This window comes from Phragmites australis, chromosome 7, assembly GCF_958298935.1.
Source record: "Phragmites australis chromosome 7, lpPhrAust1.1, whole genome shotgun sequence".
Lineage (NCBI taxonomy): Eukaryota > Viridiplantae > Streptophyta > Magnoliopsida > Poales > Poaceae > Phragmites > Phragmites australis.
In genome coordinates, this window is record NC_084927.1 from 32,915,782 (window position 1) to 33,056,432 (window position 140,651).

Below are 140,651 nucleotides of genomic sequence, written 5' to 3' on the forward strand. Positions count from 1 at the left end.
CAGCACCTTGCCCCGAGCACTCATCACGCTCCACCACCAGTACTATGCTCACGACCTGAGGAGTGGCCAAAACGTAGAGCAGTAAAGGCTCACCCTCGGCGGGGGCGACCAGTACGGGTGGCGAGGTGAGATACTTCTTCAGATCGCAGAAGGCCTGCTCGGCCTCCGGCGTCCAATTGAAGCGACTGGTCTTCTTGAGGAGTTTGAAGAGGGGGAGTCCTCGCTCCCTGAGCTTGGAGATGAAGCGCCCGAGGGCCGCCATGCAGCCGGCGAGGCGCTGAACTTCCTTGAGTCGAGCCGGGGGTCGCATCAGCTCGATAGCCCGGATCTTCTCTGGATTAGCCTTAATTCCTCGGTTAGAGACCAAGAAACCGAGGAGCTTGCCCGCGGGCACCCCAAAGACGCACTTCTCGGGGTTGAGCTTCAGGCGGGTAGTGCGGAGACTATTGAAAGTCTCGGCAAGATCTTCAAGCAGGGTGGCTCGGTCTCGGGATTTGACCTCAAGATCGTCGATGTAGGCCTCGACGTTGTGGCCAACCTGCGAATCAAGCGTGATGTGGATAGCGCGCTGGAAAAAAGACCCAGCATTGTGCAAACCAAAAGGCATCGATACATAGCAATAAGTCCCCATCGGAGTGGTAAAAGAAGTTTTTTCTTCATCCTCTACGGCCATGCGAATTTGGTGATAACCAGAGTTTGCATCTAAAAAAACTAAAAGATCACACTCCGCAGTTGCATCTACAATCTGATCTATGCGGGGTAAGGGAAAAGGATCTTTTGGGCAAGCTTTGTTTAAATCGGTGTAATATACGCACATGCGGAGCTTACCGTTGGCCTTCGGGACGATGACTGGGTTCGCCAGCCACTCGGGATGGATGACTTCTCGGATGAATCCAGCGTCAAGGAACTTACTTACTTGCTCCCGGATGAACTCCTGGCGCTCGGGCGCTTGCCGCCGGACTTTCTGCTTCACCAGCCGTGCGTCCGGGCGCACAGCCAGGTGGTGCTCGATCACCTCCCTAGAGATCCTGGGCATATCAGACGGCTGCCATGCGAACACGTCGACGTTAGCTCGGAGGAAGGTGACGAGCGCGCTTTTCTATTTGCTACTCAGGTCACCGCCGATTCGGACGACTTGGGAAGCGCCTTCGCCCACCACGACCTCCTTCGTAGGAACGGAGGCGTCGGCAACGAGTCAGGGTTTGGATGAAGAGGGTCCCGGGCCCCCTAGATGACCTTCGACCTCGGCCCGAGCTGAGACCAAGGCCGAGTATAACTGCTCGGCGCAGGAGACGGCGCTGCTGGTCTCAGCGGACACGGAGATGGGGCCCGCTGGGCCCGGTATCTTGACCGTGAGGTACGCGTAATGGGTGACCACCATGAACTGAGCGAGCGCCGGGCGACCGAGGATGGCGTTGTAGGGGAGGGGGAGCTCCACGACATCGAAGAAGAAGTTCTTCGTCCGAAAGTTGTCCCGGCTCCCGAATGTCACGGGCAACTCGACCTGCCCGAGGGGCAGGGAGTGCCCGGGCGTCACCCCGTAGAAGGGGAGCGACGGCTTTAGGCGCCTGGAGGGCACCTGCAGCTTCTCGAAGGCCTTCCGGGAAAGGAGATTCAGGCCCGCGCCCCCGTCGATCAGCACCCTGCTGACCTTCACGTTGCAGATGGTGAGGGACACTACCAGGGGTAGTCACCCCACGCCTGCAGTACTGGCGGGGTTGTCGGCCAGGATGAACGTGATCGGGGCATCCGACCACTTCAGGGGCCTTGCGGCCTCTTCGCTCGGGGTCGCTGAGCACACCTCGCGCCGCATGGTCTTGACACTGCGGTGGGAGGAGGGTGTGTACGCGCCACCGTCGATGAAGGCGATGGTGTGCTCGGGCTCCTGAAAGCCGAGCTCTTGGTTGTCGGGGGAGGCTCTATCATCGTCGCCTCTGCAGGGCTCCTCGCGGTCCCTCTGGCGCTGCTCGATGAGGCCCTTGATCGTGCGGCACTCCGTGAGGTCATGTCATTTGGTCTGGTGGATCGGGCACCACTTTCCCGGCTCGGGCCTCGCAGGAGCAGGGGCCCTTGCCGGAGCGGGAGCCCTTGCGGGAGGTGGAGCCCTCGGAGGGGCTCGGGCAGGAGCCCTCGAGGGCGCGGGTCGTCTGTCGGCGGCCACCCAGCATGCTGGACGGTGGTCAGGCTCCTGGACTGGCCCAGGGGTAGGGCCTTGAACCGGCTCGACGGGGCTAGCCTCGCGCCTCCTTCTCTTTTCCTTTTCCCGCCTGTCGGAGCGGGAAGGACCAGCTTGATCGGTAGCGGGTTGCTCAGGGTGCAGAGCATGCCAAGCCCGAGCCTCCGCCACCTTGGCGCACTTGTCGGCTAGTGCGAAGAGTTTCGCGGTGGTCTCGACCTCGTGCGTGCCTAGCTTCTCGAGCATCCACTCGTCGCGGACGCCCTGCCGGAATGCGACAATGACGGCGTGGGGGGTTATCCGCGGGATGGTGTTGCGGACCTGGCTGAAGCGCTGGATGAAGCGCCGCAACGTCTCCCCCTCCTGTTGTTTGACGGTGTGGAGGTCGCACTCCAGGCCGGGGCGTGTGAATGTGCCCAGAAAGTTTGCCACAAACTGGTGGCAAAGATCATCCCAGGAAACCATGGACCATGGGGGTAAGTTCATAAGCCAAGAGCGGGCAGAGCCCCTCAAGGCGATATGAAAGTAGTTGGCCATCACCTTCTCACTGCTGCCAGCCGCTTGGACAGCAGTGGTGTGTATCTGGAGGAACTCGACGGGGTCGATGGACCCGTCGTACTTCTCCGGCAGTTCTGGCCGAAACTTGGTGGGCCAGTTGACCCGGCGGAGCTCGGTAGGGAAGGCACGACAGCCTGTGTCGTACCCTGCTGTGCGGGCAGCACCCTTGGGCGATGAACGCCGGTGAGCCGAGGAACCCCGGCGGCCATGGGCCGGCATGGAGGAGGCCTGGTCCTCAGCTTCGGCCTCATACCGGGACTCCCGCTGCCGTTCGAGGGCGACGCGCGCATCTTCCACGGCCCTCCGCTCATTGAGATGCAAGCGGAGGTCGTGGGCTCCGGTTGTGGCCAGGGGGCGGCACTCCGCCTGGAGGCCCCCCGACCAGTGTGACCGTCACCTGATGATAGGCCGATCTTAGCTGCACCGCGGTGGGAGGTAGCGCGGGAACTTTCGACCAGCACCTGACGATGAGCCGTGCCGACCAAGGCGGCCACCTCCTGGAGCCAGCGGCCTTCCGGGGTTTTCCCCGCCACCTAGACTGGCGGGTGCCTGAGGAGAGCTTGCGCCGCAAGCAGCGCGCTCCCAGGACTGGCATCGCCGAAGGCGAGCCTGCGCCGCAACGGCGCCCGGAGCTGCCCAGACGTGGATCTGGCGGCAGGAGTTTCTGCCGCCTGCTGAGGGTTAGACGGTGCACCAGCGACGGCGGCGGTGGCCCTGCTGGGCCCAGTGCCTTGGTCCCCCTGAGAGGGGAACGCCGTGCGCGCGGACCGCGGCTGCTGCTGGGAAGCAGCAGCGATTGGGGCCTCCTGAGCGAGGGGCTCCATTTCCTCACTGGAGCTGGAGCCGGTACGCCGGAGACGATGGCCACCAGCCATTTTTTCTGCAGAAAGAAACAAACAAACAAATTCAGGGATGCAACCCCCCTACCTGGCGCGCCAGCTATCGGAGGGTTAACTCCTATCGCAGGGATCCTGAGGGACCCCTTTTTAGAGATTCGGCCGGGGGGATGATTCTGAATATGCTTGCTGGAGAAATAAATGGATATGAATGCAATGGCAAGTGGCGTGGAATGATATGGTGCGGAATGAAGTAAATGCACTGGGGGTTTAGACAGGTTCGGGTCGCACGGAGGCGTAATACCCTACTCCTGTGTGGATGCTATAAATGCCCTGAGAATGTCTCTCAGGAATGAGCTGGTTACAAGAATGTCTGTCTATCCTAGAGCTTTGAGCTCCTTGTTCTTCGGTGGTCACGGCTTCTACGCTTGTACGAAGGTGTTCTTTGAGTCTCGGCGTCTGTGTGTTTGCTCTTGGATGCGATCCGATGCGATCTGATCCGATGTGATTTGTCCGTGCCTGCCGGTGGGCTTAAATACCCGCCGGTGGTTGCGTGCCCTGAAAGGTAGGGTACGAGTTCTGAGGCGCCATAAATGGAAAGGGCGTCATCATGGCCTCTGCGCGAAGTGACGGAGGTTGAAAACGCGCCACGTGCCCAGTCATCAGTCGTCATGATGGCGCTGGCAACGGGCGCTGCGGAGGGGGCCCACCGGGCAGCCGCAGAGCGGCCCGATGTGCCCGCCCGGTCTTGTTCACCTGCCACAGCAGCGCGACAGATGGAACGCCTCGAGGCTCGCGATGTTATCCCGAGGCGGGTCGGATGGCGCGGGATGGGACCCGTGCATTAAATGTCCCCACGCCCTTCTGTCAGAATATGGTAGGAACTGACACCGGGCGTGGCGGGAGTAGTTGGAGGTGACAGGCCATGCACGCTCTTAAATGCGGCATCGGGCAATTCACTGGCTGACACCTCATCGCCGGACCCCTGTGGGGGCCACTGACGGGGGGCTTCCTGGGTCGTCGGGGAACCGAATGCTCGGGGGTCACTGTTCACCTCCCCGTGCACTCTCTCCCGGCCTTGACTGTACGGATCCTCGGGGAACCGAGTGCTCGGGGGCCGCTGCACGCAGCCTCAAGCACTCTCTCCCGGAACTACCTTCCTTGGGTCCTCGGGGTACTCGGGTGCCCGGGGAGCCACTGCTCGCAGCCCCGGGCACACCTCTTCCGGTACTCGGTTCTCCTGGTCACCGGGAGACTAGGGTGCTCGTGGGTCACTGTTTACCTCCCCGATCACTTAGTCTTTGCAGATCATCGGGGAACCTGGGTACTCGGGGACCACTGACTATGGCCCCGAGCGCCCTCTCCCGGAACTTAATCTTTTCGTACCTCGTGGAGATGAACCCACGGGAGGGCGCCACGTGGCGGATTGCTAGCCTGGCCTCGGGATTCGGGGACCGCTGGTTCCTGATTCACCGACACCAATAATTATCTATGAAAATAATTCTACATGCATTGCTCGAATGCAAAAAGGTTACATAAAGAGCAATATAACCAATCATATTTCACCTAAATTGTTCTATCCTCATAATGGGGAGATAAAAATCTTACAAACTAAATCATGTGATAACCTCGCTGATTTATTCTCTAAGTCCTTACTAACTTCCATATTCCAAAATATATTAATGGAATTGGTATGTGGTGATTACAAGATTTCAAGGGTTCAGGGGGAGTTAATCCCTAAATAATAACTTGTTCATATTATATTACACTCTTTTACTTTATGAGTTTTTCCTATACGATTTATCATATAAGGTTCCCTGAAACCACCTTGCACGCTTCTTAAAACGTGACTCATAGCTATTTGCTTACACCTTAAGTAAATCTTCCGATGTCGACGCGTGTCCTCCATTTTGCGATCTTGACTGCCGGTAAGTCTGTCCCACTCCTGATCCCTTATGCCGTCTTGTCACTTGCATCGATATCCCTTTCGCTTGACTTTGTCAACACGTCATCTTCATCATCCATCTCATGTTTTACTTGACCTCCATGTGTACAGTTAGGATCATCCTTGACTCCGCCCGGCCTCCTTAATCGTCCGGCACCAAGCACTCTGCTTGGCCCCAATCATCCCGTCGTCGGTAGCCAAGTTGCACCCATCACATGCACAACACAAGACAAGTAAACACATATCTCCAACTCCATTTTAAGTTAGCAAAATCTCTGTTACAAGAGACATCAATTAGAAAACATGAATGCCGAATATTCTGGCGTACACTCCTCATGCACGCCGGACTATCCAACGTGTGCAATTCATCAAACCAGCCATCTTGCAATCCTCTCTGTAAGAAATGTTCCGGCATTTACACCTGACATGTTGGACCATCCGGTGGATGTATCATGTAAGAAATTCCTAAATATGAATCAAGATCCATTTATACCTTGGGTTGATGATAAAAAGATATTGAACCTAAAGTTTTATATCTTAGTGCCATCAAAGCACTCATGTATCTTGCAAATTGCAATAGGCCAGATATTGCATTTGTAGATAACTTGCTAGCTTAAATAGCGCAACTCCAATAACGCCATTAGTCGGGAGTCAAAGAAGATATCGACAAATATCTTTATGATATCAATGATCTAGGTTTTTATATCACAAAAATCAATATACGACCATAGTGGGATATTCAGACACTGGCTATATAACAGATCTCCATAACGTCATATCATAGACTAATTTCATAGTGATATAGCCTTCTCATAGGAGTCATCAAAACAGATTTCAGTGGCAACTTCCACCTATCATTCTGATACATCACATACATATGTATAGCTTCATAAAATAATAAACCACATACAACTATCATTTAATATTGATTCCATTGAATCACCAATAATTATCTATGAAGATAATTCGGCATGCTTTGCTTAAATGCAAAAAATTACATAAAGAACAATATAACCAATCATATTGTTCCTAAATTGTTCTATCCTCATAATAAGGAGATAGAAATCTTACAAACTAAATCATGTGATAACCTCGCTGATTTATTCTCTAAGTCCTTAACAACTTCCACATTTCAAAATGTATTAATAGAATTGGTAGGTAGCGACTATGAGATTTGCAAGGTTTAGAGGGAGTTAATCCCTGAATAATAATATGTTCATATTATATTGTAATCTTTTCTTTTATGAGTTTTTACTATATGGTTTCTCATATAAGTTTTTTAACAAAGCAATATCTACACAAGATCATATATCGTATCTCTTTTTTTTTTCTTTCGGAGTTTTTAAAAGAGGTATCAAAGACATACCTATTGTTCTCTAAACTCACTTATTAGTTTTCTTTTTAAAGTTTTTCTCGTATGAGTTTACAAATAGACAATAATCAATATAAGATGTATTTTTTCTCCTTATTTTTTCACTGGGTTTTAAAGGAGTTTTAACGACATATCACTATTATTCCTCCTATTTTTCAATAGGTTTTTCATAGGCTTTAATATGATCTATAGATCATAATTATTGTTCTCTAAACTCATCAATGAGTTTTTCCTATCTTAGTTTCTCATATTAGTTTACAATGAGACAATAACCAATATATACCATATCATTTTCTCTCCTTACATTTTTTCATTGGGTTTTAAAGGAATTTTAAATGCATATCACCATATTATTTTTTTCTTTTTTTCTCATAGGATTTTAGAGTAGTTTTTAACAAGAAGTTTACAACATGACAATTGATCAAGGCGGAGTATTAGAATTTTATTACAGTTAGTGATCAATTAGTAAATAGTTGTTTTCATCGAAGAGATGTTCTTGAGTGAAGGGACTTTGGATCTTTTCATTGTGTCCATTAGAGAGAGACATGTCTCTCCTATGACACCCTACACCCTTTCATCATATATATATAAACAATTCATTGAATCAATACAAGATATTTCACTCTCTCTATCTCTCTACTATGTCTCTATTCTCAATAATTATATTAGCAAAAGCACAAGATATTTATGTACCAAACTGATCAAAACCAACGCTGTGGCACACCAAAGTTTTTTTTCTTTTTTTGAGAGGGTATAAAAAGAACGCACACTATCTACACACTCAACACACATTATACGTGTGCGCATATATGCACATGCTAAAAAGGAATTGGAAGCCTAGAGATCTCCAGTACGTAAAAACGTGCCGTACCACTAAATACATATATCTATTAAGAGAAAACCCCGACAAAACATCCAGATCCGATCAAGAATACAACCCGGAGCTTGTAAGGTGCACAACTGCACCACAACCACCGCGCCACATGGGCGTTCTCCAGAATTTCCATGTTTCGAGAAACTTGGCACATCAAAGTTACCGAGTCCCAGCTAAGAAATACTTTAGCATGGCACGTCAAATTCAAAATCAAATTCACCAACCTATAGAAGCAGGCATTTGAAAATCACCAACCAAAATGACACACCTACGGCTACGAGTCCCCAGTCCCCATTGCCAACTGCAGCCTCTTCACTCTGCTAGTCGCAGGGAGCCCAGGGAACCACAAATGTCGGCTTCATACACGCAGCACGCCGGGCGCAAGTCAACATCTGGATCAACCGCTGCTGCGTTCCATCCATGTTCACAACCGGTCGGGCCAGCGCCGCACGGAGGAGGAACGGACGACGAGACGCCCGCGCCACCGTCCCAGTCGAAGAAGCACCGCCGATCCACAGCGTCCCGGACCAGCTCTCCCCAGATGGAGCCGCTGCCGCGCAAGGTCGTCGCGTTACCAAGGATCCAGAGGCAGTGCCTGCAACCAAACGATGCAGCAGGTGGGCGTCGTGGAATGCTGAATGCAGTGGCTGTTTGATTTGCCTCTGAACCGAAAGCCAGGGCGTGTACCTTGCCCTCGTAAGAGCGACGTTGGCGCGTCGGAGATTGGACAGGAAGCCGATCGATCCTGCACTGTTGGACCTGACGGTTGACAGGATGATGACGTCTTCTTCGCTGCCTTGGAACCCGTCCACAGAGTTAACGCGCAGAGCATAGGGGATGCATGGCCTTCGCGTCCCCTATCTCCCGCTGAATTGCCTCCACCTGTGCGGCGTATGGGCATATGACGCCAACAGAAACTCCTTGCCGAGTGCTCCTACAAGCTGCATGGTCAAGAGATGAAAATGAGTACGAACAGGGGACATGCTAATCGATGCCATGAACTGAAAGTGGACCATGATATATCTATCTATTTCAGTAACATTTTTCATGTGTAAGAAATGAAAAAAATCATGATAAAAACTGTGAAATATATTGTTCGGTACCTTCTTTGAGATTATGCAGTATTTCCATTATGACAGTTAGCTCGGCCATGTTTCGCTTGCTCCGGCCAGGATGTTCCCTTCCATCAATGTGGATGAATGAGTATGGCCCAAACATTGCTCCTTGAAGGTAGCTACGCACATGCCTCTCCTGCGTGACATTCGGGCCATCCAAAATTTTCTTGTTGTAAAAACTCAAGTTTGGGAAGATGCTTATGGAAGGGTGCATCCTGTACTGAATGTTCAGAAGGTGCTTCTTCTGTCCCGGTAAACTTAACCTCTCAAACAGGCTCCTGCCCAGTAATGCTGTATCTGCAACCTGTAAAACATGAAATTGCTCGAGCTGGAGGACATAACGCATTTAGGGCAGAAATGAATTTGGGAGGAGAACCATTGTACCTTGCTTTTCACAGTTGCTGGCAGCTGACACTCATCTCCAATAAGAACAGCATGCTTCAGTCCAGAGAGTTGCAATGGGACGAGGGACTCGCATTCCTTCAACTGCGCTGCCTCGTCGATGAGAAGCAAATCTATCCTCTGACCGTTCAGCTTTGCCGAGCCAGACACGGTGCAGAAAATAAGGGAGGCGCTTACAAGGCAGAATTCCTTGATCCTGAAATAAGAGCGTGTCACAGGAAGTTCCAGGTCCCGGATAAGAGTTCCTGTCACGCCTACAATTGCAGCCTTCTGTCGCATAAGTTTTTCAACTAACTCTGAATTGCCCACTGCACCAGCTGAATCGTCGCATTTCGTGTCACTCGTAGTCATGAAGACATCCACCGCGATATCATTTCCTGCAATCTTCCTATCAAGCAGCTTGCTAAAGTTTTCGAGCATTTTAATTAGTGAAACAATATTCTTGTAATTCTTCTCCAGAACGATGGTCCTAGGGACGTGAGACATGATTGTTGTGAAACATTTGCTCAGCATCTGGAATATCTGATGGAATCTTGACCTGACGAAAGACGACTCTAGTAATTTTGTTCCGTCTTTCTGCAAGCAAGCTCTGTAGTACTGAAAGCTCACGGTTTTGGGTTGTCCCAGGAACAACTCTAGTGAAACAAGGCACTGCCTCCAACCCGTCGCCGGCGAGAAGCACTTCTTGAGCTTCGTCACGCGAGTGTCCAGAAAGATCTTGCTCAGGTCACTGTCGATGGACATGCGTTCCCTGTTTCCGAACAATAGCAGATCGCCATGGCGCCCTCCGTCGGCTGGGGAATGCTGCTTCCTCAGCGACACGACACGGGCCGCGACCTGGCTGATCGCGGTGTTCGTCGGCGCGCACGTCAGGACGCGGCATTTGATCTGGCTCGTCAACAGCAGCAGCAGGAGCACGCTGATAGTCTTGGTCTTGCCCGTGCCGGGCGGCCCCCAGATGAGGCTGAACTTGCCCGCGCCGTTGCGCTTCGTCGCCGAGACGCAGCTCAGTACGGCGTCGGTCTGCGAGTCGTTGAGCTTGAACGCAGACAGAATAGCCGAGGCGTTGGCGCCGGTTCCTACGGTCTCTGGGCGAGGAGAGGAACCATGAAACGATGTGCTCTGCTGATGAAGAGGGTCAGCCAGGTGAGGAAAGATAATAATGCAAACGAAAATGCAAGACGTGCATACTGCAGAGCATTCGCCACGTGCTTACCATCGCGTCGCCGGCGACAAACTTGACAAGGCCAGCACTTCTCTTCACCGCGGCGTCGTAGTCCAGACACCTCCAAATGCGTACGTAGGGTATGAAACTGAGCAGGCTAACAGCGAAAGCGTAGGAGTTTGCTTCGTCGATTTTCTTAGACGCTCTGATCTCAAAGTTAAACTTATCATCGCTGGCATTCTTTACGTGAGCGAGGCAGTACGAGCCGCCGTTTCTCGCGAGCTCGGACGGGCGGCGAGGCGTCGCGTCCGTGAGCATGATGATGTCACCGACGAATGGGGAACGCGCTTCACGGCGGCGGGCTACGGTGACGCGATAGAGCATGGAGTTTTTCGTGCCCATGATCTTCGGAGCCAGAGACCGTATTGACACGGTCGAGGAGTGGCTGGGAAGTGACTCCAGGTTAGAGCTCATCTCTGCTCGCATCTCCTCCAGCAGCGGGATCCTGAACGAGTCCAGGTAGCCCTCCAACCCGAAGAATCTGTCAGGTATCGTGTTCACCTGTAAGAGCATGCATGGGGCGCGTGCCTGGTCAGGTCAGCTTGCTATAACATGCAGCGATCAACAATTTAGAGCAACCAGTACTAGAAGCCAAGAACATAGAAATAACGCGAATGATCTAGAAGCAAGAGTAAGTTGATGCGGAACCTTATCTCTGAAGAGGTCCTGGTTCAGGACATCTTGGAGGGACCAAGAGAAGATGAGGTTGACGAGCTCGTCGTCCGGCTTGGTCGCACTCCTGCCACCGTTTCCCTTACCCATCTTCACGACCCAAACCTACCAACGTTTCCCCGGAACCAAGCCAAGTCGTCTCAGAATTTTTGCTAGTGCCTTAGTGGGTAAGTTATCAACTTATCATACTACTATCAATGACTTAAAAAGTATCCTAAAACAATGCACCGTACGAAAAAAGATGGCAATGCAAGTGGAACCGGATCGAATCTCTTTGCTTTGCCGTCATTTTTGAGAAGGGATGGATTCTAAATCAGTTAGCGAAAGCACATAAGGTATTTATCAGTTAGTTTGAAACTTGTGTGTACCGAATTGAAAGGAGTGATCTAAGCCAACGATGTGGCACTCCAAAGTTTCTTTTTTCCGAGGAACGTGGCACACCAAAGTCCCCTAGTCTCAACCAGGAAATACCTTAGTACGGCACATCAAATTCACCGACATGTAGAAGCTGGCATTTGAAAATCACCAGCCAAAATGGCACACCTACGAGTCCCCAGTCTCCACAGTAAAATTGTCTAATCTATTAGGAAGGGTTCTCACATCTCTTGAGGCCGTATCTGTGTATTTATATGGTTGGGACTGTGCATGTGGGGTGAAGCGACTTCAAGGCAAAGGTTGTGGTTCATTGTGGTGAAGTCGGAGCTACTTGTCTCTAGTGCGGCGAGCTTGGCAACGATAATATGCGTCGAGCTCTGTCGCTTGTTAGGTGATGGTGGTGTGTTTCCTACGATGCATGTTGTTGTTTGGTCGATCGGCCGTAGTGAAAACAATGTTGTGGTTGATATCGTTTTGTTTTTAATTCATTGTCCCTCGCTTGTATGTGGTGTTTAGTTCTTTTTTATCTTGTTGCTTCGGTATGTATTATTTGATATTTTTTGGTGTCATGATGTTTTTTTAATATAATCATCCGCTTCATGGCTTTAAAAAAGGTTTCATTTTTCGATGAACGTGGCACACAAAAGTTACCGAGCTCCAACCAAGAAATACCTTTGCACAACACATCAAATTCACCGATTGTACAAGCAGCATTTGAAAATCTTCATCTTTTACCCTAGACTTAAACAAGGCAAACTTAGTTGTCACACACTCATATGTAGACACGACATCCTTCAACTCATGAACCACTTTCTTAAGTAACCTATACTGACTAATAAGAGCGTCATTCAAGGTATCAACCTGAATAGAAAGGTGGTCGTAGAAAGAGGGTACCTTAGAAGGATCATGCTCGAGGTTGCTGTCGTTGTCGTCTGCCATGAAGCAAAAGCTAATGAAGTCATTGGCCTTCTTCTTGTTCTTTATTAGCTGCTTCTCCTCCTTCGAGCTCTCTCCCTTGCTTGAGGAAGTATCGACGTCACTGAGCGCTACCACAAACGTCCTTAAAGCCACTTTGGCCGCCTTATTGACCATCTTGTCGTGGTTCCTGAAGAAGGGCTTTTTGGACTTCTTGTGCTTGTCGTGGTCATGACTGCGATCTTCCCTCTTCTTGAGCTTAGGGCAGTCCGCCTTGAAGTAGGTCGTGTCACCACACTCAAAGCAGGCCTGAGAACCGCTCCTCTTCTGGTCTCAACGGTTGTTGTAGAAGCGACTAAAGTTCTTTATAATCAGTGCAAGATCATCATCATCAAGCACATCCATCTACTCCTCTGTGATAGAGACCAAGGAAGACAAAGCAAATCCACTAGTTAAGGGGTTAGTACAAGAAACACCAACTCTAGATTGAATACCACCACTAGGTCTTGAAACCAACGTGATATTTTTAAACAGGGGGCTTCCTAAGCCTATCCTTGACGCATTGGCAATCTCAGTGGACTTGAGCTTCCTGAAGAGTTCATGACAAGTCAATGTGTCATAACTAGATGACTCTTCAATGCTTGAGATCTTTACTTCCCATATGCTACAATCAAGAGCATAGAGAAGCTTGATCTCCCTCTCATGATCAGCGTAGGCAAAATCCTAGTGGATCTAAGGTTGCTCATAATTCCATCAAATCTAGCAAATATAGTATCCAAATATTCTTCAAAGCCTTACACAAATATTTGATGTTCTTTGTTGTATGTGATTTGTCGTCTAGTCTTAATTTGGTTGATGCCTCCACGGAAAACACTGAGAGTAGTCTAAATCTTCCTAGCAGTACGAAGGTGTTGAACTATATCAAACTCATTACGACTCAATCTAGTGAATAATATATTCCTAGCCTTGTTGTTGGTTTCATATTGTTCGTTCTGGGCTCGAGAAGTGCGAGAAACAAGAATCTCATAGTTAGAGTCTACAACCTCCCATATTATACTTCCTTGGCTTAAGAGATAAACCTCCATGCACATATTCCAGTACGAAAAGTCACATCCATCAAAGACCTAAATCTTCCCATGTCTCTCTATGTCGCCTATGGAACATAAAGTCGATTAAGGTCAACTAGTAATCTAACACGACTTTGATACCAATTGTAGAACCGAGATTGGCGACTAGAGAGGGGTGAATAGGTGCATTAACAAATTTCTTTCGAAATTTATGGCCTTCTTCTATTCTTGAATCCAATGCACCTCAAAACCACATGCAGAAGCAAAAGAGACAAGCATAGATTACAAGACTTCTAAAATAAATGCTTCTCTTCGATGGATGAGAACTCTAGGTTCCATTTAAGGTCATATCAAGAGTCATAGCGCAAGAAAGCAATCAACTTGAAGAAAAACTCCTAAACATAAGAGAACTAGCAGTCGGAAAAAGGGATTCTTCAAGTTGATGGATCTAGAGGTTTGGGATGGTTTAAGATCAACTCATATAAGATGATTAACCCTCTAACAACAAAAAGAACACCTCTAACACGACCCAAAAGGAATAGCTTTCAAGGAAAATGAAAATCAACAAGAAACTAACAAAAACTTGCACGAAAACATGAGAGGTAAATGCAAGAGACTAGAAGGAGAAGAACTCAAGCATATGCAAAAACACTTTCTTCATTAAGCTCAGAGAAACGCCCTCTTTTAGCATATTATAAAGTGTTTTTCTCACAAAAGCTCTCACCTAAACATAGGCTAAGCACTCATCTCTCCTTCTTCACACAACACAAGTGGAAGGCTCTCAAAACTCTCTAAAAACTCTTAAATGCTCTCCTCCAACTATCAGTCATACCTCTCTATTTATAGGCATTGGGGGCTTGCTTAACCCTTCACTTATAATGCACTCCCACCTACCACAGGAGTAGTTTTATCGAATTTTCTCTGTCCATCGGATGATCATGACGCCTTATTGACTTAGCTTCACCTCGACACAAACTTCGTGATGATATCACGTGCACTCCATCCTCCCACAATTTTTACAACCAAACCGGGAAACCAACTTGAATGCTTCTTAAAGCGTGACTCATAGCCATTTGCTTACACCTTAAATAAGTCTTCCGATGTCGACGTGTGTCCTTCTTATGATCCTGACTGCCGGTAATTCTCTCCCACTCCTGATCCCTCAAGCCATCTTGTTACTTGCATTGATATCCCTTTCGCTTGACTTTCTCAACACGCCATCTTTATCGCCCATCTCATGCTTTGCTTAACCTCCACGTGTATAGCTAGGATCATCATTGATTTCGTCTGGCCTTCTTGATTGTCTGGCACCAAGCACTCTATTTGTCCTCAATCATCCCGTCATCGGTAGCCAAGTTGCACCCATCACCTACATAACACGAGAGAAGTAAACACATATCTCCGACACCGTTTTAAGTTAGCAGAAATCAAAATCTCTATTGAAAAAGACATCAATTAGAGAACGTGAACACCAGATGTTCTGGCGTACACTTCTCCTGCACGGCGGACCATCCGGCGTGTGCAATTCATCAGACCAGCCATCTTGCAATCCTCTCTGTAAGAAATGCTACGGCATTTACACCTTACATGCTGGACCATCCACTGCATGTTTCTTGTAAAAAAATCCCTAAATATGAATCAAGATCCATTTATACCTTGAGTTGATGATAAAAAGATATTGAACTTAAAGTTCTATATCATAGTACCATCAAAACGCTCATATATCTTGCAAATTGCAATAGGCCTGATATTGTATTTGCAAATAACTTGCTAGCTTAAATAGCGCAATTCCAATAACACCATTAGGCAGGAATTAAAGAAGATATCCACAAATATCTTTATGACATCAAAGATCTAGATTTTTATATCACAAAAATCAAGATACGACTACAGTGGGATATTCAGACACTAGCTATATAACTGGTCTCTATAACGCCAGATCATAGATTGATTTCGTAGTGATATAACTTTCTCATAGGAGTCATCAAAACAGATTCTAGTGGCAACTTTTACCTATCATTCTGAAACATCACATACATATGTATAGCTTCACAGAATGATAAACCACATATAACTATCATGTAGTATTGGTTCCATTGAATTACCAATAATCATCTATGAAAATAATTCTACATGCATTGCTCAAATGCAAAAAGGTTACATAAAGAGCAATATAATCAATCATATTGCACATAAATTGTTCTATCCTCATAATGGGGAGATAAAAATCTTACAAACTAAATCATGTGATAACCTCGCTAATTTATTCTCTAAGTCCTTACTAACTTCCATATTCCAAAATGTATTAATGGAATTGGTATGTGACGATTACAAGATTTTAAAGGTTCAGAGGGAGTTAATCCCTAAATAATAACTTGTTCATATTATATTACACTCTTTTATTTTATGAGTTTTTCCTATACGATTTATCATATAAGGTTCCCTAAAACCACCTTACACGCTTCTTAAAACGTGACTCATAGCCATTTGCTTACACCTTAAATAAGTCTTCCGATGTCGAAACGTGTCCTCTATTTTGCGATCTTGACTGCCGGTAAGTCTCTCCCACTCCTGATTCCTTATGCCATCTTGTCACTTGCATCGATATCCCTTTCGCTTGACTTTGTCAACACGCCATCTTCATCCTCCATCTCATGTTTTACTTGACCTCTATGTGTACAGTTAGAATCATCCTTGACTTCGCCCGGCCTCCTTGATCGTCCGGCACCAAACACTCTGCTTGGCCCCAATCATCCCGCCGTCAGTAGCCAAGTTGCACCCATCACCTGAACAACACGAGACAAGTAAACATATATCTCCAACTCCATTTTAAGTTAGCAGAAATCAAAATCTCTGTTACAAGAGACATCAATTAGAAAATGTGAATGCCGAATGTTCTGGCGTACACTCCTCATGCACGCCGAACTATCCAGCGTGTGCAATTCATCAAATCAGCCATCTTGCAATCCTCTCTGTAAGAAATGTTCCGGCATTTACACCTGACATGCTGGACCATCCGGTGGATGTACCATGTAAGAAATTCCTAAATATGAATCAAGATCCATTCGTACCTTAGGTTGATGATAAAAAGATATTGAACCTAAAGTTTTATATCTTAGTGTCATCAAAGTGCTCATGTATCTTGCAAATTGCAATAGGCTAGATATTGCATTTATAGATAACTTGCTAGCTTAAATAGCGCAACTCCAATAACGTCATTAAGCGGGAGTCAAAGAATATATCGACAAATATCTTTATGATATCAATGATCTAGATTTTTATATCACAAAAATCAAGATACGATCATAGTGAGATATTCAGACACTGGCCATATAACAGGTCTCTATAACGTCATATCATAGACTAATTTTATAGTGATATAGCCTTTTTATAGGAGTCATCAAAACAGATTTCAGTGGCAACTTTCACCTATCATTCTGATACATCAAATACATATGTATAGCTTCATAGAATGATAAACCACATACAACTATCATGTAGTATTGATTCCATTGAATTGCCAATAATTATCTATGAAGATAATTCAGCATGCTTTGCTTAAATGCAAAAAATTACATAAAGAGTAATATAACCAATCATATTGTTTCTAAATTGTTCTATCCTCGTGATGAGGAGATAGAAATCTTACAAACTAACATTTGATAACCTCGCTGATTTATTCTCTAAGTCTTTATCAACTTCCACATTTTAAAATCTATTAATAGAATTGGTATGTAGCAACTATGAGATTTGCAAAATTTAGAGGGAGTTAATCCCTGAATAATAATATGTACATATTCCTTTATGAGTTTTTCCTATATGATTTCTCATATAAGTTTTTTAACAAAGCAATATCTACACAAGATCATATGTCGTATCTCTTTTTTTTTCCTTTCGGAGTTTTTAAAAGAGGTATGAAAGACATACCTATTGTTCTCTAAACTCACTTATTAGTTTTCTTTTTAAAGTTTTTCTCTTATGAGTTTACAAAGAGACAATAATCAATATAAGATGTATTTTTTCTCCTTATTTTTTCACTGAATTTTAAAGGAATTTTAACGACATATCACTATTATTCCTCCTATTTTTCAATAGGTTTTTCATAGGATTTAATATGATCTATAAATCCTAATTATTATTCTCTAAACTCATCAATGAGTTTTTCCTATCTTGGTTTCTCGTATGAGTTTACAATGAGACAATAACCAATATATGTAATATCATTTTCTCTCCTTACATTTTTTTCATTAGGTTTTAAAGGAATTTAAAATGCATATCACCATATTATTTTCTTCTTTTTTCTCATAGGATTTTAGAGGATTTTTCAACAAGAATTTACAACATGACAATTGATCAAGGCGGAGTATTAGAATTTGATTACAGTTAGTGATCAATTAGTAAATATGTGTTTTCATCGAAGAGACATGTCCTTTAGTGAAGGGACTTTGGATCTTTTCATTGTGTCCATTAGAGAGAGACATGTCTCTCCTATGACACCCTACACCCTTTCAACATATATATATATAAACAATTTATTGAATCAATACAAGATATTTCACTCTCTCTATCTCTCTACTATGTCTCTATTCTCAATAATTATATTAGCAAAAGCACAAGATATTTATGTACCAAACTGATTGAAGCCAACGCTGTGGCACCCAAAGTTTTTTTTTTTTTTGAGAGGGTATAAAAAGGACGCACACTATCTGCACACACAATACATATTTTACACGTGCGCATCTATGCACATGATAAAAAGGAATTGGAAGGCTGGAGATCTCCAGTACGTAAAAATATGCAGTACCACTAAATACACATATCTATTAAGAAAAAACTTCGATAAAACATCCAGATCCGTTCAAGAATCCAACCCGAAGCGGGTAACATGCACAACAGCACCACAATCACTGCGCCACATGGACGTTCTCCAAAAATTTCATATTTCGAGAAACGTGGCACACCAAAGTTACCGAGTCCCAGCTAAGAAATAAGCATGGCACATCAAATTCAAATTCACCAACCTATAGAAGCAGGCATTTGAAAATCACCAACCAAAATGACACACCTACGGCTACGAGTCCCCAGTCCCCATTGCCAACTGCAGCCTCTTCACTCTGCTAGTCGCAGGGAGCCCAGGGAACCACAAATGTCGGCTTCATACACGCGGCACGCCGGGCGCAAGTCAACATCTGGATCAACCATGGCTGCGTTCCATCCATGTTCACAACCGGTCGGGCCAGCGCCGCACGGAGGAGGAACGGACGACGAGAGGCCCGCGCCACTGTCCCAGTCGAAGAAGCACCGCCGATCCACAGCGTCCCGGACCAGCTCTCCCCAGATGGAGCCGCTGCCGCGCAAGGTCGTCGCGTTACCCAGGATCCAGAGGCAGTGCCTGCAACCAAACGATGCAGCAGGTGGGAGTCGTGGAATGCTGAATGCAGTGGCTGTTTGATTTGCCTCAGAACCGAAAGCCAGGGCGTGTACCTTGCCCTCGTAAGAGCGACGTTGGCGCGTCGGAGATTGGACAGGAAGCCGATCGATCCTGCACTGTTGGACCTGACGGTTGACAGGATGATGACGTCTTCTTCGCTGCCTTGGAACCCGTCCACAGAGTTAACGCGCAGCGCAAGGGGATGCATGGCCTTCGCGTCCCCTATCTCCCGCTGAATTGCCTCCACCTGTGCGGCGTATGGGCATATGACGCCAACAGAAACACCTGGCCGAGTGCTCCTACAAGCTGCATGGTCAAGAGATGAAAATGAGTACGAACAGGGGACATGCTAATCGATGCCATGAACTGAAAGTAGACCATGATATATCTATCTATTTCAGTAACATTTTTCATGTGTAAGAAATGAAAAAAATCATGATAAAAACTGTGAAATATATTGTTCGGTACCTTCTTTGAGATTATGCAGTATTTCCATTATGACAGTTAGCTCGGCCATGTTTCGCTTGCTCCGGCCAGGATGTTCCCTTCCATCAATGTGGATGAATGAGTATGGCCCAAACATTGCTCCTTGAAGGTAGCTACGCACATGCCTCTCCTGCGTGACATTCGGGCCATCCAAAATTTTCTTGTTGTAAAAACTCAAGTTTGGGAAGATGCTTATGGAAGGGTGCATCCTGTACTGAATGTTCAGAAGGTGCTTCTTCTGTCCCAGTAAACTTAACCTCTCAAACAGGCTCCTGCCCAGTAATGCTGTATCTGCAACCTGTAAAACATGAAATTGCTCGAGCTGGAGGACATAACGCATTTAGGGCAGAAATGAATTTGGGAGGAGAACCATTGTACCTTGCTTTTCACAGTTGCTGGCAGCTGACACTCATCTCCAATAAGAACAGCATGCTTCAGTCCAGAGAGTTGCAATGGGACGAGGGACTCGCATTCCTTCAACTGCGCTGCCTCGTCGATGAGAAGCAAATCTATCCTCTGACCGTTCAGCTTTGCCGAGCCAGACACGGTGCAGAAAATAAGGGAGGCGCTTACAAGGCAGAATTCCTTGATCCTGAAATAAGAGCGGGTAACAGGAAGTTCCAGGTCCCGGATAAGAGTTCCTGTCACGCCTACAATTGCAGCCTTCTGTCGCATAAGTTCTTCAACTAACTCTGAATTGCCCACTGCACCAGCTGAATCGTCGCATTTCGTGTCACTCGTAGTCATGAAGACATCCACCGCGATATCATTTCCTGCAATCTTCCTATCAAGCAGCTTACTAAAGTCTTCGAGCATTTTAATTAGTGAAACAATGTTCTTGTAATTCTTCTCCAGAACGATGGCCCTAGGGACGTGAGACATGATTGTTGTGAAACAGCTGCTCAGCATCTGGAATATCTGATGGAATCTTGACCTGACGAAAGACGACTCTAGTAATTTTGTTCCGTCTTTCTGCAAGCAAACTTTGTAGTACTGAAAGCTCACTGTTTTTGGTTGTCCCAGGAACAACTCCAGTGAAACAAGGCACTGCCTCCAACCCGTCGCCGGCGAGAAGCACTTCTTGAGCTCCTTCACACGAGTGTCCACAAAGATCTCGCTCAGGTCACTGTCGATGGACATGCGTTCCCTGTTTCCGAACAATAGCAGATCGCCGTGGCACCCTCCGTCGCCTGGGGAATGCTGCTTCCTCAGCGACACGACACGGGCCGCGACCTGGCTGATCGCGGTGTTCGTCGGCGCGCACGTCAGGACGCGGCATTTGTTCTGGCTCGTCAACAGCAGCAGCAGGAGCACGCTGATAGTCTTGGTCTTGCCCGTGCCGGGCGGCCCCCAGATGAGGCTGAACTTGCTCGCGCCGTTGCGCTGCGTCGCCGAGACGCAGCTCAGTACGGCGTCGGTCTGCGAGTCGTTGAGCTTGAACGCAGACAGAATGGCCGGGGCGTTGGCGCCGGTTCCTACGGTCTCTGGGAGATGAGAGGAACCATGAAACGATGTGCTCTGCTGATCAAGAGGGTAAGCCAGGTGAGGAAAGATAATGCAAACGAAAATGCAAGACGTGCATACTGCAGAGCATTCGCCACGTGCTTACCATCGCGTCGCCGGCGACAAACTTGACAAGGCCAGCACTTCTCTTCACCGCGGCGTCGTAGTCCAGACACCGCCAAATGCGTACGTAGGGTATGAAACTGAGCAGGCTAACAGCGAAAGCGAAGGAGTTTGCTTCTTCGATTTTCTTAGACGCTCTGATCTCAAAGTTAAACTTATCAAAGTTAAACTTTACGTGAGCGAGGCAGTACGAGCCGCCTCTCGCGAGCTCGGCCGGTCGGCGAGGCGTCGCGTCCGTGAGCATGATGATGTCACCGACGAATGGGGAACGCGCTTCACGGCGGCGGGCTACGGTGACGTGGTAGAGCATGGAGTTTTTTGTGCCCTTGATCTTCGGAACCAGAGACCGTATTGACACGGTCGAGGAGTGGCTGGGAAGTGACTCCAGGTTAGAGCTCATCTCTGCTCGCATCTCCTCCAGCAGCGGGATCCTGAACGAGTTCAGGTAGCCCTCCAACCCGAAGAATCTGTCAGGTATCGTGTTCACCTGTAACAGCATGCATGGGGCGCGTGCCTAGTCAGGTCAGCTTGGTATAACATGCAGCGATCAACAATTTAGAGCAACCAGTAGTCCAGTACTATAAGCCAAGAGCATCTTATCTTATATTTACTAATTGGAGGTTCCTTTTGGTGCCTCCATGTTAATCCTAAGAAAATTCTAAAAATTCTCATAAAAAAGCAAAACATCCAACCGTCGAATTAATTGATTGACTAATTGTAACCATAGATCAACAAACAGACAAAACAACGTAAAAGATTAAAAAATAAATCATAGAGTCCAGCCCCAAAACTACTTATTGCCTTACCTTTCCTTCATTTTTTTGTTGTAGATATCATTTGTCCAACAAGGTTATATTAGCAAACTCCAACTTAATTACGTTAGCAATCAATACACTTTTCCAAATCAATTATAATCAAACATTACAAAATTAAAACAACAGAATGCAAACATATTACGGATTATCACACAAAAATAATATCAAAGAATTTATAATGTATTTAAAAAAATAATATGAGATACGGTGACGACATTAAAAATAATAATAATTTCAAAAAATCAAGAAACAAATAAAAATCAATTTTCATAACACATAAAATGAAAATTATAAATTAGATCTATTAACAAATAATAAACATGATTCCAATATTTTAAACAAAAATTATATTTATATTTTACATTTTAATATTTAAATATAAATAGTTGATGTATCTTAACATATAACCATTATTAATACAAATATCTATCATTCAGCCGTAAGCTAAATTTCTAGCCTGTGCTAGCCTGTGCAGTCACACAGGTTGATGCGCTAGTAGAAATAACGCGAATGATCTAGAAGCAAAAATTAGTTGATGCGGAACCTTATCTCTGAAGAGGTCCTGGTTCAGGACATCTTGGAGGGACCAAGAGAAGATGAGGTTGACGAGCTCGTCGTCCGGCTTGGTCGCACTCCTGCCACCGTTTCCCTTCCCCATCTTCACGACCCAAAGTCCCAAACCTACCGGGCGCTGTAACCTTCACAGTGATCGATCGCTTCTCGGTAGCCCACGCCTATATGTGTCTACGTGCTCAGGCTCTTCAGTAGTTCTGGTTCAGTCTGGACATGGAGCTAGCAACGGATCCGAAGGGGCACGCGTGAGGCACAGAGCTGCTGGTGAATATGAACCGGTTGGTCTCCGTGCGCGAACCAGTAGTGCTCGCATTGATCGTGCATGGCTCGTCGCGCATGCAGCTGCCGGCAGGTCGCCGTCGGATTGGCTGCCTAGGATACGGCGCGGCGCATTATCTCTTGCGGTATCGTCGTTTGTCGAGGACGAGGCGGCAGCGTGTGCTTCAGATACTGTGACGGTTGATCACCTGGGGCGATCGAGGCAACACGAACAAGCGACGGGTGCACGGGCCTCAGATACTGTGCCGACTGCCGAGAGTGCTTGTTCTTTCACCAACAAGCGAGTGCAGCGCTAAAACATTCCCTCGTAACGTCACATGCCAAATCAGTCTGTATTGAACACGAACAGAACCATTTTGCTACTGGCATGGTGGACGACTGTGAAGGGAGATGAACAAATTCATGAATCGCATGATGGGCTATTATATGCATGCGAGCGAACGGCTCATTGGCATGGAGCACGAGCGCGACCTTACCGATTTGAGGTTCAATCAACGGTCTGAATGAGATTAGAGTTCGTCCTCGAAACCATAACCAGAGTTCTCCAACCTAAATTTAAGCAAATCCAGATAGTCGGATCAGGGGAAAAACTGAGCAGTTTGTTTTGGGCCTAAAAAGGCTACAAGTGTAAAGTGTAACGGGCCTGCTTTTCGGGCTGGACCGACTGGTCATTTATGCTAAAAAAACGTAAAAAGGGCTGGGATTGCGCGAGGCCCGGTTCAGTTCAGGTTGATGACCTGCTGCCCAAGACTGGCCCGAAACTGCCATCGGGACCGTTGGACAGGCCTAAACGGGCCGTGCCAGATCTGGACAGGTGTGAGCCGCCGAACTTTTTTACTTATATATTTTTAATTTAAAAATTTGCAAAATTATGAGATTATTTTGGAAATTTACAAAAATAAGCTCATCTAAAATCGTCCACTGAATGAAAAATATATTTAAAAACCATAAAAATACCGCATTCTAATGCTCTCAATCTTCAAAACACTATCAAAATAGTTATAAAAATGCAGAATAGATGATGCTACAGTACTCTAGTGCTACAGCTATGACTATTAGCATCTCATTCCTTGCCCCTCTCTCAGGAAAGCCACAGGATTATACATGATAAGGTGATTAAAATTTAAACAACAGTTAACTTAGATTACAGGCGTTAAATATGTTTTGCCGGTAAAACTTGATTAGTAACAGTATTAACGGGATACTGCCGCACAGTGCCTCCTGAAACCCTCTGGAGCCGTTGATATCTTGCGAAGGGGTATGCTTGCATCTCAGCCGTCAAGTTCAGTAACACGAGCGAGAAAGTGTGAGAGGCGTAGTTTGCTATAGGTGTTGGTTTCTAAGCTTAGGGCATACGATTGGGGGTAATTTACTGCTTTGCAAAATGGAATGGTTACCGATCAATGACTATTAGCGCCTCTAATTGAGGATATGTACTTTTCTAATTCCGATTCAATCGGGCTATATATAGCAAACCACCTCAGCCATTGACCTATGTGGTGATTGCTTCACATCTCTTATTCTCTATACTTAGCACATCAACTCGTGCATCTGTACGGGCTAGCAATGTAAATGACAGATATATTGTTAGATATTATGTTATATTTTATACTTTATATTGAAAGCATACTTGTGCTGATAATATATCAAATTCTTAAATTTCATTTAAATGTTCTGCAAATATAAATGTGAATTTTCTTTCTGAAATATTGGCAAAATAAGTTTGACGATCTTGTGTATATATGATAATATAGTAGTGTATATAATTAGTTTTTGTTAGTTGTTGTTGGACTCGATTAGTGTCAAGATGGTAAGTCAATTTTGATGATGGTGGGAGTTTAGAAACCAAATTCGATGTATAAAATAGTATATCTTTTGTCATCAGGTGTTTGGGGTCGTTACGTTTTCACGATGCTAATTTTGATACGTGACATATTAATGTTGAAATATGATATTGAGCTCACGTTATGCACGGATGAATACGTAATGGTGGAGGTGGGTAATTTAGAAGCAATAAAAGGGTTACTTTGGGATATGTTAGATCTAATGGTTAATGATGATTAAGTCTACAAAATCGATGCCTATATGGTTTGTTTTTTTAAGAATTTTTTAGTATTTCTCTTTTTCCTTAGTACATCTCGTTCGGAGCACCGTGAAGCTCCTGAGGAAACCTGCAATTAGTATACACAAAGATAAAGATGGTATCAAACAGGATTGCATCCTAATCTCTTCTGCTGCCTATCCCCGGCGGCGCCGCCCCTGACTCCTCCCCATGTCGCCTGTGCGGTACAGGCGCTGCCTCCTCCGACACTTATTTCTCTACAATGACCAATGACTATTGGCTTATTTCTATAGTGCTGTGTGCACTGAAAATATCTCTTGAGGATACAACTTCTGAATCCCAGATAAACAGTTTATTCCATAGAAGCTTGGAAGGGACAGTGTGCTTCCCTTACGCAAACCCAGGAAACCATGTAGCAAGAAGGGCTGGTGATTATGGTAAGTATTTTCCATTCATTTACGTCTTCAGGCACAAACAGGTCGTGGAATACTCATGTTTGGGGCTGTATTCCACTGCATATTACCCCACGACAGGTACAGTATTTCCTTTTCTTTCTCTACATGGAAAAACTGGCTAACGGGAAAGTTGAGCAATCAGCTAATTTCTGGCCTGAATTTGTACTTTTGGACATACTTTGATCATTTACTCTATGCTACCTGTTGTGATGAAAATGTTTCTGCGTGATGGCATATGTGTGTGGTGTACTGGTCTGTATACAGGGGAAAAATTCATTCGCACCCCACATGCACCACAGGTGCTCCTCAAACATCTCATCGGTAACACTTATAATTTGGATCCTTTCATGGCCTTTTATCAGTTCCCTTATAATGTGGATCCTTTCATTGCTTAAGAATTCAGATTACTGAATTTCATCTACGCGGTTGTGAAACCCTGGTCAAAACAGACCTGGAAACTGCAGAAGATATTATGTTTCCAAATTTCTTTGGTTGGTGAGTAGCCGAAACATTGCCAGAATCTAGTGGCTCTCGGAAGAGAAGATGCTGCAAATTTTTCTGTTTTCCTTGAAAAGAAATCCATAAGCACCCTGCAAGTGTATGAAGACAAACTGTTGGTAGCTTTCAGGATGTGTTGTAGTCCAATATTGCCTCCTAACATTTTAGATCTTTTCCCCTGCTTGCTTTGTGGCGTCACAAGTTTACTGGTGGCTGTCCTCTGGTCCTGAGCTACGTGGACCAACCCCCTCCTAGAATCCAAATGATGCCGGTGATTTCACCACATTTTGCCCCCAAAATTGTGCTTCTTTCACTTGCAGGGTAACTGCACCTCCACGTCATGGTTCTCCTGAGATGTCTCTGGGAACCCACGTGGCCACATCCCATCCGGCCATGCTTTGCATTTGAACCAAGAGATGCACGTAAGAAACAGCACAATGGAATCTCCGCCTCTGTAGGATAAGGTGCCTTGGGCATAATCAGAGAGGTTCTTCCATTTCCAGCCTCTACTTCTTCCAGAGTGATGGCCAAATGCTACTCAGATTGGCCACCTCTCCCGTCCCTGCATCCCTCGAGAACACCGCCGCGATCCTACACTTCTCCGTGCACGATCAAGCGGCAGCTTGCATCCGTCGTGCTGCACTGCTCCAGGTCCTGTGCTTCCCCTCTTCTTGAGCCTAAGAACTTGCCCAATGAGTTTCAGGCCGTGCCGGCGTCGGTGTCGCCGCTGCCAGGTGCTTCTCCAAAGCTCGGCATATCGAACGAGTTCATCCGAGGCCTCTGCAGCGACCGGCAGACCGAGCAGCTCGCCTTCGAGTGCTACAGGAGGGCGCTGCTGCAGCCGGAGTTCCGGCCGGAGAAGAAGACAGCGAATGCACTGACCGTGCTGCTGCTCAGGGCGAAGCAGTGGTGCTTGTTGGAGCTGCTGGTTGAAGATTTCAGGGCCCATGGCGTGCTCCCGGAGAAACGGACATGCGCGCGGCTCGTGGCCAGCTGCATCAAGGCGAGGAGGTTCGGCCTCGCCGATGCGGTGCTTGGAGTTCTTGAAGGGAAGAAGGGAGCCCCTGCTGTCATGGCCTTCAGCTCGGCCATGCAGGCGTACAACAAGCTGCACATGTATCGGAGCACGGTGTTGGTGTATGGACAGGCGAGGGTGGCTCGCCTGGCGCTGAACGCCGACTCCTACCGCGCCGTGATGGAGGCGTGCGGAACACTGGGTGAGCCGGACTTGGTGGCTTCATTGTTCAAGCTGTACAGATCTCAGAAGTGGTATCCCTCTGATAGCTGTGTGGAGGCATATGCCATCGTCTGTGACGCGCTGGGGAAGGCAGGCAGAGCCTTGGACGCGCTGCAGTGCCTGAGAGAAATGGAAGCGGATGGGCTCTCACCAAACGCTGCAATCTACTCTACAGTCGTCGGCGCTTTGGCAGATGCCCGAGAAACAGCGGCGGTGGAAGATCTGTACCACGAAGCATGGGAGAATAAGATGCTTGGGGATCCTGACATGTTCTTGAAGGTGATCGTCATGTACGTTGAGGCTGGGGTAGTGGAGGAAACAATTGAAGTTGCGAAGGACATGAGACAGATTGGCCTGAGGGTCACAGACTGCATCCTCTCTACAATTGTGAATGGTTTTATGAAGAGAAGAGGCCTCAAACCAGCTATCAGAGCATATGACAGGCTGATCTTATTAGGATGTGAGCCTGGCCAGGTCACCTACGCCTCAGTCATCAACGTGTACTGCCGGCTTGGACGGACTGACAGGGCAGAATCTGTCTTCTCAGAGATGATCGACCGAGGCTTCGACAACTGCGTGGTCGCATATGGTAACATGATTTCGATGTATGGGAAGATCAGGAGAGCATCAGAGGCCATGAGACTGCTGGCCCTGATGAAGCAGAAGGGGTGCGAGCCTAATGTCTTGGTGTACAACTCCCTCCTTGACATGCATGGCAGGCTCGGGAATTCAAAGCAAGCCGAGAAGATCTGGAAGGAGATGATGCGGCGCAAGGTCCGGCCTGACCGGATCAGCTACACGGCCATCATCTACGCGAACAACCGGTCTGGAGAACTGGACCGGTGCATGGATTTGTACCAGGAGTTCAGAGAGACTGGAGGGAAGGTTGACAAGACCATGGCTGGGCTCATGGCTGGGGTGTTCTCCAAATGCAGCCGGTTCAACGAGCTCATCGAGCTGCTGAAGGACATGAATGGGACCAAGCTGGACCGGAGGTTGTACATGACCTTCCTGAGAAGCCTCCGGGAAGCCGGACTAGAGGTTCATGTGAAGTGGCTCCAAAGTAACTTCACTTCCGTGGACGAGAAAACTTGATGTCAGATTCCTGGAGTTCTTGCTGTCCATCTTCAACACCGAAGTACATCGAGGACGGTCGTCCGAGAAACACATTGCTCTGTAAATGGAAACAGAAAAAAGGTAAATATTTGCTTGCCTCAATGCTCTTTGTCGAAGCTTGTATGCCATTGTTGCTCAACTCCGACCATCATTGGCTCCAGTAAATGACAATGTAAAGTTGTAAATGTATTTTAAGGGATGCCAACTTTGTACCAGTAATGATCTGATTCCAGATTTCTTGAACAAGTTGCCTAGTTCAGTAACTCTGCATATGTCAGATTTATTGAAACTGTTGTACCATAGTCCACTTTGGCAAATGTGACTTTGTATCTAATATCTATAATGAAACAATCATATTGATACTGTCTACAGAACATTCTCATGTTTTTGGGATTGACTGTTATATCGGCAATGTTTTTTTTAATAAGATATCGGCAGTGTTTAAAAAGCGCTAGGTTCTATGCCCGTGGCCAGGTGCTGAGATGTTCATGGTTGTCATGTATGCTACTATGTCGACTCCTCTTCCTGCTGGGGTGTAATCCTACTCTGCCTACAGCTTTGAGTCGGATCCTGTAGTACCTAGAAGCATCGACTTCGTTTAATCAGTACATGAATACCTGTGTAAAGATGTCGAATGGTGTACATAGTATAAAAACGAAGAACAAACAATATCCTGAAGTTCTAGCAGCAGCCGCTAGTGATCCAAGGATTTTTTTTTTCAAACAATATTATTTTAATGAAAATTGTAAAAATAGTACCGAATTTAGTTAAATTGCGAGAATAAAAGTCTGCCATGTCGTCATTTCAAACGCCGATAGGCCTTAATCGGCATTCCATATGCCGAGATCTATGAAGTCGGCATAGGAAATACCGACAAGCTTATTCTCAAAATTTTGCCAAATCCGATACTGTTTTTTAGAATTTTTAAAATAATATTATTTTAAAAATCGTGATCCAAACTGCTAGTGAGCCGGTCACCCGCAGGGCTTTGCACTGCTCAAACCAACTGTTATCTTCACGACGTCCCAATTGCCATGGTTGAGCAGATTGGCGCAGTGCTCTACGCGTTTGTCGTCAAAAACCATGGCATAGTCGTCAGTTTTGACGAATCAAGCATGGTTCCCTTGCCACTCGCGCACGTCGCCGTGCCGAAAGCCTAGCCGCCACTGTCCGTGGAGGCCAACAACACCACATCTTCGCCAACGTCGCCGGCCTCCGTCCACCACCCGTCAGAGCCCAGCCTGAAGGCAACCATCTCGCGGCCGCCCCCGCTCCACGCTGCCATCAGCAGCTCTCCACCGTGCCGCTGGACGAGGCACCGGGCGTCCCACGTGTGCGTGAGGGCGTGGAGCACGTCCCGGCGCGTGGGCACCTCGTGCGACGGCGAGACGAGATCGAAGACCGCGACACGCCCGTAGTGGCTGACGAGGCGGAACACCCCGTTCTGGTACGTCTCCCGGTGCGCACGCGAGGCTCGTCCACGACGCGTCCGTCAGTTTGCAAAACACCACCTCGTACTCGGCGCAGAGGAGGACCACAGCCGTGCAGGCACCGTCAACGGACGGGTCCGACGACAAGGCCGCCCTGCGCACCTCCAGCTGTGAGAGCGGGCAGCGCAGGCCGCGGTAGGTGCGGTCCTCCCACCTCTCCCTCGCACCCTCACCATGAAGCGAGAGCACGGCCACTCCTCGCCACGGCGCGTTAGGGGCGGGAGCTGGACGCGCTCCCTTGTGGCCGGGTTAAGCAGACACACGTCAGGCCACCGTTGCAGGACAAGCCACCTGTGCGACGAACCGCAGCATCGCTTGCCTCTGGTCTCCGGCAGGTCGAGCTCGTGCACGGTCCCGTCGGAGACGTCCAAGAAGCCCCGGTTGCAGCTCTCACCGCGTGTAATACTCTAGAAATTTCGGAAATTCAGTTGTTGACCGTGTGCCTAGTGTGAGCGTAAAGTTGCCTTTTTGATCGGTTGCTCCCGTAGACGATCGGAGACCGTGGATACGTAGATCTAGTCGAAACGATTTCGTTTTGCTATCTAACGTCTTGTTTAGACACTCGATTAAACTGTAGCAAGTTCAATAAATCATATCGGTGGATGGAAAAAAAAGTCCAGTGGTATCCTCACCACCCGACCCCACCCGCACTTGCTCGACTCCGTCTGACCGCCTACTCCCACACCGCTAACACTAGGCATGCACCCCGCCGGCTGTGGAAGCTGCTGCCCCGTTGCAGGCCACCGCCACCGCACTGGCTGCCCGTCGCGCTCGACCACCACCCGCCACGCTTGGCTACTACTAGTGCATTGCCGGCCAACCAAGGCCAGGGAGGGGACGTGGTGCAGGGGGAGTTGGCCCGACCGACCAAGAAGAGGAATAAAAGAAAGGAAGAAAGGAAATAAAGAAGAAGAGGAAAAAGGAATGAGGAGGAAGAAGAAAATAGAAAATGGGGTTTTCGTGAGTTAGTCGGATTTTCACCGTTGATTCGTGATCTCGCTCCAAACTTGGCTTTCCTCACTGATAATCCACCGAGGGATCCAGGCGGCGTGAGGCGCTGGGAGCGAATCCTAGACTGGAGCTACAGCTTGCTGGATGGTGGCGTGGCCGCACCTTTCATCCCGCCTTCAAGGTCATGCCGTAACGATGATAGGACTCGGCGAGGCCGTGACCACGAGATAGATGAAGATCATCGCAGGCAGGGCGTGCGGAGGCACAACAGCCATTCCCTCTAGTCCCGCCTATCTAGGCCATGTCGGCATTTGAGGGACTTCGCCAAGGACCACGTCGACCACAGCTACCGGGGCAGTGCTAGGACGGCTACGAACTTCATCTACATGGGTCTTTGTCCCCCTGGCGTAGTTTGATTCATAATCGACGCAAGCAGGACATCGGCCCTGCGGGGTTTGGATCTCGAAAAGTTCGCTTAGCTTCACCTATCGCCACTTACTTGGGCCTGGAAGCAGGTGAACAGAAAGGGATCGCTTCCTCTCTGGTACTGGATGATATGGTTCTGTTTGATCAGCTGGAGTAAGCTTCAGTCAAGAGCTTTGATCCCATGTTTGATAAATGTTGTATCTTGCCACTAGTGTATGTGGTTGTAGGAATGATAGAGCCACATCACGACATTGGCGGCGCCTCAGCTTCTTCAACTCATGATCCAGTGCTGACGCCTCTAGAGATGGTCACGGTACAAGACACTCACCCACCAGAACTCTAAGTCCACAAGACCACGGTGGCAAAAACTCCTTCGTTCCTGCCTGTGCAATGCATGGGGCGAGCGGGGAACTGTCTGAGGTGGAAGAAGACCATAACCACTCCAATTTCCTAGCGAATTTCTCCATGCTAGCTGCCAAGCCTCTTCTCCCTTCACCGCCAAAAATGAGGTCAAGGAACCGCATCCAAGCGGCCACTGTGATGGAGTCGAGATCTAGCGAGCGCCTTAAGAAGAACGCATCCACTGTCTCGATTGCGTGTTGGGCGCAGCATTGCCTCATCTGTGAGCTCAACATGGTGTGTCTAGGCGAACCGATTGGCGAACAAGCGATGGCAACCAACATCAACATGTACAAGGACTCAATCCCGCCGAAGGCGATCTTGTCGATTCAGAAGCTCACAAACTTAGACGCTGAGGTGGTCCTAAAGGCTACTTCTGCAATGGTGGATGCAGCGGATGTTGTTGGTGCCGTCCCAGAGGCGGCAACCTGATTATGCTGCCCTGCTTACAAGTTGCCCATGCAATGTCTATGTCTGTGTTAGCCCCAACAACAACTGTTATGGCTTTGTTCAAGTTAGGTTCAGTTTGTTTCCTTGTGAATCTCAAGTTTGGTCATGTGGCTAAGTCTAGGCATGGCATGGTTTTGTGGTGGCCCATAGAGGGTTTAGTGGTTTTACCCTTCCTCCACGATGTGTGTTTGGCTGGTGTGCATGTGTGTTTGTTGATGGTAATCGTCGGTTGCTAGATGGAAACTACAGTTGTCAATCATGTTTGCAAATGAATGATATCCACCTCTCAGCTCTGATGTGGAACGTCCGAGGACTAAATAGTCCAGCTCGATGAGAGGTGGTATGGGATGTGCTGACCTTAGTGCGACCAAACATTGTGGCCTTGCAGGAGACTAAGTTGAGGAATGTTGATCGATTTTTGGCTCGTGAGTTCCTTGGAGATAGTTTGAAAGACTTCTGTTATCTACCTGCAGATGGTAAGAAGGGTGGGTTGTTGCTTGCCTAGGATAGTGAGTTTGTGACTGTAACATGTCCAACGCTTAGGAACTTCTCCATCACGGCAAGAGTAGAGCTGTGGGAAAACATAGCATTCCTACTGACGACCGTCTATGGTCCTTTAGAGGAATCCAGGAAACAAGATTTCTTGGACGAATTGCAATCTCTTAAGCCTCAAACAGGGACACCATGGATGACCGTCGGTGATTTCAATCTCATCTATGAAGCTAAGGACAAAAACAATCTCAATTTGAACATGCACCTCATGGGGAAAATCCAAGCTGCACTGGATGCGGCGGAGCTTCTAGAGATAGCACTTTAAAACCGAAAATACACCTGGTCCAATGAACGCGAGAACCCAACTATGGTGCGATTGGATCGTGCCTTCTGTAATGCAGAATGGGACCTCCTCTTCTCATCGCACTTTCTTCAGGCCTTGTCCTCCTCGACCTTGGATCATTGCCCTCTTCTTCTTGCCCAACAGAAAACCCCACCTAGGAAAGCCAAGTTTAAATTTGAGGAGTTTTGGGTCAAGGTGCCAGTTTTCATAGAAACGGTTAAGGAGGCATGAGATCAGCCAGCTCAGGGGCCGTCCATGGCTGTGTTGCGAACAAAGTTGCAAGCCACAATCAAGGCTCTTCACCAATGGAGCAAAAACCTTTTCGGTCGTGCAAGGCAACAACTATATATTGCACGGGAGGTCATTCTACATCTTGATATAGCACAAGAGGAGATGATGCTTTCGGATGAAGAGTGCAAACTACGCAAAGATCTCAAGCTGCGTATCCTAGGGCTTGCCGTCGTGCAACGTGCGAGATGGCGCCAATGCCCACAAATAACGTGGCTAAAGGCTGGGGATGCTTGCACGTGTTTCTTCCGTTTGCGGGCAAACACGCGCCGCCACTGGAACTACATCTCAACTCTCACCAAACATGATGGAGCTTGTGTGTGGTCACATGAAGACAAGGAAACCGAGCTACACCGATATTTCAGTGGCATCTTTGGTACTAGAGAACCACGTCAATACTCCTTTGATTGGGATAGGCTCGACCTGACCAAGCTTGATGAGGCTGTAGTCGGACATCTAGAAGAACCATTCTCTGAGCAAGAAATTGCAGAAGCCGTAGCGCAGTTGCCGGCAGAGAAAGCGCTTGGCCCAGACGATTTTACAAAGTCCTTCTTCAAGCATTGTTGGCCGATCATCAAACAAGATGTGCTTAATGCTTTTGTTAGTCTGCACAAGCTCTATACATCCACTCTCTCGATAACCAATGGGTCCGACATTATTTTGATTCCAAAGACGGAGGTGGCCCTTACACCCAAGGTTTATAGGACGATTAGTCTTATCCACTCTTTCGCCAAACTGGTATCCAAGGTGCTAGCTCTCTGCCTCTCCAAATACATCGACCACCTGATATCCTACTCGCAAAGCGCCTTCATAAAGAGCAAATGCATCCATGACAATTTCTTATATGCGCGCAATTTGGTGTGTGCTTATAACAGAAACCGTACCCCAGCATGCCTCTTCAAGTTGGATATATCAAAAGCCTTGGACACGATATACTGGGAATACATGCTTGAGATTCTTCATCACATGGGCTTTAGTGCACGGTGGAGGAGCAGGTTAGCTACTCTGTTCTCTTCATCCACTTCATCCGTCCTCTTTAATGGAGTCACCGGACCAGAGATCCACCATGTGCGAGTGCTGAGACAAGGCGACCCCTTATCCCCTTATATGTTCATCCTTGGAATAGATACCCTGCAGTGGTTCTTTGAGATGGCCACATACGAAGGAGCCCTTACCCCACTTCATGGACGGCAAGCAAGCCTACACTTATCTCTTTATGCTAATGATGCAGTTGTGTTCACGAACCCAAACAAGCGAGACATCAACATGATGATGGATATTATGCGCTATTTTGGAGGAGCTACTGGGTTGCAAATTTATTTCAATAAGAGTGCAGTGTCTGTCATTCGCTGCCAAGGGATTGACATGGAGGCAATGCTAGTCGTAGGCGGCCAAGGGTGAAAAAAGTGAAGGCGCGCTTGGTGGGCTGGTAAGGAAGGCTACTCATGCCGGTTGGCAGGCGGGAGCTTGTACGCACCGTCCTGAGTGCACTACCCACATATCTCCTAACAGGACTCCAGATTCTGAAACAATTCATCGAGGATTTAGACAAGGCGCGATGACACTTCTTCTGGTCAAGTGACCAACAGCTCACTGGTGGAAAATGTAAGGTGAATTGGTCATGTGTATGACGCCCCACTAGGAACGGTGGCCTAGGCATCACAAACCTGGAATTTCTTGGCTGCGTGCTTCGTCTCCGTTGGCTATGGTTCGAGTGGAAGCACCCTGAGCGCCATTGGAGTGGAATGGGCTTAGCGATCAACTTGGCTCACATTGCTCTCTTTAATGCTGCTACTTCGGTTTAGCTTGGTGATGGTAAGAAGGCTTCGTTCTGGCTGTCCACCTGGCTGCATGGCTCAACACCGGCATATCTTTTTCCCTCCCTTTACAGCAAGCGCAAAAAACTGCATAGTAGTCGATGCTCTCACTGAGGATAAATGGATTCGGGATATAGACTATAATCTAACACCGACTCTCCTAGCTGAATATGTTGATCTCTGGACGCTGATACAACCAATGCAGTTGGATATGCGTAGTTCGGCTTCGGACTCGATGATTTGGACACATGCTGCTTCAAGGGAGTACTCCGCCCGATCTGCTTATCTCCTTCAATTCAAGGGCGCCGAAATAACCTAGATGGACAACATAGTTTGGTGGCCCCGAGCTCCTCCTCGATGTAATTTTTCCTTTGGTTACTGCTCTAAGGCCGCATTTGGACTGCTGATTGTCTGCAAAGACGTGGATGGTCGAACTACTACTTCTGCCAACTGTGTTTGCATAACCTAGAGACGGTAGATCACTTGTTCTCTAACTGTGCTTTTACAAAAGATATTTGGAACAAGGTTTCATACTAGGTGCGCCAACCTTGCCTAATGCCAAGTAATTGGCAAACGAGGCCATTTGGCTCTTGCACACTTGATTGGTACAAGCCTCTCACCCAGCCTGCTTCGGACCATGCTGTCGAGGGACTTCGCTCGCTATGCATCCTGGTTTCATGGAATGTCTGGAAGGAGCAGAACAACCGTGTTTTCAACTGACAGGAAAAAAACAATAGATCGGATTGTCTTCGAGCTCCAAAAGAGGCTCGGCAGTGGACAATGGCGGGTGCAAAAGCCTTGGATGTCATACTGCTGGCGATGGCCAATAGCCGACTTAGTGCTTCCGTCTTTCAAAGTTTGTAGTGTTGGGTGTCTTACCGTTGTGAGTTGCTTAAGTTTTTTAGCGTTTAGTCCTTTCCTATCTTCTGAGTTGTAGAGCGTTTAGCTGTGACTCCCACCGGTTGCTCGGTTTTCTTGTGTCAGCAGTACGTGCCTTAAATGCTATCTGTACCTTTCTCTCTCTCTTAATTAATCTAAGCCGTTTTACGGATCTTTAAAAAAAAGCTATCAAGAGATCAGAATTTATCACAGGTACAAAGTTCTGGAAAGACGAATTTGCTATTTGCCGGATCAAATTCCGACGAAACCGCCAGGATAACGTGCTAGCTCTCTTGCAAAATATTTACAGATGCAAGGCATCCACACATGTCTCGTTGCCTCCATCGGCAAATTTCATTTTCAAGATCCATACTAACTAACAACCGTATCACGCAGTGACTTCACGATTAGGCCGGCGAATCCCCTAAGCAAATAACAGGGGCTGTCCGGCCACCGCCTCCGGCCTTGCCGAACTCGCCGTCACGAGAGGCCGCGTTCGTATCAGTCTCCTTGGCGCCGAGCCGAGCGCCGACGACGACAGCCGCGCCCTGGACGCCTTCTTGCCGGCCGCGGAGAGGCGCCCGCGGCGCGCGTCCTTCAGACCGACCACGCAGCTCCGCGACGTCTTGAGCCGCTTTGTCGGCGGCTTCGGCAGGTCCTCGAGGCCGCCCACCGCCGCTAGCGACGCGAACGACTGCGACTTGCCGTCGAAGAACTTGGACAGACCCCTCCTGCATCCAAACAAAGCGGCGCGTCAGATCACACCGCCAACATCACGTCTTTTTGAGCTGGAAGAGACGCAACAATGCCCCGGCCGGCACACGTACTTGATCGGGAGCTGCGTCATGAGGGAGGCCATCTCGAAGTGGCCTGTCGACCCCGACGAGCTGGCGTCGTCGGCGAGCTCCACCTCATCCGACGACGACGTGTAACCCGCCGCGGACGACTCGGAAGCGCAGCCAATGTCCTCCTCCTGCTCCTCGCAGCTGATCACCTCCTTCGTCTCCTTGCCGCGCGCGAACAGGACGTAGACCTCCATTCCCAAAGCAGGTGAGGCGAACGATCCGACGCAGATCACACGGCGAACGTCCGAAACGGAATGATGCAGCACGATGCTCAAACTTTACAATGGTTGCAGGCTGCACAAAGGCGTGGGGAGAGAGTGGAGGGAAGCTAGAGCTATAAAGGTAGCGGAGGTAGGAGGATAAGAATGACGAGTAACAGGGGATGCGCGCGGGAGAAGATAAACAAGTCGTCAGTTCGCGTGAGAGAAAAAAAAAGCGATATAAGTCGGTATTATCTTACGCAGTCTCATCTCACCTACGGCGGGTGACTCTATCCTTCTCCGCTTCACCATTTCCTTTCCTTTTCTTTTCCCACCGGAGTGGAGTGGACTGGGGACGTGGGAAGTAACGGGAGGAGAGGATAAGACCTCCACATGTTTTCTTGCACAGCTTCGCGAGATGCGGGGGTCTGCTGCTGCGCTCGGTCTGCCTCTACATATTCTGTTGAGCCTGCAGCTGCCCTTGCCAATTTTTACCATCAGATGGATTATTATGTCATAACCACGGTTTTTTATTTTTCAAATAAAAATTGCAAATATATAAATATCCGTTTTGAAAATAACAGATCTAGACTCCCTTCCAATGGACTACTATCATCCTTCTAATGAGTGACAGATCTAAAAATCAGAAAAATATTGCTTCAAATGCTCTTAAAATTCAAAACAAAATCAAAATACTCATGAAAAATTCTGTGATATAGAGAATACTATAATTTAGCTATTAAAAATAGATAAAAATATGACCTGTACAATAAGAAACCAAAAAGACAAATTGACTTTTTTATTTTCATTGCACAAGTAATTATTTTAGTTGATTTTTTTTTAGCATTAGATGATAGCATTCTCTACACAGCATATTTTTTAAAAACTTTTTATGACTATTTCAATAGTATTTTAAATTTTAAGAGCATTGGAACATAATTTTTTTATTTTTAAACTAGTCGCCCGTTGGACATGTTGTCCTTCCGACGACAGGTAGCACGTGACCCGAGTTTAGATTTGAATTTTTATTTTAAACGGATACATATATTTACAATTTTTTATTTAAAATATATGTAAAAAAATCGACACCACTTGTCCAGATCAAAGTTCCCATCGAACTAAAGAAAGTGCTCGCGTCGGTTACCGATGCTCAGGTCGTCGCATATTTCTACTCATTTCGGACCCACTTCGCTTTTTTGTATTTATTTGTCTTTTAGAATTGTACTGCATGGAGATGAAAAGACTTGCATAACATCATTCTTCCCTTTTTGTGTGCGAAAGGGATCACAACATCAGATCTTGCAGGATTTGGGGCCTGCTTGTCAGTTATTATCACTGCCCCCATGAGTTATGGATGGTCGGTCGAGGAGCTCCGCCATGTGTGCCAGATCAGCGCAGCGTCAACTCGCCGACGGCAAGCTAGAAGTATGGCCTGTGGGAGAGCCTTTCAGCAACCGTGAAGAGCAGCTGTGCTCTCCGTGGCTCAAAGTTGACCACTTGTCCACGTCAAGTAGCAGGCTGCTTATGTGGCTCACCGTGTGACTCATGGCCACCTACCACGCATCATTTTCGCCATGAATAGCAGGATCGCGGATGTCAAATACTATTATACGCCAAGTTCTGCAGTTGAAGCAACATGGTCGAATTTGTAGCTCATGAAAAAAATAGAAAATGTAAAGTACTTGTAGACTTAATATTTGGCCCATAACTGTAGGGTGTATGGGCTCTGCGCAGATTTTTTTTTCAACCTAAGTACCAAACATAACAGGGCCGTTCGGCGTACGTACCGCATCGGCCGCGTTCCTGGACCAAACTCTCACGTCGCTCACCGCCGTGCGCACCAGCTGCGATCCGTAAGATGAGCCCACGAAGTGTGACCATCCCGCCGATCCGACACCTGCTGCCCGTACGCCGGCCTAGCCCAGTAGCCCACATGGGAAGCGCGCAGCGGACGCTGGAGTTTTTTTTTATATTTTCTAAAATAAATAATTAAATAAATAAACACCAGATAAAAAAATTATAAAAATAAACACACGCCATCTTCTCATGAGACGGTTAGACCTCACCTCATCCTAAGAGGGCGGTTCCGATTAGATGCTTAGAGCATCTTCAACTGAGCCCTCTTCTCACCCCTATCGTATATTTGAGTAAAAAACGATGAGAATCAGTCTCCAACCGATCTCCTATCCGACCCCCTTTATTTGAGGAACCCTCAAATCTCCTCCCTCACTCACTACATCTAGGGACTCCTCATCCAACCCCTCATTTGGGAGAGAGGGGAGAGAGAGGGAGAGAGGGGAGGGAGAGGAGAGAGAGTTACCAAATATTAATAAAATAGAAGTGATTCCAATATAGTGGGTCAAATATGAGAGGTCGGTTGGAACGCGTTGAGAAATAAAGGATGAAATCTGAATGAGGAGTCCCTAAATAAGAGGAATAGAGAGTCAAATATGAGTAGTCGGTTAGAGATGCTCTTAGACCCTTACACGTATGGACTACTAGAGTAGTACTGTTCATACCTTCCATTCCTCTCATATCTTCTCTTTTAAAATAGTGGTTTTTTTTCTTAAAAATACTTTAATTTTTTATACATGTTTTATAATTTATGTGCAATCCATTTTAATTGGATTTACTTAAAAAAGCATATGTAGAGTTTAAACCAAAAATCTCAAAAATGGCTAATTTTATAACTTCTAATAATTTTTAGGGACTCAAATAAATTTATAAAAATCTAGAAAAATTTATTAATATTCTTCTTATATGATGGACTAATTTCTTATTTCCAGTCCTATGTTATATGGTGAAAAAATAAGTTCCTCTGTAATACTCTATTTATATTTATTTTATCATTTTTTCACCATATAACCTAGGACTAGAAATAATTCTAGAAATTAGTCTATCACATAATAAGAATATTAGTGAATTTTTTCAGATTTTCTGAAAATTATTTGAGGCCCTAAAAATTGTTAAAATTTATAAAATTAGTTTTTTTTAGAATTTTAGTTTAAATTATACATAGGATTTTTTTGGTGAATCTAATCAAATTTTTATATTTATGTCTGGTTGTAACTCCATATATTGCGGATTGTAACTCTACTATTTATGTTGGGTTCTAACTCCTCACTAGTAGAACGTGTTACTTGCATCGCCCAGGTCCATGCGCTCGGCTCGTACGGCACCTGACGCAACACATCACAGGTAGTGGGTAACTTAAGCCCGACGTCGACTCGCTAAATATGCAAACATACATAAGCGACCACTCATCATTTTAGACTCCACATAATTCCAACTAAAATGTACAATATACTTAGATGCTTGCCTTGCTGCTCTAAAAGTTGTCTGATACTCTCGGCGCAATACTCACAAAGCTTCAGTAGATTGGCGGTGCCTTCACTCGCTTGGATCGTCGGCATAACGCTATCTAAACGAATCAAGAATGCATTGCATAAACAATGAAAAGATGGAGAAGTGTGCATATGATGCAAGTTTGAATATTAATAGAGCATCGTGTTTCGAAAATATTTGCAAAAGATCACCAAAATATTATGGTTCCGAAGTTTGAAACCCTGGATAAGACAACCTAAGTGCATATAGTTTTAAGTGGCTGGTGGTCAGACCGGTGTTGAAGTGACGGTCAAACTGCCGGCGTGCGTAAGGTTTTGGCCTCTAGTGGTCAGACCGAAAGCGTGGTGACGATCAGACCACCGACCAACAGTCAAACCAGCTCTAATGGCGGTCTAACTCCTAAATACAGATATTTTGAGCCGACCTATTGACAGTCAGACCAGCCCTAGTGGTGGTCAGACCGCTAGAACTTGCCGCCAATACCTTTACGGGGTCACCGACGAGGACTCCGACGAAACCTTCAGCAACGAACGACACCAAAGTACTCCACAAGACTAGGAGAATATTTTACGTGGTCGTTCAGACAATATGCACGATCCGAACACGTAAAACCCCAAAAAATGAGATCTATACCTAGCTTTCCTAGGGTTTTCTGGTCCAAATCAAAACGACGGCTAGCTAAAGCTAGGAATCGACGAGAAAAGGGTACGGGGATGTTTACCTTGGCGTAGAGAAACTTTGTATTGAATCAGAATCCTCCAGGGAAGCTTTGATCCACCGATTGGACTCCCGGAGGGTGAATGAGCTCGCGGAGGAAGAAACAGCGAGGAAACCCGTCTGGTGGGGAGGAAAGGGGAAGAAGCTCGGGAAAGTCCTCCGAGAAGCTCGTGGGAGTCCCCACATCCGATCTCTGGCTGTCGACACATTGATTTGGATCTCTCTCACTCCTCCTAGGGTTTGATGGAGTGAGAGAGTGAATGAGAGGGAGAGGGAGTGAGAGAGGTGATCGACCACTTATGGGAGCCTCTGTGCGCTGACGGTCAGACCGAGGTAAGACCCGGTCAGACCGCGAGAAGAGTTTTTTTGCTGAATTCTCCTAATCCCCCTCTTTTCTTTCTTCTTTCTTTTCTTCTTTTCTCCAAGGTAGTTAGGGTCTTCTTATCTCTTCCTAAATCATTTTCACTCTAAAAAATATCCAAAATAATAATTAATTGTATAAATATAATATCATGATGATTATGCAGGCTTAATTATGTAATTAGTGTTTTGGGATGTGCCAGATAACGAAATTGAAATACAAGTATGCCTAAGCAAATCTAGTGATTCTAATTGTTACCACATGTTTTAAATAATGTCTAGGGACCTTTTAACCATTCACCTTCAACCACAAAATTACAGTCACGTAGATCAGGTAAATCACTCAAAAGTTAACTAGAATAAAAATGAACACACGTAAGCAAAGGACACAAGTAATTTATTTTCTGAAGTTCAGATCCAAGGATTCTACGTCTCCGTTGATATGCTCACAAAAAGTCAAGCTTGAGCTTACTCAAGCGACCACGAAGAATGAGCTTGGGCTCACTCAACGTCCTTTTCCCTTGCGAAGGTGAGGATGAACCTTCACAAACGTTCTTGTGGCACATCATAACCTTGGGTGCTCACAAGCGACGTATAGCCGTCTAGGAACTCCAAGAGGAACGAACACAGAATCAATTGGCTTGACGACGAACTCAAATGCTCAAAGATTAAAATGAAGCTCACTAGCACTTAATCTCAATCTCTCAATCCAATTCTCTAATCCTTGCAAGAGATGAAGCCAAAGAAAGTGGGGAGAGCTATTGAATAGCTTTGAAAACTTTTATCTCGTAGTAGATCAGTAGTGCCAAAAGAATAAGGGTCAGGGGTTATTTATTAACCCCCAAAACTTGTCGTTATGCAACTTTCTGGTTTAATTCGGAACTTTCGGGTTTAACCCGGAACTTCCAGGTTAGCAAGAGACCAAGATAACCGAGGATCTCAACTCAGAACTTCATCCGAAAGATCTGACTAAAAGATCACAGAATCCGAAAGTTCCAAACCCATCCGGAACTTCCGGGTTGAGACTTCAACCCATAACTGAGCACCCCCAGACTCCCAGCTGGAAATTTCGGTTACCCAGAATTTCCGGGTTAGCTCGTAACATCTAGATATAGAAAACAACATGGAACTTCCCAGTATTCGTGTGATGTTTTGTGTCTCTTATTTTTAGTCAAATGAGTATTTTGAGTATTGAGAAATCTTCAAATCTATTCCTATATATGACAACCAGACCAACAAAACAACGGTCGCCGCCGGGTCCTATGCCCCAAGTCACGGTCCCGCCGTTCGGAAGCGAGATCATGGGATCATGGCACAGGTTTCTTCCATGAACCTGTTACTTGCATCGCCACAGTTCCATGCGCTCGGCTCGTACGGCAATCGACGCAACACATCACAGGCAGTGGGTAACAGGAAGCAAATCGCAGTCCACTCTGTCATTCGATGCCGACCTACTTATTATCCAAATGCAATATACAAGGAGCCGGCGCATTGACCGATCTTCAGGAAAAATACAGACGCATCTTATCGTGATACATTGATACCATCATCCCCACTGCTGTTCGCCTACAGAACCGGATCTTGCCATGGCCGCAGTTGACCGCAGCAGCCAACTTGGATCGATCAGATTCAATGGCTCTATCAAATTCAGCAGCACCGATAGCACCGCGCCCGAGTGTATCTGGGCCTGGATGCGCGTGATGCGGATAATCTCCACGGCCACGCACCCCCAGGGTCGCAAGGAGACAGAAAAGAGGGCAGTCACACCACCTCACATGCGAACAAGTGCCATGGCGCCCTGTGGAGGTCCAACCAAACTCTGTGTGTTTCCCCCCCATTATTGGTAAGGTAGCCCATAAACAACCTGAAACAGAGTTATAGATCCAGATAGAACGGGACGGGATGGGGAGGGTTTTGCCTTCATACGCTCCCAGCCGTATGTCCCTGCTCTTCTGTCTCGATCCGAGATTGGTTGATTTTTTTACCTAACTTTGATATGACTCGTCCCATCTCATCTTGATTAAAGTTATTAAGAGTTCTAGATTAAATTTAATTATAAGATCATTGATACCATAACATACAAATCTATAAAAAAACTACATCTAAATTTTACAAGATCTAACATAATATGACAATAGTTATATATATACATTAGTTTACTAAAAAAAATTATTATAAAGAAATAATAGAATTCTTAATAAATACACTAAGAGTGCATATAACATATATTTTAGGACGAGTCAAACCTTGACCCGTCCGTCTTGTCCCATGCTAACTGATGTCTTGTTTCATCTTGCTCCAACTAGAATAGGGCGGATAGAGACCTTAGACCTCTAAACAGAATCAGGCCCATGGATTCAAAATGTTCCAGTTGATCGCACAAAGCTCCCCCGGTGAACACCTCAATTCGGTAAACAGGTACCTCCTCTGGTTCCTAACTGTACCGGTAGTAGAGGAAAGTAATGGAAAAAATAGTGTCCAGTTGGATATTAGAGAAGTGAGGTTCAGGCTCATGATTGGGTGATTAGAAGCGACTTGATTCGCGGTTTAGCACTCTCTAGGTCTCACATTGTTCCTTAGATGGTGGAAGGACTGGAACAATCTGGTGATTTGCAGCAGCAGTATCTGTTAAGAAGTTTGTACTGTGGCGTTGTCATGAGTTCAAGACTTTTTCCACCGAATTGATTGTGCAAGAACCTGTATGGTCAAATGAGACGGCGCAAACGACGATAGTTGATAAAAACTCGAATTTCTTATAGCATCAACGGTAGGATGACAGTTTTATCTGTTTATCCGTATATAAATATTCTAATAGAATCAGATTTGTTCCTTATTTGCTACCCGTGAGTATGTTTGTAGACACACATCACTACTCGATAGGTATACGAATACAAATATGTGTAAGATATATTTAAATCCGTGAAACCCGTTTACCTATCAATATATATGACACGTGGATCCTACTTTTTCTAACCCTAATATTCCAACTCCAACTCCAACTCCAACCACCCCACCCGCACCCCACTGCCACTCAGCCCGCCTCCCTGCCGCCCGCCGCCGCCATGCGTTACCACACCGCCCATCCACCATCCGGCGCCACCACGTCGTTCGAGCGTCGCGCAGCCTCACCCTGAGCCGCGTCGTCCAGTCCCTCCCCGTCTCGCACCACACTGTCATCGCCAGCCCCACGCCACCCCGAGCCTCACCGCCGCCGCCGCCCAGCCCCTCCCATCCTCGAGCCGTGCACGCTGCTGCCTAGCCCCGACCCGTTGCCATCCAATACCCAACACCTCCCCGCCCTGCCTTGCGTTATCGCCACCGTCACCCTCCCTGTCACGCAAAAACTGGTAGCTACAAGTATAGTTGAGCACTGTCTGTACCTGCTACCTTCGATTATCGTCCCTAATCAACTGAGGTTAAGCACGCAATTATTCTCACAAAAAATATACCGCAGGAAATAAGAAAATGGTACGGAGCCAAGGCCCAGTCCTGCCGGTCTTGTGAAAAGTTCAAGGCGAATTGATGATTCACCCTCCGAAAAGCATAGTACAAATTTAGATTTAGTTACATAGATTGAGCGAAAATTTTGCCTCTTGAACTAGCTAGGACTCCCATGTCGTTCGCCTGGGCGGCCCGGGAGGTGACGGTCCCAACGACTCGAGCCGCGGCAAGCCTTCCGAAACAATCCCAGCCCCTCTCAGGCTCTCCCTACGACGGCGTGCTCCCAGCGGCACGTTTGCTCCCTTGGCGTCTCCGTCCAAATGTGGATGGTGCTCTTGCTCTCCCTCATCAAGCTGGCTCCTCGTGCCCCCCCCCCTCCTGCTCTCCAGCGTGCGGTGTCTCCCCGGTTCCCTCTCCCAGATCTGTCCCCCTTCTCCCAAATCTAGTCTTGTTCGGGGTGGCCTGCATGTCCGGGGGCGCGATGGTGAGTCATGAGGTCCTCATGGGTGGCGTGTCTCGCTACTTTGGTGTGGTTAGCGGCGCGCATTCCTTGCTTCGCCCTTCGTCTAGTTCTAACGGATCAAGCTTCTTTGCCAGATCTGCCCTTCTTCTGCGGATTTGATCAATCCGATAGCTTTGGATAGGGGCGACTCAGGTCCGATGAGGTTTGGTGGCTTCTCCCTCGCGGTTGGCTTGGATGGTGGAGGGACGGCCTCAGCGGTCCACGGCTTGTGGCCATGCCTAGTTGGTCAACGCGAGTGTTGTCGTTTGGCCGGCTCCGGCGAAGGGTCAGCATGGTGGTCGGCGCAGTGCGACCAGGTGGTGGGCGTTGCGATGGTCTCAGTCAACACGATGGTTGTTGCGGTCTTCTTCCCGTGGGGAGCTTTGTGCCTTCGCGGTGGCTTGTGGACAGTGTGTTTGTGTGGTGCTGGCATGTGTCTGGTTTGGTGTGGGGCTCCGGGCTAAAGGTTTGCCTAGCTTTCTGCTGGTTCTGGCGACGGTGACCTCCCCTCCTTTAAGGCGTCATCGTGGTGCTCCTCCACCCTTTGGGGATTCTATGAGTAAAACCCTAGTTTCGTCTCTTTGAATGGGCGCCAACGGTGCTTTCGACATCATGTTCTAGCCTACTTTCGCCTTTTTGTGTGTTGTTTTTTTTCACCCGTCTGGACTTTTTCGGTTCTTTTTAATATAAGGTAGTTTTCCATCAGTTCGTTTAAAAAAACACCATTTGATTCTTCAGTGTATTTCATCCAGCCTTTTTTATTCCTTTCTATTGAGAAACCACTGTTACTACTGTTACTAGGTGTAATCTAGAGATTTCTTAAGAAAATAATTACACAAATAAGACATAATGTAGGAATTTTTTTCTTTTTTATTCATCTGTGTTTTTAATAAGCGTTTTTGCTCTGTATATATAGTGCCAAAAACTCTTAAGAAATATAATTAATTTTTTTTTTAAAGATCGAGACGGATACATATTCGGTTGTAAAACTCTATATTTCTTAACACTCTCCTTTGAATACTTCTCGCGAAATGTATATATATCTCATCAAAACTTCTCAAAAATCTAATAAAAAATTGGAAGAATGAGTACATAGCTCGCGATATGTTCACACGAATTTTCATAGAAAAATTGAAAAAAATAAGAAATTTAAAACCTTATCATCAGAAACTTCAGAAAAACTCATCTAAGAAAAAAAGAGTATAATTCACCTAAAATACTTTATATAATCTTTATGATTAACTTTAGATACTTAATCTTCTTAACTAAGATTTAATTTCTTATATCAATATTATATGTAAATTCTCTTTCTGAAATGTGCAACACTATAAATCTCATCATCCCAATATCACGAACACATCTTTCGAAACTAGATGCAGAGAGAGATTTAGTGAATAAATCTGTAAGATTTTCATGTAATTTGATATGTATTACCTTTATTTCATTCATTTTATGCAATTCATGAGCATAAAAGAATTTGGGATTGATGTGCTTTGTTAAGTTGCTTTTTTACATATCCCGATTGCATTTATGCAACATATGAAGTATTATCTTCATAGATAATAGTGGTGGTGTTAGTAGTGCTCAAACCATATAACTGCTAGATATAATTGATCACTCTTCTAAGACATGCGTATTCCCGTACGGTTTTATATAAAGCTATTATTTTCGAGTGGTTCATCGAAGTAGATACAAGACTTTACTTTGATGATTTTTAGGATATTTTAGTTTCACCATATAGGGAAACATAGCTAGTCTGTGATTTCTCTGTATGCGGGTCTGATAGATACCTAGCATCTGCGTATCTGACCAGACTTATGTCATGATTCTTTCTGTAGAACAGACTCATATCTTTGTTGCCTTACAAGTAACACAAAAATATTTTTTACGCCCTTTCGATGTTTTTAGTGGGCTCTGCACTGTATTGTGCAAGTAGGTTTACTGCAAAACTATGGCTAACTTAGTGCAATTACCCATATACATCAGCGGATCTATTGCACTTAAGTATAGGAATTCTGGTCTCAACACTTTCTCCTCATTTTCTCTAGGTATATTTAGGTATCTTGATCTGCTTTCAATGACCTTCCGATTATAGATGTTTTAGCGGGAAATGAATTTTCAAAACCAAACCGCTCTAACAATATCTTAGTGTAGTTTGACTGATGTACAAAAATTCTATTTACCACATGCTCTAGCTGTAGGCCTAAGCAAAACTTGGTTCCAAATCTTTCATTTCAAATTAGGCTTCAAGTACGAGCTTGCTTCCTTCAATTTCTTTTTCTGTACTGATGACATTCGGATCATTTTCATATGCAAAAATCTATTCTGAGACCTGACTATTTCAACCCATATAGTGTCTATTTATACACTATAGTGTCTATTTATACACTATAAAGATTTCTTTAATTATACACTATAAAGATGTCTATTTATTCTATCTTGATTTAACAATGGTATTCCTTCAAATACTTTTATATAAATGTTTGAATCAAGGCTCTCATAAAAATATACGGTCACAACATCCATCAATTTCATTTTCAACTTCAGATTGACTGCCATCGAGATTAAATATCTAAAGGTAATACCATGCATCACCGAGGAATATGTTTCTTCATAATCAACATCTAATCGTTTAGTCAAACCTTAGTCATGTTTTGTACCTCACAATTTCATTCTTTTCATTCCTCTTACGAATAACAAGTCACTTATATCCTACTGGTTTGATGTGGGGAGATGTGAGGCATACTGGCCCAAAAACCTCTCTTTTGTTCAGAAACAACAGTTCGGTTATTATTACCTTCTACCAGTCTTTCCAATCTGACATCATTCTACATTCAATGAGCGATGCAATCTCAAGGTCATGATCTATAATTGTGGTAATTTTATTTGTGAAGTATATGTCGACTATTGTGGTTATTCTATTCTAGGATTCCCCTAAATTCACATAGTTCATTGCTATTTCATCATGGGTTGCATTTTTATGTGATTCTTCATCTTCCTCTTCATTATTTCCTTCAGTGCACTTTCATGTGCTTCTTCATTATTTCTTACTTTGGAAGTAAGGTCCTTTAGTTTACCAGTGTTGATTTCAGCGTGCACATTTTCGCTGGTTTCTTCCTACGCGGAAAGATTTAAATCTGGTATGCCTACTTCCTTAGGTTTCATACCATCGCTAGGTCTCAACTGGCTCCTCTTCCTTTTTCTTTGGGGTATTTTTACAATTGGTTGTGGTAAGCTCTCATTCCCCACTTTCTCCAGACGTCTCTGACTAATTGAGACTTGAGGAACCAAATTTCTTGTCCTTTTATTATTTTTCGGAGCTCCTAGGACAAGATGAGGGGTACCTTCCTTTGTTACTTTCACCCTCTCCAGTGCATTGTGTGCAGGCATATGCGACTTAGTCACGTTTTTCAAATCATAAAAATGACCAGGCAGATCGTTTGCTAATTTTTGCAAATCGATAATTTTCTATACTTCATCATTGCTTCACTAGTGTGAGGATCATGTGCCGCAATTCCTTACGCCTACCAAATAATTTCCTAACATTTTTCATCCCATAGTATATTTCCTCCCACTAATGATAAAAAATTATTTTAATCAAATATGCAAACAACGAAGTGGGTCTTATGCAAATTTTTAGTTGTTGGTTCTAAATATCGGATTATGGATACAATCTCATAACCAACATATATTCCAACTTTTCTCAAAGGTCCCATAGCGGTTCATTATTCTTCAGCGTTGTCTATTCTAATGGACTTCACTCAATGGTCAAAAAAATTATTCCTGATTTGTATGATTTGCGAGATCAACTTTGCAAAGGCGTGGTTGTGAGTAGATAATAGACATACATACGACCACTTCGAGGATGCGTATATCAATACCATAAAGTACCGAAACGGGCTGGAAAGTGAACGAATAGGATCACAAATATCTCACTGGATTCGGTCCAGAAATGCAGAGATTTTATCTTATACCTTCAAGGTATACAGTCTTATTATTCATTTCCTGATAGCACATGCAGGGCATATAAAATCTTCATGATTTGGAAAATTCTTTACATTTATATCATAACCTTGTGAGTTAGTAATTATGTTCCTCATCATTCTAAGACTAGGGTGATCAAATCTATCATGATATAGGGTGAATAATTATTCACTACGAAATACAATATTTAAGATAGTGAACATTTCAGGTGCTTTAATGCTAGTGTAGTATAAGACACCACTCATGGAGGTAAGTTTTCTAGTATTTTCACTCCACTGTCACGCTTAGTGATAAGTAAGTGCTCCCTAACATCTTTTTTATCAGTTTCTACATAGAAACTGTTAGTGCGAATATATTTAAAACTTAAGAGATTTCTTATAGATTTAGAGTACAACAATGCTTCTTCAATATGCAAAGTAATTCCTATAGATAGTATGACTATATCTCTTCTAGAACTTACTATACAATTATCACTACCAGAGACAATCATTACTTTTTTTAGAGATATTTCTAATAGACTGAAAATACATCTTTTCTCTTAAGATAGTGTTCGTGGTTGCATTATCTACAATACACACTTCCTGCATACGGGCGCCACACATATTCTATAAATATCGAAAAATATTATTTAAGCTAAGCTTGCTCTTCTACAGATTACATTTATTCATTCAATTCTCCTAAATTCAGAAACTAAATAAATGGTTAATTACTCTAATCCTAGATAGAGTATGCAAAATATCTGGCTACTTCTTCTTCAATGGCTTTCTTTTCCGCTTTATGGCAGTGGAGTAAGGCAAAATAGAGGCCCCTGCATCCTTCATTGGGAGGTTTTTTACTGCCAGTGTGGAAGCATCATCAACTTCCATGTGATATGCTACCCCTTCGATTATGGCTACATTGTCCACCTCCATCCCCACTGCAATGGTGAGGTGAGTTTCTGGCTACTCCTTCTTCTTCTTCTAGTATGCTTACACAACATGATTTGGTGCTTTGCAGATTCTGGTTCTGCTCATCATATTGTTTGACTTCTTTCTTTGTCATCACCAGGCTTGACCTTGTCTGCCATCACTTTCCTTCCTCCCTTTCCCCGCTTCTTATTGCGGTTCTTCCGTGCTTTGAAAGAGTTGTGATTGACTTCTAGCCCACTGCTCTTTCCTTGTGGCTCGGATAAGAAGTTCTTGTTTATGACTTCGTCATGAACTTGATGAAGCTGCAACACGTCAATCAGTTCAGAATACTTCTTGTATTTTTATTTACGGTGATTACATGCGGATTTTGCCACATTCGGGTGGAAAGTGGAGATAGTCTTCTTACTTGTCTCCTCTTCTGTGATCTCTTTTTTACAGAGACACAGAAGTGTGCAAATGTGATGCAGCGCGGAGTTGTACCTTCTGACATGCTTGTAGTCATAGAAATGTAGACAGCGTCATTCTTGCCTTGTAAGAGGCTTGATGGTGTACTTAAGGCGCTCAAAACGCTCCTGCAGTACGTCCTATAGTGCCTTAGCGCTGTCATTGCCATGTACTCGTCCTTCAAAGTGGGGTAGAGATGGTGGCAGAGAAAATGAAATGTCTGATCATTCTCATCCTCTTTGAGAACCATTGCACTACTTGTTCCAAGGCCAATAGCAACGCAAAGTCTTTTCGTCCTAAGTACAATCCAGACATCCAACGTCTAAGTGAGATAGTTGCAGCCATCTGCACTCAGCTCAGCGAACTCCTTTTTTGTGTTGCCATCCATCTTCATATTTAAATGACACAAGCATTACTGCTAGTAAGGTTGAATCGTGTTGCTAAATAGTATTGCTGCAATTTTTTCAATATTTTCTATGCTATTATATGAATATTATTGAATTTAAACACATAACATACAATTTAAACAGTAACAATAACATAGAAATAAATATTGTATAATTTCTAAAACAGATGCAAAATTCAAATTCTGGAGGTGCTTCTATGAAAAATAGAGGCTCTGGATAATTTTCAGAACAATCAGGAGCCTAAATGCAAAAAATACAGAGGTTATGCTCAATTAAAAGAAAAACTAGGGGGCTAAAAGTAAAATTTTGGGTTTTCTTTATCTTTTTTTCTTATTTCTACTAGTTTATTCCTATTGAGCCAGCCTGCTTAGCTTGGGCCGGCTCGGCTCATTTAGCCCACTTGCCACACATATATGGGGTAGCTAGGGTTTGGAAACCCTAGCCGCCTCCCAATCCGAATGAGCGGTGGTGCACAACGCAGGTGCGGGGTGATGCCAGCGTGGCTCGCGGAGGCCTGTGGTGGTCGGTGCCGATACAACACCAGGTGGCAACGCGGCACTTTGACGGGGCTACAGCGGCGCGTGCTTTGGGCGGCTTTGGGCGCATGGTGAGCAAGGCAGTGGCAGGCAGCCAGGTTCGATTGGCGTGTGGTGGTCGAAGTGGAGGCGAGCAGTAGCGCTGGCGGCGGTGGGCTGCCGGTTTTGAGCGGGGTACTGCTCAGCAGGTCAAGCGTCAGCGTCGCGTCCATCGGCTGGGACACGGCGCGGATGCGCTTCCGATGCAACCAAGGGACGACGACGAGCGGCCCGGCGGCTCGACATCGGGTGGCTTTGCTTTGGGTGACGACGCGCGATGATGCGGCAATGCCGCTCCAAGCGACGCAGAGGCAGTAGCGCCGATGGCCCTGTGACACGGTGAAGCGATGGCAACGCTTAGGGCGGCCTCCTCCTTATTTTCTCGATCTGTGGCGATGGCCTGAGCCACCGTCTTCTTGTGCAAAGGGATGTTCGGCATATTCTGGCCAACGGCGTGGTGGCGGTTGTGGCCCCACCAGTTCTACACAGTTTTCATTGCGATGCAATTCATGCTACCGGTCATGCGATTTACAGATCTATTTTAACGCAAAAACAGTAGCAGCAAGAAAAAACATACCAGATCGATCTCGTACATTTCAATTCTTACGAACAAATTCATGCTACGTAAGGCATATGGTTAGACCATGACCTGCACGTTTGATGACGATGTTGATGTAATACAAATTGATCGCAGACAGATTCATTCTGCTAGCTTGGTCTCCGGCAGAGCTTCGTGTTGATAACGTATTGAGGAACCACCACTACAAGTTGTAGTCTAGAGATCACTCAAGAAAATAATCGCAAAAAAAAGACATAATGTGGGGGAAATTTTTTCTCTTTTTTATTTATTTATATTTTTAATGAAGAATTCTATCCCGTATATATGATAAAAAAATTTCTGAAAGATATAATCAAATCTTAAAAAAGATCAAAATGAATCCACGTACAATTATATAACTCCAGATTTCTTTAACACTTTCTCCGTCAACTCCCTTCCCCTTATTCTCCGCAGAAAACAAACACGCAAATTCTCCGCAGAAAACAAACACGCAAAAGCTAACAACTGAAAAATTCCTACTAAATACCCTAAAAAAACATCTATAAAAGCAGGAAGGCCCCGGAAGCTGCAAAAGCTGGAAGCATCACACTTGCACAGTTACTCCACTGTTTCACAGTCCACACACGCTCCCAGTCCCGTGCTTCACTGAGTCATACCGGCACCGGCGAGCACTCGGGGGCCATGGCTCCCCTACTCCTACTCCTCCTCCTCCTCCCGGCCCTCGCCGCCGGCCACCAACACCCGTCCTCCTACGGCTCGTCCGCCCTCTCCGAGTGGCGCTCCGCCAAGGCCTCCTACTATGCCGCAGACCCCGAAGACGCCATCGGTACGCATCAAAGCTCGCCTTCCTCATTCATTGATCATCTGTATCCAAGAATTTATTCGCTGGTCATTTGCATCCAAGAAATCTCCCCAAACCGCACGTTCCGTTACTAGAATTGTGCGCCCGTACAGTTCTTGAATTACTTCCGGTTCTATCCATGTGAATATGTTTGATTCGTGCTTTGCGTTGCGGCGTGCAGGTGGCGCGTGCGGGTTCGGGGATCTGGGGAAGCACGGGTACGGGATGGCGACGGTGGGGTTGAGCACGGCGCTGTTCGAGCGCGGTGCGGCGTGCGGCGGCTGCTACGAGGTGAAGTGCGTGGAGGATCTCAAGTACTGCCTCCCCGGCACCTCCATCGTCGTCACGGCCACCAACTTCTGCGCCCCCAACTACGGCCTCCCGGCCGACGCCGGCGGCCATTGCAACCCGCCCAGCCATCATTTCCTCCTCCCCATCCAGGCCTTCGAGAAGATAGCGCTCTGGAAGGCCGGCGTCATGCCCATCCAGTACCGCCGGTATGTATCGTTCTTGGCTCCATCCTTCGCTACTAGATCTGAGTTTTTTTTCCTTTCCTTATTCACTTTGTGTGAAAACTGTGAAAGCGCTTGCTGAGCTAGAATTGTGTTGGTTAGCGACATGTGGAACCCAAGAAAAGCTGAATTGCAAGTGTCCGTTGGCGAGGAAAGTGTAGAGGTGTTGGAAGTGGACCCTATTTCAGTATGGCTAGCTTGTGTGAGTGTTCAACCAGATAGCTTTTGTACCCGGCCTATTAGTATTTTGGTTTCAGCCCGTGTAACTCAGGTGTTCTGGTATGACGGGATTAGTTTTTTATTTTAAATATAACACCTCTGAGTTAACCTTTTTACATGAAGCAAGAATGAAAATATAAGATATGCTATATATACGGGGGCCCACCCCACAGGTGGGTTAGGCTAGAAACGGATTTTAAACATGGGGTGTTACAAATGTTATCAGAGCCAACGTTCGCTCCACGAGTGCGTGCATGTCAACCTGTGGAAGGGGACATGGCATGGCTTTAGCACCGAAAGGAGATCCTGGGTATTTGTGTGCCGTGAATGCGGTAAGTTGCCGAGGGAGTTCGCTCCAAAGGGGTGAGAGTGTAATACACCGGCCCATTAGTATTCAGGTTCAGCCGATTAGTGTTTTGGTTCCGGCCCGTGTGGCAAAGTGTTTTAGTATGGTGGGATTAGTCTTATATTGATAGTTTAAATAGATTTGAGCCAGCTTATAAGCCTTTGTATTCTAAACATAGCACCTTCGGGTTAACCCTTTTACACGAAGCGACAAAAGTGTAAAAGAGTGCTATGTATACGTGAACCTGCCCCACAAGTGGGCTGTGCTAGAAACGGATTTTGACACGAGGTGTTACAGGCTTCATCAGTTTTCATGGCCTTTTTATGTCGGTTAGGTGTCAGGGTTAAGGAGTAAAGCACCTGTGAATTGCTCCGTGCTACAACATTGACTATCATCAAAACTACATGGTAGTGATGCCTTAGTATAAGAATTCCATTTTGATTGCTTTGCTTCTGATTCAGTGGTGTAACATTTGGGGGTTGGAATATAAATAGAGCTCACTAACATCTCGCTAATGAGGCAATGATCACAACATTAGTGGTAACCAGCGGTTGTCATCCTAAATCCTGCTCAATAGTGAAGCTTATTTTGTCCCATTTTCTTGACTAGTTTAATTAAGGTTATTAGAATGTCGAATTAGTAGCAGGGTTCAAAAAACCGTCGGTAACCGCCTCGCGGTTACCGACCTTCTGATCCGGTCCGGTTTCAGAAACCAAGCGGTAACCGAAATTTGAATTTAAAAAATTCGAAAAAATAAAAACATTCAAAAAAATTCAAAAAAATCTTTAAAAAAACTAGACACAATTCTAAGACTTTCTGTGAAAAAAATTTCAAAAATAATGTCGTTTGCATCATATTCTATAGGGAGAAAGTTTGAAAAAAATGAAAAAAAAAATTGAAACGTGCGGTTCAGTTATTAACTCACGTTAAGGAAAAGTGTAACATGCAAACACATATTTTTCTTATATAAAACGTATTTTAAGAGAATCTTTAAAATTGATTTCACTTTATTTAGAGTTTTATTAAATTCTCTATGATTTTTACAAAGTTCACAAGCATAAAGTGAATATGTTAAGAAACATCATTGTAATTAACTTTTTCATGTCTACTATTATTTTTTCTACGTAAATCATAGTATAAATAAGCTAATGAAAGTGGTTTCACTAATTTTTGAAGTGTGATGGGTCACTTATGAATTAATCTAGTCGCAACACATTTACACAATCATGCATGTTACAATAACTAATTCATGAGTTCATGTATTTTTAAAAGACATAGGATCATGTAAGAAGACTAAAAAAATTAGTTTCATGATTTTTGGATTAGCAAAGAGTAAACTATGCATTTAACTTGGTTTAACAAATACAATTTCTCACAAAAAATTTTGAACTTTTTTATGAGTATAAATACTTTTATCATGTAGATCATGTTACAAGGAAGCCAACAAAATTTTTTTCACTTGATTTGAAGCTCAGATGAATTAGTTATTGATTTTACAAGGTTGAGCCCTTTTTTGGGTTTTTTGTTGAACTGCGCTGAAATTCGATAAAACCACTCGATAAATCGAGAAAACCGAGCGGTTACCGACCCAAACCGCTCGGTAACCGACCAAAACCGAGCGGTTACCGAACAGCTAAAATCGCAAATTTTTTTCCAAAATTCAAATTTTGCCAAATGAATTTTCTCTGAATTTTTTTGAATTGTTGACCGGTAACCGCGGTTATCGCGCATTTTCGGTTACCGCCGGAGCTCGGTAACCGAGCTCCGGTCGGTAAATGGAACCTTGATCAGTAGGTTGAGTTACAACAGTGCGCACCAAGTTTAAAAACATAAAACATTGCTGATGTCTGAGCTAGTTTCCAAATTTCTTCAAATCAGTCAAAACTGCAAACTTCTGGAAATTCTGGCCAGCACTTTGTGAGAATATATTGTTTTCCGTTGGTTGCCTCTAAGGAGTGGCAGGACTATATTTATGACAGCCAGCAAGAAATGTGTCAACAACATCTGCACCATTACATAGGCATTTAACGACATACAGTTTATTTGCTTCCTAGGGCACATGAGGCTTTAGTGTTCAGGGACCTCCAAATGGCTCTGTGAATTATACTCGTACACCACTAGTAGTTGTCCTTAACCTTACTTTCTGTGTTTGTGCTAACAATTTATGCCGGTTGGTAGGTCATTGGAATCCTTTCAAAGAACTTCATTATTTATCTGAACTAAGACTGTATTTAACAGAACTTTGGATAGTGACTTGATAGTCGACCATTACCTTAGCTTGTTACATTTTTCTTTGTATGGTAGTGTCCAGATCCAAACAGATTACAATCTCGTAATACTTGTCACAGGCATTCTAAGTTAGTCAAGTACTATGAAATTTCTAGTGTCATTCAAACGATAAGTTTAGGAAGCTGCATATGCACTATTGAATTGGGTGCTGTACAAACAATACCTTCAAAAATATTCTAGAGGTGTGCAGTTATCATCATGTGCATGACATTCTAGAATGTGACGTGCATGTTCAAGAACTGAGATGGCTTCCTAAATGTCCAATTGATAAACTGTGCTGCTGTTATACTTTGCTCATTTCCTGATTAATCTATGCTTTGAAGGACAACAGGCCTGAGGCTAAGCGTATTTGGTTGAAACGACCCACCCTTTTGTATCTTTGAACTATTTCAGACTTTCACTCCACCACATAGCCCATTAATCACTAGTTGTTTTCCATGAGAACAAATATACTCAGAGGGTGAAGTATTGTTGCACCCTGCATCATGTTATATATATGTCAGTATACAGACATCGAAACTATGAAAGGACAGCTAAATAAAGATAGGTGCATGATCTGTAAAAAGGTAGCTATAATGGTCAGCTGTTGGCTGAGATTGATATGTTTCCTTGCTTACTTGCAGTGTTAAGTGCCTTCGTGAAGGCGGTGTCAGGTTCTCAGTCAATGGTCGGCACTTCTTCTTCACAGTCCTAATCAGCAATGTTGGTGGCGCTGGCGATGTCAGGTCGGTGAAGATCAAAGGAACAGAGTCCGGATGGCTCTCGATGGGCCGCAACTGGGGCCAGATATGGCACATCAACTTGGACATGAGGGGGCAGCCCCTGTCCTTCGAGCTCAGCTCAAGCGATGGCAAGACGCTGACCAATTTCAACGTCGTGCCCAAGGAGTGGGAATTTGGCAAAACATACACCGGGAAGCAGTTTCTGCTGTAGAGAGGGAGTACCACAGGATCAACTTACAATTTCTCATTTTTGTTCTGATCCTACAAGTTGGATTGTGCTGTATATTCTTCTGCGGAACAAGAAGTATCATTAGGGAAAAAAATACCTAGTGCAGAGCCTCAGATAGTTGCTCTCATAAATGCTTTTCATGTGCCCTTGATAGTTATTCTACAGAGGCTTGATGTATCATTCAAAATAGAAGGCCGTATTGGGGTGTCTCCATTGTATGACTGTTTTAGGCAAGCAATGATAATATCTCTGCATTTCTGTACTTGTAACATGTCATAAGGACAGCAACTTCTCAGCTTTTCGTTCCTGTTTACCAATCTGGTTCACCTCGTGATGCGGAACTCTGCAAGTGTTCTTCAGTTAGCAGAATGTTGGATTCATGAAACACAATAGCAAATCCAAGCATTTATTCTTCAGATTGCAGCCTGGTGATTTTCATCGAAGCAAAAGCAGATGCAACTGAGAGTATTACAGGAAAAATCCAATATCAGTTTTGAAAATACACAGGGAAGCCGAACATCTTTTGTAATAGGCAGAGGATATAATAATGTTCGATACCAAAAAAAACTCTGAAACAGCTAAGGCGAAGAAACCAGACAAACGGCCCAAACTGAAATTCCTAGCCTGAAACAACAGGCAGAGATTTGAAACAAGCATCTACTATTCCGTTACCAGAAAATGTAACTCTGCAGACCCTTACGCACACATATCCATCTCGATCATTCATCCCTACTATCCATTCATCCCTACTATCCATGCGTTGATTATCTGACTACCGTATGATTTTTTTTCTTACCGCACGCTACCATACGGTGCCAAAAGAAGACACCAACCAATTTAAAACTATGAATCTGAATCCAAACTCAAATCAGCACAGATTTCATGTGGTTCTTCAGATTGCAGCTTGATGACTTTTGATTGCTTATCGAAAGAAATACCAAAGGCAATTACTTTCGAGTAGCAGCACTATACGATCTCGATAAAGAATCTTAAACCATTACGCAAACCTAATTTGAGGCACAAGAACTGAGGCTTGAACCGAGGGTTTTCGATTGATAACAGCAAGGTAGGTATCGCAGCAAATGGACTAGAACTCTAACACCACGACGCCCAAAGAGTAAAGCCCATCCGCCACAGAACATAACGTCGACAAGAGACCATACTACACTAGCACACACCACCACCACCACAAGTCCACCAATAGAAGCCTTCTAGCCGCCGAAGCCGTAGAGGGTGCGGCCCTGACGCTTGAGCGCGTAGACGACGTCCATGGCGGTGACGGTCTTGCGGCGCGCGTGCTCGGTGTAGGTGACGGCGTCGCGGATGACGTTCTCGAGGAAGATCTTGAGCACGCCGCGGGTCTCCTCGTAGATGAGCCCCGAGATGCGCTTCACGCCACCCCTCCTCGCCAGCCTCCGGATCGCCGGCTTGGTGATCCCCTGGATGTTGTCGCGCAGCACCTTGCGGTGGCGCTTCGCGCCGCCCTTGCCCAGCCCCTTACCGCCCTTACCGCGACCTGACATCGCCGAAGCCTCTCGCCGCAACCGCTCGGAGAAATTGGAATTTGGAGGCGGGAGTGAGGGAGGGGATTTCTGCGTGGGATTAGAGATTTGGGGGGTGGGGGGTATTTATCGGGTGGATTTGCGAGGGAACGCGAAATCTTGGGGGCGCGAGGTGGTTTCGGTTGGATCCGTGGCAGAGTGGGGTTGGGATCAGGGGGCGGGATCGGGTGGCGCGGATCGATGACGTGGCGGAGAGCGGGGAAATGTGGCGCTGCATTCCAGTTTGGAGGGCGGGGAGAGTATATAAATCCTCTGACTTTATTAGACCGAGATGAACAGTAAATTGTGAGTAGTGAATATGTCTTAATGCTAAATACTGCAAAAAAGTTACCAAATACGGTAGCAATCCCAATATTCACATATTACTATATCAATATTGTAGCATCTGACCTGATCCATGTGATCTAATATCTCCTGTAGTGAAGTTAGGTGTTTAAAATTGAAAAAAAGGAATCAGAGAACTTTTTTATTTTTATATTGTTAAATCAAAAACTTGTATTATTATTAGGATCATTTTGAAAAATTACAAATTCAGACTTATCCTTTCGAAAGGCAACACGGACGACAGATCTGCAATTTTCGTAACGAGTATGTATTTGCAATTTGTTATTTAAAAATTAAAAAATTGCCGCTATGACTTGGGCCGGACCAGAGGAATGTAAGACAAGTTCATGGGCCAGAGGAGTAGCATTTTCGCGCGCCAGGCACCCGGGCCGAGGTTGCATTTCTGCTGTCACCCGGGCCAGCCCTTGTTCGTGATCTCAAAAGAGTGGCAAAAGCAGAAGAATTTTCGATTTTCGCCCCCCTTATTCGTGAGCGGTGAGCCCGTGACAGAAATTGTGCCACAGCATTTGCATCGTCAAACAGGCATTTGCACGAACCAATCAGCCCGGTGTGCGCGATTGCATCGTCACACGTCAAAACAATCCGATATGCGTGCAAAATAGCGGCGAACGTGTGATCTGCCGCTGAACAACACTGACCAGTGTGAATCTCCATTTCCAACCAAGCGATGAAACAGGCAAGCACCACATGGGGGAAACAGCGCTCGAACTTCAGAACCACCCCCTTGCACTGCACATGACCGGCAAAAGCCGCAAGAGATGAAGAGAATCTGAGAATGTTAGGGTTTAGTGGAAGCATGCTAAGATCCAGAAGCCAAACACAAAATCAAGACATGATATTTTTTTACCAAGGTTCTGGCAAGATATACAAGATCAATATAGATGTTTTTTAGCACGATCCGGTCATCATTTTCGGGATATGATTATGGACGCTCTTTATATTTATCTGTTTGTCGTTCTTACGGTTACATGATGGTATCCGATATTAATAGATTCGAGAATAGAAGGCTGATTATAATTCTATCTCTAATATCATCCAATTATAATTAAAGTTTATATGTAATCGATCCTTATACACATATTTAATACATATCCTAACATGGAATAAATGCAATGATGCACTGACGTGCAGTGCACAAACAACGGTGCAACGCGTCTACAGGATGCATCCAAAATTCTCCATCCTATCCCATTCGCTCCTCAACCATATGTCCATATGGACTGCTTGCCAAGAGCAAATCAGCGAGTAGGATGCGGTGGCATGCTAGGCTAGGGCAGTGGTTGTGATTTGTAGCCTTGTTAACGGGACATGGATATGGATATTAAAGTCTGATTTGAATTTGGGTGTCCAATTCGATTAAAAAAATTAAACACACGAAAAATAATTCAAAATCCAACACATGTATCGGAATTCACTGCGCGGCAAGATATAAATAAATATTGAGTGTCTAGGTAACACTGCTTGTAGCATGCTACCATAATGTATAGATGAATTGGCAGTCGGGATTGGGGAAAGGAGGCCGATTGCCATTCCCAAGCTGCGATCTGCAGCGCACCACCGCTACGCACACTTGTTTCAATTGGCTTCACTACTATGCGGCAAGAGTCAGTTGTCGCTGCAGATGGATGCGTGCAGGTCGGTAAAAGTGGCTCCGTACGAAGAGCACCGACTTTTTCTTGGAAGCAAATTTTATAAGGTCCGGTCTCACAAAAGACCGTGAGACCCTCATCTTAACCACTCATCTTGTGATTCAAAAGCTCAAGTGAGAGAGAGGGAAATGGAGAGAGAGAGTATAGACACGTGTCGTGTAGAGAAAGCGAGTCTTTTATGAGGCCAGACCTCATAAAATTTCCTTCCCTTTTTCTTGCTCTTGTGTGTCCAGGACTCGCAGAATCAACCGAGACGACACCAAACTGAAGTCATTTGCAACCCGAAAGTCAAAGACATTCGGGAGTCAGAACCAACTCTGATCGAGTATGTATACGTCTGGTAGATTGTATGTTGTATAGGATATCAGGATAGAATCGTGGCCTCATGGTTTGTTCAAAAAAGGATACAAGCGTGGCCTCATGGTTTGTTCAAAAAAGGATAGGATCGTGGCACATGGCTAGGCAAAGGGACAAACCAACCGCTCCATGTAACGCTTATGTGTTCAGAGCCGAGGCTTCGGCGCCTACTTATCACCGTTAATTTATGCTGGATTCTTTCAAAATAGATGCGCAACAGCAGACTTTTAAGGAATTAGCAGTGACATATATAGGACTGGAGCAATTTTTCATCAGACATGGATGGTTTATAGGTTTCAGATCATAAGTTTACCACTATAATATTATTTGTTTTGAGTTTTTCTTGTCATATGATAATTTTGTTTTGTTTTTGTTGCTATTTTTTTTTATCTTTTGGGCTGTATATTTTAATTATATAGAAGCCAAGTGCAAAATCTTATATGATTATACTTATTATAATAATAAAAATTAATAAAGTCTCTTTCATCGAAAAAAGATGCAATAGTAATATGTACTTCACCAACTCTGGATACGGCCTCACATGGATCACTTGCGTCGCATCTCCCATTTTCACCCACTTCCTCCTCGCACATGCCATCCAATGCATGATTATGAACATCAGCACAACAATGACAACATCGCGGATAAAGATTCGAGACATGAGAATATGACTAGGTTAATCGCTGCAACAACTATAAGTACTTGTGTCTAGGTTTGTCTGACAAGGACAGAGTTGCCTGCGATGACTATTGCACGCAAAGCGATCGATGGGGTTGGTTCACACGAACAAGCGACGTGTCGTCATGGGTTTCGCTGGAGCGGAGGCGCGTTTGCGTGAGGCCGTATCGACTGCAGAGATGCCAGTGCCCCGGCCTTTTTGGCTTTTTCCTCCTGGGCATCATGCTGCCCCCTCTCGTGCAGCTCCCTCGTCTTTTCAGCTCCAGTGAGCCAAGCAAGTATGTGCGCGCGTGTGTTTTACCACCGCCAACCGAGCGTCTTTATGTTCAACACATGACGAGCCACCGCCGCCGCCGCCGGCGGCGGCCTACCTACTTCAATTGCTCCTCGAGAATAGTACGTGAGATCCTCATGAAAAGGTTTCTTCGTGCCAGACTTTGCCGTTCACTTCACCCTGTGACCCCGAGAGAATAGAGCAAGACCACCTTCCTACCTTCAGTCAGGCTACCGCTACCGGCACATCCAGAATATTGGTACAGCAATGATCAATACTTAAAAATGATATAGTACTACTACAATATACAAGGTGAAATTATCCTGGATACTGCAGTCATATAGTGTTAGTAACCGTTAAATACGCCGGTTTCTTCACACTCGTTTTTGCTGCCCAACAACGGCGTACACATGCTCCGGTGTCCGATGCGTTGTAGCCTCTACATGTAACGGTACTCGTGAGACATCGGAGACCTCAACAAAGTGTCTCCTATTGGGCTCTTGGACAGTATTATTGGTGTAGCATCTACTTGCCACACCTAGAAGCTTAGACATTTTCAAGAGAGAGAACCCACAAGCAGACATGAATGAAATCCAAGATTTTCAGAGGTGAGGGCAAGCAACCATACAGATTTTTATTGTTTTTTATCAATCCCCTTCGTACCGGCTCACATACTGCTGCTGTTCTCTACACGCTAACCGGAGTATGGCTGTTTGGTAGCTACACGAGGATTCAATAGCGAGAGAAATGGGGCTCAACGAACACAGAAGCCTCCGTCTGCACATGTGTGCGCGAGCAAAGAACAAGGCCCACCGGATTGATTGCTCCAATAGAGTATGTGCCCCGAAAAGCTAAGCAGTGGTAATTAAGACCCCCAGGTGAAAATAGGGATGTCTCCTACGTTACCCATAGGTTTTTTCGTTCAATTTCGCATTGATCAGGGCGGCCTTTCCCAGGTGAAAGAGAGGGGCGGCCGGCGCCTCCTCGCCGCCCCTGTTCCCTCTTTAAGCGAGCACAGGTGACACGGCCACCTGTTTGCTTTTCCAGCTCTCTGAGCTTCTGCAGCGCACCTGCAAGGGACACCTCCCTCCTTTTTCTTTCTTCCTTTTCTTTCAGTCGCTTCACTCCATCTTCGGCTTTGTGGCGCCTCTGAAACAAGAGGAGGAGGGTTCAAGCTAATCCAAGGAGTTGGAGCCATCTGCTTGTTTGCCCTGAACCTCTCTCTCTCTCTCTCTCTCTCCCTCTCCTGCGATGGCTGGGAGCTTTGATGGGAGGATGCCAACTAGAGGCGTTGAGCAGGTGAGTAAGTATCTCATTTTCCTCTAACCCATTTCTAGCCTACTGAGAGTATCTTTGATGCCCATTTCTTGGATTTCACAGTCCCTTCCAGTTGAATGGAACGAGAAGCCATGAAATACTTTATCATTTTTGGACTTTTCATCACTGCATTTTTGGGGGAAATGAAATGCACCAACTAGTGTCTTCAGTTCTTCTAGTACATGAACGGATTTTTTTTGTGGGACTGTGGGAGAATCGAAATGCACCATTAGGTGGGGTAAGCCCAGAACCTTACACAGACTGTCGTCTGACTGCTTCACTGCTTTATTCAGGCCATTGTTGCTATGAAGAAGGGCGCACATCTCCTGAAATGTGGCAAGAGAGGGAAGCCCAAATTCTGCGCTTTCAGGCTATCTTCTGTGAGTAATTCTGGTATCTGTAGATACGCCCTTGTTATTCAATGATTCTTTTTTTATTTTCTATTATTGCTCATGATTCCTGGTAGTTTATAAAGGCGAGCCTTTATACCAGGGGATAGTAAATCTGCAGCTATGGGGGACCTCATGACGGCTAGAAAAGCCTGTATCCATATTTTTACTGCGTGTATTCATCTAAAATTGTTTGAAGTACATAATTTTTTGTCATGCACTTTTAGAGAATTGCACAGAGAGAGTTGCATGGGGTTTACATCGACGGGGCAATGATTGGCATATTATTCTGAACCAATTAGTTACTGCAGATTCTTTAAGACTTGTGCAGTTCGATTTTCAAATGCCACAGAACTGCAAAGAGCCATGTTTGTATTATATAGTTCTATAATAGAGTTCAAGCATTTGAGAGTTACTACCACAATTACGAAATAGCTGTCATTGTAGAGCAACCAAACTTTTAAACTGTGACCACTACTAGTCATATAAGTATTTAGGTTTGTCACATGAAAAGATATTAACATATTGGTGGTCAAAAGTGCCTCCAAATATTTAATTTATAATTTTACTAAGATATAATTAGGGAAACTACTGGTCAAATGCGTATAGTGGTGACTGTGTTTACATCCAAAATGGAACCTATTTTGGAGCGGATGTAGTTATAAATTTTGGTCCAATAGAACTATGAGGTATTGGTCTTAATCTGCCAGTTATTGTAATTTCTAATTGGAAAATTAGCAGCTTATTATGTTATATTCATGTACTTGTATGAAATCCACCTTTTTGGTCATTGAAAAGTACTTTTTGTCTTCTCTTTTCAGGATGAGAAAACATTATTATGGTACTCAAAAGGGAGGGAAAAACACCTTAGCTTAAGCTCTGTTCCAGCTGTGGTTCTTGGACAGAAGACCGTATGCAATTCCTTTTGTCCTGAAAAAAGAATCGTAGTGTTCGTTAATTCCTCGCATAGCACAACTATTTCTAAGGATTTCAGAATTTTGCAGATAAACTTTCTGCGCCAGCGTTGTCAAGAGAAGGAATCTCAATCCTTGTCAATTATATACAAAAATGGAGAGCGCTCACTTGACTTGGTATTTGCATTGCTAATTCATAAATCAGTTCACTTTGTAAGCAGTGCATATTTTTCCTTACTGGCACTGTATCTTTCGAAAACTATGACCCAGATCTGCAGCGACAGAGATCAAGCTGAATATTGGTACCTTGGCTTGAGGGCCTTAATATCAGATCCTTGTAGTCCATGTTCATCGATCGGTTCAAGGAGCAGTAGACATATAAGCAGTTGCACAAGTACTCCCCGCAACTATATTCAGCGAATGAGTAGGCTACCAACTGTGCATGGTACACCCAGGCACATACAGGTTAGTTCCAAAAGTTACATCATGATATCTAAATGGCAACAAGACAAATAGCTTTGGCAACTGCTTTGGCATTTTTCTTCGAAACTTCATATAGCAAAGTTCATTGTTGTTTGGGAAGGAGCTTCATGTGGCAAACTATAGGGTATTTGGTTATCTGAATTTTTGATTCATGAGATCAACTGACAAACACTACATTCATAGGTTGTACCAACTTATATCAATTTCAACAAACCACCAACTTATAAGTTATAGCTGCAAGGGGTATTAAATGAGATCCACGTTGAAATAATTTGACTTACATTTGAACCTTTTCTCTTTGAAAAAAAATAACGAGGAGTGTTGTTTTAACCTTATTCATGTGTTTAAGTAGGCATGCCTTATTGATATGCTTTTTGTATCTAGACACTGGGTGCTCTCAGTAAACTCAATCTTATTTTTGGGGCTAACAATTTCTCTAATGCATTTCATGTTAAGGTGCATCCGTCACACAGGAGTCCTAAGAAGACACAGGGAAATATTTTTGGTGGTAATGATTGTTCAGAACCATTATTTTACCCAAGACAGCGAACATTCTCTGACATAGATACCTACCTGAAAAAGCTTACACGCAAGATTTCAAACCCAGAAATACATGGTCTGAAGGATATCATAGTTGCTAACAAAGAAAAGGCACAGAAAATTACTCAAACACCTAGACTGAAAACCTTTGAAGGACCCCGTGCAGCATGTAGATTAGATTCTTTGAAGGATGTTTTTTTCTGGGGTGATGTTCTTGGAAGTATGTTAGACTGTGACAGTATCTCAAAAGCCCTTCCAAGTTTAGTGGACTCAACCAATATGCTTGATGTACAAAGCATTGCTTGCGGGGAGAAACATGCGGCAATAATCACTAAGCAAGGGGAGGTCTACTCCTGGGGCAATGAGAGCAGTGGTAGAATTGGCTATCAGGTAAATTTCAGTGTTTCCCAACCCAAAATTGTTGAGTCTCTTGCCTCTTTACATGTGAAGGCTGTGGCATATGGAGCAAAGCATACTTGTGCGGTCACGGTTTCTGGTGAACTTTTTGAATGGGGTGAAGGAGCTCATATGGGTTTGTTGAATGACTGCCATGGAAGGAACCAATGGTTTCCACATAAATTGTCCAGTCCAATGGATGGCATATCTGTTGTGAAGATTGCTTGCGGTCCATGGCACACGGCTATCATAACATCGTCGGATCAGCTATACACATATGGGGATGGAACATTTGGTGTTCTTGGTCATGGAGATACACAAGGAATTGCTCGGCCAAAAGAAGTAGAGTTCTTGAAAGGGTCAAGAGTAAAATGTGTGGCATGTGGGCCATGGCACACAGCTGCCATTGTGGAAGTAATCAGCAGTTTAAAGAGCGATACTCCAAGCAGCAAGCTGTTCACCTGGGGCGATGCAGATCGGGGGAAGCTAGGCCATGCTGACAAAAAGATGAAGCTTACACCAACAGTCGTTGATTCACTTGCTGACTACGATTTTATTCAAGTGTCCTGCGGGATGGCACTCACTGTTGTGCTTACTGTTACTGGTATAGTCTTTACTATTGGCAGTTCCATGCATGGGCAATTAGGGAACCCCCAAGCAGATGGTAAATCTATTTGTACTGTTGAAGGACCACTTAAGACCGAGTTTGTGAGACAGATATCATCAGGTTCTTCCCACGTAGCCGTTCTGACTACAAATGGGAAAGTGTTTACATGGGGTAAAGGCAAGGAGGGACAACTTGGTTTAGGTGACTACATTAACAGGAACTCTCCAACTTTAGTAGAGGCATTGGAAGGTAGGCATGTGGAAAGCATATCTTGTGGTTACAATTACACTGCCGCAATCTGTCTGCATAAGGCAATCTCAAGAAAGGACCTCTCTGCTTGCAGCAGTTGCAAAATGGCTTTTGGTTTTACTAGAAAGAAGCACAACTGTTACCACTGTGGTTCTATGTTCTGCAATTCCTGCAGTAGTAACAAGGTTGCCAAGGCAGCGCTTGCACCAGACAAGAGCAGAAGGTATCGTGTATGTGATGTGTGCTTTGGTCAGCTACAGAAAGTTGTGGATTGTAGTAAGGTAAAGTCAGAACTAAAGAACAGCAAAGGGGATGTGTTTAAAACAGAAATTATAAGGGCATACACACCTAAGTTGTCGCGTATATTCAAGGATGCAAACTTACCTGTAGAAAAGATGGATTTAGTACAGGGTCGCAATCAAAGGAATGAGGACTCTGCCACTCCAATCCAAGTAAAATCTCGGAGATGGGGGCAAGTTGAGTGCGCTGCTCAATTTGTATCTGCACAAGACAGTTTTCGATATCAACCTATATCAAAGAATCATATGTGTGGTAGCTCTGTTTCCAAGAGAATGCATGACCCCGTAGTGCTGAAGTCTGGCAGCAATTTGCAAGAGCCTACCGATGGTCCGAGGAAAGAGTTGAACAGCACAGAAACCTTACTCACAGAGGAAGTAAAGCAGCTTCGTTCACAGGTAATTCACAAATAACTGATAAGCAAATCATATATTTTCCCTTTGAGAACCGTACAAGACGATACTCTTGCTGCTGTTTAAACAGGTGACACTTCTTGCGGAGCATTGCCAGCAAAAAAGCCTTCTGGTTCAACTGCACAAACAAAAACTTGATGAGACATGGCTAATTGTTAGGGATGAGGCTGCGAAGTGCAAAGCCGCCAAAGATGTCATAAAGGTTCTAACGGATCAGGTATGAGCTCAGCATATAATCTCATTCTAGAGTATTTGTTAACACATCAATTTCAGTAACAAAGAAATAGTAATTCATCACCTTGCCTTCATTGGGAGTATCCTGATGATTTATTCAGAACAGATGGGAAAATATGACATGTTTGTCCTTTGTAAATTGTGTAGTGCAAGTGCAACGCCTTGTCAGAGAAACTTTCGGTTTGTCAGCAACTAGAGAACTCCAAGATCACACCTGATAGCAGCCGAGGACCACCAGTGACAGCGGATTTGCAACATTATCCCAGCAAAAAGCTTGCCCCAGGCAAATCCAGTCAACTCAACAGCATCCAAAATCACCTGAGTAGCAACCAAAGAGATGAGGAATTTACACCATCAACAAATTCTGACGTGCCATTAGACGTATCATACAGTCATCAGAACGGCGCGAGAACATTTGACAGTGATGGTTATGTCGCGGAAGCGGGTGCCCTTGTTGCTCCAGTCGTGTCCAATGGTGTGATTGAGCAAATCGAGCGTGGAGTATATGTTACGTTTGCTGTATCTCCTAGCGGAAGGAAAGACATAAGACGAGTAAGATTCAGGTGAATATATCCTAGAGGTCCTACTGGTGCTTGTTACTGATTATATTACATTTGCAGTAACCTAACTAGGTGTTGTTGGTTGTGCAGTCGGAAGCATTTTGGCGAGAAGGAAGCTCAGCACTGGTGGGAAGAGAACAAAAGCAGGGTAATGCAAAGTACAGGACTGGACAACTGCAACATCGCTTCCTCTTGAACCACATGGAATTGTGACACCTGACCTGCAGCAGGAGTTACACTAGCAAGAGTGTGTACACAGAAGATGAAAAGCAGACTAGATCGCTGATCATACCTTGCTTATTTATGATGGTCAGTTCAACTTACTCTAGATGAATGTACAGATAGGTTTGAGGCAGATGGGGGCTGGGTCTCTCTTCCCCCGTTCCCTGTTCCTGGTTCAAGTGCCGTTGATCAGTCCTGATATGTTATTTTTCGTTCCCCTCCAAAATTACTAAATTTTACGAAATTTCACCGAAGTTTTAATCCATGCTTATGAATTACCTGTAGAAAGTAGAATTTTGTCCGGTATCAGCTGTGTCTCCCTTGAAGGGAATTAAAGCTGTAACCTTTGACGTAGCAATGGAACTTTCAGAGATAAGGATATGAGAGTTGTCAGGGTTTCTATTATGACGAAGAAAACATCCAACCCATAACAATTGAAGCCCTCTGCTCCAACAGGCAGGCAAAGGAAGGCTATCCTTTCGAGTCTCCCACCACCGGCAATGGCGAGCGCTTACGCCCCCGCCGTCGCTGCTCCCAGAAGCATCGGCAACGCTATCGCGGCCTACCCCTCCCCCTCGTGCACGCTTCGGCCGGCCGCCGCCTCCAGCGGGGTCCGCAACCGGCAGCGTCTACCCACCGCCACCGCCTGTGTTCAGCCGCCGAGTGCCTCCCACGGCGCCGTCACTAGGCTGTACGTCAGCGGTAGGTACCTAATCTCATCGCACTGGCTCCTGGATTTCGCACTCCAATGTCGTGATTAGGGCTTCGATTTCGGAAGGAAATTCGGATTCTCCACGGCAACACGACGCAAACAAGATAAAATGAGAAAACCTCCGTGCTCTTAAGCACAAATCGTAAAGCACTATCTCCATTTCTTCCTCCTGAGACTTCCCTTCCTCGAGCAGGTCTCTCGTTCCGTACAACCGAAGAGAGCCTCCGGGACGCGTTCGAGAAGTTCGGTGAGCTCACGGAAGGTGATAATCCGAGAGGGTAATGTGATGAGGAATTTTTGCTTTTTTTTTTTGCTTCAGGATTTTTCAGATTTGGTTCGTGTGTGCTGCTGCAGTTAACCTTGTGATGGATAGAGTGGCGAAGCGGCCGAGAGGTTTCGCGTTCCTGTCTTACGCCGACGAGCTGGAAGCCAAGGACGCCATGGAAGGAATGCATGGGAAGGTAAAACGATGTTCAAATGCTTATGCCATTAGTGGATGTTTTGTTCTGTTTTGGTCCAGTGGCTTGTAGCTATGACATTGCGAATTCTCTGTTTATTTTTCAGTTCCTGGATGGCAGAGTAATCTTTGTCGAGGTTGCGAACCGAAGGTCTGGGTTCTGAACTCTGAAGCATCGTTCCCAGGTGCCAAGTGAAGTTCTAGACTACGCTGTTTTACTTTGGTCTGGAACTCTGAATGAAGTGTCATCCTCAACCATTTTCATTCACACTTGAAAGCAAACCTGCCAAGTTATTGGTAGACCAGTGTGCGCAAATTCAACTCGCTGCAGATTTATGTAGCACGACAAGTGTGATTTTTAGGACCATGACCAATGTTCAGAAACTTTGTTGTTGATTCCAGCCAAGTTGTGTTAGGCAAGATAGAGTCCTGGGTCCTGGGGTATAAATTCTACCTTTTGCATTCGTGTGAAGTTCATATATCAAGAGAATAGCCGAAGAAACCTTCGCAACATCACATTGTTTAGCTGTCATGCCATTGTTATTTTACAAATAGCATTCATAATGTACATACGTACAATACATACAGTCTCCTGTGCAGGTAAGAGAAAAAACACCAGTCCACTAGGCCTAGGGTTCCCTAGCCGCCGCTGGCAGCCGCCGCCCCTTCTGAAGCGCCGTTTCTCGCCATTTCCTCTGTCGCCACTAGGCCTCCCTCCGCTCTACGCGCCACGGGTTGACGTTGCCTGGAGCTTGAAGCCACCCCTGTGACCAACGGATAGGGCCCGCTGCAAGCCCCTGACGCATCCGGCCCCTGGCCCCCTCCGCCTTGCAACTGCCAGGTCTAGGGCGCCACCACCGGCCTCTCCACCCTGACGTCGCCAGGTCCAGAGGTCGTGACAGATCCCTCTGTGCTGACGCCAGATCCAGGACACAACCATCGGCCCCCTTTGCTAAGACACGATGCCACCTTGACCGCTGCCACGAGTCCGAGGACTGACACCGACATGTGGTTGGAAATACAGAGCCCGACGTCAAGGAACAGAGCCTGCTGGGAGAGGCGATTTGCAGGCATGGGGAAAGGGATCGATCGATCTACTAGTTACCAACGTTGCATTCACTGCTTGGATTGAGCTGTTGGGGCCTACATCCCGTCGCCGCCGAAGGTGCCGTCACCTTCTCACATCGTCCCACCTCGAGCTGCCGCCGTCGTTGTCCTCGACGATGCTGAAGGCTGCATGGTGCACAGGGCAGCCCGAGGCTTGCACGGCCACCATGCGGCTCTTGTGCTCTCGTGTCTCGGCCTGATGTCGCCCGCCGCCACCCGAGGTCGCCTGTCGCCCCATCGTAGCCTCTAGCTGTCGCCGTCCGGGATCCGTGCCGTCCCAAGTCGTCAACCACTGCACGATTCGTGCAGACTGCTGCCATCGGCGGTACCTCCACCCTCGACGTTGTCTCCCTCACCGTCACCACCAATGCCGCCACCTCCACCTGCACCGGCTTCACCCACCAACTCCGTCGAGGCACCATGGTGTTGGTGAGCTCAAAGGGTCACCCTAGACAGGATCCTCCTCTGTGCCACGTCGAGCTGTCGCTCACAGTTCATTCACAGTGCAGTCTTGCCTTTAAAAGGTGGGCTCGTGGCAGATGTTACCGCTGCCTTGCGCGAGACCACCAAGTCGGTTCTTGCCGAGATGTCTTCCATTGCATCCGCTGTTGGTGCCTTAGGCATCAGGAGCGGCAATGTCGCTTTCAATCTGTTACTCCTTTTGGCCCACACACTCCCCATCCGCCAAATCTCGCCGATCGCCGCCAGTTCAGAGTTGGGCGGAGACTGTGGCTTCGACTTCGCAGTGTGGATGTTGCGCTCCATCACCGTTGCCGGTTTCACCCTGTCCCTTTGCTTGGCATGGAAAGGACGACGACTCCGTCTACCGTGATAAGGGGAGTGATAGTTGTGGATGTTGCTGCCACGCCCCTTAGGGCTCGGCCGCACTGGACCTTCAGTCTATGCTTGAGCCTCTAGTGCAGTCACTACGCTTCGAGCTCCGACAGCTGATTGCAGCCTGCTTGGAGGGAGAGTTGGGTCCTCTCAGGGATGAGGTTTCTACCATCAAGCTGTGGCTAACGCGTGTGACCAACCAACTGGAGCGCGTGGAGCCGCCTAACGAGGACCCCTTTGATACCGATATGGTTGGCCTCTTTGGTCCTTGCTCCCCGGTTCGACACTCTCCAACCTCATCGTTCCTTTCTTCGCTCGTGGTTATTTGTACGCCTCCTAGAGACTCCTTGCTCGCAAACGTTGCGGCCTTGGACGACAAGGTGAATAAGGCATTGTCCACCTTCGCTTCGCAGAAGCACCAGGAGTCGCCCATGCATCAATCGTTGAAGTTCTAGGATCTGTCCACGAAGCAAACGATGCTCCAAGTTGCTATCCATGCTGTCCCTTTGGACACTATTGCAGAGGACGTTACCCAATCAGCTACTAAGGAGCGGTTGGGGTCCATGGCCAGCCCTAAGCTCATGTTGCCAAGGCGAAGATGGGTCAACCACAACACCTGTGGCCACAACCCATCCGGATTGTGAGCAGCACACGAAAGCTCCATTCCTCCTTGCACTTGAGCCAAAGTTCCTTAAGTACAACTTTGACTACTCGGGAATTGACTTTCAACGGTTGGAGGTGGCGTCCCCCATTTATGAGCAATTGCTTGAAGCTTACCTCCCCTTATTAGCAACCGTCCCCACCATGTTTAAGCCGGAGACCCTGGAACACATCTTGGGCTCTCCTGTTACGCCTTTTCTAGTCTCCATTGATGTTCCTGAGCGTTTGTCTCTTGTGAGGGTCGAGGATCATACTTGTGCTCTATCACGACCTGCACCGCTGAAGGTGATACTTCCAAGACGCAGGAGATCTTATGATGGGTCAAAGGTCTGTCGAAGTGCTCGCCTTGCATTGAAGTACCTAGCTGTTTTTGATGGATCACCTTCCCCACCACCGTTTATACTCTTGCAGATCATTACGGTTATCGGTCTTTAAGGTTACGTGTAATCACTTTGAGTCGTTGGATCTTAGGAGTCTCTCTGGAGCGGTGTTGTTATGATTCTCCTCTCTATTGGCTCTTGTAGTTACTTTTTTCCTGTTGTTTGTTGTTGCGATGTTCTAGACCTATCTCTTTAGCTAGGTTCTTAGCTTGCTCTGTTGTATATTTTTTCTCGGTTTTCCTTTAACTAACCGAACACTTCAGCCTATTAGCCCATTAAGCTTTCTTCTTGTTAAGATAAGAGGCGGCTCTCCTGATGGTTCAGTTTTGAAAAAAAATTACTGTCTCCTACTGCAAATATAATACTGCTGCATGACAACCATTGATCTCTGAAACCTCCAACACTACAACGGTGGAGGAAAATTACAAACAAGCAAAGAAGAAAATGGAAACATCAGTCGTGAACTATACATGGGCAGACAGGAACCACAGCTGACTGTCCATTTGTGGAAGACTGCTTCAGCGGTTTCAATCTGCCTCTCGTAAGTAATAGCAGAACGTTCTTCCTGCAAAACATCAGTACTAGTGACTTGTATACTACATCAGCAAAACATCCAGAGTAGCAGCGAGGAACAAAATTACAAGCACAGCCTTGTCATCTCTCCATCTTCATCCTCGTCATGCGCCTGTGACCGCAGCATCTTGCTTTCAGCTGCGCACTTCTTGTATGGCACAAAACCTCCAAGGCGAACTGGAGCTGAGCTGACACATTTTCTTGAACCATGAACATGTATCACTTCGTCTTCGTTGTTGTTTACTTGTGTAGATTCTATAGAATCTGAATTCTGAGTTGTTTCAGGCACGCTGCTGGAGGTTGTGATCGACTCCATCCAAGATCCTTCCTCCCTCATGAATTTGGAGTCTGCAGCTTGATATGGTCGGTGGTTTTGCTGCTTATTTGAGGCAACTGCCTGTGGGTTCAACACTGTGCAAGATATGGTTCCATTATCGTAGCTGAAAAATTGGCAAGCAGAATGCACAGATAAAACCTCCCCTTGAGGAAGATAGTACATAAACTGCTGTGCACCGGTCAGCCACGGGCTCCATGTGCTTGCTTCTGCTGCACCATAGGAAGGGAAATTCCCACTTCCACTAGTTGGTGTCTCAGCTGAAGCATCCAGTTCCATGTCTACCTCATTTTGTAGGCTCCCAGTATTGGAGTTTGGCTGCCGATGCAAATCATTCACCACAACTCTCTTGCCGAAGAGCCTAAGGACTGGACCTTCAGGTATTACACACGCCACATCCTTGGAAACAGTATTGCCGTTGCCATCCTGAATCATATGTAAGGTATCCGTCAGAATCAGAATTTAGATGTTACTATGCCATTAAATGATGTTTGCAAACGATGCATCAGTGTCACGTAGCCAAATTTCAGTTCCAAGTTACCCAAAATTCCAAGGAATTACTAGTGTGTTGATATGGTGAAGGTCGGTTACTTGGATACCTTGTATTCCTGCAAGCTAAAAGGACATATGCTTTGCAAAGGATCTTATTATGTCTGCTAAGAATATACCTTGGAAGGTGGCACTTGTGCAGCTACCTCGACAGCTGCTATTCTTGGTGTGGGGCATCTTTCCTCCATGTCAACTGACAAGGCCGGCGATCCGCTGCTGTCACTGGCCAAGGTATCTGACCCTATCTGTGATGTGGTTAACACAGATTTTGGCGACCCATTCTCCTGCTCACATAGGGACTGTATCTGCAGCTGAGGCTTCTCAAGCTGTTTGAGTGCAGAGACATCCTTGCCGGGTGAGCTACCTAGTTTGCGCGGGTACGGGTGTGCCGGCTTCCTCTTTGGCCGCGGCGGAGGAATCTGAATTTGTGGTGCAGCAGCTATGCAGTTGTCATCACCAGAGGATTGTCGAATGACCTGCAGAGCGCAACACAAAAGGAAATCAGAAACACGGATTGGATAACACCTGCTGTCCATGATTGAGCGACTTACACCGGCTTGCAAGCAACACAATCCATGGAATTTTCAAGTCAGATGGGATGTTTTGTACACGAGGAAAGGCAATGAGACCTTGGAGAAGAATTTCTGAGCATGGCTCCTGATTTGCACGGTAGTCTTGCTGCCTATGTGCTCTGCAATTTTTACCAGTTATCAGCTAAGGTCTGCTTACTATGATGCTGCACATGTGTTCGCAAAAGATACTGCACATGGCCATACACAAGCTGATGAACAGACAAGCATATTGCAGAGGCACGTACCTTGTATACGTGGCCAGGCGCGGCCATGGAGCTGCAGGGATTCTAAGAACAGCCTGTGCTCGTCCTCCGTCCATTTCTCCCTTTGCTTCGACATCGTGTAAGGCTTGCGCGCCTAAGCCAAGAGAGCGAACTTGATGTCAGGAAGGTCTTAAATTCACAGAATTTGCATTTTTGCAGTGGAACTGTATTTGCCTTGCAAGTGAGTTTCAGCTGCGGCAAAGGTGTACTGTACCTTAGGCTCTCGTTCTTCGGCTGGCAAATCCATAACACCGGAGTTCAGAGGATTCTTCAGATGATCCATGAAGTTCTCATGGACAACATGATCGGCAGCAGATCTTTGATCATATCTCGCCTTGATTTCCTTCAGAAAGAGAAAGGAAATTTGGTTGGGCACAGCTTCAGAAAAACAAATGATCTTTTTCTCAAAAAATATCAAGCATCTTTTTGGTGAAAGAAAAAGGTGATTATGCATCTTCCATGAAAGAAAGAGTTGCAAGAACATGTCTTACTCCAAACTCCACGAAATGATCCAGAATCATCACAGCTGAAGAAAGAAACACTAATTACCTGAAAACGAGCCATCTCCAGATTTCTGAATCAGCACAGCCAAATCTCCACAGAAACCGAGCTACAGCTCAGCTCACTGGCTCCTCGCCAACTGAGCAACAACAGAAGGCGAACAAGCTCCAAAACCCAACGATGAGTCGACGACCTGGTAATCTTCCCAAGAACAAGAACTGCTTGCCGCGCAGGAGGCGGAGGCAGGGGACGAGAAAAGAAGAGAGGAGGCAAGAAATGCGGCGCGCGTACGACCAGAAGGCAAGAGGGGCGGAAAGAAAAAGGGCAGAGGCCAGGGCGCCACGTCGGACTGGGATATTTTTCCTCGCCCCTTTTCCGTGCGCGCTTTTCCGTCCCGTCGCCGAATAATCCAGCGGAGCGGAGAATTCCCGGGCGCCGCTCGATTCTTGTGGCCGTGGCTGCTTCACGGGTGCGCTTTCAGCTTCAGCTACAGCTACGAGTCCGTCCGGCGCAGCGTTCGGCTTTGGCGGCAGCAATCCACAGCGCAATTATGCGAGCTGGGTGCGAGTAAAACTATGCGCTGTCCAGTCCTGGGGTTGCACGGCACGGAGGCGTGTTCGTTCCTATCCATCCGGCTCCCTCCTTCGCCTTTGGCCCTGTGGTGCTTTCTGATGTGTCAAGATATTGTTAGGCTATTTGCTCGATGGAAAGCTCAGGGAAAAGCGGAAGCCGAACTCCTCCAGAGATCTCAGCAAATTTTGCTTCAAATATCACGCGTACTAGGTTAGTTCTCTTAAGGAACGAAGTACAAAAGCAAGATATATACTCCTGCTAAAATATCTTGGAGCTTGACTTTGCACTCTCCTGCTAAAATATCTTGACAAATATCTTGCGTTTTGGATCTCCTGCGAAATATTATTCTATTCACTCCCTCCACCGAAAGCAAGTTTTATATGACTATTTCTATAGAAAATTTCGTGAGACTCTATCCATATTATATATCTCGTGATCTAATAACTGTATAAAAAGAAGAGAGGAAACGTACATATATCATTACACAGTAGAGTATTTTTATAAGATAGAGTTCTATAAAATTTGAAAGATAATTTAACGGCTAGATTAAAAATAAAAAAGAAAGTATGCATATATCATTATATATGAAAAAGTTTTTATAAGATAAAATTCTATAAAATTTATTTTACTAGAAAATACGTCATTGGTACTTTTTCCGCGAGGAAACGTAAGCTGCTTGGCTTATAGAACTCTATCTGAACTTTATCTTATAAAAAACGTAAGTTGGAGACGCCAGACGGACGCGACTGTCCCTGCTGCTCGGATGGATAGAAAAAGCGCAGAGTGCTGGAGCTTTTCCCTGGCCCACCGCTCACTCACTTTTTGACACGTTACACCCACGAGGCCGAGGCCCCACCCGACTAGATAGGCACAACGAGGAAGCCATCTTGAATTGCTCCTGAGGGCTGGAGCTTTCCCGTGGCCCACCGCTCATTCACTTTTTGACACGTTAGATCCACGAGACCAAGGCCCCGCCCGAATAGATAGGCACAACGAGCAAGCCATTATGTACTGCTGCTGCTGTCGAGAGGCACGACTGGGCGATCCGTGGCCACAAGCTCCATGGATTGGCGTTGCAACTCGAAGCCTTCTCGGCCACATGCTTTTGCCAATAAGGGTGACGTGGGTCCATCCTGTCAGGGACACGCCGCAGCAGTTGGCGCTTGGGTTTCCTGCAGAGGCAACAAGCAGGAGACGCGGCGCCCAGGGCCGGCCAGGAGGAGGTGACAAGAGGGGCAAGCAAATTATATAAGATTTGGTGGGAAAGATCTTATGAGATATTTTCGATTTAGTGATCTCTGCGTACGTGTTTTCTCGTGGCACAGGACACGTGTTGCTATCTGGTAGGGATCTATATGTAAGACCACATCTTATATAATTTACTTCTGGTAGGAGGGATGGTCACGCTGGGCTCTCGAAATGGCTTCCTCCCATATACATATAAATATGTATTTGTGATGTAACAAATATATATCACTTTAAATTCTAGTCAATTGATAATCACAATTACATAGTTATTCATGGATTTGGGTTTTAGCCAGCCAAAAAGAAATTGATGAAATAGTTATAATAAAAAAATTCTGCAAGCTAAGAGTGCTGACTTTATATATAGAAATATTAGAAAAAATTATTTAGGATGATCTTAGAAAGTATTTAAGGTTAGCGTTGTTTTTAGATATACATTAAGTGTTTATCAAAAATATTTTTTAAATACATCAAATATTTTATTTATAATTTATATAATGATTATTTTTTTAATATTTCGATTCGATTGGACCCTATTTTTAATTTTGTTTCGGATCACCAAAATCTCTAGGCCGGCCTGGTGGTGCCGCCGCCCAGGCAGAGCAGAGGGTCACGGTGGCCCGTGTCCAGGTGCTACTCGTTGGTGTCACAGTGTCACCGTTGCCTTCACTTGGCATTGGAAGTGTCACGTGCTCGTGGCAGCGAAACACAAGTCAGATCTGGCGGAAAATTTTGGACCAGGCGGGCCTAGGCGTGCGTGTCGATAGGTGGATATTTCACTTTGATCCGGTACAAATGTGGCGTACCGTATGTTCAGAATTCAGCCATCCTCCTGTTCTTGAACGGAACAGCGTCTCTGGTCTCCTCCTTACAGTGGGTGCAGTAAAGAGCTGGCTCAGAAAAATTGCTAAAATGGGTGCTCACTTTATCAATGATACACTTGTGTACTGAACTCATTAGGTGAGACTATCTTCAATTATATTCTTTTCATTTTATTTTATTTTATTTTTATTCTCTTTCTCGTTTTTATTTTTTTTATTTTTTAATGGAATCGTCAAGTGAAAGGAGAATTTTATTCTAAAAGAAATAATCTTAAAAATATCTTTACGACGAAAACCGTTAAAACGCTGAGAAGATCGAAAATACATTCACAACAATAATCTAAGCCTGAAAGAAAAGTCCTTGGCCATGGTATTAGGGACTGCAAGAGCACGAAGAAAAACCAAGCAAATAAGTTTGGGTGGTACGATTGCTTTTGTCAGTCAGGTGCCATTCCCCTCTAAGTAATATTGCAATTTGCAATTGCAATGTTTACGACCGGATAATTGGTGAGGACGTCACTCATCTGACGCGGCTCATTACTCCAATAATTTAGAAATATACTAGTCTACCTTATGGTTTCAAATGGAGACTTTCGGTTATGATTGGACACAAGAGCTCTGGCGGTTATCCTTCGCTTTTTTTCTGGCAACCTTAGCACAGGGTTGCTCGACGCTGCAATGTAAAAAACTGGTTTGTGCAGCTCGGCACAGCACACAAAGCAATTCCTTATTCCTTTGGATAGAGAGTGCTTAACAACTAGGAGTATCGAGCATGCACTTGCAATGCACACACGCCTCAGCCGGCGTCAGACCTGCACGGCCCCGCGATTTGGGTGGAGTGTGTGACGGAGAGGAGGCTCGTTGCTTTGAAGCAAAAGGGTTACTCAGCTGCAGACTGCACCCTGCATTTGCAACGTAAACCAGCGCATGGATCGCACTGGAATTGAGATTTCGTTGGCTTGGGGCTAGCGAACACATGTGGTTGGGGCAGGGGAGACGCATTAGCTTAGCTCGGTGGCTTTTGAGTAAAGCTTGGAAGACGAGACACAACCTTTTGCTCGGTGTTATTCCTGACAATGAGGCTGACCGTGAGAGTGCTTCTCTGCCAGTCGTTAAACGTCACCGGAGGCCTGAGCAACAGGGTAGAACACACACTACCGTAGCTCATTTAACGGGCGAGAACAAGAACTCGCCCCGTTAAACAGGTGAGAATTTGTGAGTCTTAACACTCAGTGTATTAAATAATTGAAGAGAGAAATATTTCGTATGTTTAGTGGATGAAAACGAGATCTTGTCCGTTCAGCGAGTGAGATCTAGTTCTCACCCACTAAATGGACGAGATATTCATCTCTCCAATTATTTAATACACCGAGCATCGAAATCCATACGTTTTTGCCGGTCGACGAAAGACAATAAACTATGCATACAATTTTTTTAAACAAGCATGCATTCTATATATTCGTAGAGTACCAATAGCCATCCATCGTTGAGTTGGACCGAACATTTTTTTGACCCGCGATGGGCTGAACCTTAGGAACAACATTCAGAGTATTCTTTAGGAATAAATCTATCTTTGCCTCCTCTTGACTCTTGCCAGATTCTGATCTTTCTCCCTCAACCGCAAAGTCAGATTTTGTTTCTCCTTCAATTATCCAAATCAGATATTTTTCCACTTCGCTTGGTTTTGACCTCAGTTTTATATGAGTGAATTGACTTAAAAACGTAACATATTATTATTTCTATGAGTAATTTCTTAATGTTCGCACCCTAGTCCAAGTTAGATACAAACCTGAAATCGAATAGAGGTCAAGAACAATTTATTACTGGAAGTGTATCTAGGTCTCTTGTGAGTTTTGGATAATTGATGATAAATAATTAAGGGACTAATAATTTTATTAAGTGTATGAATATGTTTTAGTCCCGTTGAAAAAGGATAAAAAATGTCCATGCCCCTCAGAAAGAAAGAAGAAGTGACATGAAGAGACTCTTAGATTCCAACTGCTTTTTAATTTGAATTTTGAGTCTTAGGAATGTTGTACTATTAAGAGGAATATTTTTTGTAGTTTTGGTAGTGTCTCAGTGCTCAAAGTATTTTATAAAAACCAATTTTTGAGAGACACCATCACTCACGAACACCGAGATCAAATGACAGTTTTGTCTAGTTCCGGAGTCTCTGGGTTGGTCCGAAAACTCCAGACTCTGTAGGTGTTCCGGAGTCTCCGAGTGAGACTCCAAGTAGAGCTATCAGTTAGGCTTTAATTATGTGCCCGGAGTCTTCAGGATGGCCCGGATACTCCAGACAGTGCAAATGTTCCGGAGACTCCGGGTGAGTCTCCGAGAAGAGTTCTCGGTTACGATTTAATTTTTAAAGCCCGGAGTCTCCGAGTTAGTTTGGATACTTCGGATGCTGTTAAGTTCCAGAGTCTCCGAGTGAGACTCTGAGATAGGCTCTCGGTTAGCTAAGGTTTTTACCCGGAGTCTCCGAGTTGGTCCGGAGTCTCCGATGTCTGATGCTTCCGGATCTTTCGGGCATCCTCCAAACTAGAGTTTTAGCCAGTTTTTCTCGAAGTATTACCCGGAGACTCCGGGTGAACCTGGATACTCTGGGTCAGTGTAACGACTAGTTCTGACAGGTTAGGTGTGCGGTTTTCTGTGCTACTCGAAGACTCTGAGTCTGCCTGAATTGCACAGTAACAACTAGTTTTTGGGGGGAAAATATAAATACCTCTCCAACCCCTCTCATTTAAGGCTTGCTGAACCACCAGCTCATTTACTCTCTCTAGAGCATTCAATAACCCTCCCAACCCCTATAGTGCCCAATCTTTGCTAAGATTTGAGAGTTTGGTTTGGGGAGTGAGATTTGGAGCAAGAGAGCAAAAAGAAATTCTTTGAGTATTTGAGTTCTTGCCAAGCTGCGAAGTGTAATTTTTTCTCTTGAAGCTTTGTGCTTCTAGACGGCAAGAGGTCACCCGTAGAGCACCCAATTGTTGTGGAGTGCCACGGAGAGTTTGTATTACCCTCGATTTGAGTAAGAACGCTAGCTCGATCTTTGTGGTCGCTTGGGTGAGGATAGGGTTGGAAAAGACCCGGCTCTTTGTGAGCTCCTTAACAGAGACGTAGGCACTTCTTTGTGAGGTGCCTGAACTTCGGATTTAAATCTTGTCTCCATTTAAATTCTTGCAAGTTATTCATTCAAATTGCTATTTGAGGATTTACCTTAATTTTATTGCTTACGAGTATTTAATTGTACATTTATTGTTAAGTAGAAAATATCCATCTTAGAGGTACTGTGCTAGCTCATAGTCTCTAGTAGATTCTCTTAAGCTTACTTTATTTTTCGAGTTCCTGTATAGTCCGGATACTCCGGGTGAACTCGAAGTATCCGGACCTACCCAGAGTCTTCGGACACTGTTTAATCCGCTGCTGAGTTTTAATTTTCAGAATCGACTATTCACCCCCCCTCTAATCGACATCAAGAACTTTCAATTACAACAAGGTTACAACACGACATAAGCGAAACCTATCTACTGCTACGGTAAATCTTGGGAATAACCTTTTGTGGAATTGCAGATGTGGGACTAACATTTTGAAAAGTGATGCTCGGCCAACAAGAAGTGCATCAAATAACTATTGGTTTATGCTTCATTACTTCTTGTTGGTAGAACATATTCTAACCAAGCCTCATTGGTTTAGGCTGCCCCTCATACATGTGGCATGGGCAGTTGCAATCTTCACGTCTGCAGCAACACAATGGTAGGTACTCTAACGTGATGCCGACCACCCATGTTTGGCTTGGTCCAGGGGCTGGTGGCGGGCCACTTGCAACCATGTTGATCAACTGCTCATGCAAAGAGTCAATCTCTTGGTGAAGAGTTGTTATGTAGGTGGCGATTTGGTGGGAGATAGGATCGTCAACATATTCTATGTACTGACGGTCAAACTTGCCCTGCAAAATTGTCGTTAATTAGTCCAATTTGCAAAATGTTGGAATGAATCAAACAACTCTGTGATTAAGTACCGACAAATAGGGGCAGTGAAAGAAACGATGGCCTGCATGTTAGACGTTCTCAAAGTAGGAGACGTGAGCTTCTTCACTGTGCAGGCAATCGGGCCAAGGCTATTCTCCCGGCCCATTCCCTATCGATAGCATTCTCTATCGAAGAGGAGCCAACAGAGTGCTGATGAAGTGCATCTCTCATACATAGAGTAAGAAATTACTCGATGAAATCTATAAAAGGATTTCTGGAGCTCATGCTTTCCTCCAAACTCTAATTGGAAAGGCTTTTAGGAAAGATTTTACTGGCCTACAACCCTCTATTATATGAGTGAATTGGTCAAAATATGTTAACAATATTAGTTTCATAGCCGACAGATTCACCGACCCGCTCAGGCGCTACAAACAATTCCTTCTTTCGCTACCCAAGGTTTGGGTATTCTGAGACTGTTCCAAAAGCCCGGTGTTATAGTGTTTATGTTTATTTATGTAACAAGAACTTTGAAATTATTTCTTGATTCACTTCTGTTAAATGAAAGAGTGGCGCTCCTACTCATGTTTTTAAAAGAAAGAATTGTGTCGATCTTTGAAACGACTCTTTTTCTGCAATTAGAGAGAGTACTTCTGTAAAAGTTAGGAACTTGAAATCTATCGAGTTTGGCATTCATAGGCAATAGACATGGTGAGTTTGGCATTCATCGGCGATAGACATGAGGGTTGCTTGGTTTGTGATGTCTATTGTGTCTGGGTCCAAGATGATAGGAGTCGTAGTTCTCCACCGCTACCAAAGTATGTATTTTATGTAGTAGAAGTTGTAGTGCTACTTGTCAGTAGTTGTCTAATACTCCCTTCATTCACAAAAGAATGTAGTTTTGAACATCAGCACGAACACACCAACACACTGCTTTGACTATTAATTACTAATATAAAATATACTTAAAATATAAAACAACTTATGAAGACAAGTCTATTTACACCATTTTCAAAAGATCAATCAAAATATTGATGGTCAAAATTTAAACATATTGATTGCGTGCAACTCGAAACAAGTATTGTGACCTCTAAAAGAATTCCGTTCCATTCCCATGTATATGCAAGTTGGATATAGTCATAAGTATGCAATCCCAACCAGTATACTGCAAAACACGGCACGATGCCAAATTATCGGTTAGTCAACTGTAGGGCCTTAAAAAGTCCACAAGTTAGCACATGCTCACGTGGTAACTTGGCGTAAGTTAACTCAGTGGCCCAACAACCCCGGGCAACTGCATAGGCTCCCAAAGAGCAATTGGCTCCTCTCAGGTGTCAGCTACCTCGGCTGACTGTTTCGTGGTTTGTTTGTCTAGCCTTGTCTATAGTGTGTTGAACTTTCTCTGTTGGTTTTGGTTGCATAATTTTTTGAAAAGATTTATCAAGTGATTGTTTTTGAATTGTCTATAAAAGTTTGCACCAATATACCTCGTGCACCACCTGCACTTCAAGTCAAGCCACTTTGCTGTTACACATCATCGAACACTGCTATATTGTATATCCAGCAAAGCCTACAACAACCCTGCATGCCTATCATCAAGCAAACATACATCAGGCCGGTCCATAACAGTAGCATGCTTCACCCGCTTATGAATCAATACCAGCAATCCCTGTTCTCGCTCTCCACAAAGGCAAACTCCAGTGGCATCACTTGCTTGTTCTCGTTTACCCTAATTGCAGATAATATATATTATTTATACTTCCCAGTGAGGAACGCCCCGTCTAAGCAAATGATGGATCGATAGTGTCTAAATGCCTTTATATTTGCCGCAAATGCAAAGAAAACACACTGCAATACTTGCTTTCTAGCCTTTTCAATCAAAGGGGTAATGCTTGATGTTAAAGTAACTTTAAGGGTTTCTCGCACATATTGTGGCTAGTTGATGTGGTAAGTTGTTATATGATGCTTCGTATGACCTAAACTTCATCTCAATAGCCTTCTGTTTCGACCTTCATACCTTTGCGTAGTTTATTGTGTACTGGAATTTTTCCTCAATAGCATAGACTATTGATCATTGATTGTGGCTCATAGTTTAGGTTGTCCATAATCTCTCAGTATAACATTGGCAACAAAAGTAAATGAAAGGTTTCAGTGGAAGAACTTTATTTTCTCAATATGACAGTTATAGTCACTAACTATTGAGTACTCCTAGTGGTCAACCCATTTCCCCCCTGGATGCGTGCACCCGTCCTGGACAATTAGTCACCAAACACTTGACATCGTACTCCCTTTTGCTTGACTTCACAACCTTGATTTACTTCCAAAGAGACAACGACCAGTATTTCACTGCATCAATAACAACCTCCTTATTAGAGTACATAGCTTCCTAGGATACCTTGTTCTCATGATATTCCCATAGTGTCTGATGCCCACCGCTGACCACTAGCTTTAAAAATTCCTAATTCCTCCACTATGCAGGAACATGAGCACTTTACTCCTCGTCGGATCAATGGCTTCCTCGAGCTCCTGATCCTCCCTCTTCATCTCTTCAATTATGCTAGAGATGTGATCCTTCTCGTCGGCTACACCCCTCGATTGCATCTTCTACACGTCCCCAACGTCTTGCTTGTCCCCCACAGTTGTCGAGTCTGCTTCATCCACCATTGACTAACTTGTTCCTGTTATTGCTTCCCCAGCGTTTATTTCTGTTAGATCCTTCTTGTATGTCTTAGCTAACAGCACAAGATAGAGACCACGTTCACATGCTATATCTACGTACCGCCTTCAAGTAGATATCTTATTAATCGAGACGAGCTCCCTAAAGTACCCCTGAGTAGCATGACTTAGCATAGCTCTCAACTTAAGCTCATATTGTTAGGGATTCAATTGAAAATAACGCATCAACCATTTGCACACACCCACTATGGTTCTCACGTTGGCTTTACTAAATCCCTTGATGTCATGCTAAAATACAGAGAGATCTACACCGCTATGACCATAATCAATCTGACCCTCACCATAATATATCTGAAGATATAGCTTATCGATCATACCTGAAAATATCCAAAAATATATCTAACGTTAATACCGAAAAACTATACTTCTTAGTATCAAAACTCTGACAAGATTATCGGAACCGATGACCACCTAACAATACGTTTAGTTCACTACCATCAATATTGCTCCTAAGCAAACAAACCAATTTAAAATAATTAAACCCTCTTCTACTTAACAAAATTTATAATTATCTATAATTATTACCTATATCACTATTTTTGTAAAATCTAGATAATCAAAATTACCGTACTCTAAATACAACTATACATCTGATGGTTATCTTGCCATGTTGAATTAGATCTTTACAATATACTACAAAAGATAGAAAAACTTTATTTTCTGATTACCTTACTAAACCTTATGTCTTATATAATGTAACTTCTGTTATGTCACTAAACCTAAGATCTAGTGATATTTTAATTACTAATAAAAATATAAGTATAGAAAAATTACCGAAAATTAAGATCCAAAGTTCACAGACCAAAAATAGTAGAGCTTCATCGTGTTGCCTCTCTCTCCTCTCCTCCCCCTCTCTTCCTCCCTCTCTCTTTCTTTTTTTCTGGATTAAAATGACAATTTTAGCTGAATTTTAGCCTTTTTATAACGTTGGGGTGCGGCATGAGGACTAACCGTTCCTTAAGAGGGTAGTAAGGGGCATAACCGTCGTTTAAAAAATGATAAGGGGCGGTACGGGTACTGCAGTGTAGTGTGCCAAGAGGTGAGGCCTACCCACTCTTTCAAGGGGGCAGTAAATCCTAACCATATTTTGAGAGGGCGGTAAGGAGTATATGCAGTAAGGTAAGTGTGAGATCTAATCGTTTGTCAGAGGGCGGTAAAGGATACCCGTGCTATAGTAGCATACTTATTGCCCTTTACAGTACTTTCAGAGAGTGGTAAACACATATTCCTACCATTTTTTATTAAGGGTCTATTTATTTAAATATTAATGTTAGAAAATGTAAAAAAATAAAAAAAATCGAATATGTACGCGTTCATCGAATATGAAGGCCCATGGGCTTTTCTCGAGCCCGCTCGCCATGCGGGCCCGACGGTGACGGTCACTGTCTCAGTGGACAGTGAACACCTCCTCGAGCCACTGCGCCGACGGGACGCTTAGCCATGGCCTCCGTCTCCATCCCCTCCTACCTCGGGCCCTAGGCAGAGCACTCACAGCCCCGGACCCTAACCCCCATCCATGCGAGGGCTGCAAAGCAATGGCGCCCGCCTTGGTTGCCATCGCCACCGCCCCCTTCCGCATCCTCCCATTCCGACCCTTCCGCGGGAGGGCGAGGCGGCCTCGGCCAATTAGGGCTTCGGTCGACACGGATGGCGTTGCTGGCGGGGAGCGGAAGGTAGGGGCTTTGGAAAGGAGGGTGGGAGACCTGAGGGCGCTCGTCGCTTCCGTGCCCCCTGCTGTTGTTTCGGTAACGACGCTTGTTTCCTTCCCTTGGTAGTTGGTGTATCTGTCAATTTGAATTGTGGGGTTGGTTGATCTCATTACGAGATGATTATTGATTTGGAGGGATGCTAGCCTAGTATAGTGAATCGCGGCGAGTGCTAGGAAGTCGTAGTTTTGCATAAATGTGGAATTTAGTTTCCTATAGCTTTCTCTATGATATGAAAACCTAAGTTGACAAATGATATTAGCTCGAACCGATGTTCTATTGAATTTGATCTAAGTAGACACTGCCGCTGAAAGCATGTGAAGAAACTATGAAAATCCGAAATATGTAATGCTACGGTGTGATACTTGGCATTCTCTGTTTCACTGTTCATGATGCTCCTGCAGCAATCTGCACTTCTGCAGTGCATCAGGGAATCGGTTGAACTTTGTAGGTCTAGCTTTTTTGCCACCATCTGCAATACTTTCCTGGGTTTTAGATATTGTGTGCAGCTTACTGTTCTTTATGTCTATTCTTTCCAGCATTAGAGTTAATAGCCAATTCTTTGCCTTCTTTACCATGATCATACTCCAGTGATATCTAGTGCCATTTTTGCACCATTTGAACTCTACATTTTATTTTCATGCAGATCCGGAAAAACATTGGTCCGAATTTTGTTGCTGGTTTCTGTCTTGGCATTGCAGTTTTGGCTGCTGCTGCAAGGCAGGTCATCGTAAGAAGTCGAGAGCATGTTAATAGAGGTTCTGTTGCTGATCTAGTAAGGCGTGGGCAGTTAAAATCAGGGCAGCGAGGGATGTACGTTGCTCTCTCCTCAAACTTGCATTTTGCATTCTCTTCAACATTAGTCACTAAAGCTGGCCACATGGCACATACTGAATCATCATATCCGCCTCAGATAAGTAAGTAGTCATTATTCAATCACCTAGAACACTGCTTTAATTTTCCATTCAAATGATCGCGCTGCAGTGCTGATGTTTGTGCGGAGTTGCTGCCCTTTATTGTGTCTCTAGTAACTTGCTTCATGTCATTGCAAAGCCTTACCATACTCTTTACTTGCTGTCTATTTACTGGCATGGCTATTGGAATTTTAGTTCAAGGAACCAATAATGGATTAATGGGGTTCATATTTAATGCAACATAAATGATAAAAGAAAACCCTTGTACTAATGTGGAAAGTTGCTTGTTTTAAACCATCTGTTCAGTGTTCTAAGAATTTCTTTTGAATCATGCAATAGTTTTGACTGAAGTAATTCCTGCAGTGCAAAGCTCCGCACGTATGATGATCCTTTCAGTAATCCATTAGTCAAGATTGATGAGGGTACTTCTACTGCTAAAATGTTTGGAAAGGAGTACCGTTTGGCTCCTGTTAGGCTTACGAAAGAACAACAAGCAATGCATCAGAAAAGGAGATCACACGCATATCAGTGGAAAAGGCCCACTGTGTTTCTTAGAGAAGGTGATTCCTTACCACCAGATGTTGATCCAGATACAGTTAGATGGATTCCAGCAAACCACCCTTTCACTGCTGCTTCAAGTGAAGTAGACGAGGAGACTGCCAAACAGAATGTTTATCAAAAGGATGGTGTTCCATCCCGTGTTAAAGCTGAATATGAAGCATTTCAGACAAGGCTGGAGGCTTCAAATGATGTGAGTGCTTGCCTATAAACATGATCCTTTTGACCTCTAAAAGGTCACAAACAAAAGCATATTTATATTTTGCTTAAATATTGGCAGATATATACTGTCTCAGAGATTCAAATGCTTCTGAAATCTGAACAACTGAACAAACAAGTCTAATTTTGTCTTGTGAACAGCCTCCAGGATAATGCTTCTGAATCTCAACAATGGTTTGCAGGTTACAAAATTCCCGTCCGATCCAAGGAGTACGCAGAGTAATGAGAAACCACTGAGGTCATCAGGTGAGCCATCTGGGAGTCTTCAACGCTCAGAGTTTGACTCGTTGGAGAACCAAAATGGACAACCAATCATCGACTCTGGTAAACATAGCTCTGATGACAGTTCACTATCGAAAAGATTGGAAAGGCAATAGAATTCGAGTATCGTGAACTCTTCGGTAGTATTTGCTTTGTTGTGTAGCGTTCTCAGGTTTTAGCTGCAGATAGAGAAATTTTGGATCAATCGGCTCACTGGCTTTACATAGTGTGTGGTTAATGCGGAGCATCGCTATGATGTGCACTTAGATGTTGTAAATGGATATTTTCTTTGTCAGAAACATTTCAGATGCAACCGTGGACCCTGTTTATCATCCTCTGAAGCCGAGAAATGTGCAGTAACTTGGAAGTTTCTCTTATTTATGTTCCACAGTATATCACCTGATTTTTTCTCAATTACTTTAAAACATAAGTCTCAAAGTTATTCCAGCAGATTCAAGGGAAATAAGTTACAATAATACATCTTACAACAGTAGCATCAGCAACTATATCGAACACCCAACGGGAGCAAAATTTCAATAGGGAAGAAAAAGACAAACAAACAAAAAATGCCCTAGGTGGCCAGGTACTCATCTGCCTATACAAAACCACCTTGCCATCATCGGCACTCCTGTCCGGAAATCAGCAATAAGTCAAAATACATGAATTTGCTTATATATCCTCAAAGCCCTCTTCGTCATTATCACCAAACATGGCTGCCATTTTCATGGCTAGCTTCGCGGCCATCTCCCTCCTCTGGAAGTCAGGCATCAGCCTTAGGTTGGACCGCATGTTTCCAATCTCTGACATTAGCCGCTCCAGATCATCAAGGCCATAATGCTCATCCTCAAACAGCTTGGTAACCTCTGGGGCGTCAGATTGATGATTCCCGTCAGCATCTGCTTTGGTGTTATCCACACGACCACTATCATCGGTTTTGTGGCTCCAAGTTGCAGTATTTTCTCCAGTAGTTTCTGTGGAAGTATCATTCTGGAGAAGGTTGGATGCTGAGGAATCAGCATCAGCCTTCACAACTTGGTGTGTGTGATCATGTGTATCATTAGCCTGATTTAATCCCTCAAAGGTTCTGGATGTGCTTGACTCACCATTGAATTCCCAGTGTCCATCAGATCCATGGGACAGGACCTCGTACTCAAATTCATAGTTGGATTCATCATCTGTAGATTCTGTCAAAATGAAAATAAATAATAATCAGGCCAAGATAATAGATGGGTTTAAATTGAATAATGTAAAGTAGCATAGTGTGCACAGATTGGGCAACATTTGTTCTGCAAAAGAGGGTCAGCAGATTCAGCACATTCTAGTAACTGAAATTATTTAATCGAGGAACCAGCTTAGCATGCCACGTCATCCTATAGTTTTTAATAGAGCAAAGCAAGCAGGCTCACCACATCAATCATCAGTGCCAATTTAGTCATTTATGATTTTTAAAAATTTCACAGCGATGTTTTTCCTGATTTAACTCACCTTTCTCAACCAAGGATGGAGCAGTTATTCTGTTTCCAGATTTCAGAATCATTCCAGGCCACATATGTGCAGAGAGAGCTCCAAAGAGTCTCTCTAAGCCTTGGCTATCACCATCCACCGAAAGACCTGTTAGTTTTGAATAAACATCAATTAAATATCTAACTTTGGCTAGAATATGTGCCTCCTTTCATTAGAGCCTATCAAAACTATAAGTTCCATAAAAAGACAAACAATTAATTGATACTCAATTAGAGCTGGAAACAAGAATGGTTTGATGGTAAAAAAGATGTAGAAACTGGAGGAAAACTTAACAGTTAAGCCCAGAAGACAACTTACATTTATCAAAGTCAGCATTGGAAGCACAAGCCTCAATATACTCTATGTTCTGCTCAATGCACCACTGTGAAGTGGAGGCTTTGATCTCTATGCATGGCTCTTCCCCTGATAACAAACCACAACCCTCACTTTCATTTACCCCAAAATCCAAATATTCAGGATGTGGATCAGAACTTGACTCCCCAAGCCTTTGCATATGCCTCCTGTATTCTACATGAGCACCATGACCAGGTACAAGATCTGCTTTATTTCCTATGCACAATAAGACTTCAAACCTCTGAACGTCAACATTGGCAACCCAACTTTGGAGAGTCAGAAAGGAGGATTCCTGCATAATTATTAAGACAATTACCTTACTTTAGCACTGAGTATCGAAGAATTGAACATTAAACATTATATGATCAAATGATTAAACAAACTGTAATTTGATAATGGAATTATAAAGGTTGAGCAAAGCGAGGGTGCAGTTCGGACATCACTCATATCGAAGACCATAACAAGAGCAGCCAAGTGATCTAGATGTGGGAGGGTGCCAAGAGAAAACCCTTCCCTGAGATTTGCTGTCCAGATGGAAAGATCAGCTGAGTAATATTTTGTTTCGATTGTCCACCTGCATACCAATCAAGCAAAATAAAATCTACCAAATATCAGCAGACTCATCCAAAACTATGAGTCTTTCACATCACACATACACGACAATGTAATTTGACCTGGTGCAATCACATACCCCTGACAAAGCACACCCGAGGACAAGTCATGTGCTTCCGGTATTTCAGCAGCAAGCAACCCTGCAGTAGTTCAAGTCATGATGATATGGAAATTTCAGATGATAAGAAGCGCCCAAGAGATCACAAAATAGTGAAATTCACGGTACTAGAAAGGATCCTGTTCTGCCAAAGCATATAAACCTAAATCTCTGCACGGCCCGAGCCCCAAGGAATCTAGCAAGCCAGTGGACGAAACTGGACCAGCTAGTTCATCAGCTAGAAGCATGGAACACTAGAAAGCTTGCCTGTTCAATCCTCCATCTACTCCAAATCAACTATGTTTCGAGTGTCCATTCAAAACACCAATGAACCAGGGGGGTCTCCTCCTCCTTGACGACGCGACAAATGTGCAAGCGCATCGGATTTCAATCCTAGATAGTTGAGCTACTCTATCCTGTAGAAGTTTCGCGTGCAAATCGAGAGATGGAAAGATAAATGGAAGGAGGGGGGTGGGGGGGGGGGGAAGAAGCGTGCAGCGAGATCTCACGGGAGAGGATGGTTCGCTTGCCGACGCCGGGGGCGCCGACGAGGAGGACGCCGGGCCGCGCCTCCAGCGAACCCTCCATGGCCTGAACCAAACCCCTGTACCCTGACACCGGATCAGAAATTCTCCGGGTTTGGTTTCCTCGCTGCCGGGAGGGAAGTTCGGAGACGCGACGCGCGAGTAACGACTAACGAGAGAGGAGGAAAACAGAGTAGAAGGCGCAAAGATGTTGTTTACGCTTTCATACTCAGATCGTGTATTTCTGTTTGCGCCGGTGCTTACCCATTCACCAACTCGGGTCCAAATTTGAACGGGCCGAGTTGGATCAGGCGGCTTCTCTCTTCTGCAGCGACGCAAGAAGCCTTTGAATGGTGGCGCCCCCATGGCCGCCACCACCGTCTCCTCCTCCTGCCGCCTCCCACATGGCGGTCACGCAGGCGCTGGCCGACGCCCTGCGCTCGTGCGGGGCGCGCGGCGCACTCTCCGGCGCCCGCGCGCTGCACGGGCGCCTCGTCGCCGTGGGCCTCGCGTCCGCCATCTTCCTCCAGAACACGCTCCTCCACGCCTACCTCTCCTGCGGGGCCCTCTCCGATGCCCGCCGCCTGCTGCTGGCAGACATCGCCCAACCCAACGTCGTCACCCACAACGTCATGTTGAATGGGTATGCGAAGCTCGGCCGCCTGAGCGACGCCGAAGAGCTGTTCGATAGAATGCCCGCGAGGGATGTCGCCTCGTGGAATACGCTCATGTCGGGGTACTTTCAGAGCGGCCAGTACTTAGCTGCTCTGGAAACCTTTGTGTCCATGAACCAAAGCGGAGATTTGTCGCCAAATGCATTCACATTCGGTTGTGCCATGAAGTCCTGTGGTGCCCTAGGATGGCGCGGTTTGACGCTGCAGCTGCTTGGGATGGTTCATAAGTTCGATTCCCAGGATGACAACGAGGTGAAAGCTGCCCTTGTCGACATGTTTGTGAGATGTGGAGCTGTTGATTTGGCTTCAAGGTTGTTTGTTGGAATACAAAGGCCCACTATTTTCTGTCGGAACAGTATGCTAGTGGGGTATGCCAAGACGTATGGTGTTGACCATGCTCTTGAGCTTTTTGACAGCATGCCTGAACGAGACATCGTTTCATGGAACATGATGGTTTCAGCATTGTCTCAGGGTGGCCGAGTTAGAGAAGCCCTTGATATGGTTGTAGAGATGCGCAACAAAGGTGTTCGTCTTGATTCAACAACATACACTAGTTCTCTTACTGCATGTGCTAGATTGCTTTCTTTGGCATGGGGTAAGCAACTCCATGCTCAGGTGATACGGAATCTACCACGCATTGATCCATATGTTGCTAGTGCTCTTGTTGAGCTGTACACTAAATGTGGCTGTTTCAAGGAAGCAAAGGGAGTGTTCGGCTCTTTACATGATCGGAACAATGTGTCATGGACAGTTCTCATTGCGGGATTCTTGCAGTATGGGTGTTTCACTGAATCTGTTGAGTTGTTCAATCAGATGAGAGCTGAGTTGATGACACTTGATCAGTTTGCACTGGCAACTCTAATAAGTGGCTGCTGCAGCAGGATGGATTTGTGTCTTGGGAGGCAACTGCATTCACTTTGTATGAAAAGTGGACAGATTCAAGCTGTCGTCGTCTCCAACTCTCTCATCTCTATGTACGCAAAGTGTGGCAATCTCCAGAGTGCTGAATCTATATTCAGATTTATGGTCGAAAGGGACATTGTATCATGGACTAGCATGATTACTGTGTATTCTCAAGTGGGGAACATCACGAAAGCTCGAGAGTTCTTTGATGGCATGCCCACGAGAAATGTCATTACATGGAATGCAATGTTGGGTGCATATATACAACACGGAGCTGAGGAAGATGGCCTCAAAATGTATAGTACCATGCTAAGTGAGAAGGATGTCAAACCTGACTGGGTTACCTATGTTACATTGTTCAGAGGGTGTGCAAATGTAGGTTCAAACAAACTCGGAGATCAGATTATTGGTCACACTGTTAAGGTTGGTCTCATTTTAGATATCTCTGTTGCAAATGCAGTTATCACAATGTACTCCAAGTGTGGCAGGATATTGGAAGCTCGAAAAGTATTTAACATCCTAAATGGGAAGGATCTGGTTTCTTGGAATGCCATGATCACTGGTTATTCACAGCACGGCATGGGAAAGCAAGCTATAGAGATCTTTGATGATATGCTGAGAAAAGGGGCAAAGCCTGACTACATAAGCTATGTTGCAGTTCTGTCAGGTTGTAGCCACTCCGGACTCGTGCAGGAGGGGAAATCTTATTTTGATATGATGAAGAGGGTCCATAACATATCTCCAGGCTTGGAGCATTTCTCTTGCATGGTAGACCTTCTTGGCCGTGCAGGGCATTTGACAGAAGCCAAGGATCTCATTGACGAGATGCCCATGAAACCAACCGCTGAGGTTTGGGGAGCTCTTCTTAGCGCCTGCAAGATACACGGCAACAACGAGCTCGCTGAATTTGCAGCGAAGCACTTGTTTGAGCTGGACTCACCTGATTCCGGGAGCTACATGCTCCTGGCGAAGATCTACGCCGACGCCGGGAAATCCGATGATTCGGCGCAGGTGAGGAAGCTGATGAGAGACAAGGGGATCAAGAAGAACCCGGGCTACAGCTGGATGGAGGTTGAGAACAAGGTCTACGTCTTCAAAGCGGATGACGTGAGCCATCCACAGGTGATCGCGATTCGGAAGAAGCTGGATGAGCTCATGGAAAGGATCGCGCGCCTCGGGTACGTGAGGACCGAGTCCCCACGCTCCGAGATTCACCACAGCGAGAAGCTGGCTGTGGCGTTCGGGATCATGAGCCTGCCCGCCTGGATGCCGATCCACATCATGAAGAACCTGCGCATTTGCGGCGACTGCCACACGGTGATCAAGTTGATATCGTCGGTGACTGGCCGGGAGTTCGTGATTCGAGATGCCGTCCGATTCCACCACTTTAAAGGCGGTTCATGTTCTTGCGGGGACTACTGGTGACCACTAGATTCGTGTGTAGTTCTTTTTTGTAGCACGGCAGATTTGGTTGGGAACAGCAGTAGAATATCTTCACCTTCTTTTCTTTTCTTTTTTGTTGTCATTTCTATTCCACAATAGATTTGTCCCAGCCTAAGCAGTGGATTAGATACGTACAAAGAAGCGGCCTAGACCGCCAGATCATACTTACAAGTTGCATGTAGTTCATTCCAGCATTGCAAATATTGGCAAAAATAATGTACGGTAAAAATGATGTACAAGTGCGCTAATTGCATTGAGATATGGCATACACATTGCATCCAATTCATTCAGCAGCAGCTTGGATGAGATCAAGGTAGACATACATGATGATTTAGGTGCTAGTTCACTGAAATTTTGCATTTTGCAGAGTCAAGCAGCAGCACACAAGTAGAACAGCGCGTTGCATTGAGATATGTCATACACCGTGCATCAGAGCCATTCAGCAGGAGCTCGGATGCCATCTAACAATGTAGGATCAAGAGGGGTGACTAGAAGGAAGTAAATTGATGTTTTAACAAATTTTTTATAAAATTGATGGCATTCTCTTATTCGATCACTCAACATACGTTTACAAGAGAATCATAATAGAACATAATACAAATATGTAGCGAACTATGCCTACCCAGAAAGTCCAGAGACTCCGGAGAAAGATTAAAAACCAAATTTAAAGACTAAAAAAAATAGGTCTTACGGTTAGAATCGAACACTAGATTCCATGTCAAACCAATCAATAACTAATACTCACACAAAGGTTAAATATTAAGAAAAGATCACTCAATGATCAAGAGATGAACATCAGGTGAAGAAGATCTCCAAGATGATGGTCTAAAGGTAAGAAAATTCAAGATCCTATCACATATACATGTGTATGTGAATTTTATGTCTTTAGTATAAAAAAACAACCTCCCAAGGAGTTAAAATTTTAACTAAAAAGAAAAACAAAAATCAACACAGAAGAGAAAAAACTTGCACACAAGGTAAGAGAAACTAGAAGGAGAAGAATTCAAGCATATGTAACAAAATAAACTTCATTACTCAAAGAGATTAGCCTTATTTTAGGTGGATTATAAAGATTTTTTCTCTCAAAACTCTCACGTATTACATAGACTAAGCATTCATTTTTCTCTCCTCTAAAACCCTAGCACAATACTCTCATATGGGTGGCACAAGGGCTAAAATGGATGTTTCATACTCTCCTATAACCCTACCCCTCTATTTATAGGCATAGAAAATACACATCTCTTGTAGTACACTCCTAACTACTACCGACGATATTTTGATCTATTTTTTTCTCCATTCATCGGACAGCCTCAGTGTCTTCACGACTTGACTTCACCTCGACGCAAGCTTTACAATAATACCACGTACTCCTCCAGTGCTACCACGGTTTTGAGGCCAAACCATGAAACCCTAACATGCTTCTCAAAGTGTGACTAACCGTCATTTGCTTTCACACGAAGCAAGCGCTCTGATGATGACTCGTGTCCTCTGTCTTGTGATTTTGACCGCCAGAAAGTCTCTTCCGCTCTCGATCCCTTGTGCCGTCTTGTCACTTACACCGGCATTCCTTTCGCTTGACTTTTCAACACAACATCTTTATCATCCGTTTCATGCTTTACTTGACTTTCATGTGTACAGTTAAGATTACCTTTGACTCCGTCCGACCCTCTTTTATCGTCCAGCACCAAGCACCCGCTTAGCCCCGATCACCCGTCGTCGACCGTCAAGTTCCATCCGTCACCTGCACACTTTGGAACAAGCAAACACATTTCTCCACACTCCAAAACATCTCTAGGTTAGCACAAAATTAAAAAACTTCAACTCAGAACACATTATGCAGAAAACATGAATACCAAACGTTCTGGTGTGTTCTGCTCCTAAACACCAGACCATCCGGTGAGTGTAACACTATCTGTTCCAGGAAAATTTTACTCCCTGCAAGAAAAAGTCCGATAAAAGTTTTCAATGATCTTATGTCCATCACCGGATAATCCAACGTGTGCCAATCTACTGAACCACCCTTCTATAACCTCTCTACAACAAAATATCTAATGCATTCTTCGATGTTCACAAACTCAGCATTGAACTATCCGGCGTACATAATTAAAGTTGGCAAAAAAATCTCCTTTGTTGAAAGTACTCCGATACTCTCAAAATCCATCACCGGACCATCCGGTGTTTGCTTTCATTTCTACTTCAGCACTGAAAATGCTCCGACGCTCACTTTACCGTAACAACAGACCATCCGATGTGGTCAAAAACTCATATACCAGATATTTTGGTGAGACATAATTTCCTAGGGTCTGAAACAGTCTGCTCAATTCAAACTTTGATTAGCCATAAATAAGATCACACCCAAACAAGCTCATACCAACTAAAATTATTTCAAACCAACGTTATCAATAACTCATCATATGCAAACTAAAATACATTTCAACTAGATTTCTCGTATACACATGACGAGCTACTTCACTGAACATTTGCATTTTCCAGAGTTAAGCAGCAGCACCGTGTGAGATCATTTACGATCCAGCTTCGTGCTCAACATGGACATCTTGTTACGCAGTTCATCGAATCAATCACAGGAGTTGAATCAGAATCCCCAGAAACACACATCCACACAGACACTTCACAACATTAAAAAATTGCAGAAGGATTCGTAGGGCAGAAAGACACGAAGAAGCTAAGCCACAAGCTGTACATGGTGTAAGTCTAGAGTGCACCAGGTGCGTCCCTCATGCTGATATTCAAGCTGTTTCTCATTGTTCTTCGACCGACTCCCATATTGCCCTTGGTCATCATGGCAACAAACTCTCCATAGTCAATGCGGCCGTCCTGGCAAAAGAGAACAGGATTAGACTAAACAAGTCCGTATCATTAGCTTTTTATTGTTACTAACAGAACCATATGCATTGATTAATGAAGCATCAAATGAATTCTGTTGGTCAATAACGCGAATCTTTCCTTATTGGCAAGTTCAGTGCATTTACAAGTTTTATTGCATCCGACTACTTGCATTGGTTGTACATATCCTTTAGGTTTAGTGAAGGTCAGCGAGTAAGAAACAAACAAGTTATGCCACACTAGGAGTTTTATGCATGTAGCCTAATTAACACCAGACTTACATTGTCCTGATCAACTTCGTTAATGACATCGTCAAGAAAAGCATCTGACATGTTATGCTCTTTGCAAGCTTGCTGCAGTTCATCCACTGTGATGTAACCACTACCATCTTTGTCGAAATATGAAAAGGCTGCCACCAGATGTTCCTCACGCTCCAGTTTATTGAGATGCAACGTTGCAGCAATGAATTCTATATAATCAATTGTCCCACTGTTGTCGATATCAGCCTAAATGAATCAATAGAACAAAAGAAACACGTAAACTTTTTGGTTTACCTTGTCATAACTTATTACTTCTGTTTTCAAAGCCTCTGGCATAAGAGAAAGGCCAAGTGTGAAGCTCAATTTATCAGCATGTGAATCAAATATATGTATTTCCTAGACCATTCAAGTAAAAGAAAAAATAACTCACACATAAACATCCTCGGGCACATAAGCACAGATTCATGAGACATGAAATGGTTGCTGCTTTCAGATGAGGAAATATTAGTTGTACCATGTGCTCAAGTATTCAATTTTGAATATCTCAAATTTATAGAAGCTTTCTTTGCAACATCACAGACAAAAGGAAGAAATGAAAAGGTAAGATTCTTGATGAAGTGTCAAATAGGATTATGAGCTGGCAGGAGGCAGCTTGAGTTTTTCAAGTCACTTAAAAGCTTGTATAGGACAACACCAAAAAGCACTCTTGGAGGAGGAGTTTGAGCTTAGGGCAATATTAGATTCCAGGACCCAGGTCCTTGAAGCTAAAAGCACAAACAAGCATACCAAAATGTTTCAGTTTACTTACTGCTTCCATAAGATCACGAATCTCAGTATCCTTTAGTGTGGAGCCATATCTTCTCAATCCTTCTTTTAGCTCATCAAATGTAATTGCACCACTGTTGTCAGTGTCCATGGTCTGGAACATTTCCTTCAAACCTGCAATTTCCTCCTCTGAGAGGCTCTCAGCTATTACCTGTTAGAATAAACACATACAGTCAATTAATGCAGCATAGGATCACCCGAAGGAAAATTAGTTGAACTGTTGGTATTGGAGTACTATTTTGTGCATACACGGAACCAAAATTCATAGGAAATTGTGCCTAAAATACATGCACTTACTCGCAAAGCCATTTTCTTCAACTTATTCATTGCAGAGAATTGCTTAATGCGAGATAAGACAGCTGGATCAAGTGGGCGATCAGGAGCTACTCTATGATCACGAATCCATGGATGGGCTGTGCACAAGTTCAAGTGTTATTTTGTGTCCAACAGTTGCAAATACGTCAAGTGGAATCTGCATTAAGGTATTAGAGAAATAACAAAACCAACAGTATAAAGTGGTGAAAGAAACTAACATAGAACTTCATGTGCTGTTAAGCGTTCCGCAGGGCGAAGATTAAGCATTCTTCTTATAAGATCTTTTGCACTATCAGATATCACAGGCCAGGGATCAGAATCAAAATCAATGACACCTTTCAATACAGCATCAAATATTCCTTGCTGTGTTTCTGCATTGTATACATTGAAAATGTCAGCCTGCAGTCAACAGAGACAAACATCCTAAATAATTGAAGGGGAAAATATCAAATAGTACTTACCTGCCCAAAATGGGGGTACACCACTTAGTAGGATGTAGAGAATTACACCAGCTGTCCATACATCGGCTGCTGGTCCATAGCTTTTGCACAAAACTTCTGGAGCTACATAATATGGGCTACCAACAACATCGGTAAAAACTTGACCTGACAAGAATAGAACAAGAAAAGGAAAAGTGGCAAGGGTGCAGAGTTCATCACAAATGGCTGCTGTAACCTAATAAAGCAAAAAAGGTTCTGTGTAGAAATAAAACATAGAATGGCACGTAAATTTTTCTCCCCAAGATGTTTAAAATTAATGGATGACTATTCCAACAAAATGTTAACCAGCTTCCATCACATTGAACTGCCACTCAGCTAAGAAATGCTCCCCGCTGAACTTGCATTTCGGACCTAGTAGGTTGAGATTTTGGCACTAAACTCAAAAATTAGTGTTGCCAATGCCGTTCTTGAACTGCAAGTAGGCAAGCTGTGCTTCATTTTAGTGTTGCCACTGCCGTTCTTGAATGGCAAGTAGCAAGCTGTGCTTCATTGTCTGCCAATCTAAACCACTGAGCCAGAACCTGAGAGCCTGCATGTTATGCCTCCTGTGAAATTGCATTATTGCAATATTGTCTGATGTCATTATGTAACAATCAATACTGACTACTTTTCATCCCTTTCTAATTTCAGTTGCATCATTAGAAGCTGCTGTTCAACATTTCTGAAAGCATCCATCTCATGTCCTACGAGCATGAATAAAACAGGGCTAACGCAAGCACAAGCACTACTGTACGAGCTTTAGTTTCACTCTTACCACTTAACAGCACATCCAGTGCAACAAGACGAACTACGATCGTTCACTAAAACTGTATGTCATAAAGTTTGCAATTCTGCATCAGCAGCTCACCAGGCTTGAAGAAGACCGAGAGTCCGAAATCGATGGCCTTGAGCGAGAGGTCATCGTCCTTGTTGGCGAGCAGGAAGTTCTCGGGCTTGAGGTCCCGGTGCATGACACCGAGCGAGTGGCAGGCCTCGACGACCCCGACGATGATCCGCGTGAGCTCGGCGGCCTTGCGCTCGCTGTAGTGGCCGCGTTGTATGATGCGGTCGAAGAGCTCGCCACCGGCGCAGAGCTCCATAACGATGTGCACGTAGAGCTGGTCCTCGTACGCGCCCTTGATGGCGACGACGTTTTTGTGGCCGGAGAGGTGGTGCATGATCTGGATCTCACGGCGCACGTCCTCAATGTCCTCCCTGGAGATGAGCTTGCGCTTGGAGATGGACTTGCAGGCGTACTCGGTCCCCGTGGCGAGCTCGGTGCAGAGGTAGGTGGTGCCGAACTGCCCCTGCCCGAGCTTCCTCCCGAGCAAGTAGAGGTCGCGTAGGTTGGGGGTGGGGTGGCCGAGCACCGAGACGAGTACCGGGGGCGCGCTCGCCCCGCCGCGCCTCATGGCGGCAGCGGGCGGCGCCGGCGCGTGGTTCCCGTGGGCGTCCGTGGTGGCGGGCGGCTTGGGCGGGCGGGAGGGCTTCTTCGGCGAGTCGTCGACGGCGCTGTAGTCGGGGTCGTGGCGCTGCGACGTGGCGTGCTTGAGGCTGTACAGGTACTTGGATCTAAGGGAGCCGCCGCATGCGTTGCCCATCAAACGACGGGGGGAAGCCGCCGCCCCTGAGGCATCAAGCTCCGCGTGGTCGCCTTCGGTCACGAAAACGCCAACGCCCCAAACGGAATCTCTGATCTGGTGGGGAAGCGACCGAGCGAGAGAAGAAAAACCGGGTGGGTTTCGTGAGGGAGCAAGAATTTAACGGATTGGGCAAGCGGGAGGAAGCTGCTGCTGCTCCATGGCGGCTTCTCTCTCCTCTCTCTATCTCTCTGCCGCTCGGGTCACGTTTGGGGAAAGCGAACGCACGCTACCGATTTTGCGTTTGTATTTGGATTTGTTCCGGTTCGGATTGGACGCTGGCTGGCGGTCATTGCGTGCGACGACACCGGCAGCGGCAGGCAAGCGATCGCCGTGCGTCCGCGGGATAAATGAAGTCCCGTTCGGTAGATGCGTCCGGTGGTTGGGGGCGGACCCGCGCGGCCGGTGGACAGGGGAAAGCGCCGTTCGTGAGCCGCGGGACTGCCGGCGTCGTGGCATTTCTGTCTCCTCGGACGGGAGGAGAGGAACGCGCGCGGCGGCAGGTTGGGTGAGCCCGTGGCTGCGCCGTCGCCGCCTGGCTCTAACCCATTTGCCCCTCGCTGGCAACTGGGTCCGATGACAAGCGTGGCCCCACATTGTTAGTGATGCAGATCGACACCTTTTGCTATGTTCCGAACGGTTTGTTACTCGGAATCAGAGCTGAATACAGTTAGATACTGTGATGATAAAATCATTTCCAACAGCTTTCTTTTTACTATTGTCTTTTTTTTACTAAAAGAATTCTAGTTCTCTTTAGCACTTCAATAACTTTTTCACAAAAGAATTCTCTCTATCATGATATTTTTTTCTCTTCATAAATCGTTTCTAAAGGAAACAGTTGGAGATAAAAAAAATAAAAATATAAAACAAAGAGAGAAATCAGAAATAAAACGAAACCAAAATAAAATGGCTAAAGATGATCTAAAGTGACTAGAGGGAAGCAACTGATCACAGTAAAGTGTACGGATAGTGTTACTACACCCTACCGCATGAGGAAGAACTGTTTCACGTGCATGACTTTGCTTTCTCTATTTCGAGGAACTACCAGTATTGTATCATTTGTAATATTTTTCTTATATGATAGAATAGTTTTTAAAATTATTTTTAGTTCTAACTTATATAGTGAAAAAGTGAGTTCTTTTAAAATACACTATTTATATATAAAAAACTCATTTTTTCACCATATAATCTATAACTAAAATAACTTAATAAATTAATATTAGTGATTTTTCTTATTTTTTAGGATTTTATTTAAGACTCTAACAATTGTTAGGAGTTATAAATGTAACCTTTGTAGAGAATTTTAGTTTAAATTTTATATAAGATTTTTTGGTGAATCCAATTAAAATATGTTATACATAGATTATGGAACATATAAAAAAGTTATAGTATTTTTAGAGAGATATAAGACCATTTTTTAAATATAATTAAAATCAAGTTTTGTGTGAAATTAGTGTATAATACTTATAATTTTGTATTACTAAATATAATATTTGTAATTTTATACAATTTACTCTTCGAGTATTTGACCTCGTCCTCTGGGTGCCACGAAGCTTCTGTAGAAGATCACGTGAGAGGGTTCAGAGTTTGCAACTAACAAGTCATCCGATTTATCCATTGTACGTACCATCAAATCTGTGTGTGCAAGCATTTAATCCATAGAAAATCTGTGCAAGAGTGTACCTTGCAGAAAGGCCATCTGCTGACTCAGACTTGTAGCGTTGACCGTCGTGTCTGCGTATTCCCATCGCCTGACTCGCGCGAAAGTCACATGTGTTTCTTTACGTGTTGTCAGATGCTAATTGACCCGTATGTTCTGTTCTATTCGTCAATCCATCCGCTTACCACTAGCGTCCTTTTCCCAATCGATATTACCCTCTGACTACAATAATTTCACCATCTCGATTCGCCAAGCTTGAACGGCTTTTTCACTCGTGCGCGTTGCACGATATTCACTTTTCTGCAGAGAAAAAGACATTATCTTTGCCTCTATTTCCTTTTTTAAAGCATAGGTCTAGCTGACGGTGACTATAATCTTTCCAGGATTGCCCACTAAGCTGAGCTATGTATGGATATCTGCTCGTGCAGGGGAGGGGTCCTCACCAGATTCAAGATGTCTCGGCTCTTTTTGCACACACGAATACATCATCTCTTCGGATCAGCCGGTATATGCTACGCCGCAAAGGAAGGATCCCGGATAAGCTTCGGGAGCAAAAACTGCGACGCTGGAAGGGCATTAAAAATGATAAAAATAAGTTGACTGATGTTGACTAACGATAAAATTAATTATATAAATGTTGGAAGTAATAGTACTTTTAGATTTAATTTAATTTAATTTCTAAAATAAAATAAATAAGAATGGATGTAAATAATCAATAACAACTATGTTCCGACTAGCTTCGCCTAACCCGCCTACATTTGACTAGTTCCGACTAAACTCGACTAGTATCAACATGTCTCGACTAGTGCATGTCCTCGACAAGATATTTGACTAAGTACTCGACCAGCAGATGTACTTGACTAGGTACTAAGTAGGATTTACATACGTACCCAATTGCAACGTGAGATGCAGACGTCATCATGGTGTCGATACTCGATTAGTAGATGATGAAGAAAATGAAGTAGTCGATGCAGAGGTCACCGTGATGTCAATCCAGTAGGAGAAGACAAAAATAAAGTAGTCGAAGTAGATCGCGATGATGTAGATGAAGCAGATCGTGAATAGTCGCAACGAGCGCTTCACAAAAACTTTATTCACCCTCTCCCGGTGTAGGATCCCAAGGACGATAGGTTCCGAAGACCTGCTCTCCCGTTCGTCAATGCATACCGGCGCAGCGAGATAGAGTAGATTACGTGCGACGGCGTTGCAGAGAGAAATTAGCAAAAACCTAATTGCGTGTGGTGTGTCACGTCTCTCCTTTGTGCGGCGGCTGACAGATATATATAGAGAGAGTCACGTGGTTGAGACACACTACGATCGGAGACGGTTACGCCGCCGTGATCGTAGTCTTGACTAACACGCCACAGTAAAAAGAAAGAAACCGCAAAAAGAAGGCCGGACATGAGCAAACAAATGGACCTAATTTCGGCGGACCATTCATGCAAATGTCATACGCACGCGCCCTCCGCCTCGGCCACGACCATAGCTCGGTGAGACGAGTGAGCGCGCGTGTGTTCTTCTAGTCTTCTCATCCACACATGCTAAGTGAGTAAGGAGAGAAATCATTTTAAGTTGGTCTTCATCTATTTCCATTAGCATTGTGGGACTAAAGAATATTCACCTCCCTCGCATGATTGAGCCTTTGAGATTTATTTAGAATTATACAAATAATAATGGGCTAAGTCCATATATTCTAGCAATCCCCCACCAGATTTTAAAGTCTTACGAAGATTTGTCTTTTTTTTTAATATTGTTTGATATACTAGTATTTTAGTGGAGACTGTTAAGTTGAACATCCACATAGAACATCAAGCTACACTCATTCATAACTTGCACAATGGACTAAACCTTGAATTGTAAGTCTTGTGCATACAAGTTTCACTTGAAGTCATAACTGATACTAGGCTGGCAGTAGGCTACCTCATGAGTAGAACATATAAGTCATACTTCATGGTCTCTTCATGAGTTTATTAGAGATTACCTAAGTCTCATAAACTGCGACCAATATTTAGGCTTATATAGGTGCGTTCTTTCAAGAATGCTATGTAGGTTAGCATCTTCGCCAATTAAAACTAACATAATACATTAAGGCAATGGTCAACCTGCCTTACAGATTTTGAGAGCCTTGCTTCTTTACTCGAGTGGGTTGTGTGGTACTCTCCTTCAGTTAACCAATAACTTATTCTTCTCAGATCCTAATTCACATGATCTTCGATCACATAGGTTGAGTTACCACTATTGTATAACTCACATAGGTCTCATACCCATCTCATTCGATGCATTATCTATCACATTTCGTGATGATCCCTTTGTAAATTGATCCGCCAGATTTTTAGCTATTTGGATATAATCCAACGCTATCACTCCAGTGTTTCTCAATTTTCTGACAGATTTCAATCTTCTCTTTACATGTCTTAGAGGATTTCGTGTTGTCCTGAGAACTGTTCACTTTGACAATATCTATTTGATTATCACAATTTATAAGGGTAGTCGGTATCAATTTTTTTTACTACTGGTAAATCCATCAAGAGCTCACGCAGCCATTCTGCCTCAACAGTGGTTATGTCTAACGCTGTGAGTTCTGGTTCCATGGTTAACCTCGTCAATATGGTTTGTTTGCAAGACCTCCATGAAACAACAATACCGCCAAGAGTGAATACATATTCACTTGTGACCTTTACCTTATCAATATTGGATATCTAATTTAAATCATTATAACCCTACAGTATTGATGGTTACCCAGTATAGTAAAGTTCAAAATTCATGGTACCTAGCAAGTAGTGCATGACTCAATCAAGCACATCCCAATGATCATCAACTGAGTTAGAAGTAAACCGGCTCAATTTGCTCATAGCAAATGAGATATCAGGCCTTATAGTATTAGCTAGGTATATGAGTGATCTGATTATTTGGTAGTATCTCAGTTGATCCTTAGCAATTCTTTTATTCTTTTGAAGTATTAAGCTAAGATCATAAGGTATTGGAGCGATATTGCTATCCATGTAGCTAAAGCGAATCAAGATCTTTTCTTACCTCTGATCAACTTAATGTTTAAGATCACATCAGCCTCTTACAGATCCTTCTTATTGAAATTTCTAGATAAATATGATTTGATCTCATTAATCACATCAAAATTTGTCCCAAAAATCAAGATATCATCAACGTACAGGCACATAATAACTCTCTCACCCCCACTATACCAATAATACACATATTTATCAGCTTCATTAACAACAAAGTTCGCAGATGTTAACGTTCTATCGAACTTCTATTGCCATTGCTTAAGAGCTTGTTTTAGGTCATACAAAGATTTCAGCAACATACATATCTTGTCCTCCTGATCTTCTACTACAAACACATCAAGCTGATCCATATAGGTTTTCTTATCCAACTCTCTATTAAGAAAAATTATCTTAATGTCCATCTAATGAACGATAAGACCGCGTGAGGCAGCCAAAGAAAATAGTACTCTTATCGTGGCCAGCCGAGCGACAGGTGATAAGTATCAAAGAAATCTTCGCCTTCCTTTTATATATAACTCTTGGCCATAAGCCGAGCCTTATACTTTTTAATAGTACCATCAGGTCTAAGCTTCTTCTTGAATATCCACTTATAACCTACAGGTTTACAACCATAAGGTCGATCTGTGACTTTTTTAGTCTCGTTGGTGAGAATGGAATCCATGGTTCCAATCTAACTTTCACTGCCAGTTTTGGAACCAGCGGTATGCAACAGGCAGTGATAGTCAGATTGCTATCATTGTCGGCTGTTGTCCATCGGCAGTATTGATATTTTTAGGAAACAAAAAAAGAAAAAAATCTCAGGCGCCGCTCGCTCATTGGCACCCACTACTGCTCAAGCTCGTCGGAACCCCTCACTCGCTGGCACCAACTACTGCTCGCTCGTTGGCACCATCTACTGTGAGCTCGAGAGCAACCGAAGGAGGGCGACGATGGTGAGGTGCCTCACCACCTCACAGCATGGATCCGGAGGACCTCACCGAGCTCGAGTCGCCCTCCCTGAAGCATCGTGCATGACCTCTGCCGCCGGTGAGGCGCCTCACCACCCTATAGCCTAGATCCGAAGAACCTCGCCGAGCTCGATCCGCCCTCCCCGAAGCACCGTGACCTTCGCTGCCTACAGCACCCGACCGAACTGCAGTGCCACTTGCCCCGATCCGTGTCGCCGCCAGTAGTATAGGCGCGACATTCTCCTCCTTTCGCGATGGTGAGGCACCACACGGCTTCGCCTCAGCATCCCGCACGCAAGGTGACATGGTCTCACCCAACACGGCAAAGCCACTACACTGGCGCCGCCTTCTCACCTGCACTCTCACTTGCAGATTTCGATCTGATCCATCGCTGCATTAGCTCCCTCCAACTACCCCTAGCCCCCGACGCGCAATGAGAGAGAAGGAGGGGGGGGGGAGAGATAAGGTTGAGAGAGAGAGGGGGAGGGATTTGAGCATGTGACTTAGAAAAAATTAGCCGACTCGAGAGCGGAGCAAACACAAGGGTGAGCAAAAATTGCAGTGAATAGAATTTTTGGGTCCCGTCTATGTTCACTGTCGATTCATATATAACAACCGATAGTGATACTATCTGCTCCAGTTTTAATATGAACCGGTAGTGATAAGTTTTTATCATTACAAGTTGTTTTTTAAACCTACAGTGATAGTGTTTTTCTTACGAACCGGCAGTAATAATCTTATCACTATCTTTTTTTATGATCCGGCAGTGATGGGCTAGTATATAAGTCATATTATGTAGTATTGACATCTATTTTTTGTTAAAAAAAGTCTGAACATGAGCATTTTATTTTATTTTTGTACTTTTTTATATTTGGACTTGTAACACTTATATGTGACCCATTTCAATACGTGACAAAATAGATGAAGCGTTTAATAAATAATTTATTTGTTTGTCTATCTCTAAAATGTAGTTATGTAAGTAATTTTGTGAAAAATTATAAGCAAATTAGAATAGAACCGTGAGCAATTTAAGAAATAAGTTATGACAATTCATAGGGTGATTAACAAATTTTATGAACAAATTAGAAACATTCAAAGTCAATTCTTTAGATCTAGCTGCTATATATTTTCAATACAAAATGTGAACAATTTTGCTACAAACAAATTTTAAAAAACAAAGTGATCAATTTTGTATATTTTGAAAAGTAAAATAGATATGTATACTAAGGCCGTGTTTGTTTACTAGCAGAAGCCAGAAGCCAGAACAAACGGAGTTCTGGAGAAGTCAGAAGCCTGCTTCTGAGTAAAATGAATTAAAACTGAGAAGCTCGCTGAGATATGCTTTTCTGAGAAGCTACATTCTGAGAAGCTAAAAATTTATTGTAGATGCTAACAACCTATTTTCAAAAATAGCTTTTCAGACAAGCCAAAAATACAGTTTTTAAAAAAAAACTCAAAAGCAGAAGTTCAAACAAACACAGCCTAAGACTAAAACATATATGTACAGTTTTTAGATTTTAACAACTAATTATTCATTCCTGGTCAACTGAATCTGAGTGACGCTCGCTCAATCTAGCGATCGTTGGCACATGTGCAACCGCTCAACTGACGGCGAGTACGTAGCAATTATCTCGACCAACGTTGGCGCAGGGAGGCAACTGATCTGTCCATGTCGGGGCTCCAGACATTGCAATCGTCGTCGGCGGTGAGCACATGGATTACGCCGCATCATATGCATTAACCAACGCCTAAGAGGCTGCTGCGAAAATGATGGGGACAGCACAACTAGTATTTGCGGAACTGCGTCCGAGCGACGGTTGGTCGCTGCGGTGTGAGCACCACCGACACGTGCACGTGTTCGAGCTCCTGCCTCGGCTTGCGTTCGCACCCGGATTTTGTTTCGTACGGATTTAGTTCCGAATAGTTAACCGTACGTACATATGTGCGTTTTATTAAGTGTTATCTATTATAAATATGTTTTTAACGTATATATGTGTGTGCGTGTGGTATGTAAGTGTGGTGTATGTCATGTACGTCCTATATAGCCTCTCAAAAAAAAATTATTTGCGGAACTATGTGCAGGCTGCAGAAACCGGAGACGATTGCCTGTCTTGTGCAGGTCTGCAGCAACGGCCACAGAGGATAGAACAATATCTGTCTGGGGATGAACCCGAACAAAAATCGCAATCGCCCACTGAAGAGTCACAGTCGTAGCCACGCGTGTGTTCTGCAGCCGTGGCGTAAGTTTGGAGTAGTTTCGTGCAGTAGATACACTGTGACCATCGTGACTAGTCGGAGCACGGAGCATCAGCCTAGCCCCAACTACGGGACAGTTTACTTTCTACTGGAACCAGGGAAAATCCATGAGTTCCGAACGAAAGCATAATCTTTTTTTAAAAAACGAAGCGTAAGAGCTGTGTTTGTGAATGTCTTTACTATTTCGAATGAGCTTACTGTTTTGCTTGATAGTAAAAGCGTGGACCAGTTGCGACGACATGTGACTCATGATAATAATCAAGGCCCAGCACGAGTTTCCTATGCAACGAGGGAAGATTAGTTCTCTCTTCTCTGCTAATCTTTTTTGCTTGTATGTTTGCTCCGTTCTTTTTTTATTATCAATAAAAATCAACAGTAGGGGTACTCTGCTGTATTTCCGTTCAAAAAAACGAGGAAAGATTAGAACCAGGTCCATTAAGCTGGTGACGTACACGGCTGCACGAAAGGATAGGGACTGCAAAATGCGCCCTGTAAAATATCTAAAACCATGTAGCCCGTAGGTCCCAACCTCCTATCTTAGCTTAGAGTGCTACCGTTCCCAAGTTGCTAAATGTCCTAATCCACCACCCAAAATCTGCAAGCGGAGTACATCATTCGAACACTGAAAATACAAGGCAACAAACAAAAATGGTCTGCCTCTGTCGAAAGCATCGTATGATAGATATTCACAGCCGGCGCCTCATCGTATGATATTTCTGCAGAAAAATGTATAAAAGAAGATAGACGGTACATTATGCAAGAATGTACTGGTACTATATAGCCTTTGTCACTCTCGGAGAACTATTAGGGTTCAATCAAAGGGTTCTAAGAGCATCTTTAACTGAGCCCTTATCTCACCTGTTACCCTACTTTTTAGCAAAAAAGGCTTAAACGTTTCTCCAACCAATTTCTCATCCGGCTCCTCATTTTGAGGTGTCCCTACTTCGCATCCATCTTGATCCTCAGATTTAAGAATCGGCTGCCGGCTCCCTATCCCTCAATGACCGCTCCGTCCCACCACGGACTTCTCCTTCGCCGACCACGCCAGGTACGCGCCTTCGGCTCTACCGCTTTGCCCCGCACCGCTGGCTCCTCCGCTTGCCCAGGGCCACCAGACCCCTTAGCTGCCTACGCCGCTGGCCCCTTGGCTGCCCGATCGCCGACTCCGGTCCTAATAGTACCCCTGCCCCCTAGATTTGAGCGAGAGAGGGCCGGGGGAGAGGAAGGCTGATTGGGAGAGAGAGGGCTGGCACAGAGGGAGGCCAGCTAGGAGAGAGGGAGGTCAGCTGAGAAAGAGGCTGGCTAGGAGAGAAGAGGGAGGTCAATTGGGAGAGAGAGAGAGGACCGGCACAGAGAGGGCGGTTGGAGAGAGATGGAGGCCAATTGGGAGCAAAGAAAAGGTAGGATCGGCCGCCTTTGTGCCATGAAATAATTTTGCAATGCTAGAAATTAATTAACTTTATATTTTGCAATGCTAGAAATTAGTATCATGGTACAATTTTTATTATGCAGGTTACAACAATGCATGGTTTTTTGGAATTGATGAGTGAGCAAAATATTGAAAACAATGGACTGTATTGGGATGATAGTCAATTTGTAAGCCCACCTGAGGAGCAACAACTGCCACATGTAGAAGTGAGTGCGTCCCAAAAAGCAAAAAAGGCCGGATCAAAAAATTTTAGTGTAAAAGAAGATAACATGTTGGTGTCGGCATGACCAAAAGTTAGTTTGGATGCTATAAAGGGAATGAACAATTACGTGCTATGTATTGGCAAAGAATTACTGATTATTTTTACAAGCACAAGGATTTTGCATCCGATCGTAAGTCCAATTCTCTCCAGCACCGTTGGTCTGTCATACTAGGTGTTAATTGGTTTTGTGGATGCTATGTCTATATTAAAAATAGGAGGCAAAAATGGGTGACAGAGCAAGATAAGGTATAATGTTTTCTTCTTTATTTGATTGTCATTTCATATGTTGGTGCAAGTCTAATAAGACGTATTTGCATATGTAGGTAATGCATGCATATGAATTGTATAACTCAAAAGACCCAAAGCGCGGATAATTCAGATTGTTGCATTGTTGGAATATCTTGTAGCACGAGCAAAAATAGAATGATGGTGCGTCCAGAAAAAACATAAGACATCTGCCACTGGAAGTATATCGTCCACTCTTGGGACCAACGAGAGTCATCAAAAGGATGATGGGGAGGGTCATACTTTAGAGCCCGTGGTTAGGTCAGGAGGTAGGAAGGTGGAGAAAGAGCGACAACAGCGAGATAAAAATCTTGTCTCTCCTGTAGAAAATTTTTACATGGAAGCGTTGAAAAACATGTGGGCTAAGAAGAAAGAGGCAAAAGCCTTAAAAGAGGTTGCAAAAAAAGAATGAGAGACTTGCACTTGAGAAGAAAAAGATTGAATTAACGGAACAAGATATTGCGTTAAGAAGAAGGATTGAAGATGATAAAGTGATGAATATAGATCTTAGTGGTATGAGTGAGCGACAATGACTATACTATACGAGATTGCAGGATGAAATCATCGCTCGGCAGTTTGGCATAGGCTCGGATTAAGTTACTTTATATATTGAACTTTAAGTATTTTGTTTGAACTTTAAGTATGTTGTATGAATTTTTAATGTGTTATACGAACTCTATGTTAGTTGTATAGACTATCTATGTTAGTTGTATGAGCGATGTTGTTGTGTGATGAAAAAACTGCATACATTACCATACGTTATTACAACTACATACATACTTAAAAATATTACATGATAGATACTGACTATATTATTAAAAGTGCATACTTAATTAAAAGCAATACATGATAGGTAGCAAATATATTGGTACAACTACATACACTACACTTCTCCATATTTTTCCCATAAGTGCTCGACTAGATCATCGCGAAACTGTGAATAAGTTTCCCTGTTAGTAATCGCTTGATGAGTTCAAAGGAACTCTTGCAATTCAAGCATAGGACAATGAGAAACTGTCACAACTTCTCCCATCTCATCGAAATGGTTGTCACCTTCTGCTTCTCGCTCATCTTCAATAATCATATTATGTATGATGATACAAGCTGTTATAATTTCAGTCAGAGAGGGAACTACAAGGGAGTGAGACTTGGTGAATGGCAGCCAGGGGCTGGTAGGGTATATGTAGAGTTGGAACGATTAGCCGTTGAAAAAAAGTAGCCATTGAAAAAAAATAGCCTTTGTAAAAAATAATAGTCATTGGAAAAAAAAAGTAGTCGTTAGGGAAAAAAGCCGTTGAAAAAAAAAAAGATGTTGGTCAAAATTCGTCAGAAATATAGCCGTTAGAATTAATTTGGTAGTTACAGGAAAGTAGTAAAATATAGGCGAGAGAAATATAGGAGGTCAAATTTAAGGGACCGGTTGGAACGCACAAAGAAATACGAAGTTAGTCTGGATATAGAGAATCTCTTTATGAAGATATAGGGGTCAAATATAGGAGCCTGGTTAGAGATGCTCTGAACAGGTCAAGAAAAACGACGCGTTTCATACACTTTCGCGCGCTGAATCTCCTACATGATGAGAGGCATCGGCACCGGCAGCTTGCATACGGCTCCCGGCGTGCACAAGTTACCCTCCGTTTGGATAGGTTTAAAAGCGGTTTTTTCTTAAAAAAAAAAAGAGTTAGAAGCTATCTAAATAGCTAATTTTTTGCTCTGTTTTTTTATGGTTTTTGGTTGACTAAGTAAATAGTCATGGTTAAAATGAAATAAAAAAGTAAGTTTAGATGAGCTTTTCTGATTTTGATGTATAAAAAATTTAAAATTTATTATAAAAATTAATAACTAAAACTCAATAGTCATAACCGATTACTCACCTAACCAAAAATTTCGAAGCCGTAGCTTCTCCAAACAGGCCTTATTGTCGCTAGTGGAGTTCGGCGGATAGTTAACCGGCCGTCCAAGTCAGCTCTGCGAGCTCGGCCAGATGATCGCGCAGGCCATCGGCCAGCAGCGTCAGCAGCTCCCTGGAGTCTGCAACGCAATCAATCCGTCCGTCACTTAACAGTAATCCCGTGGCTCAATGAAGGATTGACTTTTGTTAAGTTCCTGATGGTATCGGGCAAAAATAGATGACGATGTGACAAAAAGGAGGACGTGAAGCTTCACCTTGGATTCTGCTGAAGTTGTGCAGCGACACGGCGGCGAGGACACTGTGCCGGGCCTGCCGGGCGGTGGCCAGGTACCGCCTCAGCCGCGGGACGAGGGCCGAGAACGCGGCGAGCTGCATGTCCGTGGCGTCCAGCGACACGAGCGAGTGGCTCAGCCATCCCGCCGTCGTCAGGCACGAGCCCGCCAGGTCGGCGTTCGGGGAGCCCAGGCCTTGTCAAGTTTTTCAGGCACGTCTCCTGAGGTAAGGACCTTGTCTATGACCGTTACAGTCAATTTCTCTTCAAGCTCAGTGCTTTCAGTGATCAGGTTCTTGCAGTGTTCAGACTTCTAGTTATCGACCAAGCGTCTGAGCACATGGTTTGTATCTGGAATTGACAAGCTCTCGAGTTCTTGACCTGTAACCAGGCACACCCTGAAGCCTCTATCAAGCCACTGCACTATAGCGTGCCGGTCGAACGTCTGACCTGTCTCAATTGTCACAGGACGGTTGAAGATCTGCCTCGTCAGTGGACAGGAAGTCGCTGGGAATGGTGTCGAAAATGGAGACTTGATTGCCATTTGTGTCACTCTGGAGTGTCCCTGTACTTTTTTTTCGAAAGGATGGTAAGAGTATTGCTAAAATTTTTATAAAAGAGGAGAATTAATTTAGTTTATAAGAGAAATCAGATGTGAAAATCTCATAGCTGCACGGTTACAATGAACTGGTGGATAACGCTGAGACGACAATACGATATTAACTCGAAAGCAGAGCGACAGCCACGCCAAAACGGCATAACACAACAACAGACAAGACCAACCTAACTCAATTAGTGCGTTGGCCAACCAAATGATTGTCTATCTCACAACTCAGTCAGCGGAGTCCTATTCCCACACCACCACAATACAACTAGGTCGGCGAAGCCCTGCTCCTATACCGCACCTCCTTGTCACCAAAGTTGGCAGCGCGTCGCTTCGGAGGGCTCCCATGCCACCGTAGCTCGGCCGACAGAGCCCTACTCCCACGCCACCACAACACAACTTAGTCGGTGGAGCGCTGCTTCCACACCGTACCTCCCTATCACCAAAGTCGACAACACGTCTCTTCTGAGGAGCGCGTATTGAAACAAATCATTGTCAAGAAGAGTCAAACCAGAATAAAAAGCCACAGACAGTCAAGGACGTAGGAGTAAACCTACAGAAGAAGCCGACCAAGCCGACGCCGAAACTAACCAAAGCTGCACCAAAGTGGCCCAATGCCACCAGAAAGTTATGAATGATTTTCAATGCGACGCCTTCGAGAAGACGGGTGGGATGAGGAAAAAAAACATCACGATAATGCTTCCAGGGAGAAGAGTGATTCCCGAGGATGTCGCCGTCATCGGCACCGGTAAAAAGCCACACAAGACTTTCGCCTAAGTCTTCCTCATCCCACTCCGCTTCTGGCAGCAGCCACAAATGCCACGAACCTGCCCCGTCCCTGAACCACCGTGCCACCAGGCTCCTTACGGGCCAGATTTGAGAAAGGAGAGAGATCTGGCAAGAAGAGGAGCATGACAGCGACACGAGACGGGAAAGGAGCAAAGTCTGGCGCCTGGTGACGGAGGAGCAGCCACCGTGCCCAAGGCAGCAACAGCACACGACGGAGACAGCTAGCACTGAGGCAGCAGAACCGACAAAACGCGACAGAGGCGGGACGGCCAATGCGGATCCAAGGCGCCACAATTGGAGCCCGCAGAACCAAAAAAACCACAGAACTGGCCAGACGCACATATCCAGCCGCTACCACACCTGATCTGGCCGCCACCGCACCAGATCCAACCGCCCACCCGCGAGCTCCGAGCAGGACGAGGCTGAAGCTGAGGAGCCCGGCGTAGACGTGCAAGCCCGCCAGCGGCACAGCTCACACGGACACGTGCCAGGGTGCACCGACGTGGCCCGGGCCAACCCGCATGGGCGCCGCGAACTGGCACCGGCCGACCATGGCACCACTGCTAGGAGCCGCTAGGCCACCAGACGACCACGCGCGCCGCCACTGCTAGGAGTGTCCCTGCACTGAGAAGTTTACATGAAATCATATAGGGATTAGTATGGTATGCATCTGAAGATTGGAGATTGTGCAGAGTTGTTCATACCAGAACTCAAGTGTAAGAAGGTCAATAGCTGAGATGTCAGAATTCATCGTGTCGATATATTAAATAAAGGTGTATCCTGGCTAAACGGACTCCGCAGAGGACCCAACAACTAGAGGAGCATACTGCGCAAGGTCTGGTCGGTCGTACGACCAGGGTGCGGCCATAGCAACCAGTCTAACACCCGCATGACCAGTCTCCCTACACCATCGTATATACCCGCGACCAGCTCCACTAGTCGCAAGGCTAGATTTGACGCAACCTATCCAGAGCGTATTTTTTTATAATCCACTCAAGCGTTTTCTTTCCCCAGGCACCTGCATTAGTGGACGAAGTCATGGACAATACAGTTGGGCATTGTCTCGTCCATAGCATTAAATGCTACGGGATAGAACTTTGCTGACCGACACGGTGGCGCACGATGGATGACTACATTGAGGAAGAGTTTCTCTTAGAAGAGTGGATAGTGAAGCTCTCATCACTTGAGCTTAAATCTTTATCTTCGCTCATCCATCTTCCCATACTTGCAAATGCTTTGGCCCTTCTCCTTGTCTCTCTCTAGCTCTTGGTCTTCTTTTTCTTCTTGATGTGATAAAGTATTTTGACCAAGTCTTTCATAGAGATTCGGTGATCAATCTTAGAATTGATCTTCTTGATGTTCTTCTCCACTTGAGAAATTAGCTTGGCGACTTCGGGATCCATCTCTTCATCGTTTGATGTGCTTTGCTTATCATCTTTATTGCTTTCTTCATCTAAATCTTCATCATCTTCGCTTGAGCTTGACTCTTGCTCTTGCCTCCTGCTCTTGCTACCTTATTTTTGACTTCATGTGTTGGTATGGTACTTGCTTGCTCTCGAGAGCAAGATTTTTGGTGTTGGATGAAAAAAAAGCTTTACCTCCATGTTCATGGTCATTTTATGGGCGATGATATTGTTGAGCACTTGACTTGAAGTCATCTTCTTGATGTCGTTGTTATCATAGTTGATGGAGACTATCAACTTGCACTTTGAAAGAAGATATTGAAATATTCTTCTCACCATTTGATCGTCATCAATTTGCGTCAATCTAACCCATTGATCTCATTGACAAAAATATTCAAACGTGAGTATATGTCATTAGTATTTTCATGAGGTAGTTGTTTGATGCCATTAAGCTTAGTCACAATCACTTGATATTTCTCATTGTGCACATCTTTTGTGCCTTCATGTATTTTAATGAGACTAGTCCAAATATTATGTGTATTGGTGGGAGAATAATTAAGATTAAATACATCAATATTTAAAGATGATAAAATAATATTTTTCACCAATACATCTAATTGCCTTTCCTTGTTGGTGATGCGTTGTCTCATCCATTCCACGGTGACCCTCTAAACATCTAAACATCGGGCTTGCAAATAACAAGATATTAGAATTTTTCAAAGAATGAAGCTTGTGTCATCGAAAAGTGGAGCACTATGGGTATCCATCTCAACCCCGGATATCACAACTCTAGGCGGTTAGACATAACAAGAGCATAAGGCTCTGATACCAATTATGAGGATCGGTGACGTCCTAAGAGGGAGTTGAATTAGGACACTTAGAAAACTAACCAAATTGACTCCAAAATTTTCACAAGATAGACATATCTCAATTTCTATCTAAATGTGCTCTAGATTTATCTAGTGTATCTACTCTACCGTTCAAAAGAGATTATAACCTATCTAGGAAGGTAAATTGCAAGCGTAAATAATTACAGAGAGCAAACTCAGCACAAGAGATTTTTATCCCATGGTATCGATAGCATAAATGTCAACCCTAGTTCACGTTGGAGCTCCACCAAAGATATGCTCCTGGTCGACACCCGGTCATGACTCTTGAACCACCAAGACAAGGCCTCAAGCCGGATGAGCCATCAAGTCACCAAGGAAAAGCCTCATCACTTCCAGTCGCTTACCGCCGTGATCACTTCGGAGCTTGAGCCCCAAGGCAATGGTCTCCATGTCTCCGTACACGTGTCTTGCCGCTGCTACATACCAAGTCATAGGGTCAACAAGCTTAAGCAACCCAGCTCAAGTTGTCGACGAGTCACCAAGACTCTAAGGTACCGACGTACCATTTGGTACAAGCTAGGATCACTTCTTGATCATTCTTCAAGTTGCAGCACATAGCTACAACTCACTCTAGACCTATAAGCATTAAGCATTATCTAATCTTGTGCTTAATCGCCTTAGATGATCACTTTAAGTATTTTGGTGGCTTGGATATCTTCTTAAGTGTATATGAGTTTCTCTAGACAACCACACCTTCAAATAAATGAGTGAAGAAGTATTTATAGCCTCAAACTCACGCACTAGCCATTAACCTAATGACTCAGAAAAGCTGTTAACACTAGATTGTCTGGTGACAATAGAAGTACAATCACCGGAATATCAGCTGAGTATACTATCATTAACTAACTATTGGATTCCACTCAAAGTCATCCTGAACACAGGGTACTCCGGTGGATAATATCAAGGCTTGGTACCAATTGTCAATATCCTCTTGCAGTCCATGATTCTACTTAATAGCTGTTGGATGCGCATTGCTCATCTCTGGCATTTCTGACTTTCTGTTCGCATTGTAGGGACCTCTTCTCTGCGGGTGTCACCAACAGTTGCAGGTATAAATGCCATACCATACCCTTGACTGATTTTTCAAGTTTCGTGCAAATTCCTCCCTACGAGTTCACCTTTCCTCCGTTGTCTTGCTGTTTAGAAGATCCAATTTGCCATGGCAAACCATAATAGCATCTGCAGCCTTGCTCTGCTAGCCTCCGCCTCGTTTGCGATCCTAAGCAGCACCTGCAGTTGCTTGCAGTTCAGTTACCCCAGCTTCGACAAATCCAACAAGGATGATTTCAGCTTCAGCCTAGGATCAGGAATAGCTGATGGATCCCTCCAGATCACACCTAGCTCCGGAGACATCGCCAACCAATCCGGAAGAGTCTGCTACACTAGGGAGACCCTTAAGCTGTGGAACAACAAACATACACATCAGACATCCTTCAGAACAGATTTCGTTCTGAACATTTCCCCACACCCACAGAACAAGACCGGTGAAGGCATGGCTTTCATCCTCACCAACAACCCGTCCTTGCCGGGCAGTAGCAGCGGGCAGTGGCTTGGCATCACCAACGAGCAGACGGACGGTTCACCGTTGAACCGACTTGTAGCCGTGGAGTTTGACACGAGGAAGAGCTACGCGGAGGACCTGGATGGCAACCATATTGGACTCGACATCAACAGCATCGAATCTGTTGCACAGTACCCACTCAGTAACGTGTCTATCTTTCTGTCAAGTGGCTTTGATATGTCTGTCAGTATCAGCTACCACGGTGAATTCCGTCCGTTAATAGTAGAGGCAATGCAGTTAAGTACCAGAGGGCTGCATGTTGCTATGCAAGCTTGGCTTATTGATCTGTCAAAGTACCTGTTCGAGGACATATATGTGGGGTTTGCAGGTTCAACTAGTGAATTCACTGAACTGAACCAGATAAAGTCTTGGAAGTTCATCACAATCGACATCCCTGGCAGTGGAGGCAGATATTTGACAAAGATGACTTGGTTTCTGTTGATATCATTTTTTCTCTGTATGGTTTTTGCATCCTGTGTCTGGAGAAGATCTCAACGGAGGAGAAGGCTAGCGTATAGCAGTATTGAGATGATGAACGATGTGCCATCGATGTGACATGATCTGCAAGTTATGTACTTGGCCTGAACAATAAAACTGTAGCGCCGTATGGCTTATGGTAAGCCACAGTTCAAAGGTTTATGTAGGGAACTTCATCTGCACTTTCTTATGTTCCATACTCGAATTCAAAGAAGGCTTCTGTCATATGTTACATAAGGCTCATGGCGATATTTTTCAATCTCTTAATTAGTAACTGGTATGGAGCAGTGACCTAATGTTGCGCAGCTCAGTTTCTGTTAAATGACACGCACTTTCATGACAAGCAGCTGAGGTGAGTATTACTGAGAGTTGTACACTAGTTTTGTGTGTAGCTGTAAACTTGTGCAGCTCAATTTTAAGTATGTTTGTAAATAAAATTCTTGATGTACTGTGTGCCCTCAAGGCCTCAATGTTCTATGTTCCTGCAAATTTTTTAACTCTATGCAGCATGACAGAGCATTTTCAGAACATTACTTAATTACATTGAGCAGTGTTGGGGGCACGAAGCATGCTCCGGACAGAGCGCGATGATAGCTTCTCCCAATGGGGGCTCAAGCTCGGAGATAACCAGTGAGCTAAGAGAAAAGGAAAAAAGAGAGAGTTTGTGGAAAAATAAGTAGATCAATCGTGCCCACTTGCACGCCACTTGGGGAGCTCGTTTCATAAAAAGAAGGGGTAGAAAAAATTATCATTCTGCTCCTAAGGTTATGTTATAATTGTTAGACTGATCTCTCACTAATTAAGCCCAACGGCTTAATTAGAACCTTGACCCGCGCCCTGATCGGGGGCGTCCAGCCCATTTTGGCTGGTGGGTCCCCGTCGCCAGCGCTATAAAAAGAGGTGGGGCCCGGGGCGCTCGGCACGAGGTTCACCACGCCGCTAGTCACCCCACCGACACCTAAACCCTAACCGATCTAGAGGAGAGGGCGCTGTGCCGACGGGAAGCTCCACCTGGCCCTCTGCGTCACGCCCTGGACTACGTGCGCCTACGTCACCATCGTCGGACGCCGGCGAGCCCTTCTGCCCCGACCGTCGCTGCCCTAGCGCAGAGCTCCACCGACGAAGCAGAGATGGCGGGTTCTAGCAACCCTACTCCAACCACTGGAGTCTCAGGTATGAACCCATCCATCTCCCCCCTCTCTCCCTTCTACTCTCGGTAGTGCGGTCATCAGGTTGTTGAAGATGAACATCACATTGCTCACAATGGTATCAGAGCCCACAACCAAACCCTAACCCTAACAGTTCATCTTCGACTAGAAGGGGGGGGGATGTCTCACCTCTTCTGGCCGTAGATCACCGCCGTGGGCGGCAGAGTACTCGCACCGCCGCTCGACGGCGTGCGGCACAGAGCCGAGCCCCGAGCGCCTCCTCCGCGGGCTCAAGGGGTCAGGCACCACCGTGAAGCCACTCGACGGCGGCGCGCTCACCCCTAGGGGAGCGCGCACGCCGGCGAGGAGCCTCGCGGTGGCACCGTCTCTCCTCTCCGGCGCCGGTCGCCGCGGATCGCCTCGGTCGCCACCGTGTCGCCGCTCGGTCTCGCGAGAGAGAGAGGAGATCGAATGGGTTAGGGTTAGGGCGAGGGGCGCGGCGACGTCGGGTTTTGTTCGGCCGAGATCGCCGCTGCGCCGTCCGATCCAAATGAATGGCTGAGATCGACGCGGGCGGGCGCGGGGGCGCGCTGATCGGCCGAATTGGCGACCCAGGCCCAGGTTGCGGCCTGGGCGCGCGTCGGCCGTCGCGGGCGCGTCCGCCGCGGGCCGCTAGCGGGCCAAATCTCCGGCCGGGCCGAAAGTGAAATGGATGGGCTGTCAAGGCCGAAATGGCGTTTTCAACAGTATAAAAGTATCTATACTGTTTAGCATTTTCCAGAAAGTATTTAAATTGAAATATTGGTGTGATTTTTATGCAAAAAAATTTATCCAACGATAATTTTGCCCAGAAAATTATAAAGTCTAGAAATAATTCTGGAAAAATAGTATAAAGTATTTAAAATTGTTTTCCGCTGCGTATTTTCATTATTAAATTCAAACCAACGGGAGAATTTAATTCTGGAAATGAAAATGATGATTATTATTATAATTTTGTTATTATTCTGACCAACGTTGATTAATAGCAATATTATAATAATATTAATGTATAATCTCATGTATTAATTCTATTTCTGCCCAACGGTGATATAGAATTAGTGCAGGGAACAGTTGTATGTTTTGATTTTAACCAACGTTGCAATCAAGGTATGCAATTGTGGTGTCATTTCATGTTCTCACATTATTTGAATTGTATTTTCAGGAGGGTACAACTTGATGGGTTGTATCAATGAGATTCCAACTCTGAAAGGTGACAACTATTCAGAATGGAAAAAGAAGATCGACCTAGCCTTCATCTTGGCTGAGGTTGATTGGGTAGTCACCACACCGTGTCCTACAGATCCTGTGGCACCGGTGAGGGAGACAAACGAGGCTGATGCCGCTTGGGCAACCAGAGATAGGGATTATCAATCCCAAAAGATGGCCTATGACCTTGAGCATAGGAAGTGGGTCACTGCCAACAAGAAATGTTTGGCAGTGATAAAGAACACGATTGAGCCTGCTATTGTGGGTTCGATCCCAGAGTGTGACACTGTCACTGAGTACCTGAACAGAATAAAGAGTCAGTTTACTGGCTCTTCAAAGACTTATGCTACCCAGCTGATAAAGCAGCTGGTAACAGAAAGATACTCAGGTGGAGGCAGTGGCATAAGAGAGCACATACTGAGGATGAGCAACTTGGCATCCAAGCTCAAACCAATGGATCTGGCTCTAAAGGATGAGTTCCTTATCCATTTGATTTTTGCTTCTTTGCCAAAAGAGTTTGATACATTTGTTGTGAACTACAACATACAGCCCGAGAAGTGGGATTTAGAGAAGCTCATTGCTATGTGTGTGCAAGAAGAGGAAAGGATAAAAGCTTCACATGGTGGTTCCATCAACTATGTGAAAGAGAATAACAAGAAAAAGAATTTCGATGCCAACTCTCCAAAGGGCAAGGGCAAAGGCCCCATGCAGCATCAACAAAAGAAATTCACAGTGGAGAAAGATCAGTGTCTTCATTGCAAGAAAACGGGGCATTACAAGAAAGACTGTCCCGAATTCTTGAAAATGATAATGGCAAAGAAAGGTGAGAACATTATTACGTTCATAAATGAAATCCTGTATGTGAGTTATTCGAAATCTACATGGTGGATTGACTCAGGAGCAACTGTTCATGTTGCAAACTCATTACAGGGATTCCGTTCGACGAGGACTACGCAAAGAAGCGAAAGACACGTTAAAGTCGCAAATGGAGTCCAAGCAGATGTTGAAGCCGTTGGCGACCTTCCTCTGGAGCTTGCTGATGGATTCACATTAATTCTTAGAGATGTGCTTTATGTTCCCTCTTTACAGAGGAATTTGATTAGTGTTTCATGTTTGGACAATGATGGATATGATTGCCATTTTGGAAATGGCAAATGTAAGATAACATTCAATAATGCATGTGTTGGGATTGCTATCTTACAAAATGAGTTATATTTGTTATCACTACGTGATGAAGTAAATGTTATATGTGATAGTGAAAACGTATCCTCGTCTGCGGATGTAAACAGAAAACGAAAGCGAACTCAAGATGCGTCGTCGAAATTATGGCACTGTCGTTTAGGCCATATTTCGAGGGGGAGAATAGAGAGACTAGTAAAGAATGATATTCTTCCTCCATTAGAGTTCGCAGACTTAGAGCAATGCAGAGATTGCATAAAAGGAAAATATGTAAAGAAAATTAAGAAAAATGCCAAACGAAGCACAGGAATATTAGAAATAATCCACACAGACATATGTGGTCCATTTCCTGTGAAAAGTGTGGATGGTTTTGACTCGTTCATAACATTCACAGATGATTACTCCCGTTTTGGCTATATTTATCCAATTAAAGAAAGAACAGAAGCATTGGATAAATTTAAGATATTCAAAGCAGAAGTTGAGAACCAACACAGTTTAAAGATTAAGATAGTCAGATCTGACCGTGGAGGGGAGTACTACGGTCGTCATACCCCGTATGGACAGATTCCTGGACCTTTTGCAAGGTTCTTACAAGAAAATGGAATAGTAGCCCAGTATTCGACACCGGGCGAGCCTCAGCAAAATGGAGTAGCTGAAAGGCGTAACCGTACCCTGATGGATATGGTGCGTAGTATGATGAGTTACTCATCCCTACCATTGGGTCTATGGATAGAAGCATTAAAGACAGCAATCCATATTCTCAATAGAGTACCAAGTAAATCGGTGCCCAAGACACCGTATGAGTTGTGGACAGGGAGAGTACCCTCACTAAAGCATTTACGTGTGTGGGGGAGCCCAGCTGAGGCCAAGGTGTTTAACCCAAACATTGGGAAGCTAGATCCCAAAACAGTTAGTTGCCATTTCATTGGCTATCCTGAAAGATCGAAAGGTTATCGTTTCTACTGCCCTGATAGACATACAAAGTTTGTGGAAACGAGACACGCAATCTTCCTAGAAGATGAGATGATGAGGGGGAGCGTGGTAGCTCGAGAGTTTGACCTTGAGGAGAAGCGGGAATATGTGCCCACTCCGTTGACTCATGAGCCATTCTTCTCACTACCCGTTGTAGCTGCACCGACAGTGGAAGACACTGTGATGCAAGCACCTGTGGTTGTCCCTCCTGTGGCAACAACGAATGAAGATGTGGAACCTGTGCTTCAGGAACCCATGGAAGCTATTGCCACAGATCAAGGGGAGCAACAACAGCCTCAACTTGAAAATGTTCCAAATGTGGAGGCTCCTAGAAGGTCTCAAAGAGTGAGAAGATCAGCTATCCCTGACGATTATAAAGTGTATAACATCGAAGAGTTTCAAATGGAAGGTGATCCTACCTCGTTTGAAGAAGCCATGAGAAGCGAACACTCATCCAAGTGGCTTGAGGCCATGGAAGATGAGATAAGATCAATGAGTGCCAACGAGGTTTGGGACTTAGAGGTAATTCCTAAAGGAGCCAAAACAGTGGGCTGCAAATGGGTCTACAAAATAAAATATGACTCCTAAGGGAATATAGAAAAGTATAAAGCGCGACTTGTGGCAAAAGGCTTTACGCAAAGAGAAGGGATTGATTACAATGAGACCTTTTCTCCAGTCTCATGTAAAGATTCCTTCAGAATCATAATGGCGCTGGTAGCCCACTATGATTTAGACTTGCATCAAATGGATGTAAAGACAGCATTCCTTAACGGGGATTTAGACGAGAGTGTCTATATGGCACAACCGAAAGGCTTTGTCGTAAAAGGAAAAGAACGTCTGGGATGCCGCTTAAAGAAATCCATTTATGGGTTGAAACAGGCTTCAAGGCAGTGGTACTTGAAGTTTGATAAGACAATAAGACAGTTTGGGTTCAAAGAAAATGTAGAGGACAATTGTGTATATTCAAAGTTTAAAAGTGGAAAGTATATCTTTCTGATCTTATATGTGGATGACATCTTGCTTGCGAGTAGTGATGTCAGCCTAATGAAAGAAACAAAGAAGTTCTTGTCCTCGAACTTTGATATGAAAGATCTCGGTGAAGCTACATATGTTCTGGGAATTGAGATACACCGAGATAGAAGCAAAGGGGTATTAGGACTGTCACAAAAGGCATACATAGAAAAGGTCTTGAAAAAGTTCAGTATGCATAAGTGTAGTGCCTCACCTGCACCCATAGTCAAGGGCGATAGATATGGGGATTTTCAATGCCCAAAGAATCAATACGAGATCGATCAAATGAAAGTGGTACCATATGCTTCAGCTGTCGGGAGCTTACAGTATGCGCAAGTTTGTACACGCCCTGACATAGCTTTTGTCACCGGGTTACTTGGCAGATTTCAAAGTAATCCAGGACCAGAACACTGGAAATTGGTAAAGAAGGTCTTGCGTTATTTGCAAGGCACAAAAGGCCTCATGCTAACGTACAGAAAATCAGATTCCTTGCACATAGTAGGGTACTCGGATTCTGATTATGCGGGAGATGATAGAAAGTCCACGTCAGGGTACGTGTTTACTCTCGCAGGAGGAGCAATATCATGGAAAAGCTCCAAACAAACCGTCACTACATCGTCCACAATGTATGCCGAGTTTGTAGCATGTTACGAGGCAACGGGGCAGGTGAACTGGCTAAAGAAGTTCGTACCCGGTTTAAAGGTGGTTGACGACATCTATAGACCACTAAAGTTATACTGCGATAATTATCCGGCAGTACAGTACGCTCACAACAATAAGTCAAGTGGTGCTGCCAAACACATTGACATAAAGTATTACGTTGTGAAGGATAAAGTCCGGGATCAAATCATAAGTCTCGAGCATATAAGTACAGCAAGGATGCTCGTGGATCCGCTAACGAAAGGCTTACCACCCAACGTGTTCAAGGAACATGTAGCCGGCATGGGGTTAAGGGATAGCCTGTGATTCCTGGACTACTAGGGCCCAAAAGTCAAAGAATCTGTTTCAAAACAGAGACGTGCTTGTAGCTACCAAATCTATCGGCGATTGACCGTGACGATGAAGTATGCTCTATGCAACTATCTGTGATGGAATGGGATAAAAGTAAAAGTTTAAAAGTAAAAGTGTAGAGTGAGATCAAGGGGGAGAATGTTAGACTGATCTCTCACTAATTAAGCCCAACGGCTTAATTAGAACCTTGACCCGCGCCCTGATCGGGGGCGTCCAGCCCATTTTGGCTGGTGGGCCCCCGTCGCCAGCGCTATAAAAAGAGGTGGGGGCCGGGGCGCTCGGCACGAGGTTCACCGCGCCGCTAGTCACCCCACCGACACCTAAACCCTAACCGATCTAGAGGAGAGGGCGCTGTGCCGACGGGAAGCTCCACCTGGCCCTCTGCGTCACGCCCTGGACTACGTGCGCCTACGTCACCATCGTCGGACGCCGGCGAGCCCTTCTGCCCCGACCGTCGCTGCCCTAGCGCAGAGCTCCACCGACGAAGCAGAGATGGCGGGTTCTAGCAACCCTACTCCAACCACTGGAGTCTCAGGTATGAACCCATCCATCTCCCCCCTCTCTCCCTTCTACTCTCGGTAGTGCGGTCATCAGGTTGTTGAAGATGAACATCACATTGCTCACAATAATTATATACATTGGATGCTATTTTTGCTTCTTTAGCATGGCTATTTCAATTTAGAAATTATAGTTGCCATAGTATGCTGTCGTACATCGTGGTATTAATGGCTGAGGCATTTTTCCTAATAAGTAGCATTTCACTGAAGCTGCCATTATTCCACACTAGCCATTCCTAGCTGCGAGCAATCATTCTTGGCATGCCTTGGCGAACAACGGTAGCAGGCCGCCCGCATCCAGTTCCATTCTCGTGAACATGATCGCCTGCTCATTGAGAAGCTCCTCCAGCTGCTGTGACTCCGGGGGCAGCACCTCCGTCCATCTAGCCACGTCCGTCTACTCCTTGTCGTGCGTGACGTACTTATCCCTCAGCGGCATGTCTGGCACAACGCAGTTGATGTGCCCACCGAGCTCGTACTCCCTACACGAGTAGAACCACCTCCCCGTGTTGTACCCCTTGTGGCACACCACACAAAAATTGTATGAACCAATGCCCCTCCTCGGCTCCTCGTAGGTGAGCCTGAGCGCATGACGGTCGATGCGCGGGCACGGTGGCAGCGTCTGACAACAGGACGCATGCAAGGTTGTCACTTTTCAAATTCTATAATCACGTGATTAAACTTAATCATGTATTATTAGCGTCATAATTATTTTTGAAGTAAATTATTTTGGCGTACTAGAGCACTTTGTTTGAAATTAATTAGATGAGAGAAAGAAATTCAGGAGAAAAAAGAATTAAATTCGCAGTTAAAATAGACTTCTTTCTCTCTAACATGTGAGACCCACCCGACCCCACCATCTCTCCCTCCACTTGGGCAGCAGCCCCACCTGCTCCCTCACTCCCACTCACGTGCCTTTCTCCTCTCCCAACCAGCCAAAGCAAGAGCTCACTCTCCCTCTCATTCCCTCTCTCCTTTCTTCCTCTCATTCCCTCTCTCCTTTCTCCCTCAAATCCGCGCTCTAGGAGACGAATCAAGGTATTCATGTGGTACCATTGCGATCACAAGCTCACAAGCATTCCATTCCTCCAATTTGTTTGCTCATTTCCGAAGGATTTGAGCCGATTTGGATGTCTTTTGGTATTAGGGTTGAAAAGTGAAGAACACAGGAGTTCTTCGATTTCCCACCGTTTTTTCCTTTTTCCGGCAGTCCCCAACCTTGGCAAAGCACCTTGGGTAAGTCCTCTAGGCTTCCCATGGCTTGGATACGCATTTGGTTGGTTGAAATCCGAATTTGGATCTAGGTGGTGAAGTTTGGGTATTTTTGGATGTTTTAGACCTAATTTGAGGAATTAGATGAATTTGAGTTAGGAATGAAGTTTCTAGGTTGTTAAATGAGTTCTAGAACCCTTGAACTAGCTCAAACATGTTCCCATTTGGTTTAGAGAAGATCCCAATTCATTCCGGGTATTTTTCCCCTCAAAACAGTCAAGTTCTGGAGCTTCCTCGGAGTATCCGGCCTTCCCCGGAGTCTCCGGGTGAGCCCCAGCCGAAAATAACAGAGAGGGTGCTGCCGGAGAGTCTCCGGTATCCCGGAGTATCCGGTCTTCACCGGAGTATCCGGGTGCACTGTTCATCAGCCTCTGCTGATAACTTGTAAAATTCATAATTAATTCATACGAACTCCAAAAATCATGAAACTAATTTTGTTAGTTTCATAATAAACTACTCTATCTATTAAAAATATCCCCAGCCATTAAATGTCAATTAAATTTTTGAGGCTAATTAATTAGGCTTAAACTTCATTAATTCACCATTAATTATTTACAAGTCTAAAATGGATTAAACCAATTTTACTGGTCTTCTTATGACTTGTTATAGCTAGGAAAAATGTTTTCCTACATTTTAAAGCATATTTTCATGGCATTTCATCATTTGCACCTTGTGGTTTAGATTGTTGTATTTCATTTATACTTATCATTGCACGCGTTATGTTTCTTAGAACACGCCGATCCATCGATCCCAGAGACCGAGGTCGATCCCGAGGCGCTGCACCTTTGTGAACCAGTGTATCAAGGTAAGCAACTAATATATTTCACCCATGTCAAATTTGGAAGTCTCAATTGATGAATATGCTTATATATGTATGCATGTGTCGGGTACCCTTGGGTAGAACCTATGCCGATTGCATCTTTCTACCTTGGTAAATTGTTCAAGTAATTTCCTTGTATCCAAGAGATGGTGTCATGTCTAGGTACGAGTACGATATAATGCTTAGCAATGCTTAGATCTTTCGGTAGAAGTCGAACGATAATTTTCTGTTGTTCGCGAGTATAGGGATTACTATTGATTACAAATACATGCTGTTGGTGAGGTGGTTGGTGAGTGATGAGTATGAGACGAGATGTGGGCGGTGTTAGGGGTGTCGTCTGCCTCGGTGGAAAGTCCAGGGGACAGGTCAGGAGAGGAAACCCGAGCACCATAGACCGCTTGCATCGTTTAAGGCTATCCATCGGCACCGTTGACTTTAGCACTTACCTTACTCACCACATGCCAATCTAATAGTAAGGCGAGCCGAATACCTTCGCAGCTGTGGCTTTGTGGGCGTGAACATCGACGGTGTGAGCGGGCGGGCTTGTAAGCGGTACTAATTTGCTTCGGGAGTAGTTCTAGTATCGCCGCGCCGAGCGATGCATGCCCCACACAGTTGGGGCTGGTTGGAAAAGGTTGTCACGGGTACCCCCTTGTATGCACTTTAGCGGGTGGCACAAGCCGTATGGTCCTCGTGTTGTGTGGGTCCAGGAGTATCGCCATGCAGGGTGTATAAACAGTTTGAACTGCCGCGCTCTCGGTCATGAGCATGCTATTGTTTCATCCGTATCGGTCATAGAGGTTAGTTGTGGATTTGTGGTTCGGGTTTGTGGTGGTGGTATGGACATGGTGGTTATGTTCCGATCCTTGGGCATAAAACACGTTCCGGGACTGCCGGAATGGTATTCGGGTTAATCGTCGATGTTGGATTATGAATAATGATCCGTCTGATGATTAATTTGAATACTGTTTGGACGGGTCCTCACAAAGGTGCAAGTCAAACCCGCACGACTCACGGCAGAAGAGCCACGTGTGGCTAACATGGATGCACACATGGTACAGGTGGCAGCCGTACTCTCCTGCCGGCGTGAGCAGGAGGGTGAGAACGTGCTCCAGGTGCTCTAGGTGGCGGATCATGCGGCTGATCTGGGCGCACGACAAGTGCAGGGTGTAGTGCCAGTGTGGCACGACACGCACTGGTCAATGAGTTGGCGCACGCGAGGCGTGTCACGACCAAGAGCAATAGCTCGCGAGAACGGGGCACCAACTGACAGAAGAGCGTCTGGGCCCAGGTGACAATAGTCGGGTGGACCCCATCTGTAAGCGTGGCGTGTGCGTTGGTGTGTGTGTGCATGGTGTTGGTCTGGCGGGTTGTAAGCCAGCTAGAATCGCTGATGGAATCGAACAACGAAGAACAGAATTCGAACACGATGGCTAGAGCATGAACTCAGTGAACATACCTCTCGATTTCCCCTAGCTATCCCTGACCCTATCCCGATTTCTATTGCTCGCTTGTTTGTTTAATCGCCTAGAAAGTAGCGAATCGATCGGGTCTGTTACAATCTGGCATCAAAGCCTTGCAACCACTTCCTGAATCTATTCCACAACCAAATCCACATCCAAGTTTTTCCCAATCTGGCATCCTCGCACAAAATCGATGCCAATCCATACGCACGTCCTCAGGTACAATTCTCGGCAACAGGACGGATGGAATCGCTAGATGCTCAACTTGCTCAAATCCGCTAGTTCATGCAATGTCTATAGGAGGATCGCTCCAAGCACGACGAGGACTGGGCGGAGCAAAAGGCCTGCACAAGTTGATGCAGGAGCAGCTTGAAGCTTTGCAACAATCGTTCGAGTCCTAGAAGCTGGCTATGGAGGCCCAAGTCCAGAGCCTTCATCACAAAGTGGAAGATCTGCGCTCTTGGGTGAAGCAAATCGAAGAGCACCCGATGCTGATTAGGACTACGACACTGTCACCGATCCAAGCATCTGTTCCGTGAACCCCGTCCATGGGTGTGTGTTCCGGGCCTCATGGCCACCGTGAGTATGCTGATCATCGGAGGTTGGTTTCATGGTGTGTCACCACCCTTGCACCATCTCCGGTCACAGGTGCGCAACACTCCTCTAAACCCACATTTTCTGCACATAGTTTCATGGATGATCAAGTTAGCAAACACGCGTTCTTGGGGATTCTCCGATTCTTCTACACTTTCACTTGATCATCATTTTAAACTGGAGTTTCTGTGTTTTAATGGTCCACACCCTCAACTATGGCGGACGTACTGCGAGGACTACTTCAAGCTCTATGGAGTTCCGCGCCAGCAGTGAGTGTGTATCGCCTCATATCATTGTTCTGGATCGATGGCCATTATTTTACAAGCCTTGCACCACTCAATTCCATGGGAAGATTTCTATTCTCATCTGTGTGAACGTTTCAGGCAGGAACTATCGGAGGATCATATTCGCCAACTCTTCGAGATCAAGCAAACTCATATGGTGGCCGAGTACCAGGAACAGTTTGAGCCTCTGATGCATTTGATATTGGCGCACAATCCAGCATTCGACATGGTCTTCTTCACCACCAAATTCATCGATGGCCTCAAGGACAAGATTAGGGCACCAATCATGCTTAATCGCCTGAAGGATCTTGACACAGCCCATTCCCTGGCTACATTCCAAGAAACTGTGGTGTCCTCCACTCGTGGGTGCTCAGATAGGGGCGGCCACATGGGCTTCTCAACTAGTCCTACAACCCAGGTTCTGATGATGCCCACACCGATCTTACGATCCAGGTCAGATGGATCAACTGTTGATCATCGCGGGCTCGATGGAGCTCGTGCTTCGAATCAGAAACCATCATATGCCTAATTGGCTACTCTAGGAGCATATCATCGAGCACGTGGTCTATGCTTCAAGTGTGGTGAAAAATGGAATCCCCAACACCAGTGTGCGATGCAACTTCAGTTACATGTTGTCGAAGAACTGCTTGACCTGCTTCAATGTTCAGAGGTTCAATTACCTCAACCACCTGAGGACACCCCCGATTCAGAGGATGTCATTCTGATGTCCATCTCAAAATTGGTCGTTCAAGGTGTGGAGGGTCCACGTACAATACGATTGTGTGGTATGATTGAAGATAAAGAGGTTCTCATCTTGGTTGATTCGAGCAGCTCCCACAATTTCATGACTATTCAGTTAGCCGCACAACTCTCTCTAAAGCAGATTGTTGTTCCAACAAGTTTAGTTCACATAGCTAATGGTGGTCTTCTCTATTGTAACTCACAAGTGGTAGATTGTGAATGATGGGTACAAGGTATATCTTTCATCACTAACTTTCGAGTTCTTCAATTGGGTTGTTATGATTTAGTCTTGGGCATGGAATGGTTGGAGCAATATGACCTAATGGTGACTGAATGGGCCAGCAAGCGTCTCTCATTTCAGCACAAAGGTTCAGCGGTGACCTTGCAGGTTGTGCAACCAAAGTTACAACATTGTACTCATTGTCGAGCATTCAATTGCAGAAACTCATGGACTACAATGCAGTGCATCATCTCATCCACATGTCTGAAGATACGGAAACAACTTATGGTCTGACACAAACACCTCCAACTATCCAGTGTTTACTACAGCATTACGCTGAGATATTTGAAGAATCGACACAATTATCTCCTCATCGCCCCTGGGATCATCACATTCCTCTCCTTCCAGGTACTAAACCTCTCAAACTGAGACCTTATTGGTACACTCCTGCACATAAGACGGAAATTGAAACTCAATTCAATGAGATGTTGCAAACTTGTTGATTCGACACGGTACTAGCCCATTCTCCTCTCCAGTTCTATTAGCCAAGAAGAAAGATTCCCTTGGTGATTCTGTGTGCATTTTCGGCATCCCAACGCTATTACCATTAAAAACAATTACCCTCTCACAGTCATTGAAGAACTCTTGGATTAATTTAGTGGAGCAAGGTGGTTTTCTAAATTGGATCTCCGTGCCGGGTATCATCAATTCCACTTGGATGAACAAGATGAGTGTAAGACAGCTTTTCAAACCAATCATGGTCATTTTGAATTCCGTGTCATGCCCTATGGACTTTGCAGCGCGTCAGCGACATTTCAAGGCGCTATGAATGAGATATTGCAGCCACTGCTTCGCACCTGTGTCTTGGTTTTCATTGACGATATCTTGGTATATAGCCCAAATTTTGATCAACATGTCACCCATGTTACATCTGCATTCCAATTGCTCAAACATCATGGATTGAATGCCAAACTTTCCAAGTGCTCCTTTGTGCTGCAGACCATCTCATATCTGGGCTATGTCATCTGTATATGGGCCATCTCATTTCTGCTGACGGCGTATTACCGGGTGACAAAATTGCAGATGAGCGAGATTGGCCCACACCACAGAATGTCAAAGAACTTCACAGTTTCTTGGGTTTGGCAGGCTATTATCGTCGATTTTCAAAGATTTTGGATTGATTAGTTGGCCGCTCACTGATCTGTTGAAGAAGCAAAGTATTTTCGTTTGGACTATAGTAGAATCAGAGGCATTCAACGAGATGAAGTTCAGACTTACACATGCCCTGGTTCTCACATTGCCTGACTTGTTAAATGCTTTGTCATTGAAACGGACGCCAGTGACAATGGTATAGGCGATGTTCTTATGCAAGAGGTTCATCCCATAGCTTACCTCAACAAGTCTCTTTGCAAGAAAAATCAAGGTCTACGGCTTATGAAAAAGAGTGTCTTACACCGCTGATGGCAATAGATCATTAGAGTTCTTACTTGCAGCATGCAGAGTTTACCATTTGTACAGTTCATAAGAGTCTGGTCCACTTACAAGAACAAAGATTGCATACACCAATTCAACAATGAGCCTTTACTAAATTGCTTGGTCTGTATTTTGTCATTCAATACAAGCAAGGATACTTCAATCAAGTGGCAGATGCATTATCACGCAAGCCAACCAACCAACCAACTGAATTACACGCTATTGCATTATGTCGACCAGCTTGGCTGGAAGCAATTCAGCAAAGTTATCATCAAGATGATCATACAAAGCAGATTCTGACAACATTAACTGTTCCTAGAGGTACACATCCTGATTTCACTATGACTGATGGTGTTCTGAGGTACAAGGGGTGTGTATGGGTTGGTGCTGATTCAGATACTCAACAACATATCAGTGCTGCTCTCCATGATAGTTCTCTGGGAGGCCATTCTGGATTCAACGCTACAAACCATCGCATTAAACACCTATTCGCCTAGTCAGGTATGAAAGCTCATATCCATACTTTCATCTGACAATGCTCAGTGTGTCAACAGGCCAAGACTTAGCACGTCGCATCTCTAGGCCTTCTTCAACCACTGAGTGTACCTGATCAAGCGTGGGCGATGGTTTAATTGGACTTCGTGGAAGGTCTACCCAGTTGCAAAACTGTATATCAACAATATCTATAAGCTGCATGGTCTTCCACAAGCTATAGTCTCTGATCATGATCACATTTTTACCAGAACTCTCTGGCAAGAACTTTTCAAGATATCTCGCACGCAATTGCATCTCAGTTCATCGTATCACCCCCAGACGGATGATCAAATAGAATGTATCAATCAACGTCTTGAAGCCTAATTATGCTGTGCTGTTCACGCATGTCCTACAAATTGGTTTCATTAGCTTGCTCATGCCACGTATTGGTATAACACTTCTTATCACTCTTGACTGAAGATGACATCATTTGAAGTTTTGTACGGTCAGAAACCTCAGGATTTTGGTGTTCTTCAGTTGGATGAGGCTACTGTTCCTGATCTGATATCCTGGCTTCATGAACGAGATGTAATGAATACACTCTTGCAACAACAGCTTACTCGAGCATAGCAGTGGATGAAGCAGCAGGCATATAAGAATCACACTAAGCGTTCATTTGATATTGGTGATCGTGTTTATTTGAAGCTTCAATCATACATTCAATCTTCAGATGTTCATCTCCCGAACCAGAAGCTATCCTTAAGGTATTACAACCCGTATTTGATTGAACAACGGGTTGGTCCAGCGGCCTACAAACTGAAGCTTCCTGAGGGTGCACAAATTCATCTAGTGGTACATGTATCTCAGCTCAAAAAGGTGATCGGGCCATCAATGGGGGTTAGTTAGCACTTGCCACCATCACCTATTGTTCTTCATGCACCAAAAGTTCCAGAGCGCTTTCTGGACCGCAAGCTGATTAAGAAAGGTAATTCAACTGTTTCCCGCATTCTTGTTCAGTGATAGGGACTTCCTCCAAAATTTGGCTAACTGGGAAGATATCTTAGCGCTACATCATCGTTTCCCTGATTCTCTGGCTTGGGGTCAAGTCGATTTTGAAGCAATAGGGAATGTCACGACTAGGAGCAATAGCACAGGAGAACAGGGCGCCAACTGACAGAAGAGCGTCCGGGCCCAAGTGCTAGTAGTCGGGTGGACCCCATCTATTAGCGTGGTGTGTGCATTGGAGTGTGTGCGCATGGCGTGTGCTAGTAGTCTTGCTTGTTTGATCCCCTGGAAAGTAGCGGATTGATCTGGTCTGTTACAAGGTGGCAGGCGTGGTAGTGCAGCGGTGCTAGGGCTGGCAACGAGACAGGTCGAGTTGGGTCCACACAGGTTTTACACCCGGCAGGGGCGGGGGTGAGGCCGAGTTTTTCGCCCATGGGGGTCGGGGCCCTGATTGTTTATCCGCATGCCCTCGGCGGGTGCCAACTCTCGGTTGCCGTTGCTGGCCCGCACCGTGTCCACCCACGCGACCACGCCCACCCGCCTCCCGGCTGTCTCTGCCCATACCCGTAGGTCCCCGCCGGGTTCGTAGCCGGGGGTATATTTTCACCCATTAAGCGAATCATGTCTAGGTCTGATTTTTCCATTTGGATTTAGGGTCAAATGCGTTCTTGGTACACAGGCTTCGACCCGACCTGTTGCTAGCCTAGATGGCGCTGTGTCGCCGATGAAGGTGCCGTTCTCTTTGGTCAACCGCTCCATTTCCCAGTGTTTCTCTAGATTCCTGTTAGTTTGTTTCCTTGCTTCATCGATCTCAGCTCGTAGCATTTATGAAGCTTGTCTGTACCGCAGAGGTCAAGCACAGATAATTGTCTGTACCGTTTTTATGGACTAACAAATTTTCAATAGGCAATTATTTCAAGCCCTTTCTGGACTCGTCAAATTTCCAGCTATAGCTTCTGCATTCTTCGAAAGATTACTTAACAAAAATTGCAGTCCTGAAACTGTGGGCGCGCCGTATGATCCAACAAATTTAGATTCTGTTTGTTTTTTTTTTGTTTCTAGCTCTATTTCTATTGAGTTAGAACAAACAGAGTTCTGGAGAAGTGTTTTCTGATTCTTTAGAAACCTGTTTCTGAGTAAAATAAATTAAAGTTAAGAAGCTCACTGAGAGACGTTTTTCTGAGAAGCTATGAGTTAAAAAGTCAAAAATTTATTATAAAAACCAACAACCTATTTTCAAAAACAGCTTTTCAGACAAATCAAAATACAGTTTTTAAAAAAACTCAGCTCAAAAATAGAAACTCAAATAAATAGACCCTTAATCTCCGAATTCTGTTTACGCCGTGAAATCCATCGGTTGGAGCACGAAATACAGACAACGCCGAGAAATTGGAACTGTAGATCAATTCGCGATATTTGACTTGGCTATCGGTCTGATGCCAATGTCTGCATCATGAGCCATCTGGACCTTTGTACGAAGAAAACGAAAACATTTTTCTATGGGGATGCTTCAGATTTATCATTTCTTTTTTGAAAAAAGTCAGATTCAGCATTACCAAAACTTAAGATGTTTATGTCATTGATTCCACTTTCTCAACATCCTCATTGTTTATCCCGGATAACCTATTTATCTCTATCACTCAAAATTCTAAGCGAAGGTTGCGTAGTCAAAGTCTCTTTCGGTGTTGGGCTGCATTGCTCTGAAGTTTCTGCTACAGAAACTCTCCATGTGTGCGCATGTTCGTTCACATTGTTGAACAGCATCTTTTTTCCATGCATAAATGCTTCCTGATGGTTGGCAGGCATTGGCTATGACTACTACATCTTTCCTGCAATTTTGCTGCACTCAAGTCTTGGAGGCATCATAACCCTCTGAATGAATCCACCTCTTCTTCGATCCTGGTGGAATCACTAGCCATGATATCGTGTACCAGCGTCAGGCGCTTTGCTCTGCTAGCTTCTGCAACTATTGTCATCCTAGGTAGCAGCTGCTGCAGTTGCTTGCAGTTCAGCTACCCCACCTTCGACACAGCCAACAAGGTCGATTTCAGCTTTAGCCCAGGCTCGGGAGTCGCAAATGGATCTCTGCAAATCACGCCCAGCACCGGAGACATCGGCCACCGATCGGGAAGAGTCCTATACGCGAGGGAAAAACTCAAGCTGTGGAACAGCAAGCGGACGGCGCTCACGTCGTTCAGCACAGAGTTTGTGCTCAACATCCTCCCACAGAATGGGACTGGAGAAGGTATGGCTTTCATACTCACAAACAATCCGGAGCTACCCGGCAACAGCAGCGGGCAGTGGCTCGGCATAGCCAACAACCAGACGGATGGCTCGCCGGCGAACCGGATCGTCGCCGTGGAATTCGACACGAGGAAGAGCAACGGGGACGACCTCGACGGCAACCATGTCGGGCTCGACATCAACACCATCAGATCTATTTATTCGTACCCACTCAGCAATCTTTCCGTCTTGCTGTCAAGCGGGTCTGATGTATGGGTTAGGATCCAATACGATGGTACACAGCTGAGCGTAGCTGCAGTGCAGAATTACACTTTCCTGCAGTACTGGGCCATTGATCTGTCACAGTTCCTAACGGATGATATTAGTCTGGGTTTTGCAGCTTCAACCGGCGAGTTCACCGAATTGAATCAGATAAAGTCTTGGAATTTCAGCACACTAGGCGACACGTACAATGATAAACGGGGGCATATGAAGAAGCTGAATTTGCTTCTCGCCATCTTGATCCTGTCCGCCATAGCTGGATCGATGCTGGCATTGTACGTGTGGAGAAGGCTGACACGGCAGAGAAGGCTAGCCTATCGCAACCTCGAGAAGATGATCGACGCGCACGGCCCGATCAGATTTAAGTTCAGGGAGCTGAGGAATGCAACTGCCAACTTCAGTTCCGACCGCAAGCTCGGAAGAGGCGGCTTCGGCACTGTTTACCTTGGCTATGTGAACAGGATGGACATGGAGGTGGCCGTGAAGCGTGTGTCGACGAGCGGTAACTCCAGGAGAGGGGAGCAGGAGTTCGTCGCGGAGGTGAACACTATCAGCAAGCTCTCGCACCGCAACCTCGTGAAGCTCATCGGCTGGTGCCACGAGAGAGGAGAGCTGCTGCTCGTCTACGAGTACTTCCCCATGTGCAGCCTGGACAAGCTCCTGTACGCCGATGCCAGAGCAAGCGCGTCGCCGCCGGAGCTTACCTGGGAGCGGCGGTACACGATAATCTGCGGTGTGGCATCCGCGCTCGACTACCTGCACCACGGGAACAGCAAGCGAATCCTCCACCGGGACGTGAAGGCCAGCAACGTGATGCTCGACGACGAGTACAACGCGCGGCTGGGCGACTTCGGCCTCGCCCGCGTCATCCAGCGCAACGGCGCGACACACCACTCCACGCAGGCGGTCGCGGGAACCCGCGCCTACATGGCGTACGAGAGCTTCTTCACCGGCCGCGCCAGCCTCGACACGGACGTGTACGCGTTCGGGGTCTTCGTCATGGAGGTGGTCAGCGGGAGGCGGCCGAGCAGCTCCGTGTCGTACCGCGACAGCGACGACGTCCGCGACGAGCCAAGCACAAACAGGCGAGGGCAGCCTATGTACATCGTGGACTGGACGTGGAAGCTGTACGGCGAGGGGAGGGCGTTACGCGCTGTCGACGCGGCGCTGAACAGCGAGTTCGACCCGGTGCAGGTGGACTGCGCGGTGAGGCTGGCCCTGGCGTGCTGCCATCCGAACCCGAGGCAGAGGCCGTCCATGAGGACGGCGGTGCAGGTTCTGATCGGTGGAGCTACGGCGCCAGAGCCCCCGTTCCAGAAGCCTGCGTTTGTTTGGCCTCCGCTCGGCGAACATCAGGAGATGGAGCTGCCGCATGTCGGGCTGCTGTTCACGGGAGGGCAGACCAGTTTTTGTTACATGACCTCCAGTTCCATCACAGGAAGGTGAGTAATCTGTGTTTGCACATACATGTGTTCTGCCAACCAACCATTGTATATGTGTCCGGCCAACCAACTATTGTTCGCCGTTTTGTCGCTGTGTTATGTTCTGCTGTTATTTCACGAGTCCTTATCTTTTTTTTCGAAGTGAGGAGATACTTTATTAGATTACTAGTTAACTGTCCTCGCGTTGTGTTGCGGTTGATCTTTTCGGAGCACAAAACTGCTCATGACGGTTGTCTTGACATCCGTTAGGGAGGAATGTCTTCCCAACAAGTACCTCTCTATCCTGTATAAATGTAACATAGAATCAATAAAACTAGCACCGAATTCATTCGACCACATATATCTCAATCAATTTCGAATACATTACAACGGAAACACAAACATTGAAGTGGATGTATCATGGGAGTGTCGCTAAACGAATACATTAGGAGCAATGTCATAGTTTGATTTTAGAGGACTAAAAAAAGGAGGAGATCATTATCTGCTAATTTCTCTCCTAATCTCTTCATTTATTTTAATTAGTAAAATAGATCATATATCCGTTGCCAGTAATGAAGTAGAGAGACTAGAGGAAAAAGGTGAGTGACAAAAGTGGGTAAATCTTCTATCTATTATCTTAATATTTGAGGAGAAAAAGGAGTCTTCATGTTCGCTGTTAAGGTCACGAAATTACCATATTAATAAAAAAAGTAAATGATCTAAACCATTAATTATTATGAACATCTAATGATCTAGATTAAACCAAAGAGCTAATATTAAATACGATTAATAAATAGCTAAATTCGGAATTAGAAAATATGAAAAGAGAGAGAGAGAGAGAGAGAGAGAGAGAGAGAGAGAGAGAGATCTAAATTGTTGATTTTCGTGAGACCAAGTTATAACATGTAGATTTAATCTAGAAAAGTCCGTATTGAAGATGAGATGTGGCATAACAAACTAAAATTAGGACTCTAGAGTCCTATTTGCAGAGCAAACTTTTTGCTAGAAGGAAACTAATATGAATTCTATCTATTATATTAGTAATTGGCTAACAAAAGAAGTTTCATCATTCGCTCTCAAGACATAGAAATTACCACGTTAATTAGAAAGAAAAACAAAATGTCACTATATATGTTTATAAATTATCCACCACTGTTATTATGAAAACCAGCACTACCATTACAAAAAATGAAATCCAAAATAACCATATATATGCTTCTCTATTAGTCATGTATGCCATTATTAAAAAAATAAGTCTTTTTGAAAACTAATCTAAACAATCAACGCACACAATTTTCTCCGATACGATTGGTAAACGGAATAAGAGATTGAAAAAAAAAGAATCCTATGTAGATAAAATACAGGATGTCAATCTGTATTAAAGTCCTTCTAAAAACTATTCTAAAATATCCCAATCCCAAGACCTACAATTTCCTAACGTAATATTTGACGTGATGGGTATTGATACGACCGCGTGAAAGCGAACAAAAGACGAAGATGCAGCTGGGGAGAAAAAAAAGGAGATGGAAGCCGATTCAAGTTTTTTGGTGGGGTATGCCAACTTTGAGGCTGGTGTTCAAGGTGATAGTGGTCAAGTCATGCGGAGCTCAATTACTGACACGACTTTCAATCTCGGTGTAGATTCGACGGAAGGTAGTAGTGCGACACTGTCCAGGACAGTGGCGAGCTGTGCATCATCAAGCGGCAATTCAGTGTCACCATCGCACTTGAGTTTGATGACGAGGGCAGCTTTGTGCCATGCAGCAACAGGCTGCAGGACGCGATGATGAAGGCGATTCAGCCGCCATTCCTGAGCGCGCAATGGTGGGTGATTGGCGGGCCAAGCTAGACACACGGCTACGCTTGAGTTTCAAGGTTGTTCAAGTAGCGGTTGGTCGTGCGTTATGGCGCATGTCGAAGTTATGGTGCAAACTGTGATATGGTTTGTGCGGCCTGCATGGACTCAAAGCAACATGGCACAACATACGAGCCACACGTAGAGGTGTTCCCCTTGCTCTCCATGGCTAGATAGAGTAGTTTGGTGCATAAACACACCTAAATTTCAGTTCTAATTTTTTATTGAACTTCCAGTTTTCAAGTTTGCACTATATTATGCAACTAGGAGATCAAAAGGATTGCAGATCAAATTCACGGTGAGATGAGAGAGGGAGAGAGAGATGAGGTAGCAATTGGCCCTATATCCTCCATCTTGGCACTAGATCTCCCTCACCTCGATTCGATCTCGGTTTCTCCTGTTCGTCCAAACCGAGCAACACCGATGACCCCTCATCTCTAGGTCATGGCTGCACGTAGATGTGGCCCAAGGTCACAGCACCAGGCAGACAAGGGGCAAGGCGCAGCATGCCGAACAACAAATGGCAGAGTGGTGACCTATAGCAATGGCCGAGAGTAGCAACAATTTAATGTCCTATGCAACTGTGTTTTGGTTCAATTGATTAGGAAAAGGTAAAAATGAATCAATAAATCTCTAGACCAAT

At 45.0% G+C, this 140,651-nt stretch overlaps 15 protein-coding genes across 16 annotated transcripts; 8 read left to right on the forward strand and 7 right to left on the reverse strand.

Annotated features, from left to right (window-relative positions):
* Positions 1-7,855: 7,855 nt before the first annotated feature.
* On the reverse strand, positions 7,856-11,289 carry LOC133923632 (helicase sen1-like). Its single transcript, XM_062368912.1, is given in 7 exon segments — positions 7,856-8,356; positions 8,521-8,591; positions 8,593-8,702; positions 8,865-9,180; positions 9,261-10,400; positions 10,495-11,004; positions 11,152-11,289. Coding segments are annotated over 7 exon segments (2,544 nt in total). The 5' UTR covers positions 11,266-11,289; the 3' UTR covers positions 7,856-8,073.
* A 7,280-nt stretch (positions 11,290-18,569) lies between these two features.
* LOC133925593 (helicase SEN1-like) lies at positions 18,570-22,548 on the reverse strand. Its single transcript, XM_062371468.1, has 6 exons — positions 22,435-22,548; positions 21,059-21,562; positions 19,828-20,967; positions 19,432-19,747; positions 19,089-19,269; positions 18,570-18,924 (listed from the first exon to the last, which is right to left on the reverse strand). The coding sequence occupies exons 1-6, from the start codon at positions 22,546-22,548 to the stop codon at positions 18,642-18,644; spliced, it is 2,538 nt and encodes an 845-aa protein (XP_062227452.1). The 3' UTR covers positions 18,570-18,641.
* Positions 22,549-25,736: 3,188 nt separating this feature from the next.
* On the forward strand, positions 25,737-28,484 carry LOC133924840 (pentatricopeptide repeat-containing protein At5g13770, chloroplastic-like). Its single transcript, XM_062370566.1, has one exon. It carries the CDS (start codon positions 26,281-26,283, stop codon positions 28,087-28,089), a length of 1,809 nt encoding a protein of 602 aa, XP_062226550.1. The 5' UTR covers positions 25,737-26,280; the 3' UTR covers positions 28,090-28,484.
* Positions 28,485-35,866: 7,382 nt separating this feature from the next.
* On the reverse strand, positions 35,867-37,064 carry LOC133923633 (protein OXIDATIVE STRESS 3-like). Its single transcript, XM_062368914.1, has 3 exons — positions 36,966-37,064; positions 36,473-36,824; positions 35,867-36,376 (listed from the first exon to the last, which is right to left on the reverse strand). The coding sequence occupies exons 2-3, from the start codon at positions 36,682-36,684 to the stop codon at positions 36,070-36,072; spliced, it is 519 nt and encodes a 172-aa protein (XP_062224898.1). The 5' UTR covers positions 36,685-36,824; positions 36,966-37,064; the 3' UTR covers positions 35,867-36,069.
* A 15,441-nt stretch (positions 37,065-52,505) lies between these two features.
* Positions 52,506-57,385, forward strand: LOC133924841 (expansin-A10). The gene is made up of 3 exons (XM_062370567.1): positions 52,506-52,758; positions 52,955-53,270; positions 56,763-57,385. The coding sequence occupies exons 1-3, from the start codon at positions 52,614-52,616 to the stop codon at positions 57,070-57,072; spliced, it is 771 nt and encodes a 256-aa protein (XP_062226551.1). The 5' UTR covers positions 52,506-52,613; the 3' UTR covers positions 57,073-57,385.
* A 681-nt stretch (positions 57,386-58,066) lies between these two features.
* Positions 58,067-58,782, reverse strand: LOC133924842 (histone H4). Its single transcript, XM_062370568.1, has one exon. It carries the CDS (start codon positions 58,611-58,613, stop codon positions 58,302-58,304), a length of 312 nt encoding a protein of 103 aa, XP_062226552.1. The 5' UTR covers positions 58,614-58,782; the 3' UTR covers positions 58,067-58,301.
* A 4,110-nt stretch (positions 58,783-62,892) lies between these two features.
* On the forward strand, positions 62,893-68,739 carry LOC133924843 (PH, RCC1 and FYVE domains-containing protein 1-like). The gene is made up of 9 exons (XM_062370569.1): positions 62,893-63,254; positions 63,566-63,652; positions 64,483-64,572; positions 64,666-64,752; positions 64,846-65,040; positions 65,515-67,545; positions 67,631-67,777; positions 67,942-68,357; positions 68,445-68,739. Exons 1-9 carry the CDS (start codon positions 63,207-63,209, stop codon positions 68,548-68,550), a joined length of 3,207 nt encoding a protein of 1,068 aa, XP_062226553.1. The 5' UTR covers positions 62,893-63,206; the 3' UTR covers positions 68,551-68,739.
* A 110-nt stretch (positions 68,740-68,849) lies between these two features.
* On the forward strand, positions 68,850-70,256 carry LOC133924845 (organelle RRM domain-containing protein 6, chloroplastic). Of its 2 annotated transcripts, none has more exons than XM_062370572.1 (4): positions 68,850-69,278; positions 69,482-69,550; positions 69,643-69,749; positions 69,853-70,256. In XM_062370572.1, the coding sequence occupies exons 1-4, from the start codon at positions 69,077-69,079 to the stop codon at positions 69,907-69,909; spliced, it is 435 nt and encodes a 144-aa protein (XP_062226556.1). In that variant the 5' UTR covers positions 68,850-69,076; the 3' UTR covers positions 69,910-70,256. The 2 variants fall into 2 exon arrangements, with proteins under 2 accessions (XP_062226556.1, XP_062226557.1); XM_062370573.1 differs by having other exon boundaries at positions 69,482-69,535.
* Positions 70,257-73,088: 2,832 nt separating this feature from the next.
* On the reverse strand, positions 73,089-76,048 carry LOC133924844 (uncharacterized). Its single transcript, XM_062370570.1, has 6 exons — positions 75,567-76,048; positions 75,232-75,360; positions 75,000-75,111; positions 74,812-74,873; positions 74,302-74,658; positions 73,089-74,059 (listed from the first exon to the last, which is right to left on the reverse strand). The coding sequence occupies exons 1-6, from the start codon at positions 75,579-75,581 to the stop codon at positions 73,364-73,366; spliced, it is 1,371 nt and encodes a 456-aa protein (XP_062226554.1). The 5' UTR covers positions 75,582-76,048; the 3' UTR covers positions 73,089-73,363.
* A 10,216-nt stretch (positions 76,049-86,264) lies between these two features.
* Positions 86,265-88,815, forward strand: LOC133924848 (protein MULTIPLE CHLOROPLAST DIVISION SITE 1-like). Its single transcript, XM_062370576.1, has 4 exons — positions 86,265-86,603; positions 87,211-87,377; positions 87,842-88,229; positions 88,438-88,815. The coding sequence occupies exons 1-4, from the start codon at positions 86,394-86,396 to the stop codon at positions 88,630-88,632; spliced, it is 960 nt and encodes a 319-aa protein (XP_062226560.1). The 5' UTR covers positions 86,265-86,393; the 3' UTR covers positions 88,633-88,815.
* Positions 88,816-88,947: 132 nt separating this feature from the next.
* On the reverse strand, positions 88,948-91,821 carry LOC133924847 (uncharacterized). Its single transcript, XM_062370575.1, has 6 exons — positions 91,592-91,821; positions 91,065-91,125; positions 90,812-90,947; positions 90,338-90,665; positions 90,002-90,127; positions 88,948-89,700 (listed from the first exon to the last, which is right to left on the reverse strand). The coding sequence occupies exons 1-6, from the start codon at positions 91,668-91,670 to the stop codon at positions 89,186-89,188; spliced, it is 1,245 nt and encodes a 414-aa protein (XP_062226559.1). The 5' UTR covers positions 91,671-91,821; the 3' UTR covers positions 88,948-89,185.
* A 31-nt stretch (positions 91,822-91,852) lies between these two features.
* Positions 91,853-94,921, forward strand: LOC133924846 (pentatricopeptide repeat-containing protein At3g26782, mitochondrial-like). The gene has a single exon (XM_062370574.1). The coding sequence runs from the start codon at positions 91,957-91,959 to the stop codon at positions 94,606-94,608; it is 2,652 nt and encodes an 883-aa protein (XP_062226558.1). The 5' UTR covers positions 91,853-91,956; the 3' UTR covers positions 94,609-94,921.
* A 2,022-nt stretch (positions 94,922-96,943) lies between these two features.
* On the reverse strand, positions 96,944-101,316 carry LOC133924849 (calcium-dependent protein kinase 13-like). The gene is made up of 7 exons (XM_062370577.1): positions 100,218-101,316; positions 99,332-99,475; positions 99,089-99,241; positions 98,853-98,968; positions 98,539-98,706; positions 97,752-97,976; positions 96,944-97,461 (listed from the first exon to the last, which is right to left on the reverse strand). The coding sequence occupies exons 1-7, from the start codon at positions 100,948-100,950 to the stop codon at positions 97,339-97,341; spliced, it is 1,662 nt and encodes a 553-aa protein (XP_062226561.1). The 5' UTR covers positions 100,951-101,316; the 3' UTR covers positions 96,944-97,338.
* A 16,316-nt stretch (positions 101,317-117,632) lies between these two features.
* LOC133923634 (probable L-type lectin-domain containing receptor kinase S.5) lies at positions 117,633-119,299 on the forward strand. The gene is made up of 2 exons (XM_062368915.1): positions 117,633-117,769; positions 117,865-119,299. Exon 2 carries the CDS (start codon positions 117,880-117,882, stop codon positions 118,834-118,836), a length of 957 nt encoding a protein of 318 aa, XP_062224899.1. The 5' UTR covers positions 117,633-117,769; positions 117,865-117,879; the 3' UTR covers positions 118,837-119,299.
* Positions 119,300-135,907: 16,608 nt separating this feature from the next.
* LOC133924850 (probable L-type lectin-domain containing receptor kinase S.5) lies at positions 135,908-138,261 on the forward strand. Its single transcript, XM_062370579.1, has one exon. The coding sequence runs from the start codon at positions 136,145-136,147 to the stop codon at positions 138,176-138,178; it is 2,034 nt and encodes a 677-aa protein (XP_062226563.1). The 5' UTR covers positions 135,908-136,144; the 3' UTR covers positions 138,179-138,261.
* Positions 138,262-140,651: the final 2,390 nt, after the last annotated feature.

Bases quoted from the DNA above. Each gene is read 5' to 3' on its own strand.
- LOC133924844 (XM_062370570.1), bottom strand. The intron at 74,659-74,811 runs GTCTCATTGCCT...TGCGCTCTGCAG, and splicing joins CTCAGAAATTCTTCTCCAAG to GTCATTCGACAATCCTCTGG. The intron at 74,060-74,301 runs GTATATTCTTAG...CATATGATTCAG, and splicing joins CACAAGTGCCACCTTCCAAG to GATGGCAACGGCAATACTGT.
- LOC133924849 (XM_062370577.1), bottom strand. From the start codon at position 100,950: ATGGGCAACGCATGCGGCGGCTCCCTTAGATCCAAGTACCTGTACAGC. The intron at 98,969-99,088 runs GTTAGTTTCTTT...ACTTGTGCACAG, and splicing joins AACAGCACATGAAGTTCTAT to CCCATCCATGGATTCGTGAT. The intron at 97,977-98,538 runs GTAAGTAAACTG...TGATTCATTTAG, and splicing joins TTCGTGATCTTATGGAAGCA to GCTGATATCGACAACAGTGG.
- LOC133924847 (XM_062370575.1), bottom strand. From the start codon at position 91,670: ATGGAGGGTTCGCTGGAGGCGCGGCCCGGCGTCCTCCTCGTCGGCGCC. The intron at 90,128-90,337 runs GTAAGTTGTCTT...CAAAACTAACAG, and splicing joins CAATGCTGACTTTGATAAAT to GTCTTTCGGTGGATGGTGAT. The intron at 89,701-90,001 runs GTGAGTTAAATC...TCATTTTGACAG, and splicing joins TCCATCCTTGGTTGAGAAAG to AATCTACAGATGATGAATCC.
- LOC133924845 (XM_062370572.1), top strand. From the start codon at position 69,077: ATGGCGAGCGCTTACGCCCCCGCCGTCGCTGCTCCCAGAAGCATCGGC. The intron at 69,279-69,481 runs GTAGGTACCTAA...TTCCTCGAGCAG, and splicing joins CACTAGGCTGTACGTCAGCG to GTCTCTCGTTCCGTACAACC. The intron at 69,551-69,642 runs GTGATAATCCGA...GTGCTGCTGCAG, and splicing joins GTTCGGTGAGCTCACGGAAG to TTAACCTTGTGATGGATAGA.
- LOC133924841 (XM_062370567.1), top strand. From the start codon at position 52,614: ATGGCTCCCCTACTCCTACTCCTCCTCCTCCTCCCGGCCCTCGCCGCC. The intron at 52,759-52,954 runs GTACGCATCAAA...TGCGGCGTGCAG, and splicing joins AGACCCCGAAGACGCCATCG to GTGGCGCGTGCGGGTTCGGG. The intron at 53,271-56,762 runs GTATGTATCGTT...GCTTACTTGCAG, and splicing joins ATGCCCATCCAGTACCGCCG to TGTTAAGTGCCTTCGTGAAG.
- LOC133924843 (XM_062370569.1), top strand. From the start codon at position 63,207: ATGGCTGGGAGCTTTGATGGGAGGATGCCAACTAGAGGCGTTGAGCAG. The intron at 63,255-63,565 runs GTGAGTAAGTAT...TGCTTTATTCAG, and splicing joins CAACTAGAGGCGTTGAGCAG to GCCATTGTTGCTATGAAGAA. The intron at 65,041-65,514 runs GTTAGTTCCAAA...TTTCATGTTAAG, and splicing joins GTACACCCAGGCACATACAG to GTGCATCCGTCACACAGGAG.
- LOC133924840 (XM_062370566.1), top strand. From the start codon at position 26,281: ATGGCCAAATGCTACTCAGATTGGCCACCTCTCCCGTCCCTGCATCCC.
- LOC133924846 (XM_062370574.1), top strand. From the start codon at position 91,957: ATGGTGGCGCCCCCATGGCCGCCACCACCGTCTCCTCCTCCTGCCGCC.
- LOC133923633 (XM_062368914.1), bottom strand. From the start codon at position 36,684: ATGGAGGTCTACGTCCTGTTCGCGCGCGGCAAGGAGACGAAGGAGGTG. The intron at 36,377-36,472 runs GTACGTGTGCCG...GTTTGGATGCAG, and splicing joins ATGACGCAGCTCCCGATCAA to GAGGGGTCTGTCCAAGTTCT.
- LOC133924842 (XM_062370568.1), bottom strand. From the start codon at position 58,613: ATGTCAGGTCGCGGTAAGGGCGGTAAGGGGCTGGGCAAGGGCGGCGCG.
- LOC133924850 (XM_062370579.1), top strand. From the start codon at position 136,145: ATGATATCGTGTACCAGCGTCAGGCGCTTTGCTCTGCTAGCTTCTGCA.
- LOC133925593 (XM_062371468.1), bottom strand. From the start codon at position 22,548: ATGGGGAAGGGAAACGGTGGCAGGAGTGCGACCAAGCCGGACGACGAG. The intron at 21,563-22,434 runs GTTCCGCATCAA...ATGCTGTTACAG, and splicing joins AGGACCTCTTCAGAGATAAG to GTGAACACGATACCTGACAG. The intron at 19,748-19,827 runs GTACAATGGTTC...CATGTTTTACAG, and splicing joins CAGCAACTGTGAAAAGCAAG to GTTGCAGATACAGCATTACT.
- LOC133924848 (XM_062370576.1), top strand. From the start codon at position 86,394: ATGGCGCCCGCCTTGGTTGCCATCGCCACCGCCCCCTTCCGCATCCTC. The intron at 86,604-87,210 runs GTAACGACGCTT...ATTTTCATGCAG, and splicing joins TGCCCCCTGCTGTTGTTTCG to ATCCGGAAAAACATTGGTCC. The intron at 87,378-87,841 runs GTACGTTGCTCT...TAATTCCTGCAG, and splicing joins AAATCAGGGCAGCGAGGGAT to TGCAAAGCTCCGCACGTATG.
- LOC133923634 (XM_062368915.1), top strand. From the start codon at position 117,880: ATGGCAAACCATAATAGCATCTGCAGCCTTGCTCTGCTAGCCTCCGCC.